This window comes from Apus apus, chromosome 11 (genome assembly GCF_020740795.1).
Source record: "Apus apus isolate bApuApu2 chromosome 11, bApuApu2.pri.cur, whole genome shotgun sequence".
Lineage (NCBI taxonomy): Eukaryota > Metazoa > Chordata > Aves > Apodiformes > Apodidae > Apus > Apus apus.
In genome coordinates this window covers 4972253-5115210 of record NC_067292.1, presented here as the reverse complement: position 1 = coordinate 5115210, position 142958 = coordinate 4972253, and the positions used below count along the sequence as shown (strand labels likewise).

At 40.2% G+C, this 142958-nt stretch overlaps 7 protein-coding genes across 10 annotated transcripts; 4 read left to right on the top strand and 3 right to left on the bottom strand.

Moving 5' to 3' along the window:
* Positions 1-10548: 10548 nt before the first annotated feature.
* CMC2 (C-X9-C motif containing 2) lies at positions 10549-22350 on the bottom strand. Its single transcript, XM_051629626.1, has 4 exons — positions 22229-22350; positions 16669-16805; positions 13114-13185; positions 10549-12096 (listed from the first exon to the last, which is right to left on the bottom strand). Exons 2-4 carry the CDS (start codon positions 16747-16749, stop codon positions 12022-12024), a joined length of 228 nt encoding a protein of 75 aa, XP_051485586.1. The 5' UTR covers positions 16750-16805; positions 22229-22350; the 3' UTR covers positions 10549-12021.
* A 225-nt stretch (positions 22351-22575) lies between these two features.
* On the top strand, positions 22576-30731 carry CENPN (centromere protein N). Its single transcript, XM_051629318.1, has 11 exons — positions 22576-22650; positions 22874-23055; positions 24182-24227; positions 24994-25050; positions 25417-25493; positions 27013-27189; positions 27913-28014; positions 28579-28636; positions 29070-29179; positions 29775-29898; positions 30185-30731. The coding sequence occupies exons 2-11, from the start codon at positions 22885-22887 to the stop codon at positions 30298-30300; spliced, it is 1038 nt and encodes a 345-aa protein (XP_051485278.1). The 5' UTR covers positions 22576-22650; positions 22874-22884; the 3' UTR covers positions 30301-30731.
* Positions 30732-32498: 1767 nt separating this feature from the next.
* ATMIN (ATM interactor) lies at positions 32499-45753 on the top strand. Of its 4 annotated transcripts, XM_051629314.1 has the most exons (5): positions 33344-33379; positions 34525-34644; positions 36073-36198; positions 37150-37349; positions 38354-45753. In XM_051629314.1, the coding sequence occupies exons 2-5, from the start codon at positions 34552-34554 to the stop codon at positions 40182-40184; spliced, it is 2250 nt and encodes a 749-aa protein (XP_051485274.1). In that variant the 5' UTR covers positions 33344-33379; positions 34525-34551; the 3' UTR covers positions 40185-45753. The 4 variants fall into 4 exon arrangements, with proteins under 4 accessions (XP_051485273.1, XP_051485274.1, XP_051485276.1 ...); XM_051629313.1 differs by lacking the exons at positions 33344-33379; positions 34525-34644 and adding an exon at positions 32499-32735; XM_051629316.1 differs by lacking the exon at positions 34525-34644 and having other exon boundaries at positions 33344-33837.
* Positions 45754-54697: 8944 nt separating this feature from the next.
* Positions 54698-56424, top strand: LOC127389306 (protein phosphatase 1 regulatory subunit 3E-like). The gene has a single exon (XM_051629675.1). It carries the CDS (start codon positions 55081-55083, stop codon positions 56014-56016), a length of 936 nt encoding a protein of 311 aa, XP_051485635.1. The 5' UTR covers positions 54698-55080; the 3' UTR covers positions 56017-56424.
* An 11857-nt stretch (positions 56425-68281) lies between these two features.
* Positions 68282-75747, bottom strand: GCSH (glycine cleavage system protein H). The gene is made up of 5 exons (XM_051629125.1): positions 75557-75747; positions 72394-72473; positions 71127-71190; positions 69407-69538; positions 68282-68834 (listed from the first exon to the last, which is right to left on the bottom strand). Exons 1-5 carry the CDS (start codon positions 75672-75674, stop codon positions 68737-68739), a joined length of 492 nt encoding a protein of 163 aa, XP_051485085.1. The 5' UTR covers positions 75675-75747; the 3' UTR covers positions 68282-68736.
* Positions 75748-76247: 500 nt separating this feature from the next.
* On the bottom strand, positions 76248-115006 carry PKD1L2 (polycystin 1 like 2). The gene is made up of 43 exons (XM_051629781.1): positions 114610-115006; positions 113896-114060; positions 110206-110391; positions 109294-109404; positions 108706-108853; positions 107433-107653; positions 106371-106775; positions 105267-105365; positions 104512-104561; positions 103264-103381; positions 102433-102640; positions 101597-101717; positions 101193-101334; positions 100493-100693; positions 100141-100286; positions 99484-99678; positions 98508-98633; positions 96929-97111; positions 95757-95881; positions 94832-94907; positions 94058-94192; positions 93167-93392; positions 92585-92778; positions 91936-92166; positions 91609-91710; positions 91215-91393; positions 90723-90869; positions 90007-90206; positions 89638-89864; positions 88891-89107; positions 87679-87907; positions 86696-86927; positions 86340-86436; positions 84778-84918; positions 83862-84047; positions 82753-83080; positions 82210-82343; positions 81183-81310; positions 80686-80846; positions 79645-79855; positions 78350-78451; positions 77068-77199; positions 76248-76358 (listed from the first exon to the last, which is right to left on the bottom strand). Exons 1-43 carry the CDS (start codon positions 115004-115006, stop codon positions 76248-76250), a joined length of 7473 nt encoding a protein of 2490 aa, XP_051485741.1.
* BCO1 (beta-carotene oxygenase 1) lies at positions 77144-139119 on the top strand. The gene is made up of 12 exons (XM_051629124.1): positions 77144-77215; positions 123624-123777; positions 126693-126821; positions 128175-128304; positions 129657-129804; positions 130681-130828; positions 131566-131786; positions 132659-132916; positions 134084-134186; positions 135006-135100; positions 136594-136705; positions 137340-139119. The coding sequence occupies exons 2-12, from the start codon at positions 123714-123716 to the stop codon at positions 137510-137512; spliced, it is 1581 nt and encodes a 526-aa protein (XP_051485084.1). The 5' UTR covers positions 77144-77215; positions 123624-123713; the 3' UTR covers positions 137513-139119.
* The last annotated feature ends 3839 nt before the right edge of the window (positions 139120-142958 follow it).

Sequence of the window (142958 nt, the reverse complement as noted above, 5' to 3'; positions counted from 1 at the left end):
AATCAGGACAGCAACTTCTAGATTAGTGGCTCAGTTCTCATTTCAAACCAAAAGAGCATGACAAACAGAAATTTATATATAAGCCTGATTTTTGTACAAAATTTTACCATGCAAAACATGCACAGAACACTTCTTGATGAGCCACGGGAATCTGTGCCACAGGTGTCAAGAATAAAACCCCAAAATATGCTAACTAGCAACTAAAACCGTAACAGCCAACAAACTCCAATCCCTGATAGGTACTGAAAACATACATTTCAGAAATACATCTACTTAAAGCTGATTTTCTATACTGCCATGAACATTACCAGCAGAAAAACAGTATCTACTCGCCTGTCCTTTAACAATGAGGAAGATGACTAGAAGGAAAATAAACATGATAATTTCTTGCCCAAAGCTGTCACTCAGATTGATGAGACAAGTGGCTTTTTCCACAGCTGAATTAAAGGAGAAACGTAACTGTTAATTTTATCGCTTTTCTCTGTTTATCCAACCTTTAGAGCCTGGGACATCCAACATCAGAACAGACAAGTGCTATTTATGCACATACAAAGTAATGAATTAGGGGGGGAAGAGTCTGCAGACAGAGCAGATTCAGAACTACTCTTGAGGGAAAAATCCAACTTAACCAACTGGAAGTTTTTCTGGAGCAGTGGCTTTTCAATCTTTACATCCAGGCTTCAATCACTTAAGAAATATTATTGCCTCACAATATTACAAAATTTTAACATATAAAATTTTCTAAGGCTGTTGCATTTTAATGATGAAGCATTTGGGACAAGAGGAACAAGTAAGTCTTTGCCTCCTTCTTGTTCAAGCTTATTCCCTTAGAGCCACAAGCTCCAGGATGCAAAATTTCCATGCAGAAGCAGAAACCCACAATATGAATCAGATATATTTTTTTCCTGCCCAAAAGGGTCTAAAGATAGGGAAAAGGGTGAGGGAATGCCGTGCAGATTACAAAAGTTCCTGGACAGCAGAGCATTCAAGGATCCCAGACCAGTCTTCAGCTCTCCCACGCCCCATTTCAGCTGAAAGGGCAAGAATGTGCCAGCAAACAACTTGGTTTAGAACATCACACACAGATTTTGGGGTCTACCTTTTGCAAGAGGTAGTTCCAAAACAGTACTCAAAACCAAAGCTTTTGTGGCATTCTACAGACCTTGGGATCCCCAGTCCTTTGAAGAAAACTAGGTTCTCTGTATGAAATCAGAGGTTCATGCATCTCTTTATGTAGTGCTCATGTTTTATTTTTATACAGATACCATTATATTCTGTAGTGGAAAGAAAGCTTTTCTGAAATGTAAATTCATACCTAGTTCTGTCTTCCACAAAATTATTTTTTACCACCTAGTTTGCAAAATGTGATTACACAATTGCTCTTCCAAATTAGAGTAATCATTCAGATTTCCAGAACACAAATCTATTCAGAAATACTAGATTTAGAATTGAAAACCTGGAGGGCACACAGTAAAATAGTACTTTAAATTGTAAACATAATTGGTAGCAAACCATACAATTCTAGCAATATTTTTCATAATTTATTCTCAGCATGTAGCAAAGACAAAGGACAACTCGTATTTAATCATAAAGGCCTCAGTACTTATTCCTTATTCCCCACTAAATTCAGTTATGTTGCTGTCACTGCCAGTAAGTGATTCTCTGGTATATATCCATTCAGTTAGCCACATTGTGTTTCAGCAGAGCAAGGATTTTGGGACTGCATTATCTACCAAGTGAATCTGTGAATTTAGTGTGTTCTGGGATCATCTCACAGTTGGCTACTAAGGAGATTATTAATATACTCTTGAAATTATTGGAACAATAGTAATCTACCATACACATAATACTGCCAAGTTACCTAGTTTCCAGATAAGCTTATGCTTCTTGACCTATTAGTTTAATTGAGTTAAAGTAAGGCATTTTCTGGCTAGGATGGGAAATAATTTTTGAGATTCCTCATTTTAAGACAAAATATGAAGAACAGTTTTCTCTGTGATTAACTTAGAATACAAAGTTTTACAAACCATTAAAGAAAGAGGAAGTATCTTGAAGGCTCTCAGTATCCAAGACACAGAATGAACAGCCTCTGGATTCTGAAGCCACAGTTAGTATCTCAAGCTCAATTCTACTTCATGTCAGCTTCATTATCTCCATCTCAGTGGAAAACAGCCACATACTGTTTTCTGTGTTATTACTGGTTCCAGTAGCATTGTATTTCTATTTATTATTAACAAAGTATTCTCTTACCACACATTCTTTTCTAGCTGCTTCAATGCTGCTGACTTTCTAAAATATATTCTTTGAACTGTGTTCCAAATTTCCTGTGAATAAGATTCCCTCTTATTTGCAGCTGGCTCCAGAGATAGTCTTCTCTTTCTCATATATATTCAAATAACAAATGGAATTTGTATTTCTGCTGTGTCTTATTAATGTTTTGGGTCCTCATAAAAAAAACCCTCAAGATCTTTAATGAAAAAAGTGAAGCAGTGTTACAGTCATATTCCTCAAATACACCAGAAACAGTGGATCAGCTGCCTTCCTGCTGGAATTTCACCCAGAGTTCAATTTGATAAGGCTGGTTAATATGACCCAATAGATGGGCACTGGCCACTTTTCATGAGGAACAAAACTGATACATTCTGTTAGTGTCCAAGAAACAGACAAGCTGGAACAGTTGTATCACCAGAAGAAATTGTTCATTGTCTGTGTTTGTAAATATTCCCTCTGTTTATGGACAAACATTCTCAGACCCCATCACTGCACCAGCTACCTCAATTAATCAAAGATACAGGGATGCAAACTGTTTTCACACACATTTTTCATTAATGTTCATGGCCTTTCATCCACAGCAGGCAGAATGCACATGTCCAAAAGCAAGCAGTGTATTCCCATTTTATTGGCACATTGTATGCTCTAGAGCAATAGTAGTTTTTCATTTAATTCAAAGAAAATATTTGAAGCCATCACTGTCTCCATGAACTGTTCTTCTCTAACATAAACAAAGGGAATTCTCATGCTGTCTTTGAATTCCATGTCAGTATTACTTTTCTCCTGTCTTAAACCAGTCTCCGACTGAAGATGTTTAATTGCAAATGCAGATGTAGCAAGTAAAGCTCCAGGTTTGAAAACTTCACCAGCTTGGAACTGCTTCTAAAGTTTATGAAAAGCAGGCCAAAATTATATACCAAAATTAAATACAAAGAAATAATTGAAATGCTATACTAAATATAGAAACCATGTACCACAAAGCCAAGGAGACAGCATCAAATGGTACTGTATTAAACAAAGGGGGAAAAAAACCCAGAAAACAAACCTTCAGGAAAAACAAAAGAACAATGGCATAATGTAACCTATTTGTACTTGGGGCAGGTCCAGCTGATCACCTTGGAAAGGATTCTGCTCAAAGTGAAAGGTGAATGGAGGAAGAGAGATCAGGAAGGATGTGGGTGTTTGTCATAAAAAAAAATAATCTGCGAGTAGGCATTGAGTAGTGAATGTATTATGTTGCATTAAACACTCCAAATACTCAAAAAATACTACAGCAGTATTTTCGGTCCCTTGATCGTTGTTAAGTAAAAGGTAAACAAATGTTTCTTTGCAGAAATAGGGTTTGGAACTCTGCCAGGAGTGGTTACATCTAACACACAGTATTTATGACTGTATAAAGTGCAAGAACGTTAGTCATTTAATTAATAGCTGGAGGATGTCTGTTACAAGGCATGAAATGATCATAATCTGTTAAAGAGGAAGCTATTGCAAGTGCAGAGTGGTCTCCACCTCAGGTCTACAGAAATGCATTTTCAAGCTTCTGCTAAAAAAGCCATCTCAGGCAACACTGATGGCCTTTTTAAACTCAAGACCTAATATGGTTTTCTCCTTACTCATCTCTTACAAACCCCCATCGATACCTCTGACATCACAAATTACGCATCTCTCACTAAAACTTCTGTTTGGTACACAGCTGTCTACCCAGGGGGCTTCCTCCCTGCCCTTCTCAGCTCCATTCAGTAATCTCCTTTTCCTCCTCCTCCGTTCATGCAATGTGGACACTTTCCAAGGGGTTCTTGTCACCCTACCACTTTTTCACATTTTCTATTTTTACCCTTCTGTTGACCTCATTCACTCATGTGGTCTCTCCTGCAGCAAGGACTGACAATCTTCAGATACTCCTCTTTTGCAGATCTCTACCCTGCCACCTTTCTCTCCTCTCACAGATACTGAGATATAACAATCCTAAATATAACAATAGAATTAGACACTTATCCCACCTAACCTCATTCCGAACATTGCCCTTCTCTCCAAAAGGAATCTTTTACCCAACCGCAGATTAACTTTATTCATACCTCACTTATTTTTCCTTTTTATCATTGTTTCTAATATTTTAAAATGCATATTAAAGAAAGAAAGAAAAAAAGGACCTTTCTGAGAAGGAGAAATTATCTTTGGATCTGTATTAAAATAAGGAGATTTAACAGAAAACAAAGAAACACCATTTCTGTTGTTCAGAAGATACCTTAAATTTCATTAAATACAGAGCTATTTATACATGGAATCCAATCACATAAAGTGATCTGTACAGCCAGCACTGACTTTGGTGAAGCATCATAGTTTACATGGTTTGTTGCTTGTTTGTTTTTAAATTGTAATATTGCATTACTTTTTCCTCTTCTAAAGCAGCTCCCCATTTTCCTACAGAACAGCTGTTTCCAGCCCTTGGACTTTGCTGCCTCTGCTATAGCAAACCAGCCATGCCTGCCTAACTACTTGCTCAATCTGTTTATTCAGTTTCCAATGAATGCAGCACAGCCCAGCATAGTATTATCTGGCATTAAGTATCATACATATCATGCAAAAATTTCTCTCAAGCATAGTCATGGCTCTTAAAACTCAAACTTTGCCACACAATGACAAGGTCCCCACATTACCAGAATTACATTCCCTCCTCCTCCACCCCCATCCAACTTCTCATCAGCCTCTAGCATGACTCAACCCAGTTCAAAGGCAGCAGGTTTACAAGTAATTTCATTTCTTTCAAGTGAGATACAACATATGGAGGAAATAAATAAAATGTTTTAGAAAAGTTATTCTCAATTCCTGGCCCCTGGTGGATAATAGGGTCTATTTGGTTTCATAACCTTCTTCTGACTGGGAATTTTTCCACATTAGTTTTGGCTTAACCAGAGGGATATAACCATTTTGCAGCCCACTCTACAATGGTGGCAGAACCATGCCCAGTAGCATGTCAAGATTCCTTCTAACTGTTTACGCTGACAAATGTATTTTGGAACTATTCCTGTTGTTCCAATTACTGCCTTATCTCCAAGACTGTGGGCAGGGTAACAACTGCCTTTGCACAAACCCATTTTTCATAATGTCCTGTGCTGAGGGCCATCTTTTACTTGCCAAAACCTCAGACTTCAGTTAGATTCTGAGCTTTTCAACACATTTTTAACAATTTCAATTCCAAACAGAAGGCAGCTTACTGGCTAGCCATGAGATCTTAACGCATGTGCTCCTCTTTGTCTCCCTCTCACTGGTGTATTGTTAGTGTGGTGAGCAGTGTTAAAATTTATACAAAACAAAAGGGGAAAATATTATTGTCATGTATAATCCAGAGGGAAATGAAATTGCTTATTTTCAGTAGTCATGAGGGATTGAAACCTGAAGCAAACATTTAACTGGACGTTGCCAAAACTGATACATCATTATAATTGCAGCAGCTTTTTTTTTTTTTTTCCCCCCAGAGTTCCACAGTGTTAAAATTCTGAGAATGAATTATGCCAGGTTTTGAGTATCCCCTGCTAGCTGCTACTTGCCCTTACTTCTAGTCAAATTACTTGAATTGATAGCTGTCAACTCTGCACAGAATTAAGAGCCCTCTTGGAAAAGCATCCCCAAACCTTTAAAAATAACTGCCAAAAGAATCAAACAGGGCAGGTGTGAAAAAAGAGCCATGAGGGCTAACAGAGGAGAGATGGTTCATTGAACTGCAAGGAGCCAGGTAGTAGCTGAAATTTCAGTATTATAAATAGGACATTATGTAGCTGAACTAAAAATAGGAGTTTTATTTTTACTTGATGTTCCTCACTGTTGGCTGCTGACCTAGAGAAAGAGGACTCAGAAATGAGAATTAAACAATTCCCCACAGCCATGCAAAACACAACGACTAGCCTGGCTCCAGTGTCTTTTTGTAAACTAAGTTGAATACAATTTTTTAAACCAATTTCAAAAGATGCCTAATTGAAAGAACTCCCTAATGTTACTCTGAAAAGAATGTAATAGAATACAATAACCTCTGCAGAAAACCAACTGCAATTACAAATTCGCTGTCTACATACTTACTTGTAGCAGAAAATCTGCTCTGATTCCTTCACACACTTTATGTGTATGCAACTGTTGTCCCATGCTATAAGTAGTCTCTGCTCAACAGTAAGAGTAGATTATCATTCCAATACTTGGTTTCAAGTCAAGATTAAGAAGCCCAGCATAGGTCTGGAGGAAAATGCTATCTCAACCTGCCACCTGCCAATGGTCTCAAGGCAGCATCTTGTGTTCTTCCCTTTCCTAAGGACCAATTTTACACTTATGCTGAGAATCCTAGTTTAGCTGTGGTAAAATTGCAGGTTATACATTATGGTGGCATTCATACCTTTTTTCATTAAAAAAAATAAAAATAAAAAATTAAACTAGCATAAGCCTAAACCACCAAATTTGGATTTAGCTTCAAGCCCACATATCTAATCCTTGGGACAAAAGAGACTTGAAACCATGGTTTTGGTTCTGCTACAAAGATAAGAGGAAGCTGTAAAATAAAAACATCTCAATCAGAATTTAAGTTCACAGATGTTTAAGTCCATGGCTTTTTTTTGGGCCCATCAATACCGAAAATGTAAGTGTCTTTATAAGACTTGAGGTTTCCCCAGGCTATTTTTCAGTGTATCTGCTAAATACTGGATCTTTGTGATGTACCACAGACCCCAAGGGGCTATGTTGAAGCATTTATTCATCACCACTGTTGCAGGAAGCTGAAATTAAGATTATAATATAGTGATTTAATTTTAGAGAGTAAGCCATAGTTTATAGCAACAATAAAAATAACTTGCATTACTTATCATTGCTAGTTAAATTGAAATAAAATTATTTATTGTAAGAAATTTTTATATTTAAGGAAAAATGCATAGCTTGTGTGTAGTCTGTATCTAAATCTGCTACCCAGTCATGCTTTCTCTTGGGCTGAAAAATGTCAAATTCCTTATCACGATAATTGTATCCCTTTTGCTCCCTTTATTAGTATCAGCAATCTGATTTGCTTGGGAATGGCAAGACTCAGACATAATTCTTCACTTAAATAATTCTAAAATGCAGGTTAGCACAGCAGCAAATGATAATTCAAAACTTCCTGCTAAGCTATTTTAGCATCTCACACTGTCAAAGCCAAGTCAAACATGCCTAAATTAAAATGCCTATTTGCAGTGTCTCAACAGACAATAGAAAAATTAATGTATTTTGTTTTCTCTCTTGATTTTAGGTAATAGTTTCACTTTTCATATGCTGAATCAAAACCCCAAAATAAAAGTCAATGCCATCACTAAGGCTGCTCTGTTGGCTAGGGCTAGGGTTTCAGGTTTCCATACAGCAGGCAGCTTCAGTAGGAAACAAGAACTGTACATCTTCTGTATTTGAAATGTTGCCTACATTTGCCACTTCCTTTCTTTCCCTCTTGTACAAGTTTTTATACATTATGCATACACATATATACACGCACACACAACACCACTACAAATGTAGCTTTGGACGCTACTAATAATTTCAACAAACCTACATTGCTCTCTTTACTTTTTTCTCATCCCCTTCCCTAATAACTCACTCATGTAAGACCAACAAGAATTGCTGTGCTACATCTGGAACCCTCTTTGCTGCAAATGGAAGACAGCACATCAACTAAGGAAAGGACACACCAGCAACCAAGGTTCATGTGACCTGCACTTGCCAGGCATGACCTACATTTAAGTGCCATTTGAGGTGTAACATGAAGAAACTTCAATTTAACAGCACCACAGTACAGCAAAACTGGCCTGTTGATCTATAACCAAAAACAATGGAAGCCCCATCAAGCCACAGATAAAAGTCCTGATCAATAATGTCCCAAGTTCTTCCCCAGACATTCAACCTATTAAAACAGAGATATTTTCATACGGACAATGTTCCCTGCCTGCCGTTCTGCTCAAAGGGAGAATTCTCACTTCACTTGCAGGTATGGCCTTTCTGCTTCCCCAGTGTAACACAGAGTACACAAGTTCTGCATGCAGTATCTTCTAACACCTGGGAAGACCTAGCAAACAATTAGAGGTAACATCACATCATCTCCAGTGAGTACTGGGCACTGGAATTGGTTTCCACTTGGTGCACCATTCCCTGCAATAATACACAATTTCCTAAATGGGAGATTTAGTTCAACTACGTCATTTTCCCCCTCACCCTAACACAGCCCCCAGACATAGAAACAGAAGCCCTTGAACACAAGCCCAGCACAGAAAAATTTAAGGGAGAATGTTTTGCTCTTGTTATAACTAGAAGATGATTTAAGAGTTTCCATTTGGAATACCAATAAGCTCCAGAGGAAAGTTTCAGGTTTCCTCATTACTACCCCTCTTCAGCCCTCATGCCATCTATTCTTGGCCACCCTGCAAAACAGAACCAACAGCAGCACAGCTGCATCACAGTACGGGCAAACCGGCTTTCTGAAGATCTTTTCCTCACACCAAATACAGTAACTCAAACCAGCCTCTTTTATTTTCCTAGTTAAACAAACTCTCTTATCACAAGAAAGTATCTCAAAACCCACCCTCTGTGGTTGCCATCTGCTAGGGGTATGACAGTGAGCAGTGACCAGGTTTTGGACTGTTTGCTGTTGTATATCCACATAAATGAAGTCACTGTGGGCCAATTATGAATGAACTGTTAGTCCATTTGAAATTGCTCATTTGGGGATTTGATTTTTTGTTTTCCTCTGAGGTTTTCTGGAAGCACCACTGGGATGAAGTTTGAATTAAATTGGGACCATCAGCATCCCAAAGACAGCTATTCAGCAGCACACATTTCATATTGATTTAATATGATTATGTGGGCCGCTTGTAACCACTGCGGTTTAATACCACTTATACACCCAGTAATGTTAGAACACGCAGCAAACCAAAATACAACCAAATAATTCACAGAAATGTTTAGTTCTGAAAGCAACAAAAAAGTGTAAGAATTCAAAGTTGGAATTTTCAGCTCACAAAGACAGCTCAGCTCGATTCTTTCCTGATACGCACACAAAATCTAAGGTGCCACTGGATAAATAATTACAATATTATAGAATATACAAAGCAGCTGACTAACCAACTTGCATGATCTCATGCAAGGCCCTGTGCTCGGACCCTGCTGAGAGTTGAGCACAACAAAGAGAACCGAGTTTGCTTATTTCAACAGCGCTGTTCAGAGCACAACATGGACTTCAATAAATAACTAGAGTGGGTGATAAATAAAGTCGGCCTGTGCACGAGAATTTGGCATCAACAAGCGATCGATAGGACCTACAGAGCCCTTCAGGGCACGGGGATGGTCTGGGACAACTTTTGTCCCGAAGGACCCTCTGAGGGAAGGGTCCAGGTGCCGCTTTACCTGAGGCAGAGACCACGGCCGGCCCGCCCAGCCTGCAGGGGCGACAGCAGCCACGGCAGCACCCAGCCCTTCTGCGGGCTGAGGCCGTTCCTCGGCACAGCCCCCAAGCCGGGCTCAGCCCCCAAGCCGGGCACAGCCCCCAGACGGGCTCAGCCGCGGCGGCCACAGGCCAGGCCGGGCGGGAAGAGGCCGCTTCCCACCCAGCGCCCCTCCAAGATGGCGGCCCTGCAGACGCAGCCCCCGCGCGCGGGGCAGGCGGGCCGGGCAGGCGGGCCGGGCAGGCGGGCCGGGCCGGCGCTGCGGGGTGCGGGGCGCGGGGCGCCGGGCGGGCGGCGGGGCGAGGGGCCCGGGGCGGGCCCGGGGCCGGTCGGGGCGGCGCGGGGAGCCAGCAGCGCCCAGCACCGGCGGCCCGCCCTGCAGCAGCCCCGGCGGAGGCCGGGGCCGGCCGGCGATCCCGCCGCTGGGAGACACGTCCGGGGGTTGCGGTGACAGCGAGCAGCTCTGCGGGGGCTCGGGGAAAACACCTCAAACGTTCCCCGTGTTCTTCCTTGCAGGCCGTGAAGGAAGGGTTTCCAGTGGCGTGGAAACAGCGCTTTGGAGACAGAGAGAGGACAGGGGTGCGGGCTGAAGAAAGAAGCAGCTTCAGTGCTTCTGCTCCTGTATACACCAGCTTCTTAACCTAATCTCCAGGACAATTCTCTATTTATTTAATTCAAAATTCTAAGCATCACCAACTAGTATTTAAGAGCTTGCCTGCCACAGATTTTGTCATCACAAATAGAAGAAGGATCAGGGATGCAGAGTTCACGTTGAGGGAGCTTCTCTATGAAGTACTCTTCAGGAGTCTGCTGAAGAGTACCAATAAAAAGACTGCACCACTTGCAACCACTCAAGTATTTAATTGAAAGGACACATCATTTACTTGTTGCAAGAAAGCAGACAGTGTGTCAAATGATGCAGAAACAATTGCTTCCGTTTTTCTTCGAATTCCACCAAAACCATTTGCGGTTACGTTTTACCAGTTTAACTGGGTCTAGCCAGGTATTAAAAAATAAGTAAAACTATTCTAATTAATCTTTCAAAACAGATCACAAAAAGCAGCCTTTTTTGAAAAAACAGGTGCATGTACTCAAGTGTCCAGCAATGGGTCAAGCAACAAACTATAGAAGTCACTGTAGATAGGCACCCTTTTTTGAAAATGTTAAAGACAATTAGTATATTTGGCTCAAGGATATTTTAATAGTCTTTTGTTGCTAAGTAGAACAGAAAAGTAATTTTAAAATAAGGTGAATCCAGTATACACTCAGGAGAAGTAGCTCCATCCCTGCACAAACCAACATATGTTTTAGTATCAAATCTGAATTCAGAGACTTGAGAACCTTCTGCAGTTTCACAGCAAATAAACTGCTCTTGTACGCCAACAAGGCAACCTGGTTAACACAATACTAGTTGCCTTGCCTAACTGAAAGGCCAGTCACACTTACTTTCACTGCAACATGAATTCTCCTTCAGCAGCAATAGTCATAACTTCATCTTTTTACCAGAGTGTGTGGAAGAACTATTTAGCTTTTATTTTTGGCAGCACTCCTCTTCAAAAAATCACTCAGCACACATTGATTGTACTCAACAAAAATCAAAGCAAAGCTTTGTAAATCCCTGGAAATGTTCCATTCTGAATTTCTAAAGCAGCTTGCTTTGGGTATGATGAACAAATTGTCTTACAACAGTGTACACTGTACATACATTTGGCAAGAAGGATTCTCAGTCTTCTCAGTGAAAGATGGTAGTTTCATCATTTCAGCTCCAATAAAAATACTAGAACTCCAATTATTACTTGATTGGCAATTTCCAATTTCAAGCCACATCTGTTTAAAATTTCTTGCTGCTAATTCATTTAAGCAGTGTTACCACAACACCACAAAGACTGATGGAAAAAGTAATGCAGTCTTTTGGAAAGAAAAAAACAAACCAAAACAGAAAACAAGATATGAAAGTGGAACTGGTAAACACAAAGAAATAAATGCAATTCAACAGAAGGTAGGGAATACAGCAGCCTCTACTACGGAATATTGCGCACACACCAGTTCCTCATTACTTAACAATCATGACAAAACTATGCCAAAACAGAGACTTGTTTCTCTTAGATGTCAAAAAATAAGTTGTGAGTGTTCATTTATTATATTTATTTTTTTCCATGTTGTCTGCCTTGCTCAGAATGAGTATGTATTAGGTTCACTTATTTTTTTATCCTTTCACAAACCACAGGCTGAGCATTGATGATGGAAATAAGTATTCTGTCCACCTTCAACTGAGTGTCCCCACGGAGATGCAGCTGTCCAAGCACAGCTCAGCTCACTTCTCTGAGTTTTTGTGAGCATTAATTACCCTCCGTCGCACCTCCTGGTTCCTGGCTCTGTTTTCTTCATACTGTAAGACAGATGAGGAAATTAATAGATCAGCTGTTATCATTAAGCAAGTCAGTCAAATTTAAAAGCGTAGAGAGTGTTCATTATAGAGGAACAGAAACACTAAGTTTGACTGATGCATTAGAAATGCAGTTCTTGTTAATACATATATTGGTTCATTTTCACTTGGAAAATAACATTTATTTGTTTAAAACACTCTTCTAAGTTTGAGGACACTAAGCTCAAGAGTATTAAAACATTCTAATAAAGAAGATTCAGTTAATCTCATGGAGGAATTTATACAGCCATCTTAGATACAACAGCTATACTTCATACATGAACTAGGAAAAAAGCTGCACTTGTGCTATTCTAGAGCACAGGTCAGGTTCTTTTCCTTTTAAATGATACTGATTAATCTAAGTGTGTCTGCCTTCTGCAGACATGAATTTGTCATCACAGGCTGGGTCTATTTTTGATCATGGTAATTAATTATATGCACAGTTAAAGTAGTATACAAGATGAAAGGAACAAAGGCAAATTTGGATTGAATGAGGGTAAGGCGTTTGGGGGCTTTTTAAGGTTTAAAAAAGAAACACAACAGAGAGGGGACTCCAGTTGATAACTGAGAAAGCCCTCACAGTTTAGATACATGCATAAGACAGCCATGCCCCTGCACTAGCAAAATCCTGAAGGCTGAAAAGCCTGACCTTCCTTCATTGCAAACAGAAAGGAAAACTTTTCATGGGTAAAAGAAATGAAAAATTAAGAATGAATGCATGATCTGATACATATTTAATGAGAAGCAAAACAACCTTGGCCTTACATTAAAGCATGCCATTTGTTAAAGCCAGATTTTACCTGACAAACTTACCAAAAAAAAGTTTACATTTGGTCTCAACTGCCCACTCCAGAACGTACCTGCATTTCAAGGCCTATTTATTGATTTGTACTACTTAGTAAAAGCAACTCTATTTCTATCCCATGGACTTTTTTTTTTTTTTTAATCTAGAATTTAACTTGTAGTAAGTTTGTTCCTTACCTCTTTCCTTAGGCATTTCCGCATCTCCCGGTCAATATCATTGCAATGGCCAAAAAATTTCAAAATGTTGTGCTGATCAGTTAGGGAGAGAAAATAAAATTAAAATTCAAAGGTTTCTTCCTCTGAAGCTCTAAATTTCTTACAAGTCACTTGCATTTTGCAGCATAGCCTGGTCTTCTTTTCCTTTTCTCCTTTTCTGAAAAATGATACTTTATAACTTCTTCTTGAGTAGCTTAAAGTCAGAACTCTTCCTGAACCTCATTTGAACACCCTCCCCATTGCTGAAGGTTGAAGGGCCTCACCATGTTGTACACCTCAACTAAAATAGGATTCCTAAGCTGCTGCAGCTATGAATTCTAAATGTAGAACATGCATTTTATTGATCTAGGAATCAGTCTTATTACTTTCACTCACACTAGGTTGAATAACACACAAAAGATAAATATTCTGAACTCCAGTTTGTGATTAGAAAGATGTAGGGAGATCTACAGGCAACCTGGAGGCAACATCCTCTGTGCTTTAGTTTTCCTTATTTCTTCGTGACCTAGAGAGGCAAAGGACTTGATGCCCCCAATCACATGAAAAATGTGTGCCAGGAGATGGAGGCACTAGAGCTAAAAGACTAAAATGTTGGAAACAGTATAAAAAAAAATGGAGGGATTAAGTTTCTCCAAATCTTAAGGTCGATAAATAAGATTTACCATCTTTATGACATAGCTCAACTGTGGAACTTATGCATACTTAAGTGATACTTAATTGTTGAAAAACTGCAGGCATTGTCCTCAGGAAGGCACTTCCCAGCTAACCTGATGATATTCACCACAACACTCTTTCCTCTCACTCAGAATTTCCTGAAGAAATTTCATATTATCAGCCATCAAATCACTCTCAGAACACATCCTGCTAGAAGGACTACTTTTTCAGTGATGCTTGCTAGCATGCCACAGAATCTGCTAGCAGAACCTGGCAGAAGAGCATCCACACAGTTCAGAAGACCTGAAGGAGTGGAGGTTGTAGTAGATATTTACAGCTATACAATCAATAGAGACAAACTGATCAATCTTTTATCAACCTCTAATGAATTAAAATAAAAACAAATAAAACCATGAAGAACAAAACAGGTGAGAATGAAGTCACTTATATGTATTTCAGAGGGAAATCTATGCACATTTCTATAGCTGATGAGCTATCAATTCACACAATACAGGAACACTATTAAGAATTCAAACAGTGGACAAGATTTCAGCCAATAGAACACGACTGAAAGTAGGAGTAGGTTAATAAAGATTATGCCAAACACTTCTTCACTATAGCAGTGCTATAATTAGCTTGTTTATACCTCTCTGCTTTATAAAGCGCACCAGATGACAGTCTGAAGCAGTTGTATGGGATAAACAGGCACGTTACTGCAAACTGATCTTTCTTTTATAACATGTAATTTTAGATAATACAGATTTAATTTTGTATAGTATTCCCATACCTTCATGTTCAATTTCAAGGTGAGCACTAACATTTCAAGCTACGTCCACTCTTACTAGTGCATACAGTGATTTGAATCTATGTTTATTTAGCCAGATTCCTAAGATTACAACTTTTTGACTCAGATTATGAGGAAAAAAGAATCAGTTTCTCAAAAATAGATATTATGCCTGTTTTGCAAGACACCATGCATTTTCTTTCAGCTGCCATGTATAAAAGTAAGTGTCTCTTATGCACACACTTGGCAACAGAATGGAGTTGTTAAAAAAAAAAGAAAGACATTAAATAGGAATGCCATTAACCTCCACACTAGATGCAAAACTTGATAAAATGGGCAGGTTCTAGATTAGGAATAAAATAAATCAAACTGACTTTTGTGACAATGAACACACAGGACACACAATTACAAAAATAATGCTTTTCACCTCAGAGGAATATTGATTTAAATTGTAGGTGAAGGTTCGTAGGACATTTTGGCATTTTAACAAACCAGCAGGTAGTCACTGATAACTGATTGAGATCATTGACTTTTCAGATTTCAGTGGCTTCAATTTTAAAAGAATATTTCATTACAGCCCTCTTGCCTTTTAAGCAAAAATGTACTGCTTTCTTTTAACTGAGTGAAAAAGCAGCCATCTTCACCCTTTCTGTTGTGAGACTGCCAGCACTAATACCCTCTCATAGCTGAGCACAAGACTGACAGCAGTAATTCCTCTTTGTGTAAAGATCAGCTTCAAACAAAACCAGGAGAATATAATCCTGTGCATGACTGTATGATTGCTGTGTCTAGTCCCTTCAGGAGTTGAACTGGCAACAGATTCCTTTGAATCACTTACTGCCAAGGAATTCAAGTACACCTTTAAGTTCCACTTCCCTCTTCAACTCAAGGCAGTCTTATAAGCTGCATTATACAAAAAGCCTCTGATGCTTGCATATTAACATTTTTTCTTTTAAAACAAACAAACAAAACCAGTCAACCTTTACTTTGAAGTAGTAAATTAGTTTTTCTGGATTCTCTGGTCTAAGCACAGAAAGCCCACCTAGGTATGTATCAAAGACCAGGACAAATCTGAGTGTATTTTCTTTCCTGATTGGATTTGTTTTCACAATTATGAAAAAATAACATTTTATACTGCCTATAGAAGTTTTATTCTCCTCTTAACTGGCAGTAATTTTATTTAGCAATCTTTTTTATAACATAGTAGTTAATGTACAAGAGTCTGCTTGCTTAATTCTAGCTACTGAACACTTGTAGCAACATTACAACATAAAAGTTGTTTCAAAAAAAACCCAAAAATCAATTAGAAAAAAAAAAAAAAAAGAAAAAAAGAAAGTCTCTACAATCTCTCAAATTACCTAGAGCATTTTTAGGCAAATTAAAATTTTAGAACTCAGAAGCATAACTCTTATACCTAATACAACTTTGTAGTTTTATCTTAGCTTTCACTGCGGGGCTGACTCTAGAGTTTACTACAGAGCTTTTAAACAAGGGAGATGAAGATTCTATCTTCTTTAAGCGGTGAAGAGCCCAGGAAGCCTGAAGACAATCCCACATTTTATATCCTTGGGGGGGGTGCCTTTTAAGAAGATGGGAGTCAAACAGTAATTGACATTTAGCTCTCCAAGCACTGAGTACAAGGCATGCTGTGTGTCTGGATCTCCATCAGCACATCTGCTTGTGAACAGCCTGAAGCCTCCACCCAGTGAACAGCTGGAATATGGAAATGCTGTGAGCACACAGAAGAGACCACGTGAAGTCGCTTTCATTATGTTTTTTTGAGGGCACATGGTACTAAAAGGTGCAGAAATTATTTCCATTCTTAAAACAGGGCCATACTTGTCAAGCTGTAGCACAGGAAATTTTAAGGCATGTTTTCTTTCCCAATGAGATCACTGGCAAAATTTTACACACAGTTGTCAGCTACCTCTTCAGTGAAAAACGTACTCGCTACATTTCATGGCTGCTCTGCCTAGAGGAGGTTTTTTTCTCCCTATGATCACATAATATTCTCACTAATTTATCCAACACTCATTTCACCAGTCCTCCCACTCTCTTCTCTGCTCAGAACTCCTTACCTCCTTGTGACACTTCTTGAGCAGACTGATAACTAGGTTACATTCTTCAGTGTGCAGATGAGGAGACAGGTCTGGATGCATCTTCAGTTAGGGATAATTTTAGTAGCACCAGCACATGTATCTGAGAAAACTTCCACCTGCCAACATTAAAATACAAAGGTATAACTAAAAGGCTTGAGTTAACCATTTAATATAGTATTACACAGTACTATTTTAACAAAAATATTTTAGATCAAAATGCAGCTTAACATGTACAGCTTATATTACACAATTAAAGCCAGCACATCTGTTCTTCTATGCAGCCTGAATGTTAAAAGTTAACTAGAAGTTTATATTCTTTGCTATCAAGGACATAAGCATACATTTGGGATTTTAATTTTCAGGGACTCCCAAGTAGCATTAATCTATCTTGAACTGCAGATTATCTTTTCACTTTCCTACTTCACTTTTCTTCTTTCTAGCTTTAAAAAAAGCTATGTATATGTAATATTCTTTCTACCTTACACAAAGATGGATTGGAACAGGAAGCACAATTGGTATTTTATTATAGCATTCTGAGAACTGGCATCTTTTTTAGTTATCTACATGCTTTTTAAAAAAAATCACGACCCAAGTCATTGATGATGCTTTAAAACCCAGAATATTTCAGATGTGGCCTCAATACTGCAAAGAAGAATGGAATAATAACAACTTTCCTTGACCTGCTGGCTATGCAGCCCAGTGTGCTGTTTTAACCCCTGTTGCTACAAGGATGCACTGCTAAATTATGTCTTAACTGCATGTCAACCAGGACCTCCAGGTCCTTTTCTGGGGTGCTCTGTGGAGCAAGAGCAAGCTTAATTCTAGAAATAAATGTTATATTCTTTCCCATTTAACAAATAATAATATTCCTAGAAGTAATTTCCAAGATCTTTTGTTGAAAGGGATAGAAGTGTCATTTGATAATGGCTGAAGTAAGATGACATCTTTGTTGTGGAAGATCACTGGGGAGGGAAAAAAAACCCAGTTCACACCAGGCCAAATGGGCTCACCTTGACACAATTCTACTTGTCTGATCCATACTGCCATGGAATTGAAGAGATGCCTTTTTTTGATTGCTGACTTAGTATTTCGTCATTCCCCCTCCTCCCAAAGAGATCACCTGCCTAGCTGCAATACACCAGGCAAATACCACCACAACTTGTATTAAGTAGCCATTTCTGTTTTAACACCCCAGCTAAACAGATCAGCTAAGTCAGCAGCCAAATCCTGCAAGTGTAAAATCCCAATATTCAGTTGCATTTCTGGCAGCTATAACCTACACTGCTATTCCTAGAATACTCCACTAATATATCCTGCTTGAAAAGGTGTGTGCACTAACTTAGTATTTCCCATCATGTGTTCAGCTTGACAAGACTTACATTCCCACAACCAAACAAAATTTTTAAAATCCAAACAGATTTTAAAGCCTCTTGAGACCCATAAGAATATGTTCCACATAGGATTGCAAACACACGTAATAATTTCTTTCAAAAACCTCCTCCATGCTATCTGGAAGTCTGGTATGACACTACATATGCTCTTAGCACAGAATTTGGAAACCATCCAAGTTGCTTAAGCATTCTATTCAACAAATTAACAAATGAACCTTTAGAAATATGACAGCAGGAGCATGACTGTAACAGCAAAGTGATTAAGAACCCTGCTGTGTTATTGCCACCAGCTTTTGATTGCATGCCACACAAAGTCAATATGTTTTAAATTCATCAGTAGATTCTGTTGCTAGCACTAGAGTTAGCATTCCCTGGAGAGGGTGACCTGCTCAATGACTGCACCTTACTTTAACATGTGTGAACCCAACTGAGTATTAAATCTTTTCATCATTCAGCCCCCTACTGCTCCTCCTAAAACTGTCAACTGAGCTGGCTGTCTCAGAGGAGAAAGCAAGACTAATGCTCTAGGGATGCACATCAGCACAGGCCAGAAAGGCATGGGGAGCATCTCAGGGAAAGATTCATTCTTCCTAAACGAAGATTAGTAATCATTGCCATTGTTTACAAAATTATTCTCAAATAAAGTGGATAAAAGATATCAATGCCACAAATAGATAGATATCAGTGTACTTCATCAATTCATAGCCTTCAAACAACTCAAATGACTTTTCCAATGGCATCTCTTGCAGGATTGAGGCTACAAATCAGAGGCTGTCACTGTCATACCAGTTTACAGAGTGGTGCTGCTGAAATTAATTTTCAAGTAACATTTAATATTAAAATTGTTCAAGTTCAATTACAAGACATGGTACTCAGTTCATGTAAGTTATGACAGATTAAAGTAACAAAACGTCCTAGAGTGGTCATGGAAGGCTTACCTGGAGCCTTTCAGTACTTTTGAATTTGATCACTGAACAGTGTTTTCAAAGCTCAATATTATGTTTAGGAGTGTCAGGTTAGACAGTGATCTGTAAATGATCTGAGAAAGCTAAAGTATTTTTTGCTGAAGGGGAATGACTGACAGACAGAAGAGTTTCAAGAGTACCAAAAACATTAAAAAAGGACAGGAACGAGCTATTGTTTTCCATCTTACCAGAATTTAAGTGCACATGGACAGAATTTTATCTAAGTAAGAAAAAATACGAGGGGGGGAGGATCACATAAAAAGATTAGGAACAAGCAATACAAATTGCTCTGAGAAAACTGCTAACAGAAATGCTAGATCAAGAATGTCAAAGTAAACAAGCAATTTTGGTAGAAGTAAAGTAGAAGAACAATCTTAAGAAAATACAGGAACTGCTTTAGGAGGAAAATGGACTGCAAAATGCTAAGCAAACATTAATATCTGAAGTGACTATTTGGAGAGAAGTATTTAGGTGAACATGTAACAAGGCACTGACATATTTCATTGGCTTGCACAAAAATGGTCTGCCCTTTGTGTTTTATGAGAGATTTGAATTCTGCACAGTTTTTCCTTCCTTGTTAAAAATTACACTGCATACATATCTAAATGGCTGGGCTGAAATACCCTAACAACTAAATGCAAATTTCTATAAATGATTAACCTTGAAGGTAGGGGACATGGATAGAGTTGATGGATCTTTCAGCTTCCTTAACCACTTTCTAAATCCATGCTCTCCTTCAGGAAAAAAATAATAATAATACAAGAAATTGTCTGGTTCCAGTACCATGTTCAGTGTAGTTTATCTTTATCGGGGAAACTGAGTGATGTTCTAGCTTTATTCTTTCAAACATAAACCAAATTTATTTCTTTTTAAATCAAAGCCTAAAATTAAAAAATTTCTGCCAATGATACTGAATTTCCAATGCTTCTATTTTTGTTCAGAAAAATAACACCTATGGGATCATGCCTTACATAATCAATCCTAGACACTAAGCATTTCAAATTGCTGGATTTCATAACAGGAACCAACATGTAAGTGATCAAGAAGTGAGATTCATCCCTAATCTACAAGTCTATCTATACAGATGTTTGATGCATCAAATATTTAATATTAATAAGCAAAAGGATTCAACATGTATTATAGAATACACAATAGAAGTGCAGATACCTAGCAAGTACACAGAAACCAAAAAGCTGATCTGAAAGAGCAGGCAAGAACACTGTCCTCATTTCATTCACACTTTTTGGACACCAAAATCCAGGGTGCCCATTTCTCCTCCTCATGTGAAAGAGCAGGAAAGCAACTGAGCCACGTTTTTCCCAAATGAAGCCTAAGATCAGCATGTCAGAAATCCAGGGAAGTTCCTTTCTTCTTTACTCAGAATCTCCCGTAAATATGAACTAATCAGTTCCCAGACACAGAAGGAAAACTAAATTAGGTTGTTTGAGTCTTGCTGATTAACTCAGTGCTTAACATTTCCATGTTTGGGGAACAACAATGAAAGAAAGGTTCAAATTGAGATGATGGGTTTTCCTAAGATGCTTGCTCCGTATTTCATTAAAACATGTTAGAAGACTATTTCACACAGAATCACAGAAACTTAAGGGTTGGAAGGGACCTCGAAAGATCATCTAGTCCAACTCCCCCTGCTAATTTTTCCTTTTAAAAAGTTGCACACAAAAGTAATTTGATTTGTTCAAGTTTCTAAATTTAATAGCAAAAAACCCCAACAAACAAACCACAAAACAGGAATTCACATATTGATCAGAAAAAATGAATTACATCTTAAAGCAACGTGCAAAATCTTGTGTGCCAACCCTGAAGATGAAAAATTGCATCTGAGCATCTATACTGCTAATCATTCAGCTCCTCATCCAGAAACCCGGAGCTTCCCACAGCGCTGAACGTTCCCTGCAAACCCTCACACACCCACGGAGCGGCAGCACCACCACGAAGAAGGGAACACGTCCCCGCACAGGATCCGCAAATTCCTGTGGAGCCACCGCGCGCAACACTTACTTGTGCAGCCCTTTTCACTGCCTCACTTCAGTAAGACCAGGCATTTTGCTTTTAAGTTCTCAGTTACAGAGTATTGCTCTGTTTGGCTTTGGAGAAAAATACTCACAAACCGACCAGTTCTTTGCTTACTCCAATCATTGGGTGTTTTTCTGTAAGACTCGATGAAGTTTTAGCATAGAAGTGGATCCAGATCCACACCTAACTAGCTGGTCTTACCTCTCACTTCAGCAGAACTTCTGCATTCCTAGAATTACCTTTCTTACACAATTTAGAAATATTTTTTATAATAGTTTGGAATACTCCGAAGAGGGAAACAAGAAACCACAATCTAGCACTGTACCACAGGATTACTGAAGCAATCTCTTTCTATCCCTGCCACAACAGGACTACACAGTCAAGAATGACAAGCCCCGGTCAGTTCAAAAGGACAGCACACTGAACATGAGGTGCTGTGGCCAAATTCCTGTTTTGCAAACTGCTCTTGTACTTCAGCTGCATCAACCAGACCAGGCTTCACTTCGTTCCCGTTTCATTTTTCTCCTGATCTAGCAAATAAGAACACTAAAAATTTAGTAACCCTAGCAGCACTTCCTTGCTTACTGTAGAATTAGTTTTCCCCTTCTGAGGGAAAGGGGATCAAGAGGATCACACTCCCCTGATGGAAAAGACAGGACCCCCATCCCTTGAGCAGCAAGATCTGGAGGAAGACAGAGCACTTGGCAGAAAGTAAATACCATTAACCTGAGACAGGGTAAAAGGGGCTGCCCACTGTTACCAACACCTCGGGCAGGAGAGGAGGCCCTCTGAGCTAACCCATGCTGGCTTTGGTCGGTAGTTTCTCAGTTTCTCCCAGAACTCCTTACAAGAGCGAAGGGAAGCACGCAGCCCCAGGGCAAAGCCAGCCCACGGCAGCCGCCAGGGAGAGTCCCCCTCAGAGCAGCTTTAGGAGAGCCCTCCTCGAGCCCGGCAGGAGGAGACGAAGTGAGCAGAGGGTCCCACAAGCCGGCCCCAGCTCAGGCGGGACAAGACGCGGCTGCGCCCAGGCCAGGGAGGCCGCCGGGAGAGGCAGGCCTCCCGCCTGCCCCGCTCTGGGGCTAGAAAGGAACAACGCCGCCCGCCGGGGTCTGGCCAGGGCCCCCCCTTCTCAGCCATCGTCGCACTTACTGCAGTCCCCAGAGGACGAGCCAGGCAAGGCCGGCCCCGCAACCGGCCCCGCAACCGGCCCCGCCCGCCGGAGGAGGCTCCAGCGACCCGGGCAGGCCCGGCCGGAAGCGGCACCGGCAGCTCGCGGCGGGGCGGGGGGCGGGTCTTCGGGCGGAGCGTCTTGTGATTGGGCGGCTCAGAACGGCGCGGGCGCTGATTGGCCGCTTCGAAAGGCGGGCTCTGGTTGGCGCGACGCGCGGCGGCGCCTGAGGCGGCTGCTCCGCTTCCCGCCCCGCTTCCCGCCCCGCGGGTCTCTTCGTGCCCGCGGGTCTCTTCACGTCCGTGCCCGCCGTCTGAGCCCCGCCATCCCATCGGGCAGGCAATACAAGCCCCGGGTGAGGGCCAGCGCACCATCCCTCCTCTGAAGCTCCCGCCAGGCCTCGGTCAGTGAGGGGAAACTGCTGAGGGCTTGGGGGGAAATGGTTGTAGAAAGCGTTTTCACTGGCTGTTGTTGCTGTCCGCGGAAAGCTGCGGTACTGCTGTGCTCAGGACTGAGGCCAGCGTTCTGCTGGTCGTGCCTGGGCGCAGCCTTGTGCACCTGGCAAAGGGAGCCGGTCTCCTGAGCCCGCCTGTGCCTTCGTCTCCTTTAGCATTTCAACTTTTCAGGTGTCTTCGTCATGGATGAAACTGTTGCTGAGTATATCCGAAGAACTGTTCTAAAAATCCCGCGGGATGAAATCAAGACGATGCTACAGAAGTGGGGCTTTCTCTCTGAGGCGCAGCTGCAAGCCATCAACTTTCACCAGATAAAGGAGAGCATTTCTCAAGAAGTTGTTCGGCTTTCTGAGGTAATCCTTTCCTTCGGGAGCTGCCTGGCAGTAACACACAGGATGCACGTTGAAGCACCATTAAAAAAAGAGCTTATGAAGAAATGAATTTTCTTTGTCCGTAACCCAGCATCAAATGGCAGTTTGTAGTCTGGAAAAGCTGAGCTGGTAATACCATCGGTTTTATCTGATAGGATTGTAGGATTCACCCTTACTAAGTATGAAAGTACATGTTTTCAGCTCCAAGTTGCACAGGGTGGATAAAAACTTCAGTGTGTTAAACCTTTAAGAAATGGGTGTATTTCTAAATTGCAAAATAAAGACTTTGAGATGTCTACTCATTACATAGTGCTAGTTTAAAACTATTTAGTTTGGGGAATGATAGCAGTAGTTTATATCTTTTGGACTTTTCAGATTTTTTGGTAACTTTTCCTTGGGCAGAACTGCTTCCATTCTGCACACTGCAAGCAAAAAAAAAGTTTTCTGATCTCCTTACATACTCTGATTTTGGTCTTTATATATAAAGACTTTATATATCTATATACCATAACCCAGGTAGATGCAGTTATTACTGATATCTCTGAAGTTCTATAACTTTTTTATCATTCCCTTTGAATTTCATACTCAGAGATGAATTACATGCAGTGTAGGTCAAACTGCAGGCAAGAAACTGTTCAGTTATTCTTGTAAGAGAGCAAATGTCATGTTTTAAAATAGCATTTGTTTCTGAAACATTCTTATCTGTAACCAGTAGTGTTCTAAAATTTTCTTTGAATTTTTTTTATAATAATAATGAGGAACCAAGCATGTTAGGGTTCCTGATGGTGAAAGACTAGTCACTTTTGCATAATGTCATTAATACCCATTAATTTTACTTTCTAATTGCTTGTACATCATGCAATATTGAAACTTTGCTGCCTCTGCAGAATCACTTAAACCTTGCTGACGTAGCTATTACTATTGTCTTCTCAAAACTGTATTGTGAGCCCATGGGGAACAGGTGTGGTGTCTTTGAGGAGAATGTGTGTGCTGTGGCTCTCAGGACAATGATATTGAATCTGTAAATACTGGGATTTTCACTTGTTAAACAGTGTGGTAGAGCATTCTGGGCCAGCAGTTCACCACACACTGTTATTCCTCTTTCCAGGAAAATTGTGCAGACATCAAGCAAGCAGCTGTCCTAGACATAATCTGTGAGTAAGAAATTAATACAAATAACATCTTTGTATTTTTTCCAAGTGACTTGATTAACACCCTTAACTACACAGCAGTTGCCCTAGTGAGTTTCAGGTGCATTTGTTGTAAACAAGTTGCATTTCAGATGATTAATCTTATTGGATCTGACCCTTCCTGAAAAAAAAAAATAAAATCAATAGCTCAGAGTCAACAAAAGAAAGTTTGCTTCTTCTGAGGTCTAAATAGATGTGGACTGTGGTACGACACATCCAGCACACAGTTCTAACAGCTTTAAGTGTAGAGAGATGTTTGTCTCCATGATGAACCAAACCCTAAAATCAGTAATATTGTGCTCCAACAGGGAGTGACACAGGCAAAACTATCAGCAAATACTCCAAGTAGAACTGGAGTTAATTAATTCATAACTTGATCACGTAATAGTTTAAGTCTTAAGGTTTCTTTTAACAGTCTGCACTTCTTAGTTTGATTTTGGACTGAGTTTCAGTCACTTTAGGTAAAATCCTTTAAACACTGAATCTCAGAGATACCCTTTATCAGTCACTTAACTGAATTATTAAAACAGATGGGAAGATCTTTTTTTAAAACTATTTTTCTTTGAAGTTTACTATGAGTGGTAGCTTAAGAATGTTGAATAAATTATACTGCATTATCAGCAGTCATCTTTTTAAAATAACCTAGTCATAAAAGTATTGCAAAAATCATTTGTCCCTTTAATTCTTCTCTGATGATACACTGTTATTGAGTAATTCCTATTTTTCTTAGACAGCCACATCCACCAAAACAAAAAAGTGTGGACTGTTTACCAGATGACCAAAACAGGTAAGATGCCTTTTTTCCTTGCTGTCATCTCTTAGTCCTCAGCAACTTACTGCAGTGCTGCCTCCTAGCATACATTTTAAACACAAAAATAGTCTAGTGTGGATTTTTCAATTAAGATTCCCTTAATGTTTTTAGATTATTTTCAATCAGTTTCTCCAGCAATTATTAGAAATTAATAACTACTAATTAAATATTAACCTTTTGTCTATATAACAATAATTAAGCTCAAACTTAATATACAGCTTTTTGTATAAGGCTATGCAGCTTCACCTTTTAGCCTTAATTTTGTTTCAGCAAAACTAAAATATCTCTAAACTAGTTCTTGTAAACATAAGAATTGCTTTTTTGTTTTTTTTTGTGTAACAGGTGAAGAAATGGAATTTTTTGACTTAACAGATTTCAAAAAAAAGTTTAAAAGACACCTTCGGTCTGCCTTGAAAAATGTAAGAATAAATCTTTTCTCAATTTGTTACCCATGTTTGGTGTCAATAGATTGTTTTCATAACCTTAGTGTGGTAATTTTTTTCTTACAGTCTGCATTAAGAAAATTATATGGAATTGTTCATTTGGGAATGGTATGAACTGCATGTGAAATAGGGAAGATATATTGCACATCTGCTCTATCAACTTGACACTTATGCTGGAGTGAAATAAAATGAGTTTGCCTTGAAATCTGACAGTCTTCAAGAAAGGCAATATCTTTGTTTTCTATCAAACTTTTGCCCTACTTGAGTGTACATGTTGCTTAGGTAATTTGGTATTGGTTTGTCCTCTTACCCAATAACAATACACAAACAACAAAAATTGGATCAAAAAGGGGATAGAGAAGATCTGAAGCAGCCAGTAAGCAAGACAAGGAAGTTCAGTTGTTTTGACTTAGATTAGTAGCAAAATTGTATCAGTTTTGCTTTAGTTCTGGTTTTGAAATGGTATTTTGTGATGGCTGTGAGAACTTGGCCCTGGTGTTTTATTGTATTATAATAACTGAGAAATCACTGTCAACAACAAGAAGCAGTTTCTAAACTACAGAAATTATACTGGTAAGGAAAAAAGGGAAAGGAGGTACTATCATCTCACTTTTCCTAAGCAATATGCCTTTAGCTCAGCAGCTTCATCTTAGCAAGGTAACAAAATGCTTCTGGGTAGTTAGCTGTGGCACTTCTTGAAGCACAAAGGATTCACACTGACAACAGCAGAGGCAATAAATACAAATCAAACAAACGGATAATCAGCTGCAGTTCATGTAACTATTATAACAAAATTTTTGCAATATTTTCATTTTTAAAAGAATCCACAAAAACTTTGAGAAGTGGTGTTGGTCCAACATTTTAAACAGTTTGTGGACTAAAAGTTTGACTGTCTTTGTGTCAGTCAAAGGGAGGTGGTCTTTTTTTATAGGAAGTTTTCCCACTCTAAATTCACCCAGATTGAGTCAAGGTAAAAAGAAGTAACTGAGGAGCAAATCTACAAAGACGGGAAAGGGAATATTCTTCACATCTGACTTATCATTGAGCAATGATAAATCTTATATTCAGGTCTAAAATCACAAGCTGATCACAAGCTTAGTCTCTCAAAAATGTGACATATTGGAAATATTGTCTCTAGCCCTGGATCTAAATAGACCCTTTTTTGTTGTGTTGTTATTTTCCCAAAAGAGAGAATCAAGGCTTTTGTAATAAGCTCTTTTTATTTTCCCTCTTCAGGAGAAAATGTACATCACAAGAAAAAATAGTCATTTAGATTCCAAAAGGTGATTCTTGGTATTGTTTGTAAGGTGATTTTTTTTTTCCTGTGGAAATCGATTTAAATACAATCCTGACCACACTTAGTGGGATTTGTTTCTTATTTGAGCAGTGCTGTACTAAATTATGTTTGGGTCTTGCAAACACAGGGTTAAGAGATGATAAAATCTTTCTGCACACATGAATGCTGGCAAATCAAAGCTTTTCTTTTTCTGTTTAGGTCACCATCAACTTTAGGGAATACGAGGATAATGCAATCTGGATTAGAATTGCCTGGGGAACACCATATACAAAGCCCAACCAGTACAAACCCTGCTATGCTGTGTACCATTCACAGACTCCCTATGTCTTCATTTCTACCTCAACATTAAAGAGTAATTTGCCTCTGCTATGCCAGGTACAGACTAAAACTCTGTAGACCCTGACTTCACCGCAGTCATGTAGACCTAGAATTTTGTTAGCTTTTAAGAGGATGGGTAAAGATTTGACACTTAATGTAATCTACTAATTTACATAGCCTTTTTTTTTTCACTTACCTCCTGATAAAATGGGGAGAAAAACAATCTTTGTGACCTTTGGAATGGTGCATTGTGAATAAATTCAAGTTATTGGGATTTTTGCTGACCTTGAATTGTTCTAATTGTTCTAATTTCTTAACCAGGGGTTAGGCAGTGTTCAGTTACATTGTCTCACTGAAGTTGAAGAATATTACATCAGCACAGTTAACTCAATGTATGAGCTCATCAGGGAATGCTATTAATTAGTTTTAAAATATATTTTCTGTCAACTTGTGATTAGTGTTGGTAGTCTTTAATTTTTTATCTATTTAGCAGATTTCCACACCTAGTATTTTAACTAATTAATGTTTGTTTTTTTTTTTAATTACTTCAGCTGATAAGGCTATAGGGTTTTTCTAGTTAATCCTGTGAATGCTTTTAAATATTGACCTAAGCTTAATAACAATCTGTTCAACATTTTTTTCAGATGTGAGAATCCTGCCAGTTAAAGGGCAGTTGCTTACCTGAAACAAAAACACATCTAGAAATACTATAGTTTTTCCAAATTATAGATATAGTGATGATTACACTGATGTTAAACCAACTTCCATTTCTATTTGAAGGCCCTGGTTGTTGCTTCCAGTTACCGTGACATCCGTAAAATGGAGCTTCGAGGTCATTCTTTAAAATCCCTTAAAGATATTGTGTTCAAGAGACATAGCCAGGTGAGCCACTTCACAAGTACATCCTAAGATAAGTCTTGCTCTTTGTTTCAGGCCTAGTTCTCACCCCCTAGCAGGGGGGAAAATTCACCTCTCCCAAGAGACCATCAGTTTAAAGTAACATTGTACTATTGGGGTGGAGGGACTTTTGTTAAGGTAACTTTACAATGGGGATGTAATTACTTTGTATCCCACTTAATCTGTATTATTGCTATTCCTGATGGTTTAACTCAGTCAAAAACTTGCATGAACAATTCAGTCCTAGGATTTTTTAGCATCATTTCACTAGCCTTCCTAGAGTAGTGAGCTGAAGGCTATTAGAACTTACTCTGCTTGTCCATGTCAAATTTGTGAATAGGGGGATGTTCACAAATATCACAGGATGGACATTCTTTTCTCAAAATAAAGCTGGGCTTTTCTGACTTACTAGTAGTTGTCAAAAACTGGAAGAACACTGACTTTCAGAATGAGAAGTAAAAAGAAATCTGGAAATTTTGTTTGACCTACAGCCTCTAAAAGTGGAAGTGGACTAAAATATTTCTCCTTTTTTTCCCCCTCCTCCTGAAGAACTTCCAAACTTATTGTCCGAGGCCCCTACAAGAAAGGAATGTAGCACCAGAAGGTGGTATGTATATTTTAAATAAAAAGGCAGTTTGCATGTCATTGCAGCTGCCTTCTAAAATGAGATTTTTAATAGGAAATGTAATTGTTGCATTAACACTATATTATCCATCCCTGGTGGGGTGCTGTGATACTGGCTGTCACTAGAAGAGAGAAATATTTCCCCATGACTGTCAGTGGAAACAGTTATGAAACTAAACCAGTGCCCAGTATCTCATATTAGCTTTTTTTTTTTCTCTCTTGGTAAGAATGGATTATATAAACGATGGATACAAATGTCCTTAGAAAAAAAAATATAATTATTAATTCTTTAAAATTATTATTTCCAGATTTTCACTGCAGTCATCACCTGATCAGAAAAACTGCTGTATCAGCTGACAAAGTTGTTGTTCTGTTTTTCCTTCTCTTCCTTTCCCTACTCTTTTTCCCTGTGGCAGATGCAAGGATAATTCGAGAAGACAGAAGTGAGAAAGAAAGAATAGAGAGAGTGAATTGGGAAATTTTTGGTGATGGTCCCCAACCAAAACTGGAATTTGCACAATATAAGGTAGTAAAAGCAACAGATTTCCTTTTTAAAATAATTTAAATATGATGAAAAAGCTAGTATTTCTTCAAGCTTTTGGGAGAACATATTTTAAAATAAATTAGTTAAATTTGTCTTTGAGAAATAGATTTGCATTGAGATTTGGCCAGACTACTAGATCATGTTTTGGTTTTTCAGCCTGGTGAGCTAATAAGCATTTTAACTTGTTCTTGGTATAAGGGTAGACTTAGACCAGCAGTGGGGGGAAGCATGAGAAAGAGTTATTTGAAGTAGATACAAAGCTTGTGCTACATATAACACCATAATATAACTTGGATGATGCACAGATTTTTATCTGATGAACAAATATATTGGAAATTCTGAGAGATACTTTGTTTTACGTTGTTACTGAACAAGCTGCTTCTTTCAGCAGAAAAATGTTTACCACATGGTGGCACCCTCTGATTTTATTCAAGTATTCCTCCAGGTGGAATCATATTAATATCTGAAATAACAGACAAGATACAGTCTTGCTACATTTTTAATGTAATGTTTACATAGTAACATAAGTAAAACAGAGTAATTGCTTCTACTCCATGCTTGTATCTTGTGTTAACAGCTTGAGACGATGTTCAGAAGTGATCCTAAACTGGATGTTTTGGATAAAAAAGAACCATTCCGATGTCTGGTCAAATTTTCTAGTCCAGATCTTTTAGAATCACTGAAATCCTTAGCACCAGCAGGTAAGTGTTTCAACTCTATAAAATGGAGGAAGAATCCACAGTTAAATATTGTCATCTTATATATCCTGCTTATATTTTGCATAAGGGAGAACATTCACAGTTTGTTTAGAAACACATGGAAACTTAGTAGAATAAAAATATTACCACTACAAAAACTTATGTCTAAATACATAGCAGTTTGCTCTTAAATAGATACTCCAGCTGTGGTTTTAGTTTTAGAACAGCTTTGAAAGGTAAATATGGGTTGAGTTAAGCTACAATTATCTCTCTCTCTCTCTCTCTCTAGGTATGGCTGATGCACCACTTTCACCACTACTTACATGTATACCACACAAAGCCAGGAATTATTTCAAAATTAGAGAGAAAAAAGAATTATTTCCAGAAGGCTTTGTAAGCCCTTAATTTGAAACAGATTCATAGAGAAGTATCAAATATTTTATAGCTGGTATTAATATAAACCATAATAGCTTCAAAAAAAAACCTCTTAAAATGTAATTTATTCTTCAATAATCCCAGAAAGGTTTTTTCCAAGTGGTGCCTTCTTTAAATTATTTTTTCCGCATTTGTCTTCAACAGAAGTTAGCCCTTCTCATAAATTATTATTGCATTATTTGCAAAGATTAAATGGAGATCACAGTTTTAAATTTAAAATATAAAATCTGCCCTTGACTGTATTTTCAGTAGTATCTGTGACATTCAAGCTTAATAAAGCTACATTAATACAGCTGTAGCTATTCAGTTTGCTGTCATAACTGTAGATGGTGAAGATATTCTAGACGGCCTTCTGATTTTGGCTCCAGTTCAGCAGTGAAACAAGATATGTGCCCATTCTGAATGTATGAATAGTCCCATTCTACTAACAGGAGTTACCTGTCTGCAGGTCAGGCATGTTTTTGTCTTAGACTATTGCATGCCATGGGGAAGAAGGGACTCGTGGGATATATGTGTCAGAGGTTTCCATCCAGCTTTAGTGGGTTTTAATTTAGATAAGAGTTTTTGCTGAAAAATGTTTATTTCCTAAAGTCTTAGGAAATTTAATCTTAGAGGAATAAAATGAAACAGGCAATGATTTTCTTCTGAGGAAGCCCATGTTTTAGAATATGTCATTCAGGATTTGATCCTTCTACAATCATTACGTGTTACCACTTTTTTGTACCTGAGGACTCTTGTGCAGAATCAAGATGGAAGCATTTACTAGTACAAACCACAGCTTTGCACTGGAGTTCTTTAGAGCTGGTAAATTGTAACTATATAAATATTTTTATGTAACTTCCTGCTTAATTTTTTTTATTTGAGATGGATTTGATCTGAAGATTCACTTACAGTGTACAAGTGTTTCTTTTTTTAATTGTTACCTGGAAACTTTATGTATTTGTGTACATGGCATTTCTGATTCACTTGAGATGTCAATGTGCAGAGAGTCTTCATAACTTCATGGCATAATGTAAATATTTTGTGAAGTTGTACGGGAATGTTTCTCTTTTCAAACTTTTAAGTAAATGTGTAAATTAAGTCTTCTCATAGAAGTTTGTTTCACCTGACTTAGACATAGCATATACCGATTTTTGGTTTGTTTTGTTTTCAGCATCTCAGTGTAACTCGCACAGAAGAAGTTAGTTTAGGATTATCTGCTAGTGATAGATTTTTAGGACTTCTGCCTGCATTATTTAAATACTAGTTTGCTTAAATATTCAACATCGTGTTAGGAGTCTGAAACAATTCCAGGTTTTTAGTGATAGACAAACTGTATGATAGACATTAAGAGTTGGCTCTAACGCCTCTCCCTCAAACCCTGACAGACCCTTCCAGAAATCAGACCCATTATCCATTTCACTCTGTGCAACATTTTCTTCCTAATGCTCTCTCCCAAATAACTTAAATGCCTGAGATTATGATGATTTACCAGAAGGGTAACGTTTCAAAATACTCTAAAACACTGAGTACCTGGCCTACTGCCTGTTTCTGCCTCTTGCTTCTGGGAAAGGCAGTCTCCATTCCCTTTTTAACTATGGAAAAGTTGGTCTCTCTGATGGTCAGATACGTGTTTCATCTCTAACTTCCAGTAACCGAGGCTATTACAGGAACTACGCAGCAGTTCTGGGCCAGCAGGCAGGTATTTCTTGCTCACAAGCAGCAGAATGTGTGCAGGTGAGGAGAGGGGCTGTGTGATCAACACCAGGCCCTGGCACACCTGGGAGCTACACCTGGCACCCAACTCTTCCCCACTTCAGGGAGGGCTCAGATGGCTAACGCACATTTTTTCCTCTAAGTGGCCAAGCAACAGTGGGAAAACTCCTGTGTCTTTTAATTGTTCTTTAAAGGGTGAGTCAACAGCAGTAAGTAAATGCAAAATATCCCATTGGCGACAGCGCGGGCCCGTCCACCCCGAGGACGGTAAGGGGGCGACCGCCGGCCCAAGCCCCTTCTTGCGCGCTTGTACAGCTCCCTGTCCTCGAGCGTTTACACCGCTGTTCTGCTTTCTTGCCCTAAGAGCCCGCAGCAGCTCCTCGCTGGTAGCCAAGGCAGCGGAGGGGCGGGCCCGGCGTCCCCGGCCCGCCCAGCGCAGGACGCGCCGCCTCCCGCTCGGGCCATCGGCGGCCGGGCGGGCCGGGCCGCAGGACCGCGCCATGGCGGCGGCCGGGCGGCGTGGCGGGGGGCTGGGGCGGCCCCCGGCGCCGCTGCGGGCCCTGCCGCCCCCCGGCGAGCTGGTGCGGCCCTCCGTGACGGAGCTGTCCCAAGTCAGGACCAACATCCTGTGCACCGTGCCCGGCTGCGGGAAGGTCCTGCCCAACAGCCCGGCCCTCAACATGCACCTGAGCAAGGCCCACCCGCTCCAGGTACCGCTGCCGCCCCGACTCGGTGGGGCCGGCCCGGCCCGCCCGGGCGTTTCCCTCCTGCTCGGCAGCTCCGGGCGGGGGGTGCGCGATCACCGGAGCTCTGGAATGGCGCAGCTCCCGCTGCCGGGCCGCGCCGGGGCCCCCGCAGCTCCCGGGGCCCCCGCAGCTCCCGGGGCCCCCGCAGCTCCCGGGGCCTGGCGCCGGGGCCTGGCCCTCCCAGCCCCCCCAGCCCCGAGCGCCGGGGGGTCCCGCGGGGCTGTTCTCCGGGGGCTGCGGCGGGACGGGATGCGGGCGTTATTCCAAATGGGAGCAACGCTGCGTTTCTCCTTGCCTCTCGTTCAAGCCTGCTCCGCGTGAGAAGCGTTTCCACTGACACAGCTCGTAGGAAGCCGGGGTTGGTGCCGGCGCTGGTTGTGCCCCGCGCTGGGGGCTTGTCCTGCCGGGGCGGGACGTTCCCGCTTCTCGGAGCTGCGCAAACACCCTGCCCCGGGCAGCTGCCAGCCCAGCGCCGTCCGGACGCGGAGTTGCGGTTGTGCTGTGCCTTTTGTTTGTGTTTTAGAAACGTCCCTGAGCCAAAACCGCCCTCGCTGGGTGCCATGTTGGAAGTGAGGCCTGGTTAGCACAGCGCTCCGGAGCGGCAGCAGGTGCTGGGAGGGAGGAGAGGCGGTTCCGCAGGCCTGGGTTCCGGTGCGGGCCTTTCGGAGAGATCTCCTCGCTTTTCTCAGAGCGACAAGGCCAAGCGTGTGGGCACAAACCCTACTGATGGAAAGCTTCAAGGGTAGCGTTCCCAGCTGCGTGCTGAGAGCGGCAGCCGCGGGGGCAGGCAGGAAACACGGGCTTTGTGAGGTGGCTCATTGCGGATCCCAGCCTGGCTTACAGACGGTCCTTTGTGATGAACAAAAGGAAGTAACTCTCGGGCATACTTGCCGTCTCCTGACTCTGGCTGTTTAATTTCATCTCCTAATATGGGCCAATGACTTCTGCGTTTGTTGTGTCTCACATGTGCGTGTGAGTGGAGGTGCAGCAGTGAAGGGTGGTCACACGGGTGGGAGCCCCTGCTCGATGGCAGCAGGTCCTGTCGCTCGTGTTTGGAGCGTGATGGGTGAGGAAATGCTGCTTTCTCACCCGTTGCCTAGAGAGCTGTTGACTGCTGGTGCCTTGCAGAATTATAATGTATTTCATACACCTAATTACTAAATCTGGTGGTAGCTTTGATAAATACTGAAACGTGAATGGATGCAGTTGACTTATTCCAAGGGCATTGTAACTGAGAGGAAAATGTGATTGAGTCTTAAAATTTTTCTTTATTATGTCTCAGATAAAATAGCTTCTGTGAATTGTTAGCTTAGTACTTAAGTAGTTTTAAATAACCCGACTGTGGTTTACCTATTAAGTGCCTGAACATATTTCCCATATTGTCCTGTCAGTTTGTTGGGTTGTGAAGTTAAATAGAACACGCTTTCAAAAATTTCTTACATAGGAACATGTAGTTTTGACTTAAAGGCAAATGTTTTTTTCTCTGAAGACTCTGAGACTGGCACCTGGTCAGTGTTTCTGGGTAAGCCCAGGCTTAAAAGGTGTACCTGGGGATAGTGGGGCCAAAGAAACTAGATTTCTTTGAGTCATGTCCCTGTTTGGGGCAGTGGCTCTTGAAGGTACAAAGATGATTGCAGCAATTATTCAGCAGAGGTAGAACAGGCCTGTTTGTGAGCAGCTTGTCTGTGGGGAAAGCTGCTGTGTGTAAACATGCTTAGAAGGTTAAGACATTACATGAAAACTCTTTTTTTAGAGAATTATTCCAGGTTTTCTTGGTGAAATGGCAGCTGATAATTTTGGTCAAGAGGCTCTAAACTTTGATTCTTTGTCATCAGCAAAACTGAACATGTGGAGATGTCAGCAAGTAGCTGTGGTGAGTGGGTGGAAATGTAACTGAAATACTGCTTGAGGGGATTACATTTTACACAGAATAGCTTAGATTGAGAGGTGATTTGAGGAACAGCAAAATCATTGAAGTGCCCCACTCTTCCAAAATCAAGGTATGAGTAGCTCAGAGGGTGGAGCTGCTGGGTTGTAACTACCTGTAGCCAGGTAAAAGTGAGGCTGGGAGCAGTCAACCCCTTTGTGTTCCAGCAGCTGTAGTACATATCTTCTGTTTGCTTCATGTGGGACAACTATTGCACTTTGTGGATTCTTTGTGTTTGGTCTGACATGTGTAAACATGAAGCAGCTGGAGATCTGCCCAAGAAGATAGTTAGGGAGTGACTGGTGTAAAATCAACATTCCACCACTTACTGTCACTGTCCTTATGCTGAGGAAAATCAGGTGCAGAGGCCAAATAGGGTGTGCTCTGGTAATTCTTTCCTGAGTAATCATCATGTGTATGCTGTCATGGCTACTGTCTCTGGGGACTTGGTTGGCCTCCTACTCAGTCCCAGGATTTAAGGAGACTCACAGCTACTCTGAGCATCAGATTTTTATTAGTTCACTTTTAATTTTTTGCTTAGACACAGTTGCCTGATGTTTCCACTGAGACTCTTTGAAATAGGATGTGTCTAGAGGGATATGTCTTGTCTGGTTTCCACGACTTTGTCCTCAATAGGTTTTATATAGTTGAACAATCTCCACAATTCCACTACTGTGTCCTTTTCATGTGTATTTTTGAGGTCCTTTTTGAACAAATTATGTTTCTGTTTTCTGCTGGGTACATGTGATGGTCAGTGAGGCAGATGGAAAGCACAGGTGTATCAGTCACTTCATGTTTGGAGGTTCAGAACTAGCATAGTAGTTGCTAGCGTCATAGACTGGAGTGAGATTTGGTTTATGATTCATTAACTGGCAGAGTGGACTTGGCATTTTTCATTTTATTAGAAGTAAACTAAATTGTACCAACAGAATTCCAGTGTCAGGGAAGTGTTGTGTTACAGTGTGTGACTGATTGTAATGGAGCTTCAGGTAGACTATGCTGCTAACAAGGAAAACCACACTGAGTTGGTAATGTAGTGTAGGTGTATGTAGGGAAAGATTTTTGGCTCAAATAACACAAAAGGTGATTATAATTTGCTTGGGGCAGGGAGTGTCTTGGTGAAAATAAACAGTGCAATACCACTGCTCTGTAGAGCTCAGTGCAGTTTCATGTGGTAATTTTGATGGTGTCTTTGCAAAGTAGCATCCACATAGGGGGAAAAACTCTATTGGAACTTTCCAATCACTTAAGAAACTGTCTTCAATTCACTTGAGATTTGAGAGCTCAGTGAGCTAAATTTGATGTATGTTCTGAATTTTGTCTTTAATACACAAACCTTTAGAACTGTCAACTTCTGAATTGGTTCTTTTTCAGGATGGAAAACTTAATGCACCAATAAGGAAGAGTTTGAAAACTTCACAGAAATTCTACTGCTGTCCTATTGAAGGCTGCCCTAGGGGACCAAACAGACCATTTTCCCAGTTTTCTCTTGTAAAACAGGTATTCCTGTTTGCTAAAGTATTCTTTTCATACTGATTTAGTCCTGCCTGTCTCTACTCCAGGGTGTTTGCTTTTGTGTTCAGATATGAGCAAACCATATATCTAGAATTTGGAGAATTGTATGCAGAAACTCCATCTGGGCATATGGTTGATGAATTTGCTTATTTGCATGTTGATATGAGAGGACTGGAACTTTTTGACCAGGCAGGTACCAGGACTTGCTGCTAAACGAGGACAGCCCCACTCCACAAACTGAAAAGATGGAGAAGGATCAGAAAGGAGGGGAAAAAAATCACAGTAGCAATCAGTAAAGGTTTAAAATGTGGCTGATGCTTTTAAACTGCTTTTTCAAGTGGTCAAGAATTAAGTTTTTCTCTGCTTTAGTAACAAAATGCATTTGTTTAGTAGTTACCTGCTTAAGAAAACATGCAAGACTAGTTTCTGCATGAGTGAGTAAATAAAGCACTCTTCTGCTGCTGGTTACCTGTGTTAAGCTGGGGAGACCATAGGAGCTGAGTGGCCAGCACGTAGTGCTGTAAAGGAAAAGGAAAAATTCTGGTGTTTGCTCTGAAGTTGACCTTTTTGGTTTGAGACTGTTTGCTCAGTTGCAGTGTTGTAACATAGACTTACTATTCATGCTCTTTGGCAAGATTCATCTATAGATTGATTCATGTCCATAGGATCTTCCAATAGTATCAGGACACATAAATGTGTGCCTGAGATTTAAAATGCACCTAGCACAAACAGATTTGCAGACTTTAATTTCTTTCTGCTGATTTTTTTAAGCTTGTAACTTATTCCTAGTCAGACTTTAAAAAAAAAATTAATTCTGCTTTTCAAGGCTATTTCACAACTAAAAAAATGCAAGTATCACTGTCCCCCCTAAACATAATTTTCTTCTTGTTAAACCTTAGCTGAAGGCTAATGTTGACTTCTCGTTGTGTATTCTAGCACTTTATGAAAATGCATGCTGAAAAGAAGCACAAATGTGATAAATGTAGTAACTCCTATGGTACAGAATGGTATTTGAAGCGACATATAGAGGTCTGTGGCAAGACTTTCCAGTGTACTTGTGGATGCCCTTACGCCAGCAGAACAGCATTGCTGTCTCATATTTACAGAACTGGCCATGAAATTCCTGCAGAACACAGGTAAAAGTGAAACAATTAAGTAATAATACCTTCATCCCAAAGTCCTCTGTCTCCTGTATACTGGCTTTTTGTCTTCTTTCTGTTGATGAAATGGAGAAAAGGCTCACATTGCTTCAGCTGTAGGGCAGTTTGCAGTTTCTTTGTTCTGTTTGCTTTTAGTGCTTTCTGTTTTGTTGAAGGCAATGATGATCATCTCCTCAATAAAATCAGGTTTCCCCACATACAAACCAAAAGTACTGTCAGTGTGATAGTCACTGGTGGGATTGCACTGCGTGGTATAAACATTGGTGGTTCTTGATGCATTTGCTTTTACACTTCTGTGAGTGCAGAGCTTATCTGGTAACGTTTACAGCTGGTAACTGTGACATGGAATGCAGTCCAGTTTGTTTTCTTTTATAGTCTAGCCATCTTTGCAACTATTAGGAGTTTCCTTTTTTCTTTAATGACTATATATGCATGTTCAGGTTTATAGTTGTCTCAATGTGTACATATATTTCATAAAGGGTAATCTGGTTCCTGAGGCCTAGCCTGGCTGCCTTGGGGGTTCAACTGCTGCAAAATTTTGCATGTTCTGTTTTCTGTGAAGGAGGGCTAATTATATCTTCAGTTTCCATGAGAGACCTTTACCTGTACAGTAATTTTAAGAGCACTGTCCCTGCAATGCTCAGTCTGAGTTAGCATCAGAGTAACAGGTTAAATGTGTCTTCAAATCAAGGTGCTTAATGTACAAAGGAGAAGAAACCAATTTAAACTTCCACCTTCATTTAGAAATAGGTCTCCATAAAAGAAGTAGCCTTTTTTTCTTTTTTAAATGGGAGAGAAGAATGAAATTTTACAGTGAAGTTCATGGTAGTCTTTTTATGTTTTAATCAGGATTAGTTGTCTTCTCATATCCAACGTCATCTGTGCCTTCAGTTTATATTTTCAATGCAATGACTGAAAAGAATGGAAGGCAGATGTTTTGTGCTTGAAAGGAGTATAAATTATTTATCTCGTGTTTACAGGGATCCTCCTAGTAAGAAAAGGAAAATGGAAAGCTCTGCACACAATCAGCAGTTGGCAGAGAAAGCAAATGAAGCATTCATCAATACACACAATAGTAATCCTGGCACTCAGGAATTGGAGTCCTCTGAAGTGAAACTAGTGGCCTCTCTCAAAGGCTCCTGCAATCCTAACTTCACAAACCAAATGCAGCCAAAGTGTATGCCCAAGATGCTTTTGCCAAAGCCCAGAGTGGCTTTGGTTAAACTTCCAGTGATGCAGCTGGCTCACTTGCCTATATATGTATCTGCAACAGACTCTTCTGTCAAACCTGCTGTTGTGGCTGTTGATAATCAAGGTTCAGTTGTAAGTACTGTTCATTTACTGCCTCAATCGATAGGAATTCTGATTCCAGCACTGGAGGCAGAAACACTTGTATTTAAAGACAGTATGCCTGTTTCAAAAGTGACAAATTCTGGTCATAACGAACCAATCAGTACTGGTGTACAAGTTGAGTTGGATAAGATTACAACGAGTAACACAGGGCAAGAGCTGGGGAACGTTTGTCAGAAGAATAAAATTTCCTCGATAAATATACAGACTGACTTATCTTACATTTCTCAGACCTTGCTACCAGCTGCAGCCTGGACTCCCAGTTCGTCTGTATCCTCTTGCTCTCAGACAGATCTGTCGTTCAGCTCACAGATTTCATTACCCATCAGTGTGCAAACACAGACACTGCTGCCTGCTTCCAAACTGACTTCATCCATAGCTGCTCAGACTGATGCTTTTAGTCAGGCTTGTTTTCCAACGTGTGGCATCTCTAGGGAGACTCAAACCAGTAGTACACAGGACTCAATTGATGGGAGAGTACAAATGGACCAGGCTGTAAGGTGCAGTGACATCTTTGACAATGTTGATTCGTCATACAATGTTTCTACTCACATTGAACTTCCAGAGAACAATTTAATGTCTGCAAATATAGATCAAACCTTGCTGCAAAGGAGTAATTGCAAGAGCCTGAATCAAGACACAGTCAAGTCTGAATCCCTGATCAGCTTCAATACGCAGACTAATATACTTCCACCTCAAAATACGATGGATAATCAAACCCAGACAATGGACCTACTAAACGATCTGGAAAACATCTTTTCAGGAAACATGTCTGGCCAGACACTGGATAATCGTGGCCTTTTGTCTGAGACAAGTTCCAGTGCTGACACACATCTGCCCTCTGGTCCATCACAGGGCACAGGAATAGACTTTGACATTGAAGAGTTCTTTTCAGCATCCAATATCCAAACTCAAACTGAGGAGAGTGAGTTCGGTACCCTGAACTCTGAGCCAGTTTTGGAGTCGCTGGACATTGAAACTCAGACTGATTTCTTATTTTCAGATAGTGCCACTCAGTCATACAGCTGCCGAGGAAATTCTAACTTCTTAGGGTTGGAAATGTTTGATACACAGACACAGACAGACCTGAATTTCTTTTTGGACAGTAATACCCATCTGCCTTTAGGAAGTATTCTGAAGCAGTCTAGTTTCTCCATGAGTACCGACTCATCTGATACAGAAACCCAAACAGAAGTGTATCCAGCTACTAAAAACCTACCTACTCAGAGTATTGAAAGCAAAGTCCAGCTCAGTAGTGCTGAAACACAGACTATGGATAGCTGCTTTGAAAATCTGGGGAGTTTATTTCTTACCAGCAATGAGACACAGACAGCAATGGATGACTTTCTTCTGGCTGACTTAGCCTGGAATACAATGGAGTCCCAGTTCAGTTCAGTAGAAACACAAACCTGTGAAGAGCTGTGCTCCTTGTTTCAGAGCTCTGACAAGCCCAGCCATTGAGTGCTGCGTGATATAACTGTTTCCTGTGGTTTGACTTTAAATTATTGGGGTGGGAGGGATGGCTTGACCAAGGTATCCACTTTGCATTATTGAATGTAGTTATTGTAAGCAGTTGGCCTAAGAGACTTCTCATGCTGAAGGTACTCTGTTGAATCTGTAACTTTACATAAGCTGTGTGTGTATAAATGGGGGGAAGGAGGGGCTGTAACATGATAATGTATATTTCGACCTTAAAAAACAAAGTACGTGGTGCCTATGTTTTTTCCTCAGACTTCTTTACAAAGCTGATACTGCTTTAATTTCAGTGGAAGAGCTTTTGAAGTTGTTATATATATATATATGTATCTCTGTCTATTCCTGGCTTACGTATAGGGTTACAATGTGCTGGACCAAAACCCCAACCTGTCCAATTCAGATGCTTCCCTGAATTTACTGGGAAGGATTCTACTAGTGTAAGCTACTTCTGTTTACTCTGTTTAGTAGCTTATATTTCAAATCCAGCATGAACAAAATAAGCCATGTTGTCTTCTTTTACTTTATGCCTTCGCATCTTTTTCTCCTGCATAAGTTGATATTTTCCAAATACCTGTCCAACACACTAGACATACAAAGGCTCTGGAATTGTTCAATATGTTTATTACTAAAAGTATGTAGAAAGCAGTACTTTTATAATTTTTTTTCCTGAGTAGCACTGATGCCCTTAGAAGCATAGGAAAAGGACTTGGAATGCATAATTATAGGGAAAATTAGTATGTTGTTCTTCATGCTAGTGTAATAAATGGGACTAATATTTGTAGAGTCTGCAGGAGGCATTAAATTATTTCTTTCTTTAAGATGCAAATGATACAATGTGAGTGTCCCAAAGACTGGAATAATTTGTTTGTGCTGAAATTAAGCTTTATTAAGATACAAGTTGAGAAATGTTAGTGGTTTATACCTCTGTTACCTTTACAGAAGTCTTTACAAATGGGAAGTGACATTCTCTAAAATACTCACCTTGGGTCCTGCTTCCAAAAACAGTTGGAACCTGTACAGCAGAGCTGAGAGATGAGCTCACAGAAGCCCTTTCAGAACAGCTTTATCTTGTTTTTGCACATTGATTTGCAGCCCTCAGTTCCTTCAGCATTCAGAGTTTTTCTAAGTATGTTCAAGTTCAAACAAACTGAGTTTTCAGAGAAGAAACGTGTGACCTCTTGGAATTTTTTTTAATGTTCATCTTTCCCCTCTTGTGATTGTTTGCAGTATTTATCATTTGCATGGGGGGGGGGGGAAAGCCAGTTGTGAATGTATTTTAGAATTTGGCCTTAACTGATTTTTATCATATATGATAATACCTGCAAAATGCAGGCCTCTGGTTTTGTCCTGGAATGGTTTTAGTTTCTGTTACCTTAAATGAGAAGAGAAACCTCCTCTTGTCAGGGTCCTGGGCCTGTAGCAGACTATACTCCTCCATTGTGAGAGGAGAGGTATTGGCTGCATATTTATTAGGCAGCTCATCAGTGATGTATGTCCAAGCCTTAGTTCCTGGAGACTTGCTGTGCTTTGTGCTTCATATCTTCAACTCAAGGAGGTGGGAGTTAAGTTACTCATCCATTTTATTTGTTTTTGTCTTCTGCTATCACTCTTTAAACTGCCATAGTGAATATAATTAGTTAACACACTAATCTGGTAAACATCTCTACTTCTACTGGAAATAATGTCTTTAGACTAACCCTGAAACTCTTCCTCCTGAAAAAAAACCTGAAACCACAACTGTGTTGCCTGATGTAATTTTTTAGCATTTCTAGCTGCAAGTTCAGAAAGTTCCAGTCTTTGAGTGAAGAAACTGAATAAAAGAATCTTGTAGTTTCCCCCAGGAGAACAGTGACTCTGCTTTGGGGAAGTCCCCTCAGTTTTCACAATGCTTAGAGTTCTGATCCTAAAGGTAGGTTATATTAGAAAAAGGAAGACAATTTATATTTCTGTTTCTTTTGAAGATACAACTGATTGAAATTTACCTGCCTACTTTGAAAATTGGGAAATAAGATCGATTACAACATTAGGTTGATTTTTTTTTTTTCTGTTGCAGTATTTTTCTAGTAATGTTGCATCGTCAGGTTTTAAGGTGTTTTTCTTTCTCCTTTCTTCCCCCTTGCTGGAATACCAGAGAACATTTCTTCATACATAAGCTTCTGTGATTCCCATGTGCAAGTTGTCTGTACTGATGCCTGAAAGAAGCAGTTACTATAAATCTGGTTGGGGAAAAGTGCATTTTTCCACATCTGGAGAAGGGAGAAATGAAGAACTGTTCATTACCTCTGAATTTAGAAAGTCTTTTTTTCTGCAAGAGCAGGAGGAACCTTGGGTGATGAGGAGCAGAATTACAGAAGGCTTTGAATTGTGAGAGACCAGCTAGAATTTCAAGAACTTTGAAGGTAATTTACAGATCAGAATGAGAATTGCCATGTTCTTGTGGTTTAAGCCAAAGCTCTTAACCATGGACTATCAGAAAAAAAAACCAACCTTGAGGTTTGTGTGGACACAATCTTGCTGTGTAATTGTTAGTCATTTATTGTACTTTGTAATTAAAAGTATTTATGAGCTTTGTGTGTTTTATTAGAACATGCAAATACCATTCTCTTCCTTCATCCTGCAGGTTTCAAATAGTTAGAACTTCAGTTAGGTGAACACGGTACTACAGCATGAAATTAGCTATTGAAAATGCAGCATTAAGACATTATTAAATATGTTTGCATTGTCTTTGGGAATTGGCTCATTCTGACCAAAATTAACTTATTTCCTCATAAATGTATTTCTTCGTAAATTTGGTTCTCCATAAATTACCCATAAAGTCAAAAAGGTTTGCTGGCATATGTAATTCAGTTTGGATTTATTATTTTCATTAAAATGTGATGACTGCAAACAGACTTCATAGTTTGCTGAATCCCACAGTAAACCTTATGAAACCTACTCTGAAATACTGTTGCTGAATATTACAAATCCTTAGGATTTGAACAAGTTCTTTAAAATGGCTAATTTTCTATTTTGGCCATTGTTTTAAACTTAAGTCAGAACTATTTCTTGGTAGCACTAAAATGATAACTTGTCACCCTTTTTCTGCAGTTTGTTTCTGATTTGATTTTCCAGGCACTGTCTCCATTGTAAGTATTGGTCAGCAGGGACATTATCCTCTTTTGTGTCCTCTGCTGCCATTTGGACTGCTGTACAAAATTAATATCAGATTCTCTGTTGCCTCTTAGCACAAAAGTTTTGTCTGGAAGCAATACTAATGTTGTTTGTGCTTTTTTATTTCCTGCTGAATTCTGTTATGCTGGGATTGCTGGATCTTGATCTGATTGCCTGTGTAATGCTACTCTAAAATCGAATTGGCTGTTCTGTACATTCACTTGAACTTTTCTTTAGTACATAAAAAATCACACAAGTGAAACATAGCAAGTTTGGGACATGCATTCTATGAGAACATAGGGACAGAACAGCTGAAAAATGTGGACTTGTCTCATTGCCTTCCATGTTTCTTTGGAACAATGCCACGTGTTTGTATAACAGTAGGTGAATGTTTCTTCTAACTTTGGCTTTATTTTCATCTATTTCCACTAATACACTTGTAAATACTTCTTTTTGCTTTGGGCAGGGGGGGAATCTTTCCTTAACTCTTCATGTCAGCCTAGCGAAACTGGTAGTTCAGAGTTTACTGACACTGTGTATTCTTGTTCTATGCAAAGCTGCTTGTGTCTAGAAAATTTTCACTTCCAAAGGATATGAAATCTTAAAAAAAAAAAAAAAAAAAAAGAGAGAGAGAGACATATACTTGCAGCTATAAATTAAACAGCTGTAAAGCAAGCCTTGTGGGACCTCATCTAGTTTTTAACAATCAGTGTCTGTAACTTAATGTATGTAACTAACACTCCTTACACGTTTTGATTCCAAGCAGCACAGAGTCTTTCTTTCTGTTGAAAACAAAGAGCTGAATTTCCCTGTTAGTCATATGTACCTGCATTGCTTTAGAGGCAACAGAACAAAGAAAGATGACTGCCTTCCACTCTTTTATCCTGCTCATGTGATCTGAACTGATACTTTGTGAGGGTGGGTAGAGATTTAAGTGTTGGCAGGACTGGGATCTTAGCATGTTAGAGGGTTTTTTTAATAGTCTTTCAAATATAGGTTAAGTCAATAGGACTAATAGATACTGACTCGACCTAGGGTGCTCAACTGGCAAAAGGGTATGTTACTGAAATGACAACTCAGAGGTGAACCAAATGTACTTGCCTTTATCATTAAGGTTGTACAGCTTTCTTTGCTTTAATGTATTTCTGATGTGTTGTTTTTTTAAACATGATCTTCATGTACAATTTACTGTTCCAAATACATTCACACCAAAATGATGCTAGCATTCTGGGCCTTGCAAGCTTTTTCATTCATGTGTGGTTTAAGGTGCTGCTCTGCTTGTGTTCCTAATAGAATAGGCCTACTGTAAACAGACTCCCATTAATAACTGTGGTTGAACACTCTGACGGTTGTTTAATGGTAGTAACACTTCAATGCATGGTGCAAACATGCATCCTCTGTTTCTTCGGTTGTTGTTTTGTAACAGTTGTGATTTTAAATGCGTGCTAGAAGGATTTGCTGCTTAGAGCATGACTGAACTTTCTATGCAGTGAGCAGCACCAAGGAACTCCCCTGTTCAGCTCTGCATTCCCTTGCAGTCGGGTTGGAGTGTGTTTGTGTCGGCGCGCCTGACTCTTCCACTCCACTGAAAATGTCACCAGACAGCCTGAAACAGGGAAACTCCTGAAGGAACTGCTGAGTTAAATAGCATAAGTCCTTCTGATTCTTTTTCATATACTGGCTTTACAGCAGTTTCTTCAACGTAACCAGCAATGGAACATAATGGATGACTTGTGGTGTGAACTGCACATTTCACAACAGATGCTTTCCATGCTTCAAGCAGTTGCATGCAGAGCTAGACTGACAGTGCTCCTGTCTACAGACTCTTGCTAGTGCATCTGTAAGAAAGCTTGATCTGAAAGACAGCCATATTTTTCTCAGCTTACAGAATTCAGCACCTGATTATGATCTAATTTAAACTTCTTGTTTGGAATGGATGAGTAATAAATTTCATGGGTGAGTCTTTCCAAAAGCATGGGTGAGTTACTCTCAAAAGACTGAGAAATGTCCTTAAATATTTTTTCTTCTCATCACTGGTGGGATTTTCGTCAAGTAGACAAATTTAGTTTTCAAAGGACATCCATGTTTAATTCTTGCTATTTAAGCCAGTAAACTTGCAGTGAGTTTCAAAAGCAAGCATTCATTTCTTAGGCCTACTTTACAAGTGACAATCCCAAAGAAGGAATATTGTCCTAGTAATTGTGAAACTTTTACATATATTAATGCATGCAGAGAAAACCTTGTGCCAAAATACTGTTTCTTATTTCCCTCTTTTGGAAACTGAAGCGTTACATGAAGCTACTAGTAAATTATTCACAAGTGTTGAAATGTTTTGTTCACAAATGAAGCACTTACTTAGTCCTGTAAATTATACATATTTTGGAATAAAGTTAACTTAAATCCATTTTTTGCCTTCTCTTGTAATACGTGTGATTTCCTCCCTACAGAGGCGTGGGTGGGGTAGTCAGTGCCTATTGGCAGTTCCCACCCATTGCTCCTTAACCATCTTACCTTTGAAAGCCAGCTGTCTTTTGAATTGGTAGAGATTTTGTAAATTAAAACTGTCTTACAATGTCAGTCCTTGATCTCCGGAGGCAGCAAAAGATTTCCTATGTAGTCCTGCTTTCCAGCGAGTCCTACGAAGTTTCAACTCACAACATAATCAGAATGTCAAGGTGCTACATTTCATAAATCTGAAACAAATCCTTTGGAGAGGTTCTCTGTATGTTGATTTCATGCAGGATCTGATGCACACAGGCAGGGCTGGCTTCTGCCCAGCAGCATCCAGGCTGGCTGCACTAGTGGTGCTTCTCAAACCTTTCAGCAGGGCATGCAAAATTCAATCTTTCGTTGCCTTATATGCACAATGGAATGCTGCTCACACTTTGAGCTCACTGAGAGATGCCTTTTTTCTACAACAGGAGCCAGCCTACCTTAAAAGCTCTTGCTTAAATCCCCTTCTCTGTCATCTGACTTGCTTTCTCATCTGCCACGTATTGCAGCTCCCCTGCATGTCCAATAAGGGGATTATTTCATAGGCTTAAATCTCAGTACAGAGAAAATCAGAACCATCAAGGAAAAATATGTAAGTCCTATTGAGATGGGTGAGTTGGAGTTAAGTCCATGTATTCATAACAAGATTGTTCTCTGCAATTCCTGTAAAAGTGTACTGTCCTCACAAGAGAAGACCTCACCAGGGTGGAAAAATGCTGGGGAAAATGCCATGAAGTTCTCCTGGGGCAGGTGGCCATCCTGGTGAGCAGCTGTGTAGGCAGTACCCACACGTTGTAGGCATGAGGTTGCTCTCAGGGCAGGAGGGTCACTTAGTATTCTTTACCTTACCATCCCTCCTGTAACTTTAAGATCTCAAGAGTCATAAGTAACACCAAGTCAAAATTCCACTGCATTATGATGACCAGTTTTCAAAGTATCCTACTAGAAAATCACTGTTCTGTCTAACCACTTATATATTATTTTGCAATGTGTTGTATTTTATATAACTGAGAAAACAATCTTTGTTACTATGAATATTTAAAAAGAAAAAGCTAGAGTAGGTTGATACAGAGTATGGATCGTACATTGTCCCTTTTCTTCCTGTACAGTTCTCACCATTTTCTGTTAGTTGGAAGATATAAAATGCTGGTTTGTACTGTTACCTATATGACTTACATATAACACAGAGTAGATGAAAGAGTAGATGCTCCTTAACTGAAAGTTCACCTGTACTTCTTCCCAGAGCAGGCTGCCTTTTTCAGTTCCATCATATTCTGAGGTCAGTATTTGCACAAGGCAGCGTTCAGCCCCAGTCGTAGCAAAATATGGGAGATATTTCCAGAGGGGAGTATGTCATCAATATCTAGAAACTACATTCCTGTTCAGAGCATCTAAAATTATGACTGAGTTAAATGTATAAGATGTTAACTATCCTTCTAGGAATGATAGCATGGTTCCTAATTGTAGGGATGATTCTGCTTAGTTTAGGCTGTTATTTCAGGTTTTTCATTTTTCAGAACAGATGTGGCCGGTGGACAGAAGTCAGATACTTTGACAGTCTGGTCCTCATGAAATTTGCACAAATGGTAGGCAGTCTAAAAGGAAGGACAAACTGTAACTGTTGATTGAGGACAGATTGAGAAGATACTGGTTTTTTAGAGATCAGGGAAACGTATTTTTTAACTACTTTCTTGTTTGCTGTTGCTGAAAATTCACTTCTGCTGGCAGTGAAAGAATCCCTGACTGGTTTGTGTTTAGTTCCTGAATTTCCTCCACTTAAAGGAATTGCATGTTGGCAAGCTGATTGTTTTCTGTCAAAACAATGGAATTAAGAGGTAGATTTTCTTTCTGGCTCCAGGATTTGACAGCAAGTACTCTAATCAGTCCTTTGGAAGTTTGGACCTAAAACAAAAGGGGAGAAAAATGTTGATTTGACTTTCAGGTGTTCTATCATTGTCTTTTTACATTGTTATCAACTGTTCCCTTTTTGCTTGTCTTGTTTTGGCATCTTAAATACAGGAAACACTTCTAGCTGGTCTAGCCTTTAAGTTTGTTTCCTTTCCTTGAACGGGAATGGCTTCATTCCTGAGAGAATTTGCACGTAAACAAGAAGCTTTTGTTTCCTGTGCTAGAACCCAGTATATTCAAGGACACTTAACTTCATTAAGCTCGCCATGGCTTAAGTGTTGTGTTTTCATTTATGTTCTTTAGTTAGCAGCTTTTGTGGCCTTCTGCTATAGGTCTTGTAGCAGTAAGCTGGAAGTGTCGTTCTTAGAAATGTTGTGTTGTATCAAGTTGCAGTAAAACCTCTATTTAATCTGTCTGATGTGACTTTCAGAAGCCTCAGCAAAAATCTCATCTGGCATGAAACACTGGAAAATGTGGAAATTAAGTTTATAGTTTTCTCTGCAACTTCAGGCTTTTTTTTTTTTTTTTTTTTTTTTTTTTAGTCCTAAAGAATTTACTACCTGTCTGCAATGGCTCCAACTTATAATTGCTATAATGAAAGTGTTCTTGGCTTTACTTGCTGTTAATTACTAATGCAGTTCAGTGTTCTTACTGAAGCAGCAGTATTTTCAGATGTCTGAAGGGATCTTCTCTCCTTCTAGACTACGAGATACATGTTTGAATTTTCTACTTAGTGAAAAAAGGTACTGAAGCAAGTATATATGGATTTATTTATCTTGGGGCTATTTGTGAGGGATGCTTCTTTTGTAGAGCTTGCATTTTATATTGAAATATGACAAACAGGTTTAGAAAATAAATCACCATAGGAGGAGGGGTACCAAGAAGGGAAGAAAATGCTATGTTAGAGGGTGTCTCTGTTCTGTTAGAATGATGCTGCACTTGTGTAACCGCAGCACCATCACTTAATACTAGTTAGGACAAGTTACTACAACAACAAAAAGGTGTTTCCTGGAAATTAACCAGCAAAGTAGAGCATCTTGGAATGTTAGAACAGTGTAACTTGTTATCTATTTCCATTTTAATGCCATATGTTGTAGGACAACAGACTTAACTAGAATGGGTTGAAATCTCTTCTGAAGCTGTATCGTGTCTGGCATCTCCTCTTAACTTGCCTTCTGATTTTGACTGGTCTCTTTTGGTCTTGGCTTCTTGATCTGCTGTTGTCAATAGATTGCGACATGTCTAGGCAAAACTGGCAATTGCACCTGGTAGTAAGGGACACGTGAAATCTAAGACAAGCCACTGCACTGTAAAAAGAAAAACGTAGAAGAAATGGTCTTTGCTGATGTGACTGAACACTCCAGCTATTCCCGTTTTCTTTGAGTATGAAATAACAGCTGTAATTTCTCCCTGGTCCTACCTAGTTGGTAATGTTGCCTACTGAGAGACCTGCTGAGCTGACGTGAGGAACCGAAGGCTCTCCCGGCCCTCCGCTGGGGTTTGCGGTTTTACCCCAAGAGCACACAGGTTAATTAACCTCTGACGCAGTCGTTCGTGACAGGAGAACACTGCTCCTTCCTCCAGCGTCTCAGGGGACACTTTTCTTCACGTATCATCTTCACTATGGGTGTAAAAGTGATTACAGAAAAAAAAAAAAATTAAAAATCCCCAAATCTCTATAAAAACAATTTTGAAGCAGTCAGACGAGAGGCATTTAACCTTCGCTGCCTCCAAAGCAGCCGCCGGCGCGGGGTGAGAGAGAGAGAAAAATGGGGGTGAAACGACCAAATAAGAAGAGAAGGAAAGAACTGTGACAAAAGTGAAGAGAAAAGGAAACAAACAAACAAAACAAACCAAAACAAACAAACAAAAAGAGGAGACAAATCAATCTTACAATGTAAGACATCTAAATAATCTCTTACTATGAATCACTGCCTGACCCATTAATCTTGAAGTATGAGAAAATACAAAAATTAAAACCAGGCATACAATGAGCATGTTTCTGTGCCTAAAATCACTAGCTAACACTACTGAGATCATCTGCAGTTGCTAGAAAGTCCTGTGGTTATTTTATTACATGGATGGCATGAAGACCAAGTCACAAACACTTTTACCAGAATATGCGATTTGGGGATATCCTGAAGTGGATTTAGTCAGATACCTGCATGAAACTCCGTGTTAAAAGTTGTAGGACTGAAAGAGTCCTAGTCCTGCTAGCTGTTACTTAATCTTTGTAAGAAACATTCAGTCCGTTTAAAAACAGCAGAACTATTTATACAAGAAAAATACTTGAAATGCCCTTTATCATATTCTCCACAAAATGAGATACATCTGTTGTCTGTGGTTTGGTTTTTTTTCTTTCCCATTGTTGTCCTAATTGGGGCTTTTTTTAGCTTACTCTCTTGTCTTAAGCCAATCACTTAAGGGTCAACAGAGGTGGTTCATGCTTAACTAATAAAATTGTATGAGAGCTTCATAATGGAGTAAGACAGATTCACAAGGTCATGAACTGAGGTTAACTCTTGCAATTCTACTTTCTTGCTGATATGGTATTTTCATTTCATCCAGATTTTTTTTAATTATTTTTTTTTTAAAAGCAGCAAACAAAACCAAAAACCCACCAACCAAGAAGCAGTGTTTCCAAATGTCACATCTCTGTTTAGCAGAATATGCAGCCCCTTGGAAATTATTCACTGGTCTTTCTTTGACATCAAATGTCCTTGATAAAACTGTGAATTACACAACTTGCATCTTAATTGGTAAGACTGTATATCCTGGTTAAGTGAAGATAATACTTGGCACAGAAGGCAGATACGGTTACTCTTTAAGAGAAGACATATATTGCCTTATTCTGGTCTGGTACTTCCCTGAGATGTAACTAAGATATTTTTCGGGGGAAATTAAGTCTGAGTTAACCATTAACGTGAAATGATGTGGCAAGGTATTTTTAAAGTATATACATGCAGAACAAATGTATCATGCAAGGCTTACAAACTGTCAGTGTAAATACCATTATCAGATTCATGTAGTCATATATGATTATTAAACTCTCGGGTGATATTCTAATGTAACACCTCCATCAGCTTGAGAAAAGCTGCACAGATAGAAATGAGAGTAGGAGCTGACCTTTCCAATTCACAGCCTCAGTCACAACTTCATCTCAAAAGCTGATGTAATCATAATGCACTTTGCCTTTACATCCATTTTATCTTCCGACAATTCTCATTACTAAAAATAAACCTGTTCTGGAAAGTTAAAGTGGACATGTGACAGTGGCCACTTTGGATAAGCCCCAGTGAGCAGACACTCCTCCCTGTTAATGGTTCCATCAGAGTTCTGCCTGATGCTCCCCAGTGCTGGCATCTGCTTTCTCCTGGATTACCTGGAGTCAAGGCAATTAATAGAAGCAGCAACAGAAAGCTTCATTGACTGCATTGGTTTTACCTTTTTCTTTGCAAATGGTTTAAATCTTAAAAAAAGAGGGGACCAAACGTCTGAGTTTGGTTAGCTGGAAATTCTCAGTCATCAGGAGGGTTTTAAATGCAGTTTGGCATGGCAGAAGTGTCAGGGTCACCCTGTGCTGCATCAGGAAAACAAGAGGCTGGCCGTAAAATTTTTTGTCAGCTGGAAGACGAAGAGGCAAGTCGGCAAAAAGTTAGTAGAACAATGTTATCAGGACAAACTTTTATCCTGTGAGCTTGCTATTTCAATCTGAAAAGGGAGAGGAATCTGTAGGAATGAAAACAATGCCTAAGTGCCAGTTCCTAAGTCTGTCAACACTAATTGTAATGTAAGACCTTCTGCATTTCTTACCCTATAACAGAGCAACACTGTATGGCTCTAGAATTTACATTATGACTGCTCTATTCCTGCTGACACCTTCAAAATTATCTTGTCATATAAATACTATTTTCCTACTTAGCCAGGTCAGTACTAATTTTTTTTCCCAGCTTTGTTATTGACAGTATTATTTAGAAAAGAGCCTTGGATAATGTCCTTAGTATAGCACTATAAATAGAAGATGAGACTTCTAAGCTTACATGTTCAAAATTGTGTGAACTAAATTAAGATGGAGAGGGGGTGGTGTGTGGATGTGTACCACTGCAAACATTAAGCCATAGCTTCTGTGAGTTTGGTAGTGCTTGCTCACTTATAAGGATTTAAGCTTTTCTTGTGTACAGTTATTTACAGTGGGCAAAACCAGAATAACTTCCTTGTACAAACGGTGCCTGGTGCTTCCCATTTTGAACTCGTACCACAGTTTCCACATCACAGGAGGATGCAAGAGGCTTCAGGCTATTTGAGGAAATGTCTGTATGTATGTTTGTTACATTTCAGCGCTCGGCACTTTTGTTTACTTAAATTCACCAGATGAGGAAGGCCAGCCTAGTAATAAGGACACCCTTGGAAGGGAAAGGTGTGGATAAGAGTTCCCACACCTGCACCCTTGGCAAGCAAGCAGTGGGGTAAAAAAGCAGTAGAAGGCTCCCTGTGGTAGATTCAGAGAGACATGTTGGGAACGTTCAGATCAAGAGGAAAAAAAAAAGTGATAAATACCTTTGTTGTGGATCCTGATGGAATTTACACAGTGACAGGGGTCAGCACAGACAAGGCTGAGTGCCTCCACGTGTGCCAGAGTGTGAAGTCTCTGGGGGAAACTGCAGGTGAGAACGTGAGCACCTTCAGGATTACCTGGTGAGCTGAGGTTTTGATGATCTTCTGATCTTTTAAAAGCCTGTACACAGCTCTCTTCAAATCTATTCCACAAGGATCATCTGTGAAATTATTTACAGTGGCCATGCATTTGTATCTAGTCTACACTTTTCTGCAGTACCCGCATGCCCATACATTATTTTCTTTTCTTGCAAGGCTAAAGAACCACCAGGTTTTACCTGATGATGACAACAGCTGAACTCAACTGAAATTTCTCAACTGTGTTCTCATCATGTCAATCAGTTTATATGAGAGTCCCTCTGCCTTGACCTGGCTAGTCTAAAGCTTACCATGTTGGGATATTTTCCTTTCTTATCACAGGATTTTCTCTTTCTTGTGCCAGTCTTTGGATTACTGACTTTGGGGAATCTGTGTTTTCAACTCAGTTACACAAACTACATTGCCTACAACCACCAGTGAAGAAAGGAGTGGGTTTGTTGTTTGTTTTGGGTTTTTTTGTTGTTTGTTTTGTTTTTCTGTGAAATACTATTACCAAGGTTGGGGAGAAAAGAGGCCTGAAGAAGCAAAAGAGCAAGAGTATTACACAAGTTCATTTTAAGAGGTAGTTAGGCAACTAAAATTACCAGAAGAAGGGAAGTTAAACTCTACTAAGGCACCCCTATTGTGTAAAGTACAGCAAAGCTAAATTACTCCAAAGAATCATGTTCCCCATGGATACCACAAAGACATATAAAAAATTGACTGTGTAATCAGGTTTAAAACAATTTAGTTCATTAGTTCTGATAGTTTCACAATAGTTTAAAAATAGAAAAACTTGTCCTATTGTTGTTAAAAAAAAAAAAATATTCTTACTGTTCACTGGTTTTAACATCAGCAAAACCAAGTGTTACATTATCAGAAAATGTTTGTTATGACAGACAAAATACTAAGAAATAGTTCAAAAGAATGTAGCCTTAAAACCAGTTTGAACAATTCTGTGGGTATGTTCTTTTTCTGCCCCAAATTAGTATGAGTAGATAGAAACCAAACATATTCATGTTATTTTCCTGAAACGCCCAGTTTTGGGAGGAAGGCATGGGAAAGAGGCCTAACATCTTCCCTGTAGTATGTGTTGAAGGGCAAGAGAGACAGTGTTAAGATCCTGGGCTACTGACTTCAGATGTAATCCTGTATGTTATTACTAATTGATTTTTCAAAACCCATGATCATCCTGGGAATGTAAGACAATGACATGACAAATCACTGGGAAGCATAATGATGTAAAATTTAACACTACTGGGCATATTTTTTCACTCTCTCCTTATGAACCATCTGTCATTAAAAAGATTTGGAACCCAGCAGCAATAGCCTAGGAATTATTTTCCTACTTATTACTAGAGGAATTAAAGCTGACAGGTCTATTACGAGACAGTGGGGAGCTTTTCCCCGTGTGCTAGTGGATTTTTTTGGTTAACTTTTGGTCCTTGTTAGGTTGACTTGTCCCATTCTTAATCTCATCAGCCACACTTCCCCTGCCTAGACTTTTAAAGGAACACCAAGTGCTGCAGATAAAATGATGAAGGCGTAAAACCTCCAGCTCAGAAGCTAAATCAGAATCACATGTCAGCACAGTTCAGGCTCAGTCTCGGCAGGATCGTTGTATTTAATGCAATTTACTAATTAAAAATGAGGTCCAGATTACAGAAAGTGTGGAATGAAGCAGCTTGCTAAAATAGCTTTTTAGCTCCTTGAACTGGCTGCACCAGAGATTAGTTTTAATTAAACTAAAATTCATTTGAATATTGCTTGGCAATTATTAAATACTCTTCTGAAAAGAACAAACAGGGTTTGCGTTTCCTCATCATCCCTCCGTGTTTTAGTCTCCAGCTGCTTTTACTACAGATGGAAATCTGTAGCAGGGCTCTGGCAGGTGTATTTTGTTCAGCAGATGTACTGTAAACGCATTACAGCAGATTAGCTGGATTTCTTCCTTTAAATGTACACTGCGAGACCCAACTTGCAAGCCAGCTGTTTCTTATCGGCCCGTTTAATCTTCCAGAGCCGGGCTTTGCCTCTTCTTTTAGCAGCTATTTCTGTCGCGGATCGGGCGAGGGAGAGCGCCGCGATGAATTTTAATGCTTCCACCGGGGAATCCCTCCCGCCTCCTCCTTTTGGATGAGATCCTCGAGGAAAGACCCAGAACACTGCGAGGGGGAGGAGAAGGACGGCGCGGCCGCGGTACTGGGGAAAGCGGGAAGGGGGAGCGGGGGGCCGGGGGTGCCGGCAGGGAAGGTGGCGAGGAGGAGGGAAGGCGGGCAGAGGGGCGGGTGGGGAGCGCGGAGCCATGGGGCAGGAAGGATGACTCGGGGCGTATTTCGCTGCCTGAGCGCGGCACGTCAGCAGCGGCCCGAGCGCCGCGGTCCCGCCGCCCGCGGACACATGAACCCGCCGGCATCCCCCGGGGCCGGCCGCGACGGGGACAACGCCGAGGTGATCCCGCTGCCTCTGGGTCCGGGCGAGAGGCACAATCTCCGGACCCAGCGCTAGGTCGCCTCGTCATTCCGGACGCTGCCGCCGAGAGGAGGAACGTCGGCCGGGAGGGAAGGAGGGAGCTGGGCGGCGGGTCCCGCGCTGTGCTCTAGGCACCGGCACAGCCGCCGTTCCCCCCGGGCCCCCCATGGATAAGGCGGGCTCGCTCCACTCCTCGGTGCCCGCGCCGCCGCCCCGGCTCTACCTGCCCCGCAACTTCAGCTGCAGCGCTTGCCTCTATGGCAGCCTGGCCGAGCAGTGCAAGGGGGACTGCAGCCCCGACGGCGACGCCGCTCCCCCGCCCCTGGTGCGGGCGGCGGGCGAGCAGAAGCCGCCGCCCTCCCGCGGGCGGGAGCCCTCGCTGCCCGCCGTGCCGCCCAGCCCCACGCAGCGCCGCCGCGCCAAGTCGCTGCCCACGCCCGGCGACCGCAGCCTGCGCCCGGCCCTGCAGCAGAGCCCGGCCCGCCGCAAGACGGTGCGGTTCGCCGACTCGCTGGGCCTGGAGCTCACCTCCGTGCATCACTTCTGCGAAGCCGACCTGCCGCAGGTGCCGCTGCCCGCCCCGCCGCGCCCCGCCGATCTCTTCAAGACCAGGAAGCCGCCGGCGCTGGGCGACCTGGAGCCGGTCCTGTTCGGGCCGCCGCTGCTGGAGCCGCTCTTCCCGCCGCAGCCCGGCAGCAGCCCCGGCTTCGTGGAGCGGGTGCGGCAGCACAAGGTGAGGCTGGAGTGGGTGCGGGCCGAGCCGGTGGGGCTGCGCGGCGCCGTGCGCGTCCTCAACCTGGCCTACGAGAAGGCCGTCTCGGTGCGCTACACGCTGAACCGCTGGGCCAGCTGCGCGGAGCTGCCCGCTGCCTACCAGCCGCCCGGCCCGAAGGACGGCCTGACCGACCGCTTCTCCTTCTTCCTGCCGCTGGGCACCGCCGAGGCCGCGCTGGAGTTCGCCGTCCGCTACCGCGTCGCCGGCGCCGAGTACTGGGACAACAACGAGGGCGCGAACTACCGGCTGCGGGGCCGGCCGCTCGTCCCGCCCGCCAGCGGCCCCCCGCAGGACCCCGACAGCACCGCCTGGATCCACTTCATCTGAGGCGGGGCCGCCTCCCGAGGGAGCCGCGGGGCGGGCGGGCCGGCCCTGCCCTGCCCGCCGGGGGCTCTGAGGCACCGCGCGGGCCGCGGGTCCCGCCGCTGCTCTGCCGGTCGCCGGAAGAGATTTTCCTGAGTTCTGTTTACAGAGGGATCATTTGTATTTTCTATTTCACTAGCGACGTCGAGGGGAAGCCTTGCAGGCGGTCACAGGGAGGCCGGCAGGAGGTCTCCCCCTCCGTCTGGCTGTGTCTGCCAGCAGAGCAGCCGGGGAGCTGCAGGATTCACCGGCCGGGACCGGGAGCTGCAGGTGCCGCGGGTCAGGATCCTCAGCTGTCGCCTCAGGGTGACGGGGGCAGCGAGCGCGGTGACAGGGCGTCCCTCCAGCCACCCCGTGCGCTTCGTCCTGCCCCGGCCGGGGCTGGGGCTGCGGGGCCGGGGCTGGGGCTGCGGGGCTGGGGCTGCGGGGCCGGGGCTGGGGCTGCGGGGCCACGGCTTTGAGCCCAAACGGACCAGACCGCGGGTGCCCCCCCGGCGTGGCTGCCTTTCATCACGCTGTGAAAATGTTTAGTGGGTTTAAAGCCAAGATGTAGTTATTGATTTATAATTTTGAGCTCTGTTGGACGTGTTTAGCCTACTTAGTAAAGGAGAATAACGTCACAGACTAATTGAAATGCGACCCGCCGAGAGGTTTGATGAAGCGGGTGTTTCGTTTTGAAGTTCACGTGGCACGCTGCTGTGCAGGGGTGTTGAGGGCCTGGTGTTTGTTTCAGCAGTGCTGGTCCCATCGAGCTGCTCGTGTTCAGGCCAGCAGGAAGGTCGTGGACTTGCAGCAGAAGGTCTAGAGATGGCAAAAGCTGAATCCGTAACTTTAGCCTGCATCCCAAGCAACACTTCCAGTTTTATTTCTCTTAACAGTTTCATTGAATTTCCTGTGCTAAGGTTTCAGCGCAGGGGCCTGCTTTCTGAAAAAGCTAAATGCTCCAATTTTTTCATAGCGATTTCAGGAAGTGACAGATTTCACAACGTGGGCTAGATTTAGTCAGACACATTGAAGGAAGTCTTGTTTTGCCATATAGAAATATATCAATAAAAATTAGAACATGCTGACTTTTGCCTTCAAAGGTATGTTTTAAATTAGCAGTAAACATAGTATATTTATTTTTAAACTAGCTTTTCCTGGAGTTTGGCTGAATACAGGTTGTGCTGGTGCCAAATCTGGGTGCTAGTTTTCCAGGATATAGGCATGTATGTGTTTGCAGGGGAGGGACCTCTACAAAAATGACTTCTGAGAGAGGTAAAACTGATGTTGGTGTGACCTGATCGTGAAGGGCTGTAAGATCAGGACTTTCAGGTTGTGGATCTTCTGTAGATTGTCTAGGAATGAAACTTAGACTTCTAAATGCACTTTTGTGTTTCTTGAAAGAGTTAAGTGTCCCAAACAGCTTGAGTAATGTTGAGTTCTCATAAAGCCTTTTGACTTTGGTGGGAAGTAAGAGCACTTTTGTTTCCCAAGGGCCTGTTTCAGACAAATTAATTGGACTTATAAATTCTGGGGACAAAAAAAAAAGTCTGGGAACTTGATGGGAAAAGAGTATTTAATTTATCTAGATGACTGTTTCTGATTTAATACATAAAATAGCAAGAGTAGCCTTTCTGTAGTGTGAGTTTTAATTCTTGTCAGCTTTCTAATCCCTGTGTTTTTAGTAGAAACAGAATATAAAAGAAATGTACTGTCAACATCTACTGAGTGTTTTACATTTTAGAATATTAAGGCCCCAATCTTGTAATAAAGTAATCCTCTATATTGCTAGTACGCATCTCTAGAGCTAGAATTGCACAATTAGTATCTTAAAACATTCATGATTAAAGCTTAGTAAGTGGCGTATTGATAAAGAAAGCCCAAGTGTCTTTTAGTTAAACTTTATTTATTTTTTTATAAGAGCCTTAATACTGGAGAGAAGGAAAAGGACTTGTCTCCATTTGAAAGCACTTTGAAACCTGGTGGAAATATAGCCAAACATCTTGTGTGTGTGATTGCTTTCCAAAACATTTTTTGCTTGGCCTTTTTTACCCAAATAGTGAACCAACAACAGTTGTATAGATGGATTAAAAGATTTGGAGGGAAAAAAAATAGTTTCTATGCATTTTAGGGTAACTGATGCTGCAACTTTGCTTATAAAGGCTAAACAAGATTTTCTGTTCGCTGTTTTAATGGCTTTAGATGGTGCTAAAACCATTTTTAACAGTGAGTAACTAATTTTGGAACCTCAAAATTATTTTCCAGTGAATGGCAGTCTTCATGGTTTGATTTATGTGGTATCTGCAGGTCTCTTAATTGTCTAAAAATCTCCTTATAGCAACTGTGGCTTCGACTCTTTAAATTTGGAATGCCTAAATGGATTTACATGCAACAAGTATGCTAGTGAGTTGCCCTATTACCTTTTCTTTATGTGATTTAGGTGGAATTACTGTTGGTCTTGGTTGAAATTTTGTAGCCAGAAGTGGGCTACTCAGCTACTTTTTAAAGCCTGGAGAGATAAGGTTGCACCCAGTCAGCTTTGATCAGAGTTTGCTGTTGATGTGCATGTAGGATCATAGAATGGTTTGGGTTGGAAGGGACCTTAAAGCTCATCTAGTTCCAACCCCCCTGCATGGGCAGGGACACCTCCCACTAGAACAGGTTGCTCCAAGACCCATCTAACCTGCCCTTGAACACTGCCAGGGATGAGGTATCCACAGCCTCCCTGGGCAGGGCACTGATGATGTCTGTGGAAGAAGGCTGAGGTGTTTTAATAGAAATCTATCAATGTTATATGCCAAAGCTGCACTATGATTGCACGTTTTCACTTCTATCCCACTAATTCATTTTCAAACACTGTTTATTCAGATTTTCAGTTGCATTGGCAGTTTTTTCCACTGGCAGTGTTCATGCACAGTTGACAAGTTTTTTAGATTTCACTCTGATGCTATCTCTGTGTGGCTTGCCAGAAGCACTGTGATACATTGAGTTGAAATAAAAATCTAAATAATGATACAATATTTACACAAATGATGACTTTGAAGAGAAAAACCTGTGTTGAAGAGGGTAATTTTCAAGTTGGCAGGATATCAATCATTTTAATGGGAGAAGGAGCAGAACGACTTTTAAAAATCACATTTCTAAAGAATATAGGTCTACGAAATGAACTTTCACAGGCAAAGTAAAATATTTGAAAAATTTGTAACCTTTTTCTGGAAAAAATGTCAGGTCTTTGTATTTTTATTTACAGGACTAGAGGCCATGCCACCTTCCTTTGCAAGTGATACTGGAGTGGCTTAGGCAGGGCAATAATCCGTAGGTTGTGTGCTTCCCTTTTAAGTGAATTATTCATTGCTTATGTCTCTGCAGATGGAAGAATGTGTCTGTCATTTCTTGTGCAAAGCTGTAGTTTTATGAAGTGTGCCATGTTATTTTATGTGCAATATAATGAGACTGTACACAGCGAAGCAAATTGTACTGTATGTCTGCTATACATTAGTGTTTGCTGCTCCTCACTTAAACTGGTGGGTAGATGTATTTATTTGCATGTGATTCTATGCCTTGCATGGCAATATTTTTGAAATTACCCAAAGTATTAGGAATCCTAGCAGGAATCAGACAATTAAGTGACTATAAGAGGAATTTCAGCTAGCTAAACATATTACTATTCATTAGCATAAAATCAGTAACTGAAAATGTCATACTCGTTTTTAATAAATGTACGTTATTTCAGGTAATATTTTTTTTCTCCTTTTATCCTTTGCAAGTAGCTTTTTGATGTGAATCTGTGTGCCTCAGTATCTCAGTAAACAATAAAATAAGTGCACACTCTTTGTTCTTTCAGCATATGTGAGGGGGAAATGTATCACTTGAGTGAACAAATGTCTCTTTGTGCATAAACATGATCTTTTTACAGATACATGAAATGTTTTTCCGTAGCACCAACATGCAAACATCTGCTAATTCTGATTTTGATGTGAAGTAACCTATAGAAATGTTCACAATCTGCTTTTTAGCATCTTATTAAGTATATATAGATCTTGAAATTTTTATGTGCCTTTCAGCATTTCCTAAAAAGGAATTTAATGTGTTCCTTAGGTCTCTCACCAAAAGCCCAGTAATGGCTTTGTCATTAACATAAAATTTATACTAAAAATATAACAATCAGTTCTAATTCCTGATTGTTATGGAAATGGAAAGATGGTGACATTTTTCAAGATGAAACATGTTCAGGGAAACATAGGTCTTTCAACAGGAAAGTTTTCTCAGGTTCAGCTCATGTTGCCTGACAGTAATGAAGTGGTCCGAGTACTTTATTAAATCAGTGTACAGACTGGAATGTGGGTCTTCTGTGATCCAAGTGAATGCTGAGCTGCAAAACCACTGATTATTGGTTGGACTCTTTCTTTATCCAACTTAAAAATATGACTTTTACTTTACAGAGAGAATTCTTTACTCTGGATTTCCCCCTCTTGTATGGATATCCTCTTCATTCAGCTCTCCTGGGTTTTGTTTTAGATCTCTGTTGTTGAGAAAGGTCTGATTTCATTTTTATGCAACATAGGAAGATTACTTTACATTATATTTTTTGGGGGAAGGCAGAAAAACGGATTTTCTTTCAATTTTAGTTTTATAATATTTAACGATAGCATGCAAAATACAAATGTGCTTGAAATAACATATGCACTAGTGATTCCAAAGAATATAGCTAAGAAAAGTGTCAAATGTGAGATGTTCTTTTTAAAAAATGTATGTGCTTTGATTTAGTAAGGCAGGGAGAAAGTCCCAGTCTCCAGTACAAGTGTATTAATACCAGGGAATTCTTTCTATGCAATATTATGGTGCACCTGGGTTTTCTGAGGAATTAACTTGACTGGGATAGTTGATGCATTGTTGTGCTGTGTATAGAATATAGTGTTAAAAGTGTCATTGAAGAAACCGTGTCCTAAATAGTGTTAGATTTTTAGGCTGGTTTTTGTCCAATCTGACTTCACTAAATCATAATTGTCCTTTTGAATAACAGTAACATTAACAAAGACAATATTTCACAAATCACATAGTGGAGTCTCATGAATTATACTTTACTCTTTATCACCTTCTAGGACAAAAACTTGTGTTACTGTTGTGACTTTTAACTTTTTCAGTATTTCCAGATCTTAAAAGTAATCCAAATTCTACTATACTTTTAAACTCAAAGAGCTAATACGTATGTTTTAAAGCTGACCAGAAGTAATAAAACTAAAATTGGTTGGGATTACTTGTAAGGCCAGTTTCTAAACTGTGGTGTAAGGAATTGTTCTGTACATTCTGTGACAGGCTTAGTGGAGGCGAACTCTGTCAGGAAGTGCGTGAATTTTAAGGTTGATACAAAATGAACTTTACCTGGGTGCAGGACCTGCTTCCATTTGGGGATGAATCCATGTTGTAATGCAGGAAAATTGACTGCTGGGACAGAAAATTACTGGTTTTGGAATGGTTTAAACCTCACTCCTCCCTTAGAGTGTTACACAAATTATTTCTCTCTGTAATGGACACGCTGTCTGTTGGAAACAGTGTTCTTTAACATGGAAGCTTTTATTACTGTTTCTTTGAGTTACCTTGACTTTTTATTTTTTAAAAAAGCTGTTTCTTAACTATATACTTAACTAGTAATTACTTTTGGTTGTAGTTTCTTCTGCAATGTTTATATTTCACCAAGTAATGTTTGTTTCTAATGTTTGTAAAAGTAATGTAATATCACAGAAAGTTCAAAATCAATGTTTTCTAATAATGCCTTGTGATTCACCCAGCCTTACAGTGTTTCAGACAACTTTCCACCAAAACAGCATCTAATCACTGGTTGTCACAATTATGAAAAATATATATTTATAAACCTGTAACTTCTAGTTGTCATTAAAGATGAATGATACAAATAATGAGCATGTGGTAAATGTAAGTATCTGGTTTTTTTAGCTGACAAAGCACAAGTTTTTTTTTATTGAGGATTTGAAACAATGATGTTCCAATTCCTTCATAGTGCATGTGTGAAGGCACGTTGTGATATACCTGTACATCTGAAGACAAATATCTAATATTTGAGCCAGATTTTCCAGCAGAATTGAGGCAGCCTAGGTATTAGATAAAATAATCATAAGGACTCTTTCAAATATTCTCTTGGTTAATCACTGAGTTCAAAATACTCGTTTCTTTGTTTGCTACAAGGTGCTAGTTTTCAGTCTTTCACTGCAGACAACATCTTACCTTACAATGCCAGGAACAGTTCTCAGCTTTTCTTTAACCAACACTTTTTAAGCCTTCTTTATCATACAGATAAAAGCCATGTATCCATAAGGAAATAAAATGTTACATTTGTTCTTATATAATTAGTACACTTTATTTTTCTATACTCTTTCAGAAATATCTGCTTTGTTGTTTCATTATTAATAATAGTAATTTTAAGTGTTTGTCTGGAAGGGTAAAGTAACTAAAATGTACCCCTAGATTGCATGGTTTTATTCCAGAGGGAATCTTTTCTGATTTTTAATGTCTATTTTTTTTCATGTAAAAATTAACTCTTTGCTTACATAAATTACAGAATCCAAAACTGTTTTCTTAAAGTATTATTATATAACTGCTAGTCTGTAATAATTAGAATAAGAAAGTGTGATTTTCCTTTTTTTTTTTTTTTTTTTTTTTTTTTTGTAAGGCATATGCTTTAAATTTAAAACTGCTGTTATGTTTGAACGATCCTGAAGTAATGAGCTTTCTGGGTGAAGATTATGATGAAGTCATGGTTCTCTAAAATGGGGGGGGAAGAAAATAATTTTTTTTCCCCACTCTTTACATGAAACAGTGTAGCTACTGTAATTCATCTATTAATCAGAATTATGTACAGCAGATAGTCTTATTAATAGCAAGTATAAAATGTAGGAAGTATTAATATAGTAGTGCTGCTAATGATGATGATAATCCATATTTCTGAATGTTCCTCTCTGGTTGCTTCTTGGAATGTCCCAACAAGTTTTGGTCTGGCAGGGGGGATGTCCTGAATGCCATGCCTGTCTCAGAGGGGAGCATCTCTAAGAGACAGACGTGAGAGGGAGTAGGATCAGTGGCAGAGAGAATCAGGAAGCCAAAGAGAAGGGAGAGTGAGCAAGAGCCTGGTCTTTCAGCAGTGGAGTGCTTTGGGATCAGCTCAGGTTCTCATGCAACTTCATCCCAAGAGCTTATGGTATTGTGATGATCTAGAGCCATGGTTTCCAACCTTGTTTTGACCCCAGGAGGATTGCCTCTTCATTCCAACTCTGCATGTGTACCAGGGAAGGTAGAAAGGAGACACAAGGGTTGTCTGTGATACCTCTAAAGAGTGGTGCTTTGCGAGATTATGTTCGATCCCTTATTAGACACATTACTTTAGATCACATGAAAGCAGGGGCATTCACTGGAGGATCATGTTTTCCTTCAGTTACTCCTTAAACCCATCTGGAAGGTACAGGAAGTAGACAAAAAAAATTCATATCAAGGTTTTGAACAGCTGAATTTTCTTCTTTGTTGTCTAACACATCTACCAGGCCACCCTGATGTAAAAAATGCTCCTCAGCCGAATCGAAAGCTGCAAAAATGTTTCAGCTGTAGATGAGGATGATACATTGCAGAAAAAGAAGTGCGGTGGGGACATGACACCAGTTGTACCCCTGGCTTTGCCTTACAACTTGTGGCACAAGTGAGGGGCTGTTGGAATAGACTGAAACTACCAAGAATATTTGTTTTCTGTCACTTTCTCTTGATCCAGACCTGTGCAGTGAAGAAGGGAGAGGGGTGATGGCTGAAAAACAGAAGTACTCTTGAGTCCTATGAAGTGCAGACTCATCCTTGTGTCTTGTGGGTTTATTTTCATGGTTAGAGAAAGGTACAAGTGCTGTGCTTCCATTAAAATGCACCTCTAAGCAAAATACATTCAATAGCATAAATAATGAAACACTATAAACAACTAACAAATAAAACAGCCTAATAGCAGAGGATGTAGGACCCTTGTACTGCATTAAAATAGATCAGGTCGGAAGTGACTGAATTATGCTTTGTCAGGAAGAGGGATATCAATATTGTGAGGCAAGCTGTAGCAATTCAAGATACCACAGACTAACTTCTGCCAAGGCCTGTTCCTCTAAGACTGTGTTTTAAGTGGTGTGGGGAAAGTTATATTGAGGACACTCCTAAGCTGCTCTCAAAATGTGCCTGTGCCACCTGCAGCGTATCTTGCTGGTTATTTTCATTGATGGACACTGCTGAAGAGTTTCTTTTTTAGTATTGTCTTGCATCCATTAAGTGATGTTCCCTGGGAATGACCTGCCAAAGGATGTTCAATTTTGCATCAGTCCAGCCACCTTTCACCACATTCAAATACTTTTGTCTGTAGGGATGGCACAGTGCTGTGTAGGTGACCTCTTCAGCCTCTCTTGGATGGCTGCAGCTTCATTAATATGAAAGCAGTTCCACCTCTGACTCTGGTGGGAAAACATTTTCCTGGAAGCTCCAGGCCAAACTGCTATTATTGAAAGGCTCCTGTTGACACAATGACTGGCATCATGTTTGGGAATTCATATAACTTTTGAGTGTCCCTGCACAGCCCTACTCTAGCAGGCCAAATTTTAGGAGTTATGTGAGAAGGGCAAGTGACTGGGGGAGAAGATAACAAGACAGGTTCAATAAAATTAAATCTAAGTTAATTCCTTTGTACATACAGTGCTGTGAGGAGCATTTTCTTAACTATTTTCAATGAGGTAAGGTGTGATCAATATTTTTTTCTGATCTTGAAGTTGACCTAGGAAGTTAAATTCCAGAAGCAGGAATGTCACCGTGGTACCTTTTAGCACCCGAACCAGAAAACCAGGCAGCCCACCCGGCCTGGCAGTGCCCGGGTCACCATCTTTAACGTTTTGAGAGCCACCGTGTGGTGAAATTCTGCAATCATTTCTTTTCTAACTTGGAATTAATTAATCAGCACATGTCACCATTTGACAGCCTGGAGCATTCCACCCAGTGGTGAGCTCGTGTTATTAATTAACTAAGCACTATTCTTAGGTTTTCTCTCTCTTCCCCAAAATAGGCAGTGCAAGTGGTGCAGTTTCACTTGCCTCTTGCTGTGTGATGTCTTCCAACATCATGACAGAAAGACCCCACATACTCAGTTGAGGAGCTGAGCATCATTCTTGGTTGATTTCTTGGTGCAGTTCTGCTCACTCACAAGTGGATTGATGTGAAGATAGATGTCTTTTGTGTGTCAGTCTGGAGTATTAAAACTCTTGTGACAGGAGCCATCACTACGGGAGGGCTGTAAATTCCCCATCAGTATGAAGAAAAAGGAAAGAGAATCCTTATCCACAGGACATCCACTGTCTGGAGACACCAGTTAAAGGGAGCATTAGAAAATGAGCTCTGCTGCACTTTTAACCTCATTATCAGAGCTGCTTAGGTAACTGTCTTTAATGACTGTGAAATCGACATGGCCCTTGTTTTATGCTCATCAAAACACCACCAAATGATGTTATTTAGGTGTTTTTGTTAGTTCTATATCATTGATATTTTTCCCTGGGTAAGAAGTAACAATCACATGATTTGTATCTATATACATGGTGGGTCAAGAATCACAGGGAGAAGCAGCACTTCATTAATTTAAAAACAGACAAAATGTTAGGTATGCATTCTTCTCAGGAATGATGTTGATAAAAATCTTAGAAAACTAAATCTGGATTGAAAAATTAGTTCCAAGTTTAGCTTATAATATTCAGTTAGATAATTTGAGAAATAAAGGGGTTCTTACTTGTGGAAAAAAAGTGTTGGCAAAGAAAGGTTATGATATAATTAACCCCTAGGAGATACATAATTATTGGTTGTGGGAAAACTATGGAAATCATCATTTGCCATAAACCAATCTGAGTTTATAATGTTTTGTATCCAGTAACCATGAGTGTTAAGCTCAGGATCAAGACTTAAGAGGTCACAGGTAAAGTGATTATTTTGTAAAAAATAATCTCCTTTATTAATTTTCTGTAAGAGCACACACTGGTGAACAAGTTTCATGTTTTCCCCTATGATTTATACAAAAGCATTCAAAATTGTGTCATAGACCAGAGCTAATACACACTCACTCCATCTTTTCACTTTGCTGAAAGGCATTTGTTTCGGATTCACGTTGGCAAGTTTTGTATTCCTGCTGTTGCAGAGTCTGGCTCCAACCTGTGCATGGTGGTCTGCCTGAGGCTTCTGCTGCTGCTCAATGGAGTGAAGTTATGGGATTATTTGAAAGCCAGGAGCTCTGCTTGAGTAGCATATATCAAACAAGGAAGAATACATTCTTTTGACAGCATAATTCAGGCAGTTGTGTGGCCTGTAGAAAGACAGAAAAATATTTGCTCCAATAGACAACCTTTGGCCTGAATAACTGCAGAGCACCGGAGCTCTCAGCATAAACCAAACACAAAAAGCACCTAAGTATTATTGTTCCCATTTCAAGAGGAGCTGGGATATCTAATACATCACTTTGGGGTTATATAAAACTCTAAAAGAACTAGGCATAGAGAGGTTCTTGGTCCTCCCCTTTAAGAACATCCTTTCTCTAGCTGTACACCATAAAAAAGAGGCTGAATTGTTTCAGATGGTTTCTCCAGAAACTTGTAATTTATCCACATTCACGTGTCACCTTATAAACGCTGTTAATACACAGGTTAGGGCAAAGCTTGAGGGAGAGATCAGATTTGGCAGTTTTTACTATTCCCCAGGTTCTTCTAGGATTACAAAAATTACAGTTTCATATTTCACTGATCAAAAGGAAAGAATACAAACATCTTCAGGGTAAAATTTTATAAAAAGGTATTACAGTGCTCTGGACTAACCTTTAAAGGGAGATCCACAAGGGCCATGTATTACATGGCTATGAATGAAGGGCCTGTTACACTCCAGTGAAGTTGGAAAAAATAGGGTGGAAGAAGTAGTATGAAATGGAAGCATTTTTCATGCCTTCCTGTCTCCATTTGCCTGTAATCATTCTGCTTTGAAACAAACTTTCTCTTTTCTTTTGGAAAGTGCACAGGGTGGTCGAAGATCCAAACTGACACTGGGAGTCTGTAAGAGGCCAGGATCAAGCTCCCAGCTCTCTGGGCCCTGAATGTTGCCACAATAAATACTGCATGATACTGTGAATAATGGATAAGTCCTGACAGGTTTGAAAGCATTTACACTAGGTTTACTTAAGCTTTTTGTTTATCAGCCTCTGTCAAGTTAGGACTCCTGTGGAACAAACTCACTCCTTCCTCTTAGTGACTTTGCAGTTTAACTCCAGTGGAGAAGATAGCTTTATCTTAAATACATAGTGGAGTCTCTCTTGGCAGGGCTTTTATCTGTGACTCGTGTAGGAAAATTAGCTCCTGGGATTTAACAAACCCACCAATTACTTTGACATCCCTTCAGATCATAAAAGAAAGCCCTACGTTTTTATACAATAGAAAGGTTTCTGTATAACCTGCAGTGCATTTCTACCCTTTAGAAGGGCTGTGCTTTTGAAAGGAACTTCCAAAGGAAAATGAATCTTGCCTTGCTTACTTTATATGGATTAAACATTCTTCTGCTGCTGATGTCAACTTGTAGGTACTTGGTTTTCATTCCTGTTTTGTGCTTAAGCTTCTAATCACTATTTTTAAATAGTGGGGAAGAGTTTTAGGCCAACACTTGGCTGTACTATTATGTTTTCCTGAAGTGTAGGGTTGTACAACTCAACCCTTACACATCACATCAACTTTGAGTGCACATCTGAGTATTCATTAAATATTGAGTCTAATGGATTCCGCTGCTTTAGTTCCCTGGTTGGCACAGTGAAAGTTTTTGTTTCATTCCTGGGGTGTCACTACATCAGTGTGCCTACTTGATCTTCAAGACAGACACATAGGGATACATTATACCTCAAACTATTAGGGATCACACTTCCACTCCTCCTCACCACAGCTGCTACGCACGAGATGTAGAATCCCTTAATTCCTTCTGACGTTGGTAGTGTTTACCAGTCAAAAAATACAGCCTCAACAATCCACCCCAGAACCTCAATAAACTATCATTGCATGAGTTTTGCATACTAAGAAAGTATGTACATCAGAAGTCAGGGACCATATCTTCTGCCTCAAAGGCAGAACTGCTGGATTACATATTAAACAAAGAAGGAAAACAAAGGATTAATAAATTCTGTAGAGAAGTAAAAATCATGCAGAGAGGTAGTTGATTCGGTTTCTCACGTTTTTATATAATCTTTGCAACTATAATTAGGAAAAATATTAGGAGGTTAGAGAGACACTTTTTCAATAGAAAAGTATTTCAGGGAAAGCTGTAGTCCAGGTTACAAGAAGAGTCATGTGCCTACTACAGAATTACCATATTAAGGCTGTTATTACTAAATTTGATTGTCAAATGAATCTTGGGAAGTGTATATTTTGGCAAATAGGTTTTGTTTCCCAACATATAGTAACATCTTGAAGCTACATAAATCAGACAACAGCATGAAAGACCCTCACAGGTATGCAGATGTTAAACATCTTTATCACTGCAATTAGTTATGGCCTTTTATGTGTGATCAGAAGTGGTATTTTTCAGGTTGCCAAAACTGGATATTCTGTACTTCACCAACGGAAGACAAACTAAACTGAAATATTTTATACGGATTTATTTCATTATTCCAGCTCAGTCCTCAATGGATTTTATGTATTTCTCATAGGCATCTTCACTCATCAGTTCATCAAGTTCAGCAGGTTTTTCCACAGTCATCTTGATAAGCCAGCCTGTAGTTAAGAAATTAAAAAGATAAAGAGTTGCTAATATCCTACAAGAAAGAATCACTCATGTTGCTACCTGAGAGAAGTACTCCCAGTGGGCACACTGGTAGAACCAACTGGATTTCTTGTGCAGGCAAAACAATGTTTCAGTACTTTAAAAAATGAATAAGCAACCTGTCATAAGAAATGGCCTTTTCAGTCAGCCCAGCTGTCTAATTTAGTACTGTCTCTGACAGTGGCATTAAGGAGACACTGTCTAGAAAGAGTAATAGAGCCTGACCTCTCGGAATCATGAGCTGTTTGAAGACTAAAAAAAGAAAGATAAATGTGATCAAGGGAAATAGATTTTTAACACAGGCAGTCTATGTCTGAAAAGAACACATTGTAAAACAGCTGTCAGCAAAGACAAGACTACAATAATACTTTCATGTTAAATTTTATTGGACTTGAACTATATTCAATATATTCCATTTAAGCCTCCCCACCATTAAACTGGAAGAACTAGGAATTGCATAGCCATTTTTGATAGCAAGAATCCAGGTGGTATTCATTATTGAAAGACAAAAATGACCTCTTACCATCTTGATAACAAGATTTATTGACAAGTCCTGGATTATCTGCAAGTGCAGCATTAATCTCAGTCACTTCTCCTGAGAGAGGCGAGTAGAGTTCACTAGCAGCTTTCACACTCTCCAAAGCTCCAAACTCATCTGAAACAGAGTATGATTTAATGCTTTTAAGAGGAAAATACAAAGCACTTCTGTTTTTTTCAGTTAGACATTCTGGTAGTGACCTAGCCATTGAAGAAATGTTTTGATCTTGAGCAAGGAAAACTGTCAGAGATGTTGAAGTCATCAACTCTGTGACAATTCTCAGCAGTATTAACTTTATGTTTACGCTCCTGAATTGTTCTGGGGACTTTGCACAAGCCTAGCTGGTGCTGGGCTACTACAGAAGGAACAGAAATTTCTTACACTTGGCTAATCCTTTGGCTAAAGCCCTATGGCATATAGGAGATGGCATCAGGCTGGAAGAAACCACATACAGCTCTTGCTGCAAGAGAACTAAGTATGTCTTTTATCTACAATTTAAACCTTTTCATATGTCATTAGGTTGCAAAATAGATGCATCCACGATTTCAGGAATCCCAGTTTTTCTTCAGAAACACTATAAAGTGTTACATTTGCACTCACTGGGAAACACACATTAGTATTCAGAAGCACCACCCTGGAATCACCCAGCTGCTCTTCCCTCTTTTCTATTTTGTAGGCAGTTATGGAAATGGTGCCTGGAGCTCTATTAGCCCAGCGCAACTCTGAGCCATAAGCAAACAAGACAGAGGCTGGAGGAACACAGAGCTGTCAGAAGAGTAGATAGGCAGCAGCACAAGGAATCAGAGGACAGCATGTTCTGGGAAAACTTGGAATTAAGACTTAGGCCAGAGTGGGTAGAAAAGAGAAGAACTAAACGGAAATAAAATTCCTTCAGTTAAAACAAAACTAAAAGCTGGTTCATTGAAACCCTAAAGAGAAAGGCTTTCTGTTTAGCATTCACCATTCAATGAAATAGATTTGGCCCAACCAGTTCGATACAGACCAATTCCACAAGAAGGATGGCAAGAAGAAAGGCCTGCTACTTTACCTCAGTGAATCTGAATTCTTTTCCTGTAATGCCTGAAACTAATGACAATCTTTTCTTCATATACTAGAAAGTCAGCTTCCCCTTTAAATACAGGAATAGGCTTTTCCTTTCTACCTGTTAACGCTCGCTCTTCTTTAACATCAAAAGTTACGGAACTGAGTGATTAAGAATGTAACAATCTGTGCATTGCTAATGAGGAAAAATCTGTGATTACAGTTGATAGCTAGACGTTACTGAGTCTGTATATTCATAGAAAAATCAGAGCTTGATATCAATTAGATGTTTCACATCATGCAACTCATGCAACGTGTAACTGCAGAATTACAAATAAGCCAGCCTAAACACTACCAAGGCCAAATCAAAGCCTAAGTATTTTAAAAACAGAGCATAAAGTTATTACAAAAAGTTATTTCAAATATTTTATTTTTAAATAAATGTCTTCACAGTTGAATGTATTTTCTGCTACCATGCATGGTCTGCCAGTGAGAATTTGAAATGAAAGATGTGTCTCAGAAATACCTGCATTTATTTTGCATCTAGAAATTTTATAATGGTATTAATTAACATTAAGGATTACTTCACAAAATTCATCCTTGCAAAAGGAGAGTGGGGTAACTTAGGATAATTGTTTCATTAGAAATTAGAGCTGAAACTTACCATGTTTACTCAATTTTGTCCCGACTTCTGGAAGACTACAGTAAACAACATCTCCTAATGCTTCCTTAAAAGAAAAACAAAAGCATCAAAGCATACATTAAAGGAACTATAGGTAGGAGAGATCTGATACAGTAACTGTAGAATTTGTAGATAAGTAATTCTCTGTCTCTAAATGTAGTTCTCATTCTTTAAGGACTGCATATTTTTATTTCACTTGAAAAAACTGTTTTGTTATCATGCCCCAAATGCCAAATTACTGTTTATCTATTACAGTGTTAATAACCCTCAGGCTGAGTTACAAGGTTCCTTCAGGCAGAATAAGAAATAATATCTGTTGATCTTCTTAGTATCAACTAGAGTAACAACTTTTTTAAGAGACAGTTTCCGGTGACTGGAGGGAATTCTCTTTCTGTTACAAAGCACAGAGGATTTACTTCCAGTGCAATGGGAAAGCAAACACAATGATTTCTCCCCAGAGACACGGCCAACTGGAGAGCTCCTAGCATCCAGTTTGCTCTTGCTGATTAATGAGCCTTATCACCATAAGAATCGGCTCAACCAGAACAGGCTTCTGCCTCCTCACTGACATATGTGCCCTATCTCACAAAAGACCAGAGGTCTTACAGAGCATTACTGCTGTTTACAGAACACTGAGATTACAGAAAACCTGTCCTAAAAAACATTAATTCCACTTCACTGATAGCTTCTCACATTAGATTTTCTTAGGTTTCACACACAAAGAGCAAATCTCTATCCTGAATTTGCCTGTGACTATTCCAAATCAAGTACTTGCATGGGAACAAAACAAAACAAAACACCCAAAAGAATTCCTATCCTAGAGTAAGAAATATATGCCATGCTGTACTTGTATTCACAATCGGTCTTTAGCCAGAGGGACTGCACCGAGTTCATGTGCAGGGAAACCTGGCCTGAAAAGTGCATGATACCCTCCTCATACAGCCACAAAATCCTCACGCCTGTAAGAACTGAAGTAATAAAGGAGGTTTTATATTCTGCTGAACCATTGGGTTTCTCATCCAGTTCAGCTCTCCATAGGCCCAGTCTGAAGTGATTAAGAATTTCTCAGACTGCTGAAGCAGCATTCGCTTCACAAATAATTTGATTGATCCATGTCCAAGAATCACGCTCAGTGGACAGCAGATGCAGTTAGAACAATAAAACCCAGTAACTGTCCAAAGAGCAAGGACAAGAGCAGATGTGCATAAATAAATATTGCAGGCTTGGGTAAGGGGGGAGGGATCAATACCTGTGCAAAATTGCTGATTCCTACTGTTCCAATGCCCTTCTCAACAGATACCCATTCATGCTTGTCTGTGAATTTGCGGGCTAAAATGAAAAAAAATAAATTGCTATTTCAGAAATAAGGGACATGTTGCTCACTTAAATACAATTATACATTTGCAGGCTTGAACAGTGGGGTGTTTTTTATATAGTCCTAGGGAGAAAGTTCAGAATTAAAACAGGCAACATATTTCTTGCTAACATTTTAAAATATGCTGTTTAACATCTTTGTTGGTGACAAGGACAGTGGGATTGAATGCACCCTTATCTGACCTTCTTTGAACTTCTTTGCCCTTATTCAACCTTCTTCGACCTCTCTTGCCCCTCCTTCCTTCTCAATTTCTTCTCCCTTCCTTTCCCTTAGACATTAGGAGGGAATTCTTCACTATGAGGGTGGTGAGACACTGGAACAGGTTGCCCAGAGAAGCTGAGGAGGCCCCATCCCTGGAAGTGTTCAAGGGCAGGCTGGATGAGGCCCTGAGCAACCTGGTCTAGTGGGAGGTGTCCCTGCCCATGCAGGGAGGTTGGAACTAGATGGTCTTTAAGGTCCCCTCCAACTCAAATGATCCTATGACTCTGTGAACATTTTCCTGAAACTTTTCTTACACTCAGCATTTTCAGCCTGCTTTGATGTTTTTTCCCCACTTTCATATTTTGCCCATAAATACTGTCTCCCCCAAAAACTTTGTTTGGTTGGCTTTAACTTATTTTTAATTTGCACTTGTAGCACCTATCCCTCCCAGGCAAGGGATGTTCCAGAAGCTGGAGAAGATAACTTCTTCAGCAGAGCTCCCTGTATGCTTAGTGCCAGAGCAGTACAGCTGGACCTTCCCTTTGTGTTGAGAATTCTCCTCCAGGCTGAATTCCTTATGCCAGCTAGAGAAACTACACTTCTGTAAATTCTTGTGTCTTTTCTAAACTTGCACATGAAGGAAACCAGAAGTTCTCACTGTAGACCGACTAAAATCTTTCCACTGTAAGTCAGTCATATATAAACCTGTTTCAACTGCAGTGATGCTCTTGTTTATGGATGAAAACGTGTGAGAGAAGCAAGTCTCAGATAAAGTGGTTTATCTTTGAAGATGAGTTTTATAGATCTTGGCAGAACAACACATGTTTTGTAAGTACAGGACATGAAAAACTGAGTACTTTTCATGAAGTATTTTTCCATGAATTATCACTCAGAACCACAGAGAATTTCAGCTGGCATTATTTACACCTACATAAATGTTTCAGGAGATGTTCTAGTGAATGGAATAAATCAAATGCCTGAAATAATTTTAGGTCAAGGCATTAGACCCACAGGAATTTCATTGAAAATGGGTAATGAACCATAAAAATTGAGAATGACACAGAATCTCAAACCCAAGCTGAATATTTATGATATGTGTGATGTCACAAAGAAGCCAAACAATAGCTTTTTATTTAGGATAATAATATTGAGTAAGATTTGTTTAGAAAACAAGGTTAAAAACACAGATTACTTTCATGATGAGTTTGGAACACAGCAGTAAAATGTTCCCAAAAGTTAGAAGAGCACATAAGCTTCTTGTAGGACAAAAAAAATAAAGGCAAGTGAAAAATGAAAAATTCTAACGATGTAACAAAAACCACTGCAAATAAAGTAAAGGTCAAATTAAAAAAGAGTTAATAAGTAATCTCAAAATTTGAACTTTGAGCTTATGTGATCAGCTCATTAAATAAATCAAATTACACAAATACAAAATGTCAAGGCAGAATGCTCACAGAAGAGATTTGGTATTTTTCAGAAAAGCAGCTAAATTTACTCTAGCTTCATTCATTTCAGTGTGACTTTGATTTCAGCTTAACGACCACGTTCTGAATTCAGACTTCCACTTGCTTCAGCCTGCCTCTATCACATATTTCATAAATATATACCTGAAGAGTGAAGGAAAACTCACACCTCCACAAAGAGGCATACAAAATCTTTCCTCTCTGCCTAAAACAAAAGCATAATTTATGTTACTCCTTTAAGATATACCTATAGAAAAACAAGGGGGACATTAAACGATAGGGAAAAAAGCTTAGATCTTGCCTCACTTCATTTGCAAATAAAGACTAAGAAATGTCATTTCTTTCACTTGCAGCAGAAGGCAGCCAAAAAGATAGATTAAAAGGCTAGCTGGAAGGAATTTTATCACCTCTTCTTAGCAGCAGTCATTACTTTTATGGCATGTTCTTCTCCTCTCCTACCTGTTCCACATTCCTGTTTGCTAGAGTACCGCAGATGCTGCTTCTCAGACTTCAGTGACTTTCATTCAAAGAGAGCTTCCACAGCAGCAAATGCTTTCAGAATTAACCGCTTTGAATGCAAAAACCACACCAGGCACTGATGTGCGAGCCCATCTCCCGCCTTCCCCCCTTCCGCGGTACCGCACGGGACCTGCTGAGACCGACCCCAACCTCTTTATCTGCCACAGGCCCAAGGCCCTGAAAACGTGTCCCGGGCTCCCCGGCAGCCCAGGCCGAGCTCAGCGCTGGGGCTGCTGCAGGCCCGGCTCCCCCAGCCTCCCGGCTCTGCCCCTTCCAGCAGCCACCAACAAGCTGGTCCAGCACGACGAGGCCAGGGAGAGTTTTCTGCTCCTTCTTATCGTGCTCTCCACACCTGGCGCGCTCGGGAGGGCCCGCAGCTGGAGCCAGAAGGGGCTCAGTTCAGGGCCACTTTGCTAAAAAGCTGCAGCACGGAGAGGAGGTTTAAAGCTCTCTGCTAGCGAGGGGAGAGGAACCGCGTCCTGCCGGGAGGAGGCACTGGCAGAGCGGCAGCCCGGGATGCGGGGCAGGGGAAAGCCGCGGTGCCACGGGCAGGGAGGCACCCCCAGCCCCCGGGAAGGGCCTCAGCCGTCCGGCGAGGCTCTGCCCCGCTCCCCGCCCCGGAGCCCGCGGGCGGGAACGACCCGCCGGGGCCCCGCGCAGCATCCCGGGCCCCCCGCGCAGCATCCCGGGCCCCAGCGCAACATCCCGCACCCGGGCCGCGCCGCTCCGAGCCCCGCGGCAGCGCCAGCGCCTGACGCGCCTCACACAAGCTGCCCGGAGAGACGGAGCCACGGCTCCTCGCAGCACCGGGCCGCCCTCCCGCTGGCCCGCCTGCCCCCGGTGGCGTCACTCACCGGACAGCACCAGCGAGCTGGTGCCCAACCTCCGGGCCGCGGGCACCCGCGGCGGCGAAAGGCGCGGGCAGCGCGGCCCCAGCACCGGCCCGACCCGCCGCAGCGCCCGCCACGCCATCTTGGCTGCGGGGGCGGCGCCGCGCTCCCGCCTGCGGGCGGCCCGAGGGGCGGGCTGGGCGGGGAGGCGGCCGTGTGAGAGCGGGGCCGGCCGTGTGAGAGCGAGACCATCGGTGTGAGAGCGGGGCCGGCGTGTGAGAGAGCGGGGCCGGCGGTGTCTGAGCGGGGCCGGCCGTGTGAGAGCGGGGAGCCCAGCAGGGCCGAGAGCAGGGCCGGGCCGCGCGGCGGGCCCGGGGGAGGCGCCATCTTCCCGCAGGGCGCGCTTGGCGAAAAGCGAGGAGGGGTTTGAGGCAAACGCTGCAGCCACGCTCAGTGTTTATTACATGCAGCTGCTAAGCCTGCAGGAGGTACACGCGAGACACCGTACCGCGGGTTTAGCGTTATTTATTTATTTATATTTTGGCAGATACTCTATAACGCCATCGGGCAGCGCCAGGTGCGGGCGGAACGCGGCAGCATTTCGGTCAGAAGCCGCGATAACCTCAGCCTAGCCGCTGCAGCAGGTCGTTAACAAGCAAAGCTTTCACCCACAAAGCGGTTCCTCGTTGTGGTTATAATGCAGTTCTTCACAACGTTATCCCAGCTGATCGTTACTGACTGGCTTCTCTTCCTTCTTGCATTTAATCCCCAAGAAACTGAAAAGTTTCATTAGCATTAGATCAACAATCTCTTCTTCTTCTGAAGTCTGAAATAACAAGGAACAAGTTATGCAGATGCACAGAGCAGAAACGGATACAATCTCTGCTGAAGCCAGAAAAAAAAAGTCTGGAAATCTCCACTTGAGGTCAGGAAGAGCTCTGGCTCTGTCAAAGCCCGTGGAAATCTTGCTACAGGCACTGGAAGTTCACTTGCCAGCCATACAGCTAGGGGCATACACCCCCCACACGTCTAGATGGAGTAACCGAGAAAAACTAAATATATCTTGGTACTTATTGACCATGTCCTTTGTTCTCATCTCCCTTGACTTTATTTAAAACACAGAGGAATTTTGGACGTTACTGGAGTACTAAACTGGATGTCACACTATACTATCAGTAGCTTGAATGAGTCAGACACTCAGTAAGGTGTTTAGAAGGAGCTGTAAAGTCCTCGTGCACTTCAGTAGCAGTTTTGGCAGTGATTTCAGTAAGAGCTGGGCTCAAGTCTAAAACTTCTGCTGGATTTAGTATGTAAACAGAAGGCTAAAAATCAGATCTTGTACTAAATCCAGACAGGAACTCATCTGAACTGGAATAGACAGCGTAAATCTGGAAAATCTGAAGTGTGTTTTATGAGCAAATGTTGACTTCTAAGAGTTGGACTGAGTTTTTCATCTGGGGGTAGAATACTTAAGTAATGAGTAAGCACTTTCACAATAAATGTTAAAAACATCAGGAGAGCTTAAATGAACACACCTGGTAGTGCTTCTGCTCCTCGCTAAAGGCAACCAGAATCACAGAAATGAAGAGATTCAGTACCACAAATGTCATGAAAATTATGCAGGATCCAATTAAGAAGGAGCCTAAAATTGGATTGTAGTCTAAGACCTGTAATATTCACAAGGTAAGACATCATGTTTTGATTGCAAAAAAATCCAAACAATAAATGCATACATACAAGCAGTTAAAACACAATAAGTAGTTTTTCTCTTTGAAAACCCTTGTGGCTAATAAATTATGCTATATTTATTATACATATATGTATAAATTTTCTCTTTTAGTCACTTTCCTATGTTGATATGATATAGTATAAAGATTATAGACTTTTTAATATATGTGCTGTATGAATTTGGGCAATCTTTGGGGTTTTTTAAGTGTTTGCATTTGATTGTAAGGGCATGAAAGTTTCACAAGAAAGTTGGCAAGCCTGGAGATCTGTTTATCCACAGGATGGCTGAAGCTCCATCTTGCCTCAGCTTTCCAAGTACAGATGAAGTCTATGTGTGCTTTCATTTTACTTTATTGTATGCTTTACAGAGAAGCCTGGTCACACTGTCATGGACACACATAAACTAAGGGTTTATGGTAAAAATCCGAACCCCTAATTTTTATGTAAGCTATAAAGCAGGAACATGAGTGGGATGTAGATGTGAAAAAAATTGTGCTCAATTACTGATCTTCAAAGCTACCCATACCCTGTTGGTTCCATGGTCTAAAAACATCTACCAAGGAGGACTTCCCAGTCAGAGGTGTTAGAGAGCTAGCTTAATCCACAGAAAGCTGTCCAAAGGATATTATAATATTGGAACTTAATGAAGAAGTCAAGAATAATAAAACCAAATATAATGTAAAGTCCTCTTGTGGGAGGCCTTGCCTTTCTTGGGAAGCTGATTAGGGGCTGTTCAGAACAAATGCAGGGCATCACTCACATTTCTTTCTGTACTTTTCTAAGGACATGGCTCAAATTTTCTGTAATCAATAAATAATATATCTAGTTAAAATGTGAGCTCCTTTCTCAATGAAAGGTTCATTAGAGTCTACTGATGGTCAAAATGGAATGTGAACTATATTTCTCTTGCTGTCTTTTTCTTGAGGAAAAAAGACATCTATCTGCTTTAGGAAGCTGTGGAGCTTGCCAAATTAGATTAACGTCTCACACTAATTGAAAGTCTTCCTATTTGCTGGGTCAAAGTGTATTTGATAACTGAGATGCTAATTATATAGTGATAAACTTCTCAAAATCAGACAGAGGTGGTACCTCCTCATAGTTGAAGATTCCCAGCTGAAGGCTGACCATGGTCTCTGCTGAATCAGAGAGAGTTTTGTAAGAGTAGAGCTTCCAGCCAAAGATTAGGTTTGTCTGCAGAGGAGAAAAAGCATATTTTGTGACATGATCAGGGGCCTTTTTTGAGAAACAGGGTTTTTTGTTTACAAACAGGGAAAACACCAGACAAGGTCACAGAATAAGGTTAACCTGGAGCTATGAATGGGATTCATACTTTCTGAATTTGGTTAACTGTAGGAGCTTTTTTCATGGGTATGAGAAGGTCTTAGATCTGCTGAGCTTGCCACTAGATATGTAAAAAACTGGCAAATACATCACAAAATCATAAAAGTAGTTAAGCTCATCTCCAAGGAACAGATTTATCCATGCATAGTTGCCCGTATTAATCATAGTCACAAACACTTGGCTTTCAATGCACAGATCCTTCCAAATAGGCAACCTCCTTGTTTGTCCTCAGTAACCAGTGTGTTCTTTTCTTCATTTATATCTTGTGGCCCTACTGTGTCTGCTTTAAATGGGGGCTGCTGCAGCCTCACCTTTTTCTTCATCCCTCTGCCTCTTTCTTTCACAGCATGATGTCTGAACAGGCTGGGTCATGGGACTTACTTAATCACTAATTTTAACTGCTACATTTGTAGCCACACTGGTGCCTAAGGCTACTCAGTTGGTAGAGTGCCAGGAATGTCTGGTTTTGGCTCAGGTGGTTTTCTCTTTTTCAGTGACTTTGCAGTTGACATGTGCTGAATTTACCACATTACTCTGCCAGAAGATTTTTGCAAAACACTTCAGTAAAACAGTAAATATACATAAATAGTTGCAGTCCAATAGTTATTTAATCTTACTAGAATGAAGATACAATTGTATTTGCATAAGTATTCCTAGAATAGGCAGAAAAATAATAAATTCCCACTTTAAGACTAGCCAAACAAAACTGCACTTGCTACACTCTCCCCAGTTTAAACTTATCCAGAAAATTATTTTGGTTTTTGTCACACCTGTTACACACAGATAACCATTTTATTTTGTATGAGTCTTTGATTTTTGTACTAAATTGCAGTTTGCAACAAACAGGCAAGTGGATATTTTAACTTTTCTTTCACTTACCCTGAAGAATTGGACTACAAACGGCCAACCTAAGATTCAGATAGGCAGCTTTATTCAGTCTTACATTTCAAAGCTTTGTTGCTTTCAGCATTTGGAAATAATTCATCTAACCTGACAGTACCTGGGTGCAGACTGCAGACAACAGAAACCAGAGTGGTACTCACAGCAATGGAATAGGCCAGGAACATGATTGTAATAACAGTGATGAATCCAGAGATATCACCCCACGCTCTCCTCAGAGTTGAAGTGATCATGTTTAGTTTAGGGTTGAGCCTCAGGAGGTGCCACAGTTTGACCGTGGAGAGAAGCACTAGGAATGCAATCAGGTACCCAAGAACTGCATCAGCTCTTGCTGTTTCATTAAAGCTTACACAGCTGTTAGGGGAAATAAATAAATAAATAATGCATATATATATATATATATATATGTATATAAAAGTAATAGACTGTGCGCACAGAAGCTTTTGAAGTGCATAAAATGAGTGTGCTGGAAAAGCCAGTCACTCTGTCCTTGTTTTCAGTGCACAGCTAGCTTGAGTTCTTGCTTGAGTGTTCCCATCTGTACTTCCTGCTGTGTGCACACAAAAAGCTCAGTCGTACATGGCGGAGTGTTTTTAGCAGCATTAGCTAGAGCTGAGAGAGGGTCTAGGCTGTAGCCCAAAAGCTGCTCATTTTTAGCAAGGCACAGTTTACAGGCAGCTAATGCAAACTTTTTGTCACATTCTGACCCTTAGAAAGGGTCAGAAAGGAAGCTGGAAAAGGAAAGGAAGTTGTTTTTTTCTCTGCACGTGTAAATAACTGAAGGGGACTGGGGTTACTGGTGCTGTGCAGGATTAACTCATTTCCAGCAAGATGTGTGAGAAGGTACTGTAAAGAATGAAGGAAAAGACTGGAGATCACAACCATGGTCTGTGACTGAGGTGAGTCCAGTCTTAAGGTCAGCTGAAAAAAACACTTGTTAATACATTATCTAGCTCAGCTGGGGATCTTGGTGCTCGACTGCTGGACTTTAGAGAGCGATATCAGAGGAAAACCCCATTGCTGACACACAGTAAGCCCTGAAGTACTTACATGCTTCATGAATATAGCCATATAGAGTAGTGTTAGCTAGCAGAGAAAAGCTGCTGTCTGGGAAGAGGAAAAACAGATTTATTTCTGCATAAGTAGCACCAACAAAGGATGTACTAACTAGCATTAGTACTTACTCCTCTTTGTGTTCCTGGTAGTAGCTGATGTCTCGTGTCCCAAGGATTGTCCGCTTCACAAACACTGAGAGGGCACTCCAGCTAATCAATATAATGGCTATCTCCAGGAGATTCCACTTGCTGTGGAAGTATCTCCATCTCAGAGTCTTCATCAGTTTTCCCTGGGGAAACAGAAGTTTTACTGTTTCAGTCTCTTGACTCCCTATCATACAATACACCTCTAAAGATTAGGTCTGTCCCCTCCACAATAAAGCAGACTACTGCACATTGATAAAACTGCATCTTGCACAAATTTCTTATGGTATTTCTCAAAAGAAGCATTCCAGCCAAATAAATACAGAGATGGCCACTTAATACAAGTACAATATCTGACTCCATCTTCCATTGGTGCAGCACTACTGAAGTCAAGTGCAGTCCTAATATTTTTTTTTTTTTTAAGTGAAATCAGAACCAGACACAAGATGATGCTGTCAGATTAGCTTTCCATTGGGCCTCACCTGTACTATCATGTAGTACACAATAAAAAGGAAGTAAATTATTTCTGCTGCAACCACAAAGATGTGGAGACTGTCGGTGTACGGGTAAAGCCGGACACTTTGCAGCTCTGCGCTTGTGAAGAAGGCCCCTAAAAAAGGAACAATATTCACCTCAGTGCTCTATTAATGATATCTTTCTGTTTTCATTCAAGCACCTCATTAACGAGTAAGATTTTCATACCCACGTTCACATCAATGTGAGAATGAATCCAACTACCAAACTGAGATTTAGACTTGATTATGTGAATAGCTTTGTAAGTGTTCTTTGAAATTTTCCTGAAATAGGAATTTCAGGCAGTCAGTGGCTTTTAGAGGGCTAGTGCTCTGTTGTATGAGAATACAATACTAATCCCAGTGGGTGGGGCTTGGATTGGACTATAAATGCAGAAATGTCACAGAAGGACCTGGAGATGCAAGTCTGAATCTCATTCTAAAAAGAAAATGAGCTCAGCTTTGTGGTGTAGTTTGGGCATTTTCCAGTTCTGGGACAGACCTGAGGGAGGCGATTGCTCAGATTAAATGTTTTTCTATGGCCTTCAATCCAGAATCTAGTTTCACAATTTTCTTTGCTGTATCCAGATTATCTACTCTATTATTACAGAGCTATCTAGATTAGAAGTCTTCAGTAACAAAACAAAACCAAAAAACCAGACTTTGTTATTTGTACAAATATTATATTGATTAGCTGTAACTATTAGGAAACATCATTTTTCTTGTTCCTGTTGTGTGAATTCTGGAGATTAAGTTTCAGTACCATGTTTCCTTCATCAGCAGATGATTACAGCATAAGCAAACATAAGATATTCCACTGTGGTCTGTATTACTGTGATGATACATTTTTCCTAAGTGATTTCTAAATTGATTAGATTTATTAAAACACTTCTGTTTACTGAATCAGGAGCTAGGTAACCACTGACAGCATGTAAATCTGCACTCTGCAGGAGCATTGCTTGCTGTCTTCTGAAATGTGTGACTTAAAAGTTCTCACCTAAAGCATTGGTTTCAAACATCAGGCTTATGATGCAGAACAGGTTCACATTGGCATTGTAGACTGTAAATTCAACAAACACTGCTCTTGTGAAGGTGTCTAGCCAGACGTTGTTGAAAAGGTACTGGAGAATTCTGCCAAAAAAAATGTACAGCCAGTGATCTAACTCATATGGGAGATAGATAGTATTACCTGGAGAACAGGAGGCCAGGCTAGATCCAATCTGTATTAATACATTGGTAGGACAGTTTTACTAGTTTTTCAGCATTATGTATTTCTGCAGCTAGGTAAATCTGGAATCCATGAATGTAAGTTAGGTAAAAAGGTTCTAACTTGGGATCCTGGTTGTTACCTAGCATGGAGCAAGATGATAGGAACATAACTATAATGATGGCATAGCAGTAATATCTGCAATATTCCAGCATGATGCACAACAGGAAAACTCAGTGTGCAATCTGAAATTAATCTTTAATAAGGTAGAAGAAAAACCATCATGGACACTACAGCAGATGCACTAATGATTTACAAGGATACAAATGGTACCTGGAGGCATTCTTAGGATCAGTCCCCAGGTGAATCACGTATCCCCCTCCCCTGTAGGTGGCAAGTTTGCCCCAGCTGGGCTGTCCTCTCAGTTTGAACTGACTCTGATACTGCCATGCTGAGCTCAGGTCAGAGGAGTTATTGAAGACTGAAGTATTCCAGTGTTCCCCATAATCTGATGTATCTTCTGTGTGTAGGGAATATGGAGCATGGCATTCCTGAATCACATGCTGGAGTTCGGGAGGAATAGGGCAGGTGTCTCCTTTCACTCTTACCTGGCGAATTCGAGCACTACCCACCAGCTTGGAGTTGCCATCTGTAATGAATCCTAAATGGGATATGGAGAAGAGCAGCACTGGCAATGACAGAACTACTAATTGTATTTCTTAATCTCATTTATGATTGACTGATGCGTTAATATTTTGTTATAGGTTTTTTCTAAACAAAACTGTAAGCAAAACAGTAACGAAAATCAGTGTTTCTTGTTGATCTGAACTGAGTTCTTAGCTAACATCCATCCATAACTTTCTTCAAGTCACACAGCAGATTAGCTGTATGCAGTGTTCACTTGGCCACAGTTGGGCAGTGCCCATCATGTCCAATGAACAACTCTGCTAATGGATTTTCATATTTACTCTGAAATGTGAGATGGAAAAGGGGTCATATTTACTACTGGGTATTGCTAGATAGAAACATGGTGATATTGCATAATTACCCTTCACATTGACCTAAGTCATGATGCAAATAGAGCTCTCCTGAAGAAAAGCTTTATAGTGCCACCTATGTGCCATTCTTTTTTTTGAATTATGGAAAGAAACTGGAATAAAATTGAGGGATGTATCTGGAATAAGTAATGTAAAATGTGAAAAATGTAAAATTATAGTGCAGAACTTTCAGTTTATATTAAGGATAAGGAAGATATCAGGGCACATTAAACCTGGTGTCAGGCTGTGGGGATTTTTATCCACTAGTATCCATATTATAAGAATCCACACCAGTTTTATGCACTCTCAGTCTCCAGTCAAATCTGCTTGTGCAAGTTAAGAGAGATGTATAAAAGACAGGTTTCAGAATCTGGCAAGCTGAAGTGAAACAATGTGACTCTGTACCTTTATATGATCCATACAGATTTTTGACTAACGTGGTGTTTGCCCATGTGAAAAAATCCTGGTAACTGTAGATATCATGGAATCCATCTGTAAAGCTGCTCTCAATGTGTTTATTTAAGTAGTAGGAGTTGGGATCTCTCTGCCCATAGGCAACCAGTAACAGCATCCATAAAAACCCCAGATAGGCTGGAAAAAACAAGAAGAGACAGCCCTTGTGAGCTCAGAATTAACACTGCTGTTAAAAATAGATTTCATGAATGATTACTCCTGTCATCACCTATTAGATTAAGGAGATGTTGTCCTAGACCCTGAGTGACCAGTGCTCATGAATTCACTTACACAGGCCTCTGCCATGTGCTGCAGTGGGAGTGTATCATGTTTGGAATACAAGAAGTGGTCGAGAAAGTAAGGGGGAAGGCTGGCTGAACATCAATAGCAACAACTACTCTAAACAAAATGAGTAGTCTAACTTCATTCCAAGTGAAGTTGAGGTGATTTTTTCCATTATTTTTGGAGAACATAAACCCAAAGTATTACTCATTATCTATAGATACTATCTGCTTTTAGAAAGATGGCCTCCAAAAATGGCCTCCATCTGCTCTTTTGATTTCAACTTAATTTAATTGTTGACACCCTCCTTTTACCCTTTCTAACTTTTCTTTCCCCTCTCATGTGTCTCTAATGTGTTTCTTTACCATAAAATCAAGCCTCTAGCCACACTCTTATCTCCAGTAACATTCCCTCCTCTTGTCAGCTCCAACTGCCCCTGAACAGCCTGTCTCTACACTCTTAATGGCTGGCAGACAGCTAAAGATATACCAAAACTTTTTCACTGAAGAGAACAATAGCTTCAGTGATGTAAAAATACTGAAGAATACTACTGAATAAAACAAGATGATCTACATATGGACAATACCCAGGATTTCTCTGATGAGGGCGAATGCTTTCTGCTCCTTCATGCAGCTGATTTTCATTTTCTCCACATCAGCTGCAGGAGGTGGCTGGTAAATATTGCTTCTACTGTCCCTTCGGGCTCCAAAGAAAGGATTTGTATCACCTGTGGGTGAGAGCAGTAAATCCTGGAATTAGCCAACAGATCATCTATGTCCTGCTTTTCGTTTCTTTGGGCACAATAATGAAACATTTCTATTTAATGCTTTCCCTTAGGAAGACAGGGGTTGTGATATCAGCAATCAGTATGGTAAGGCAACACTGGGGAGGAAAGGAGCTCACAAACACAGTGTGTTAGATTTAGGCCCAGGTGTAGTCCAGGTGTCTCTCTCTAGGCTGAGCATCTCAGAAGATGGTGCATTCAGAGCCCAAGACTGATCAGGGAGGAAGCTGTTGACCAGGATTCTTTGCCATGCCCGAGGTCTCCTGTCTGGTGCAGTCAGGTTTTTTTAGGCATGATTGTGATTGCAGAAGCCACTGTTTGGTTTATGGGAGTAACACAGATAATTGTGGTTGTGGAAAACTGTGTATACTGAGGACTTTCATATCAAAAGACTTTAAGGAGGTGAGAAATTTCTTTGAGACAAAACTTGACTTTTTAAAATGCTTGTCACATGAAGATCTTTCAATCTAGATGAGAAGTACATTTTGAACTGGGTCACATGTTTATTTTCATCAGGTTGTGGAGTAGTTGCAGGTTTTGTTTGCAAGCCGTTCCAGGAATTCTAAGATGTCTGCACAGAGCTAAAACAAGCCTCTTTGTATATCTGATTATTTTAAGGTCTGATGTGAGAGCTAAAATATTTAAGCATGCTTACTGCATACTAATGAATTTTTATTGTAATGGCTTCAGTCAGTTTCCCACATTTTATTATTCTCAGATGTTTCTTGAATGTTGATTAACTGAAGAATGATCAGCTATCCATCTGTACAATTCTTGATCTAGTATGACTCAGTATAGGAGGATACTTTTTCCTGTCATAGGCAAGCCAAAGCAGGAGGGAAGGAAGGGCTCAAATATCAGTATTCTGGTAGCAGGTAGATTCTCCAGTAACAGGGGCAAGGGGGGAGACATGCATTGAATATCTGTAAGGGAGACCCCCTTACAATAGGGCTAGGGGAGATTGTGCATGTCTATATTTTTGCAGAAGTAAAAACATATAGAAAAAGATAAAGAAGTATTATTCTTTTGATCCAGAACTACTGTTTTATCTTTTTTTGTTTGTGCGGGCTCTTTCATTAAGTGATTTACAAGATTTATCCAACTTAAACATACACTGGTCCTTATATTTCTCCAAAATCATTTATTTATGTTTGTTTCACTTTGATCTTGGGAATGCTAATGGGCACATAGTCACAGCACCAGTGGATTTAATGATTCCTGATAACCCTGTAAGATAAGGTTCAGGTATATGAAGATAACTGGTGAAATTCCCAGTCATACAGAGTCACGCATTTATATATGAAGCACTGCAAAACCTTGGAGAACACTTAACTTTCTTTAGTAATTTCTCACTTTACAGTTACCTGGTGCACATAAAGGCCCATCAATAGCTGTGTTTTCTTCATCCTCATGTTCCACCTTCTTCAGAACCAGAGCAAAAAAAGCAGCAAATCCCAGCACCTAGGAAGAGTTAGCTGTAAACTCACCATATACACATTTCATATAAAGAAGCTCAGGCTTTGACTTGGATCCCTTTGGATCCAGGCACTGATGTCAACAGGAATCTGTAAACCACCTGCTACTTCCTGTTTTAAGGACAAAGATTTCTCATTTTACATGTTAAATCTTGTCGTTGTTTAGAACACATTACACTGGAGTGACAGAAGAATGAGTTCATATTGGCTCAAACCAGGATTAGGTGTATTTCTGAGTATCTCACCTTTAAGGGTTGTGTGATGAAAATACTTTCCAAGAAGGAGATGGCCATGGAGATCAACCACTTGATGGAGTTCTCCTGGCCATAATGCAGCCCATAGAGCATGGTAAAGAACCCAGATACAGCACTGGTGGCTGCAACAAGTAACCAAGCAATGAACACAAACCACCAGGGCAGCCCCTTGGAAGACGAACTTTTCTTGCCATCACCGGAGAAGCTCGGGGTAAGGGACCACCTTGAGAGTAAACCAAAAGAGAAAAACAGTCAGTCCAGAATGGAAGAGAATTCAGAATCACAGTCATTGGTTTCAGCAGGGCTAGGCAACTTCTTATGATTGAAATTCTCAGTCAAAACATTGTAAGTTATTTTAACTAATACAGTTATATAGGATATATGGATAGCAAAAATCTGAGGAAGTATGAAGAGATCAGCTAAAATCAAAACAAATGTGATGGACTTACTTACTCCTCAGTTCGTGCATAACTGAACCTCCAATAGAATTACTGACATATAAAACTATGGGTGCATTTAATTGCTTTATCCCGCTGTTATCTATCTCCAGAGATGCCAGAGAGATAATTGGTGGTGTCATTTTCAATACTTCCAGCTTAATTATTGTATTTCACGGAAATATTTTTGTCTGCTTAACAATTTTTCTTTATCAATACATTGTAAGAGACATCTGAGACTTTGGAGCTCAGTGATTATCTCAGCCTGTTATTATCCTGTGGCATTGAATTGTAACATTCAGCTTTGGAGGCAAAAATGACAGAGTGATTTGTCAATATTGCTTTTGTGTGCAGTTTGCATGCATTGACATTTCTTTGTTGCTTCTACAATAGGATAATAGTAAGACATGTTTCTACAGCTATAAAAATAATCTAGCACATATTAAGCAGTAATTATTTGGGCTCCATCATCCCAAACCGTTTTCAATTCATGACCTGAATTTACTTCTACTGAGGATGAGATGAGGAATAGATTACCTCTCACTGATGGATGCTGATGAGCAGGTCTGGTTCTCCAGGAGGTTCTTCATGTGCTGAACCTGGCGAATGGCTTGTGTGTAACTCTGAGGCATCTGAAATTTATGGGGCCCCAGTAATTCCAGCTCCACCTCAATGTGCTGGAGTTGCATGTACAGGCAGCGGTTGTAATCACTGTATTTCAGTCGCTCACACGTTACCTTATCTGGAGCTGGGCTTCTTGTTTTTTCTGTAGGTAAAGAATAATTTCAATTTTTACAAAGAAAATTAGCATAGCTATCCATAGGTTAAAATACTGTTTAGTACAATGGTGAGCAGAACTGGAGCTCAAACTTATGAATGTGTCAAATTGAAGAGTAACATTGGAAGGGATGTGTAAAAGCAGCTTTAGTACTAGAGCTTTAGTGCTTTTCTACTGGAATGGGCTGGAATTGTTGCCAGAAGGCAACTTAATACATCAGAGGTCCTAAAACCTTAATAGACATTTCAGATAAGATCACGTGCTAATGTGTTCATAGTTTACTTGTGCAGTTAGTAGCTTGGTACACTCCTTGGAAAAGCCAAATGTAAGTCATAATGAAATCAATAGGATTGTTTACTCATATGTTATTGTTTAACTGCAAATAAATGAATGCCTAATTAGGAGTCAGACTGAAAGGAACAATAGCACAAGGCCAAGAAGAAAAAAATGGGGCAAAAAGACTGTGGAACAACTGATATTTGTGAGTCTTTATGCTATTAGATACTGATCTTGCTCTCAAGCCAAGCTGATAGCTAACATTTAGTTCTACAGCATAAGAAATAGAAATTTTGCAGTGTTTATTCAGTTGGGTGCTCAGTAGTGCACAGTGAAAGGACAAGAGACAACATGTACAAATTAAAATATGAGAAGTTCTGTCTGAACATAAGTAAAAACTTGTGTATTGTGAGGGCAGTTGGACACTGGAACAGGTTGCTCTGAGAATTTGTGGAGTCTCCATCCTTGGAGATATTCAACATCTGACTGGATGTGATCCTGGGCAAGCTTCTCCAGCTGACCCTGCTCTGAGCAGGGTGATGGACTAGACAATCTCCAGAGATCCCTTCCAACCTCAACTATTCTGTGATTCTGTAATTGCCTTTGAATCAGCGTGCAAGAAGAGTTTGGGTTATCACATCCAGCATTACTATAATTTTGACTACAAAGGCTTCAGTAGGCATAGTGGTGTTTACCTTTTATGTCCATAGCACCTAATGTGACAATTATAGGGTCATCCTTCTTCTTGCTCTCATCGTAAAACTCTTGCCCAGCTCTGTTCTGCTGGCAGATGATGTCCTCAACCAGTGCCAAAAGTGTGTTGATGTTAGTTGATTTTCCAAGATCTGATACTGAAATGAGAGATGGAGTCTTCAGGGCCTTAAAGAGTGAGCTGGCAACTTTTCTGATGTCCTAGAAAACACAACAGCAACATAGCAGTGATTCTGGTTGCAGTGACTTAAGCTGATGTGATCTGAAGGCACCACTAGCTGGAAGCGTCACCAATTGCTAAAATCTCCAGAATGGATGAGGCTAGCACACCCTACAGTGCTGGATGTGACAGGCAGATCTCAGTGAGTTCAGCAAAACAGCTCTCTGGATTCAAAAACACAGCTTATCTGCTGGAGGACCTAAGCTGAGAAAGACAGGGTCCATGATACCTTTTATCTTCACTGTCTTGCTTTATGTTTGCTTTTCACCCCTGAACACAGTCATTTTGGTCACACATAATAATTGTGCTAGGGCTGGGATGTACGTAGGCAGATCTTGGTGAAGTCGGGGGTAAGCGAGCGCTTTGCACCAGTGTGTCATTGGCTTTTTGCTTCGGGGGAGCTGAAGGGCATCTGGGAGGGAAAATTTCTGCTGTTAAACTGGGGGTGTCGGGCAGTGTGTGCAGCAGAGGGCAGTGCAGGGCTCCCTGGGGAGCAGCCACAGGGACTTGCCTTTGTCACAGCCTCTGGAGTTAGTGAGACAGCCTGGGTGACCTGTGGGGTGGAAAGGAGGCTCGGGGACACTTGACCATTCTTTCCCGGCTTCTTCTCCCCTCCCTGCTTGGCTGGGCGGGGTCGTATGTTCCTGAAGATCTGCACAATGAGCAGGTTGATGGGGAACATGAGGAGAGAGCTCTCAAAGCCAATCATCACTTCCTGCCATGTGAACTCAATCTTACCTGTGAAGATCAAACAGAGGGGAGGAGATTAAATAACCCCAGGAACCAACAGATCTCTCTCTTGTGAAAAAGCCCACTTGTGCAACTGTCCTGCTTCTAGATTATGCTATTTCCCTACTCAAGCAATGGTGAGGATTGTTACCCAAATCCATTTTCTGCTCAGCTGGATCCTTTGGCACTCCCCAGAACATGATGCTGGTCAGCATGGTGCAGAGAAGCAGTGAGAAGCAACATGACACACGCTGGGCTCGTGTGAAGGAGCTTCGTGGAGAGCGGCTGAAAACTGAGTACCAGATGTGCCCGTCCTGGAAACCCTTGGAGGTCTTCATGAAAAACAGATTGCTGGGAAGGAGGAGAGGGAAATCACGTGGACACTTAGAACAGAGAGGGGAACAATAAAGCTGCAGTTCAGGGTTCTGACCTGTTCATGCTTCTAGTTTACTGTCAGAAGAAATAAGGGCTATGAGAGATTACCAAATGTCAGGGCTTGGGTTGCATGGGATGGTCATAGCTACTTATGTCCTTTCCTCCTGGCCACGCCGTGGAGGGAGAGCTAATCATGAGCATTTTCTATATAAATTGTTTGGGAAATTATACATAAAAGAAGGTAAGATGCTTGGGTTTCTGTAGATCTTGTCAGTCTATCCTGTAACACCAATATTTCCAGTGTATTACTGTTAGGGTAGTGATGAAACGTACACAACCATGGTCCCTCTTTTTCTTGTTCAGAGCCTTTTGAGGGCTATGGAAAGATCTCCCTTGTTTTCATTTTTGTCTATAGGTTTGATCTTTTTTTGCACTCTTGCTTTTATAGATTAATTACTACCAAGACTAAAAAGTCCATAAAACAGAAGGTACCTGAACTGCTTCATGTCCTGTTCTGTAGCTACTGGAAACACTTTATCTAGGACACATTCTCCAATATCAACAGCTAGCCAAGAGTTACAGAGGAAGTACCATTTCTGGTCCCAAGCCAGATCATGGACCACTACTCGATTCACATACCTGTAGGAAAAACATACAGAGCACATTCACATATAACTGAGTGGTATGAAATTCAGGACTCAACAAGACTATGGAGGACAAACTCTAGCATTCAGCTTCTTAGGTTGAGTTAAACTATAAGTCACAGAACACATCCCATCCTGTACTGGACACAGGATATGGGAAGAGCTCCTGGTCCTGCAGTTTAGAATGTGGTTTGATCTATTCATCTGCAAAAAGGAGAAATTAGCACTTCCTTCCTTTTTAGAACCGTAGAAAGGATAATTTTCGAGTGCTAGAAAAGGAAAACTCCTAATGATAAAAAGTGTTTGCAGACTTTCCCAGGATCTTCAGATCTCCACTTACCAGGATGGGCTGTCCCCTGAGTTGTCATGCCACAATCTAATACTCTGCAGTTCTCCAAGAGGGAAGAAGGTGCAGAGGAGGAAAACATCCACTCCTCCACGCTCGAAGACTGGTGTATCAGGATCAATTAGATGGTGTGGCTCACTCTCTCCTTCCACCCCATAGAGCGTGAGAGTCACCTGAAGAATAAGATGGCAAAATGAAGACTTGCACATCTCGATCCTATGCATGATTATTCCTCTGGCATAACTCTTCCTGCTTTCACCAATTCTAAGGACTTTCTGGTTTAGAGGTTGCATTTGAGCCGTCCTGCTTAATAGCCTGAGATGCTTCGTTATTCATCCAGTTCTCAAACGAGTGCATGAGCTGTCTTACCACACGGCGCCGGTGATACCTGGGAGGTTGTGGCTGCCCCGCGGCGGTGGCCTGTGAAAACTGTCACAAGATAACGATACTGAGCAAAGGGGTCATTGTCTTCCAGCACGGTGATTTTCACCTGCAGAGTGACACAATACAAGCGGTGTGTTAGCTGTTCTGTAAGCATGAATTCCTTAAAGCCGTGAATAGGAGTTTGTTGTCTTGTGAACAATGCTTATGCTTATCAGTAAACAGAGAGTAACAGGGAATGGAGTAGGACTGGTTGAAAACTTCCTATTCAAACACGATAGGCAAAGCTGGAATAGGCTTAAACACATTCCATTTTTGTTGCCTAAAGACTTACTTTAGCATCATCCTGGATGTCTTTCCTTCGAGCCCATATGACTACAAGCACATATATCAGAAAGATACATCCTACAGTTGTCACCACCACAGGGTTGTCCACAAATGTTCCGAATAGCTGTGCAGTTTTGCTAACATCTATGGCATTGGGTATGACAAAGAAGGAGCTCCCAAAGAAGGTCAGATGGTTACAGAGGCACTGGGTGCTTCCAGGATTTGTTTTTGGTCCTACCTGAAAACCCAAAAAAATGCCTAATAAAATATTTGGCTTAAAAATATTGGATCACTTACCAAGCGAATGAAAAGACAGTGCTGAGATTGGCGAGTGTGGAGAGCTGCTATACAGAAAATAACTGTTCAAGTTCCAATAAGGAATATTCATTCTAATTTCTAGCTTGAGATAGGCATCTTAATAGAATTTGGTCTTGTCAGAATGCTTCCATTTCTTCTTATATAGAAACTCATCCCAAGAAATTGAAATGTTATTCAAAGCTTAGTCCAGTATGACTAACCTTGCGTTTATTAAAACATCTCTGAATGATCTGGTTTTATGGTGTGAGTTCAGTGCTATCATTTTAATACTGGATGGTGGCTATAGGGGCTGGCTTTAAAGTAATAATATAAACATTGTTTTGTTTCTCTGTACTTACATGACATCCATGGCTGTTCCACTTCCCCTGGTGCTCATCCCAAAACACACAGCGAGATGCAAAGCAAGTGACAGCTATGGTTAGCCCATCATAGACCGTGGAATCCATTCCCATATCTTGTAAAACCATGAAATAGTAGGTTCCCTCTCCAAAAATGAGTTCTTCTGGGCTAAGAACCCAGGCATTTGTCTCACCTTAAACATAAATAGTTTTGTTTCAATGTATGAAATGCTGATTCAGAAGTATGCAGCTGTATTGCATATAAACAAATAAACAAACTGAAAAAACACATATGAAATGATTACTAGCAACTAATTGTTCAAAGCATGCCACTCTTCGCTCCTGTTAGTGAACACTGGAGACTGGAACTCTGAAGCATGCCAACTTCCTTTGAGAGGTTTCTTTCTAGTTAGATATCTGAACTCATGCTCAAGGCTTGTTCTGCAAATATGCATGTGATGTGAAGTTGTGGATGAGCACTCCCTGTACTGGGTGCCCTTAACTTGTTAGGGGTGGGGAAAGGCTTTTGGTTACAGAAACGCAGAATGCACAAGTTTGTGGTTCACTAACAAGTTGTCTTACCTCCGGTAGTTTTCTTGCAGAACAGATGATTTTTCATACCATAGTTAGTTTCATTTGGATGATAACCAAACCCTAGGTACAGTATTAGTGGAATGTCATGTTCACATTCCAGGTGGATCACTATAGATGTGTTTTCTGAGGTGACATTGACTTGGAAAATGCTAACATTGCCCAGATTCAACAGAGTCTTAACTTCCTGAGGTGCTGAAAGCCTTGGTAACATTATCTGTTTTTAAACAGAAAGACATAATTTTGAATACAGTGCAGCATCTTCTATTATCTATAAGCACAATATAGCCACGTGCTTGGTAATATTTTTCGTAACATAAGAAAAACATGGGCAGCAAAAATATTGTCTTCAAGCAATTTTCTTGATACTGTTAGCTACTGCCTGAAAAGTTCATTTGAAACCTGTGTAAACTCATCACAATGTCTGTGATCCTTGATGCATTTGTGATGAAAGAGCTGAAATGAGAACTGAAACACTGGCTACACGAAGTGCAAGTATGAATGATTTAGATGTCAGCTTATACAAGGGCTAGGAGGCCCAAACAGTAGTAATATAATCATACAGTTGTTGGATGATGAAATCAGATGTTTGGGATTACTATTATCTGGAATATTTTTCCACAACCATTAACATTCTCACGTTCATTTAAATGAAGAATAAGACACCTCTTTTTTAAGAAAAGGCAGAATATTTGTTATTTCATTCCTCACATAACACAAACCCCTCCCTCACAAAAGCAGACACCACAATCCCATGATAAATGTGATGAACACCACCATCATTTGCAGTCACCTGAGAAGATGATAACCCAAGTGACAGCTCATTAACAGAGAAATAAAAAATGGAAACAGAGGGAGAAGGATAGAAGATAGTGGGTTTACCTCAATGTTTTCTTTGAGATCACTGACTGGTATGATTAAGCCATCCAGACCAGTAAGACTTAGACCTCCCACTGTTCCCCTGATGTCAAAACTGGTGTCACTGGAGAAGAAGGGATTCACGGCAAAGCTCACCATCTATTAGCAAGACATTATCAATCAGTTTGGAGCTATTTCCTGGGAGTACCAGATCAACAAGAGAAGGGTTTATAAAAATTATTATAAAACTATGACAATAATACGCAAACTATTGTTCTGAGGGAAAAACCCACATCCTAATTCAGATGAGGGATGTGTTATCATCGGACATTTGCAGGTCTTTTGTGTCCAGCAGGATCTGGGTGAATCAAACTCACCTGTTTCTAGCTGGGATGAAACAGAACTGGTGCAAGTTAGTTTAAATGTTGATATGAACTCTGAGATGTTGTACCCTCCTCAGACCATTAGATGTAAAAAAACTCCAAATACATTTATAGGTTACTTCATTCCACTGCCTTCTTTAGCCTATCAAGTATGAATCAGGAGTGTATGTGAGGGGCTGGTGAGATGGGGAATTGAAGCTTTCAGTCCTCCTTAGCTTGCTGAACCAACCTCATGTAATTCAGATAAGCAAAGGCTTCTTTGACCAAAGTTCTTTCAAATTATTTTCATGGCATGACAGGAGAGATGACTTGTGTGCTTGTGTGTTTGTTGTAAAAAGAGAAAGTATTCTAAAACCACTAGAGCAAGAATATAAGTTGTCTATCGGATTGAGTCAGATAAAAGCTGTTTACTTGCCCTTATATCCACTGTTTCCTCATGAACTCCTGAAACATTGAGAGAAGAAGCAGGTGGGAGGGTAAAGCTGGCAGAGCTGGAATTGGAAATATTAATGGATGTACCATCCATGTTTTCTGTTTGTAATCTGTCCAGTTAGTGTTGGATACAAGCAAAACAGAATAAAAGAGAAGGGAAAAAAAGAGGAAAACAACATCAATAACATGAACTATCTAAAGAAAAAAACTTCCTCACTTCAGGAATATAACTTAGCTGGAAAACTATTTCTAACTCTGACAGTAAATAGTTTGTACATTAACCTGTCCCTGATGTAATACTCCACATAACACTACCATGGAATAGTCAAAAAAGGGGTGGAATTGGTGTGTCTGGATAGGAGGTTGTGCCAAACTAGGTGTACTCATGTGGAAGACGTACCTGGTTTCTGTGAGAATGTGCTCTTGATTTGAATGCACAGTTTAATGTGAATGAAAGCCAGGCTCTTGGGGAACAATCAGGGATGATTATAGGGAATGGAGAATGCTTGTCAGGCTCCTTGTGATTATATTTGCTTCTGCCAAGGTGGTTACAATTCTATATAACGTGCCATTTTTGGCAACTTGGAAAAAAGACCCTTAACTGGCATGACATGAATTTGCCACGTAATTTCAAAGGTGTCTCCTGCCTCATCCAGGAAATTGTAGTAAATTTTCTGTTGGTCAAAGAAGACACAGCATGAGAATTTCTAAGGTAGCTCTATTGAAGCTAATTGGAGTCCAAGCTGCTCTTACTATCAGTTACTGATGAGAGCCTCATTGCACTGTTGAAGCTGTCATTATGCTACAATATTTAATTGCATGTTTCCACTTAACAACAAGGTAATGATTATTTGGGGCACAGTAGATGTACTGTCAGGAGCTTTGGTGGGTCACATTGTTACTGTTACCTGTGTGTATACATTGTGGCAGTAGGAGTTGCGAGGACTGTTGGTTCATCATCTGGTTGTTTCCCGAACAGAAGGGCACTCTGTAGATTTTCAACTGTATTCAGGAGCAGGTATGACACTGAACTCTGGAAAAGGATTAGAGGAGGAAACTTGTGACAAAGCTTCTTGTAATCATCAAGATGATTATTTGCCTTTAATTCCTTTTAGGAACAATGCTAATTTTCAGTGTCTTATAAAGGTGGCAAACTTGGTGATGTGCTGCTTAACCTCAGAGAGTTATTCTCATTAACAATTCATTTTCTGTAGTTCTCATTAAAGCATTGCATACAGCAAATAAATATATCTTACAGCTTTTACATTGGTATTCTATTATTTATAATTTCTACACATTGGAATTTGAAGAAATAAAAACCTGACATCAGTTTAATGCAATATATTAATGCGCTTCTGCACATTAATGCTCTTTAGCTTCACAATTTAGTCTTTAGCTACTTGCAAAAGCAAGACCTAACTGCATATTAATTGTGTGCTATTACTGTGTTACCCTGGGAGAGTTCAAACTGCTCATAACCTTTTCTCTCAGGTTGGATTTATTTCATGCCCTATTCCCTTGCAATAGTGAGAGTTAAAGTATGTTCAGCCCAAGAAGCACACAAAGTTAAGTGTGACAATTCACACAGGAAGGGATAGAACGAAATAAACACATTACATAATTCTGGATAGAAAATCAGATTGGGCTTTTTGAAAAAGTGTAAGAAGCAACTAAAGCTGATTCCAGCCTTGAATTATCATGGATAGTGAACACCTGTGGCTTCCTTGAATTATTGGGCAAGATGAGGGGATAGAGTCAAAACTGAAAAAACCCCTCTGTGCCCTCATCATCCATTAGAGGCTGCAGAGTGATGGTGTGTTCTCCAGTGCTCAGTCCTGTTCAGCTTTAAATGTAATCAATCTTAAGAGGCTTCTATCATGTTGATTAGCAGACCATTCAGTCTAACAGCTCTAAGTGGGGAGAAGTTTCCTTTGATATTAAAATCCATCATAATGTCATCATGAAGATGCTCTCCAACACCAGTGTAAAAATATGAGAGGCAGCAGAACTCTTAAAAACCTTCCAAAGTAAGCAGATGTTCATACACAGTCCACTACTAGCTGGACCAAACCAAAATTACCTGTTCAGCCTCTGGTACTGAAGTGTTTGTAGCTCTGATTTCTGCAGAAGCTTTAAGGACATTGCTCACTGCATTAAATAGATATCTGGCTGCATCTTTTAGCTTCTGATCATCTCTGCTGTCCTCTGTGTTTACAGTGAGCAAGGAAGCACTGACATCTTTTAGAGTGTTGCTAGCTTTCACCTGCATGGGAAATAAAGGGAAGAGTTTCTATGTGTTGGTACTACAAATGACAGAAATGACACTTGTCACTGACTATTTACTGACTATTGCAACATGAGAAATTTCATTGGTTTCTTTGTGGTTAATGCTTTTTTTACTCTAATTTATTGTGCTGGAGTAATACTTCAGATGCCAATAAAGATAATATACTAGGTGATATACAAACATGTAATAGAGACCTGAAAAATGCAGCCTGCTTCTACAGAATTAATCCATAAAAAAGATTAATACTGCCTGAAGGCAGCTTGTCTGTCAACCAGTGGGCAAGGATACAGCTTAGCTGTACAGTATTGTAGTAAGTTAGGTTATACTTCTGGGTGATGTGTCTAAAAAATATCATCGTGTTTCAAGTGCATGTGCTTTTCAGTCTTAGTTTCCACAAATCCTATTGTGTTACTAGCAAGTAGCAGCTTTGGTCTTGTGCTGTGCTGAGTGCCAAAGGAGCATGAGTTTTACAATATTCCTTTTGTGCCTGAATGCAGCCAGTGATGGCTTTGTGGCTGTGAAAGCCCCACGCTGCTTTTAGCCCAGCCTGGTGAGGGAGCCAAGCAAATTCGAGGCAAGCTTGGACATATCCCTTCCCACAGTCTGCAAACGTTTAGCAGCCTTGCTGGAGGGTGAGTGCTGGATCTGAGCTATGCTCCTGGCTTGCCAAAGTTAACCACAGACTGCTGAAAGGCTCCCAAGCCATTGTCTGGCTGCAGCTGTATAATACATCAGAAACCAGGACAGCTCTTTTTATTGCCAGCATATTTGGGAAACGTCCCCAGTGACAGTTTGTTCTGTCCTTCCATGTGCTCACTCCTTATGCATAAATAGCATCATCTACTAATAATGCCCTTAATCTTAATAATAAAATTAAAGAAATACTTTTGGAGGCCAGTCTGAACATTTCTGCCCACTTCCTCTGGGTGCTGTTATGTCCCTGCCTCACTGACAGCTTCCGCACCATTTGGTGACAGTGCATGGATCATGGACCGATGGATTTGGACTATCCTAGAGAAACTTCCTATGCAGTTTTTCTTCAGGATTCTAAGAATGTTTTAAAAGATAAAATATACATCCTAACATGCTTCTGCCTTAAAAGTTAAGATTTCTGTCTTAAAGATGTATTATAAAATGTGATTGGACGGATGGTCATGGCCTGGATTGGAGTGGTTGCTGAGACAGTATCTGTGAGTCCCAATTTGCTTTCTCTGAACAGCAAAATTTATTCCCTTCTGGTCAAAATACACATGCTGGTACAGTTGAAAGAGTGGGTAAGAAAACTGCTAGGCACTGGAACTCTTCCAAGGTCAGTGGGGTGCAACTGTCTGTGCTGTTGGTGTGGGGAGATAGAAGATGAATTGCTGCTTACCTGTGCTGAGACAGACAGCTCTTCACTCCTGTAAGTGATTTCTTTCAATACTTCTGACATCTTAACAGCAGTCTGCACGGATGTTACATTAACAGCAGAGAGAGTTGCCAGCATCAGCCCTCGAAGCTTGGGATACAAAGGGATAGTTAGGTGAAGGAATAAGATGCTAATGAGGACTGTGCAAGTAGTAGTGTATATTGACAGGCAGGCTTGCTGTAAATTATGTGGTAGAGTAAGACTCCATAACAAGGATAATTTGAACTGATAGTAGGTGTACTGACAAGGTGCCACTTTCCTTAGTGGCAGACTTGTGTAGACTCATGAGTTTTATTTTGCCTCCCAACACAGAGAATTTATACACTTAACATCCCTTAATAGCAAGGAGAGTTACTTGTGAGGATTTGTACTAATGTGAATTACTGTGTAAATGCCACTTCCAGAGAAAGAAAAGCCATGTCTGATTGATGTTACTCAAATAATGAATCATAATTGCAGGATACATTGCATTTCTCTAGATCTTTTAGTCTGAGGCACTCAAAGCACTGTACAAATGTAAGCTTATAACTTGAAACATAAACGCATTGGTGAAAAGAACAGATTACCTGCCATCTAGTAATTTTTTGAAAAATTAGATAGGATATTTCTCCTGTAGGAGAGGCCATTTTGTTAATACTTAAATTGTTTGTGGAAAATCAGGTTAATTTTGAGCTTTAAAAGTCCATTGAAACCAGTTTAGGTTAATGCCATAACAATTGAAAGATAATTATTTTACTGATGAATGATGAAACAGATTATTTATGTGGGAAAATAGTAAAAATAGCTGAAACCTGTGCTAAACTCTGAGACAGATATTGGAAACCTGAAACCTCCATTAATTTCAGGTGTTGACATATAAGCTTTTTATTTCTTAAGAGCTGTCAAAGAACATGAAGAGTCCCTTATATTGCATTGTCCTGCAAACAAGTGTCTGGCTGACCTCTTTTCGCAGGCCTGTCTGTAAAGAAATGTTAAAGTTTTCCTCTTGGGTCTCCTGATTAAGAACTGATGTCACTGATTTATACAACTGGAAAAGACTCATGCTGCTGTTCCCGTTGTTGAGGATGGTGTTTGCCTTCTCAGATACAATAGCCCGCAGGGTCACGTTCCCATCGGTCATATCTGCATGTCCAACCTGATGAAGAAATCAGATATGCTCTTAATGTTGCCCACACTGTCATAATTATCTTTGAACAGCTTCCATTATCATCTTATTGACAGCCTAGCTAGAGTGGAACAGAAAATTTTGTGTTCCCGGTTTTTAGTGTTTTCTTTTTAGTGGCCTGATAAGGATCTCCTTAGTGGGAGAGAAGCAGGCGTTTTCTGGAGCCTACACAAAGTAACTCCAGACTCACTAAATACAGCTTTTGCTGCCCACTTTCCTAATAGATCATCTTCTAAACTTCTATCCTAGAAAAAGGATAGTGGAAGATTAATTTTTTTAGTAGCTTGAGTCCAGAGAATTAGATAGGAAAATGGTGACTATGGCATATTCAGAAGCAAATAATAAGTATAAAATGGGAAGAAGCTCCAAGAGTGAATTGCAGGTTACGTACCAACTTGAGATGTCTTGAAAAAAAGTAATTGTACTATGTACCTTTACTGAAGCATAAGTTTGAACTGTATCACCGTATTTGTTGCTAACAGTAATTGTCAGATTTAAAATGAAATTATTTTCCTCTTCTCCAAGTGGAAGATAAACTGGGAAGAGTTCAGGATCCGGGCCACAGTGCAGGAGAGAATCTGAAACAGGAAAGAAGGAGGTTACCTCCCAGACACCACACAGATACCTCCTGTTCTCTAAGAACAGGGGACTCTGGGCTTGCTCTGTGCAGGTCCAACTGACTCCTTACTAGCCTCTTGTGGGAGCAGAAGCAGATCATGCCTTTGCTCTTGTTAGCAACAGGAACAGAGAAGCAGATAGCCAAACAGTTCACCTCAGGACTTACTTGATTTCAGATAGAAGCAGTATGTGAGCTGCCTGTTAGGACTGGGTTGGCATGAATCCGCCAAGCAGGGAGTGCTGCAGGAGACTGTGAAAGTGGTGAGCACTGATCCCTGCTTGGGAGACACGGCACAGCTGGGGACATCGGGCGGAGGCAGGGAGCTGACAAGGTATGTTTCCTCCCCGTAGCCACGTGGAGTCATTGCTGGGAGTGAAGGGAGCAGAATGTCAGCCATGATCATGCCCCAGTAGCACTGATCTTTAGACATTAATATTGCCTGCTTAGCAATGATGCTCTTTGTTCGGGTACTAGGAACATCAGGGCAGGCCTAATCAGAAATGAAATCCCACTCCTGAATAAGCCATAGAGGAAAAGAACTGTTAAAACATGTTAGCATTTGCATAATAAAGCAAAGCTGCATTATTTGATCAAGCATTTAGCCTAAATTCATTTCCAGATGAGCCTTAACAAAGTTCTTCACTGCTCAAAGTAAGTTAACTGAGTTTGTCCTGCTGTGCAGCAGCCCAGAACAAACTTAGCCTTAAATTATTTTAAAGAATCCTCATATAAAGTAACAGCTCTCAACTTGTGGACTAATTTAACTTCATATTTGTCAGTGAGGCTATGTGTGTGTAATGTCAGTGTGATGTCACGATGGCACAGCCTATCTCAAAGGAGTCTGGAAAACCCTGCTTGCCCCTACCTGTTACTTTAATCTGAAAAGCTTCTCCCTGTGTCTGCAAGAAGGAGCTGTTCATTTTCAATAGGGATGTGTTGCTTTGAAGCAGATTCAAAGAGTTCTGCCAGAAACCAGTCAGGCCACAGGCTAGAGGGAGGGTTGTAGACTGGAAAATGAGACAGAAAAGAAAACATTACAGTAGAGGCTCTTTGCTGTGATTTCTGTTGTGATTTATCAGGAGCAGGATGGCAGTTGGGTGCCCTTAATTTACAACCCCTCCCAAACCAGTCACCCCCTTATCTCAGGCTTCACTATTCTTTCCAAAGCATCCATTTGACAAAGTATCACTCTGAGGCCATGTGGCTTTCCCTCAGGATAGAAGTTTGGTTTTGTGTGTGCAGTATTTCTGATGAATCTTATGCTCTCACCTTGGTTTGGAATGTGTTATCTAAGTACCAGTTATAATATATGTCCTGGTAATCCTTCTGTCCAGAGACACTCAGAACAACTTCATCACTAGTGTTCACTGGCTTGCAGTTTGACTCACACCTGTAAGGAAGTAAGATGGTGGTTTCAGGTAAAACTGTATGAGAAGTCATAGTCCTTCATGTTGATTGTTTTTATTTGAGGAAAATCTGAAAAAGCCCTGCAACATGAGACAGGTGACACACCACTCACAAAGAGCAAAATGCTTAATTTTAAAGCAAGGATTTAGGAACCTTAATCTCCATTTTCAATATGACTGAAGCCCAGAACCCACAAACTATTTATGTTGCAAAACTGATTCAGGCTCTCAAATGAAGGCAGTCTCTATTTAAACTCCTGAAATTACGATCATAATAGGTCATTGAAATGCCACTGCTCTTTTATAAGGCACTAGACTCTTGAACAGATTTTTTAAGTCAGTAATGTGTATCTGGATGTCTAGGACAAATTTCAGACATATGGCATGTATTGCTATTGTTTCAGTGAGCTTTGTGGGTGGAAATCTCCCATGTTGAAAGGATGTAGTGGGGTCAAAAACCCTAAATGGTTTTGGGAAGAATATTTTTCAGTTCATAAAAGGATTATTTTCAGAAATGTGGACTGGAAAATGCAGCAAGACCCATTTTTGTCTCTGGTTCCTGTAATGGCAAGGTATAAGTTGATTTACAACAATAAGTATGTTATCACTTTATTATCATTATTATTCATAACTGTGGCCTTGCACTATGTTTGTACAGTTATAATATTAACCAGTGAATATTAACATTTAAAAACAGACCTGATTTCCAGTTGCAGTTCTTGTTTTGCAGTCACATAGAGACACTGCTCGTCCTGCCTTTCTTCACTGACGTGGTTTCGGACTGTAACCCTGACTGTTACTGCAGACTTTGGAGGAGGAAGGCAGGAAGGTGGGATTTGCACCTCAGTTTGGTTGGTTAGGATTATCTGTTGCTGCACACATTCATTCCACTCAGGCCAGCAAGCTCCTGCACAAACATTTCCATTATAATTAGAATAGTAATAACATTCCATGTCTCTTATAAAGGACTTAGGTTTCAAAGAGCTTTATAGAGCAAACAAGTTTCCTGAACCCCATATAGAGAGTGGGTGATCAGAGTTCAGAGTACAGACTGACTTTTTCAAAGTAATGTATGAGGTCAGGGATAAACATGGGGACAGAACACAGATGTGCTGAATGTTAATCCCTTTTGTAGCCATGAAAGTTTTTGCACCATGTTTGATGTTAATTATTGCTGATTTATTGAGACACATGTACCTTTCAAATGCCTAACAATGTAGGTCACTTGGGGTTAGTTCTTGGCAACGAGCGTGAGGCCTTAGGAGAGGCAGATCTTGAAAAACTGAAACTTAGGAGTTTTTTTCTCTTTGGGAAAAGGCAAAAGTGAGTACTCTGCCATGTTATATACCATAATTAGTTCAGTGTTGAAGCTAGGGTAAGGTAGGAGGACATTCTTCATAAACAGTGACAAACTTTAAAGCCAGAGAGTAAAACGTTCTATAGTCAGGTTTTCACCACTTGATCTGACATGCCAGTGAGTTTGTCAATCACCGAATAAAGTTGGTGGAAAAGTTCAGGAAATGCACTTACCACAGGACCAGAGGAAACTGGAATTATTGTTGTTGTCTGGCCAGCCAAGAAGAACAGTTGTGAAGGGATCCACGTGACGACTCGGTTTAATATTTATTTTGTGTTTTCTTTTGTGATCCTAAACAATAAGTAAATGTATCAGTTAGGACAGGAACATGTATAAACATATACATATCTTGCTTCTTTATAAGAAGGAAAAAGTCTGAAAGTTTAGACCCCAAATCACTGAAGACAGATCTGTAGTCTGTAGTTTAAATGAGCTTTCCCTGATGGGTGGTAGGATGGAAGTGGAAGCTATGGGAATAGAAGCAGATGACACAGAGAAATTGTGTGGCAAAATACTCCCAAACTCTAAAGTGGCTTAGGACCCCAGCTGCCATTTTCAAAATGAATGCAGGTACTTCAGAAGCTAATTCCCATTAATTTTCCACTTCTGAACCAAGACTTTTAACCCTTGGACAATAATTTCTCTTCTAGTACACTCCTTTTTTTATCTGAATTGAAAACATTACAGCTATAGATAAAGAGAATAAGGAGGTAGCTGAATTTATCTTCCTGTGCAATAAACTGTGATAAACTTAGTTTTGAATTAGATTTATGTTCCTCTGGTGTAATATATCTTTACAGGCAATTTATAAAGCATGATGCCTTCTTGTGAAGCAGCACGTCTCCTGTAGCAGACATCTAACACTGTCTGCTAGTGTTATAGTTAAAAAGTAGACCTTTCAGATGGATAACAAAATATTATGTCTGGCAATTTCATTATTTAAATTTGTGCAGCTGGTAGCAATGGGTATATAATTAGTTTCTCAGTTTGCTATAAACTGGAAATTTCTTCTTTCAAATATCCCAACAGAGAAGCAGGAAGCACTTAGAAACAATATAAAAATATATTAAAGTCTGCTTGAAGTGTAGCCTTTCAAAGAGATATTTCTGTTAGTCAAGTAGATAAATTCAAAATTAATCTAAGATTATTTCAACTTCCAAAACTGAGTAATTGTGAAAAGTTAATTTTCTCTGATCTTGTAATTTTTTGTTACTTGCAGGCTTTTACAAATCACAGACTGAATGCCTCTAAGCACATTTATCTCAGAGATTCTTTTAATGTAGATTTTACGTTAGACCATATGGAGCGCAGAAAATCTAGTCTATAGTATACTCTTTTCAATATCTTATGCAGCATTCCTACTGGTGAGGAAAATTTCTAAGCACTTCAATTTTAAAGAAAGATCCTTAGATAATACTTACATTTGTTTTTTGGATATTTGTTTGGGAGCTGTCTCCTTCCTTAGAAGAATCTGTTTAATATAAAAAAGGCAGAATATTTTAGTGCCACCTGTAAAGCTTTCAGACATCCTCAGTGGATATGACCTGAATACACAGGATTTGTCTTCCAACGGTTTGAAAGACAGGGCTGTAAGAATCAGACTCCAGAACTGGGGTAAACAAGTCTAGTTACAATAGTTAAAACTGTAAAAACAAGCTAGTCACGTACTATAAAGGTGATTATGATTCTTCAAACTTCAATTATAAAAATAATTTCACAGAAGGCAATGGAGTTTCATCAATGTACAAACAAAAACTGAGGGAAAACACTGAAAAAGTCTCAATAAGATTAGCAGTAAAGTCACTTTATAATCTGCTTTTGTAAATATAGGGGTGAATCATTTAGAACCATTTACTGACAGCAACTCATGAGGCTGCTGTGATGCAAGTATTTCCTGATTTCAGAGCTACGTTCTGAGCCATAAACTTCACTAATTATTTCTAGGACAAATAGCAAATGTGCAATATGTAACATATACAGAGTGATGCTAATTTATGAGTACTTCAAAGCTAGGGAATCCGCCTACGTCAGGAAGAAGCCTCCCCAAAAGTTTTCAGCACTGTTGCAGAAAGGAAAGCAATTCCGAGTTGCAAATCATAAACACTCTATGGAATGTTCTGATTGCAAAAATACACTTACAAAGTCAAAACCAGCACTGTCAGACTATTACAGTTACCTTCTTTATGAGAACTGTTTGCCAACACAGTGATGAAACCAAGGTCCAGACTCATGTTTGAGAAAGCATTCATGGCCACCACTTTCACTAGGAAAGTACCTAGAAAAGACAAATGGCCAGTTGAGAATAGCACTGGGAGCAGTCCAGCATGTCTGGGATACGAAATCAAATTCTTACTGAAAATCCTGTTCTTTCCTGATAAGAGCTTTGTCTTTTTCCTGATGAGTTCCCACTGCTGAAAGGCTTTGCAAGGAATGTTCTTCCCCTTTATTTCAGCATTTTAATAGCTCAGCTGCCTTTGTCCTAGCACTTGCAATACTATTGTCAACTGGCTATGATATCACCACACAGGAAGCTAGAGGTGTGAAAATACTTGAGTCCAAATGAGTCTAGGCCTCTTGAGAGAGCAGCTGTCTTGTTTGAAAATTTCTGCCTGAAGGGAAAGAGTGTTCAAATAGGTATAGGGAGACCAAATAAAACTTTTAATATTGAATAATTTTAAAACATAAAATGAAATCATAATTAGCGTTTAGTGTTCCAGCTTTGGCATGGGATTTCAATAGTTCATCAGAGGAGGAAACTTTTTTGTCTTCTTCACTGAATTAACTCTTAAGGACAATCTTCCTAATGCCACATTTCAAACACTTTGATGTCTGAATAATGGAAAGAAAAAGTTACTTAAAAGCTTATTCATAAGTAATTCCAACAAAAACGATGTGTTGGAAACTGACACACAGAAAAGCTTCCCTTTTCTTTGTCATCTCTGCTGAGAACTCCTTAGATTATTAATTACTGCAGTGTAAGATTTAGAGGAGGATAAACTTGAAAAGTTATACATATGAACAAGCAGGAGGAAAACAGTTTTTGATTCAGGAAAATGTAATAATTTGTACTTTAATCATATAATGTCATGGAAAAGTAAACTGGTTCGCTATGCCTTTTTTATTGCAAAAATCAGTCTCCACATGGAGACCTATTTGCCAGTTCATTTTTTTTAGCTCACTTACAAGTGAACTGTGCTGTTCAGTGTTCTGCAGACCACGTTTGAGTGGCCTACTCAGCTGTGGGTGTCTTGGAAACACAGGGGGTGTTATCAGGCTGTACCTGCAGAGTGCACAGGGATGGTGTACGTCCGAGGTTCCCCAGCGGGGCCCTCTTCTTTGTGAGAGTGAGTTTCATTAGATCCAGTCACCTCAAGCTTCAGCTTATCGGGGGCGCCGTGAGACACAGAGACATTTATCTCCAGAATTTCCCCCAGCTGCAGAGTGTGAGAAGCTAATGCAGCCTGAAGACCAGACACTGGCTCGACTAGGTGGACAGCAATGCTCTCAGAGATCTCCGAGGTGGTTGTGTTGCTGGATGCTCGGATTTCCAGTTGATGTATCCCTGGGCCCAGCAGCTCTTGAGAGGCACTGTCAAGTGTCAGATTGTGAGGGACAATTCCTTTCTTTGCACTGGATTCAGTGAGTGTCATGTTACCCACTCTTATAATGTAGGTCACTCCATTGCCTGCAAAAAGACAGTTCAAAATTTCTTACAGCTTGCATCATAGACCATCCAATTCTAGCTGCTATGTGCAGCTTTCAGGTGTTTATGAAGGAGTCACAGAATACTGCAGCATTAATAAAGTCACTTCAGGGCGGCTTCTTTGCCTCCTCTAGGCTACCTGTGGAATCCTGTCATGTGTTTTCTGCTGGGAGCATTAGGGCTGTCAAGAGAATTAAAACATGCAGTACTTGATTTTATTTTTTAAGCATAGATGTGGATTCCAGGAACTTGAAGTGAGAGCAAAATATACAACAGCATATGTGACCAGCTCAGCATGGAATCTACTTATCTCAAATCAAAGAAGCATTTCTGTGGATTCTCAGCTTCAAATATTGAAATATTCCTACTGGCTTCATGTGGATTCATGTGACTAAAGTTGTGCATACATTGTCAACTTTGTGTAGAAGGGGGAAAGAGTTTATACTTATCTCTGAGGTGGTGTAAATAGCTCCGAGAAAGAACCCCTCCAAAGCAGCTGAGAGCATTCAGTTGCAGGAATGCAACCATTAAAAGGAAGCATTCACTAAAAAATATTATTTTACATAATGGAAATCCTGCTTCTATCCCATGGGTAACAATATTTAGCCTGTTTAAATCATGCAGTGTAGTTGCCCTCACCTCCATTGAGTTCAACTTGAATCCACAACAACTCCCGGTACAGCGTTCGGCAGTGAGAGCGGTTCCCAGACTCATACTGGCTGTAGCACCCAGTAATGCTCAGCTGATCCATCTTATCTTGAACAGTCACCCGCCTCTGAGCTGTCACGTGCCACTCGCTGGTGGTGCACTCCACAAAAACTGTGAACTCTCCAGGAGTTGAGTATCTATATGTGATGTTGCTGACCAGTCTAGAAGAGAAAGAGAGGAGCTGCTTGTTGTGGAAAACTGATTCCTGATTTACTTTCTCTTAGATAGATTAATGGAAAAAAATAAGTAATATTCCTGACACTCTTTTCTCTCAACTATTTGTATTCTTATCACAGTACCCCAGCAAAAGCAAAGATCAGAACATATCATCCTTGGTAATGCATATTTATCATTAGCTCTTTAAACAAAGAAAAAGGTTTCGTTCTAACTGGACTTCAAGAATATTCCAATGGCAAGAATCAAAGCAGAAAGACAATCCCTGTGAGTGGATGCAGAAAACAGATGAGCATGACTAGGAGCTATTTACTAGGTGAAGTTAAAGGGCTTTCCAGAAAAATAGCAAGCCTCTGCTTACAGCTAGCAAGCCTATTTTAGTTAAAATTTCACCATCAGAGATTTTTTTCAGGTCCCTTACAGCTACAGGCCTGTGTCTGTACCTCTGAAAGAATGTTTACTGTTTCTAGTATGGTACTACTTTTTGGTTTTCATACGTCCACCTTTATTTTTCTACTTGACTTAAATAGTATTCTATTAGTAGACATACAGGCTTTAGAGCAGTTCTCTGTAATTCCTAGCACTACAACAAAATCTGTTTTTTTAATCCAGCATAAAAATGTTTGCTCTTTTAAAGGCACACTTTTTATGCAATTAAAACAAAAGAAAAACTCCTTAGTGCCATTGTATTACTTTAAATGTTACTAAAAATGCACAATGCTTGATTGTTTCTTTGGAAATTTCTGACATTTTTAAAGTGATTTTGTGTGTTAGGATCTGGAATAATTTCTTTAAGAATCAGGAATCGCTTGTTCTAATAAGCAGAAGAAAGATTGTGGTTGGCAGCTTGACATAAAATGTTGTATTAATTTCAAAACAAGTTTCTGCAAAATCCAAGTGTCTTGTATGTATGGTCTATTATTCATGTACTTAATTTGTAATATCTCATGTAAGGAACTTGGAGCATTCAATAAAACGCAAGCAGTGAAATATACTGGTTGTCTGATGATACATGAAGGATGTGTCTTACGTTAGAGGGTAGTAAGGATCAATAGTGTGGCCATCTCCAGTGCTAATGACACAGGAAAGGTTGCCAGAGTATGGAGAGAGCAGCCAGTTCAAACTGACCGCGATATTTTCAAAGACAAAGGATGCATCTGTTACAACCAGCTGCAGACCTGTAAAAACATAATGACAGAATTCAATGCCATTGTTTGTCTACATCTCTTCCAAAATTCAGTTAATTTCCATGTATCGAGGGCAGGCCATCTCCAAAACAGATTTGATACAATTGCTAACTGGAGTGCATTGGTTGCATGACAGGGAGCTGATTCTTCTGCATACCTACTGCTCAAGATTCTTGTTGGAACATAATTTCATTCAAGTGTATTTTATGTCTCTGAATTTCCTGGCTTTGTATCCTATTAATAACCCTCTGGAGCCATCAGTTAGGACAGAGAACCTACACTTTTGCACCTTCAATATTTTTAGTGATCACTGCTCTTCCAGGTCCTTCCCTGGGGACACAGCAGTGACTTTTAAGATGCATATCAATGATCACAGAGTTAGAGCAAAGAGCAGAACAGGCTTTCAGTGTTGACAGCCTGCTCCCACTTACCTTCTTTGCAGTGGTACTGAATAGACAAATAACTTCCTGAAGCTGGACAAGGATCTCCAAAGAAAGTGCCGTCTGCTGCCACCTGGCAGGCCTGAAGACCATGACACTGGCCTGGAAAGAAGGATCACTTTATATGAACTTCATACGTGTTTTGTCTTTGGCAGTTGTAACAACTCAGATGAGAGATGTTTACAGAAATAAGGGGAGGGAGAACAATTTCACGGCACCGATTTCTAAACTCCTAATCACTTTGAATTTAGTGTGTTGCTTATTGCCTGGTGTTTCTTAGCACTGTTCCACTGCTTTAGAATAAATCTGAATTAGAGGGGGTAAAAAGAAAGAAATTAGGAGTTGTGTTTAATTTTGGCTGGTAGCCCAAAGAGTCATCACAGAGACAGGCCAGAGTCACTGTTTTGTGTGGCAAGCCACGGAGCCCCGTAGCTCCAGCGAGCTGTGGACCTCACACACAGCAGGCAGCAGCAGATCCCTCCTGCCCTCCTTTTGGAGATGGGCGCCAGCCGTTTCACACCTCCTGGTTTGGAGTTAGGTTTGCATGGGTGTGTTCTCTTCCATCTCTGTCAAACCTAGGGTCTCCCATCGAGTTCACCAGAGGATCTGTGCACCCACAAATTTTAGTCTCACAGTAAGAGAAATCAGGTACACCCTTGTTCTCCATTTGCCCCTGTCCCCCCATCCTTCTCTGAATCTTTGCTCCTTACTAAGTCCTTCCTTTCCATCCAGCCTCCTGTGGAAGCTGCCTCATGTCAGAAGTTCTCTGTGATTCTCTTAATTTTGGGAATTACCCACTTTCCTATTCACTAACTCTATGGAAATTTAAGAGAAAGTATTTTAGGGACAAGGAACTTTGGCGTGTACTCAATGCTTCTGACAAGCAATGCCGTAAGATACTACCTGCTACTTCATCTTTGACACTGATCCAGCTACAGTCTCCATCTATATCATGTTGGAGAGGAGTCTCCAGTACACAGTAGTGAGGGGTCTTCCGTCCATAGAAGCTCTCTCCAATTTGAATAACTTCTCCTGATCCACACTGTACAGTGGCATTGTAATGATCACAAGCAACGCTCTGGCCAGATTCTAATAGAAGAAAAAAAAAGAATCAACTTCTTGAATTGCTGAAAAATGCTGCTACAATTCTCTTGCATATCCGTTATTTTTACTTCTCTTTCTTCCCTTTTCTCCCTTTTAAGCTAAACAATTAAGAAAATGACCCAAAAAATCACAAAAAAACCCAGATAAATTGTTTTTCTTTTTTAAAATCCAGAAGAACAGATTTATGTTTTTTACTGCCTTAAACACTAATTTGAGAACATTTTTACTAAACAAAAATATTTTAATTAAAAAAATAAACACAGTTTTATGGAAAACACTTTGCATTTGTTTGACCTGCTGTATTGGAAGGTTTAAAGTTACTCCTTATATCCAAAAGACCCTTGTGGCATGTGTGATTTGCATGATATTCAGGTAATTGCTCTGAAGAGTAGTTTACATAATAAGTATGGGACCTGATCCCATTTCTGCTGCAGAGACACCTTTGTTGCTGTGTGATATTTGGCTGACTTCATTCAGCAGGACTGCTGAACTGAGTAAGGTCATATCTCTAAATGTGTACACCTCATTCTTTGATTAATCTGGGACAGTTAATTATCTCTCAGAATTCTTACTATCCTGTAGTAATCAGGATACTTAATACCCTGAAGAGGAGAATGCGAAAGACTGTTCTCATATGGGAGTGTTGCAAAAGAATGTTTTTGTTTCATTTGTCTCAGGTTTAAATACATTGTCCTCCAGTTGCTGTGAGGATCATTCCCTTTAAGTACCTTGGTTAGCAGTGCCAATGTGTGCACACTGCAGTAATTGTGTGCCACTGTTATTTTAAAGGCTAAATCTAAGCCTGGCTGTAACTATAGCAACATGATCAGTTTACAGAGCAGAGCTTTCTAAATAAGCTTGAAAAATAATTTGCTGTTAAATTCTAATACAGACCATCATCTCCTGCCTTTGTTTGTTCTTTACTTTGTACAGGGATTTCACATAGTATTTGCTGTCTCAGCAACTTCTGCATGGAAAAATGTACAGAAACTGATTTGTGTTCCTGTGTACAAAACCTGGTTCAACACATTTTTACTACAATGAATCACTAACCTGCAGAGCAACAAATGGTAGAAATAATAATAAAGAAAGTTTCAATTTGCATTGATAGGTGGCCAAGGAAAGGATGAAGGCAGAACAGTCTGGTTAGTTTTTTGTACACTTATACCTAGCTAAGATGATCAAGTAGGCAAGTTATCAATTTCATTTTAAGTTTCAATCACAGTGTGAACCAAGCCTCAGGTAAGCTGTGTGAGAAGGTGTTAGGTATCACTATGCCCGTTTTACAGAGAAACAAACTTAGGCACTGTCAGGTGGAGGAGATGTCCAAACATTCAGTACCCAAGGTAACTAATGAAAATATTTCCCGTTTCTTTGAGATATTAGATCTATGTCCTTGCATGCAAAGCTGGTAAAAGAGGAGTCTACTGTGTTATTAAAGCATGTATGTGTATTAATGTACATGGGCTGTAGATACTGAAAACAAGACTATAATTGCCTCAGTCTGTTCTTGGTTTCCTGGGTAATGAAGTGATTGATGTAGTGTGGGACACGGTTGCTCAATAATGCAAACACTCTTTGAATTTAATGGGCTTTGAGGCAGATCCTATGGTAACAGATGATAGTTTCCTTACAAACAGACAGTTGTCTACCATGGTTGTAATGGAAAAACAATTTTAGTCTCTTTTTACAAGGAAAATTAGCTTGAAAGATTGTGCTGCCTGTAAATTATCATAGAATCATAGAATCATAGAATCCTAGGGGTTGGAAGGGATCTCGAAAGATCATCTAGTCCAACCCCCCGCCAGAGCAGGATCACCCAGAGCACATCACACAGGAACGCATCCAGGCGGGTCTTGAATGTCTCCAGTGAAGAAGACTCCACAACCTGTCTGGGCAGCCTGTCCCAGGGCTCTGTCACTCTCACAGTAAAAAAATTTTTTCTGATATTCACCTTAAACCTCCTATGCTCCAATTTGTATCCATTACTCCTTGTCCTATCACTGGTCATCACTGAAAAAAGCTTAACTCCATCTTCTTGACACTCACCCTTTACGTATTTGTAAACATTGATGAGGTCACCCCTCAGTCTCCTTTTCTCCAAATTCCTTTCCCCCAATCATTTTTAACATTGAGTTATCTTCAGCCAAATTTGATGTATAGATATAAACCTCAAAACGCCCTAAAATGTCATGAAAATGAATAGCTAGGTAGAGGAGAAAGGGCTACATCAGTGCCTTTATTAGGAGTAGGGATTATAACCCAATGTTTTTCACAATGTGGGATTCAGATGACCAGCACATCCAGCTGGAGCTCTGAGGTAGCTGCAGAACTGCAGGGGAGGGAGCTGAGGGAGGGAAAAATATTTCCAGAGGTGGGACATCCTGGGGATATGGGAGTGAACTGGGAATGCTGAGAAGGAGGGTAGGGAAGGGATGTGGAACAGAAAACCAGGACAGGAAACAAATCTTTATTAATTTTGCTGATTGTGGAATGACTTGTTGCTTATGTCAGAAGTAGTACAGTAGTGGACCAGGGCAGTAGCACTGCTAGGGCTTGTGGTAACCTGTACTTGCATAATGGATTCAATGACTTCTTCGTATATTAGCGAGCCTACAGCCAGAATGTCCTTCCAGTGCTTGTGACCTTAATTCTAGCTACAGTTTAAAATGCTTGCCCTATGTGCAAAGTGTGACAGAAATAAAGTGCGCACAAGTTCCCCTCACATCTGCATGTTGAATGGGACAATATTGCTGGCATTCCTTTCCAGGATTTTTTGTTCCAAGTCAGAATTTAAGAGACACTATGTCTGTAGATTTTCTTTCTGAGTACTAAAATACCACCAGGAAGTACAGGTTCCTGTCTGCTTCCTGATCCTGGGGAAGCTCTTTTACTTCACTTTATGGAAGGGTCTGAGAAGAAACAAGAAAAACTTGCTCTCACTTTTGCTTACTCTAGGCTGCTAGGAGTTGTGTTTCTGGAAGCCTGACTGTATTTTTTCTTCAGTTACAAATGGAATTTTTTTGGCACATATTTAAGATTAAGAGTATGTTTAGAGGGCAGTCATACAGGTCCCATCTAGCTCAGGTACTGTAGTATGGTGAGGATTGATTCTCACAGCCATGTTATTATGCACTGCTGAAATTGGCTTTAAACTGGCTGGCTTACCCCCACTGCAAAGATGGGCTGCTACACATTTAGATTCACTCCCAGATCCATTTCTATTTTACAAGCCCTCTGTTGGAAATCTGGTCCTTAATGACTAGTTGTTGAGCACCTACATCTCCTGGTGATTTCAGGGTTCTTTCTTTCTTTGAGTCAGATCTTAGAACAGCACACTGGAAAAAGAACACCCGCTGGGGTTATATAGCTTTTTGCTTGTTCACTTTTAATAAGCTTTAGTAAGTTATTGCACAGCCACTTTGAAAGCAATAAGGCAATTTATGCCAGGTTATGAATGCTCACAGTTCCAGCTGTTGTGTGTCTTACCAAACTCGCAGATGAAGTCAAATTCCTGGCTGCAATTTTCAGTCACACCCCACTGATACTTGGCATTCTTCAGGATATACCCACATGAGGACGAGAAGGGAGATGGCTGATCCTTGTACCAGTTACTGTAGCTTATATTTGAAGTGTCCAGCCAAATCGTTGCCCCTGTGAACACAATAATCATGTCCTGAATGTTTATTTTCCACAGTAACACAATTACAGAGTCAGAGCCTGCAGAGCAGGAAAGTAGCCATCCTCTTACTGAAGCTGAAGTGGTTTAGCCTGCACAGGGATCTTCAATTACATTGTATATTTAATTTCATATAATCACTAAAAAAGAGAAATCACCACTTCCCTCTGTGCTCCCAGCCTCAAATTCCACCATTTCCCTTGCATCAGATCTTGCAGCACTTCCTCGTGTGATGAATTGGCTCAGCTTGCTCTTCCACTGGAGATCTAACCCAGCACATTTTTTTCACTGGGTCAGCAAGCTGATCTAATTCATCACCACAAGATCTGATGGAAAGGGTAACCAATGCAGCTGGGAAGTGAAGCAGGCAGTTAAAACATCTTAATATGAATCTGAAGTTACAGCAGCAAAAGACAGTGACTTTTCAGCCGATGTCTACAGAGGGACTGATTGCATTTGTCATGGTAAGTAAGCATCATGGGATGATACAGTTTTAAAGAAGACATGATGTCAAAAACACCTACCGTCAGTAGTTTCATTCAGCAAGGAGTTTGAGATCAGTCCTATCCACCATTCCTGATCCTCCGCAATATGTTTTTGCAAGAACTCTTGAGTTTCCTCGTTTTCAATAAAGACCAGGTGCCCCCCTCCTCTCTCACACCAGCTCTGGGCACCTGTGAAGGTACGCTGGAGTCTAACAAACTCATAGCATGAACGGTTGAAAGCCAGCTGGTACTTTGAGCAAGGGATTCCTTCATCAGTGGATGCCTCCTCCACAGCCCAGCGTACAGCAAGAGAGATGAGAACTGCAATCCCAAGCCACATTGTCAGCTCAGTGCCCTGCGTGGTTCTGGTCTTGCTTATCACAGCACCACTCTTTTTACTGCCTTCTTCAAAAGGTTGAGATGTCACCCCTGTCATGTCATCAGCGTTTCTCCTTCCTTTTTGCTGCTTACAACAATAGCATCAATAGAACATGGAACAGATTGCTTCCAATATTTAATGGTAATTGCTTCTGAGGATACACACAACAGGTGTTGATGCTAAGTCACTGCAATGGCCATTGTGAGGCCTATTGTATAAATGTCCCATTCCATGTGAAGTCAGTTTGAAGAGAAGACATCACAGCATTGCTTTCCTCATGTGCAGAAGAGATAAAGTTGATAGATGCAACACATGGAAAGTGAGATAAAGCTCCTACATCAAGGGCATCATTGTGTGAGAAGGTTGTTACAACAACAGAGATACAATAGTATGACTGAGAGGAGCATGAGGAAAATGAGAACACAAGGAGTTATGAGATGGGAAAACACATAGTGCTCCTCTAGATACATTTAATTGGGTTTGATTGCTTTATTTTAAAAATAATTTAAATATTTTTATTTTGAATGCTAATGTGATGTCTGCAATTTTTATATCAAATTCATCCTGACCACCTGTTTACACATACACGGATGCATCTCAGCTGTCACAAGTAAGCTTCATTTTCAAGCACTGTGTCTGGTTAGAATCCCAGCTTCCAAGCAAAATGGTGCCATCATCCCATAAAGGCTAAGCTGCTTAAATACATAGAACTACAGTATTCATACCTGATCTGAGGTAGCAGGGAAGGCCAGAGGTTAAAACAGTGATTTAGAAAAGATGAAAATATTGCCTTAATCGTCAGTGCTACTTGGCAGTGCTATGTGCAACATTCCAAAGGCTGCTCATGGACTTCGGGAAGCCAGTCTAGCAACATATAGGAACTGAAATCCATAAGTTCTTCTAAACTTCCGTACAAAAGGTATCCATCAGGTGTACAAGGCCACTGGATTATCAGAAATACAGTACAAATATGGAACTTTAGCTATTGCAGTCCTCCTGCCCTTGGTATTGACTCCATTGAATTTGATGCAGTTATAATTAATTTATAACACCATAACTTGACATTGAAAGAACATGCACTTATATTTAGACACGGATCAGTGAGCCAGCAACTGCATCACAGAGATGCAGGAAGCAGTGATATTTGGCTGGATTCCTGCACTGCAGAAATGCCACCTGCATTGCACTGTTGAGCTGAAGGTGATGCACATGGCACTCAGAATGCTAGTCCAGCTCCAACTCTAAAGCTTTGTTGTAAGATACAGTATGTGTACTGCATCCAGTAAGGATTTAAGAGTGATCTTCCATTTCAAGACCTTTCTGGACATCCAGTTCATAGTCACCTTGCTCAGCTGGAGGGCTGTGATCAGGGTTTTCAAATTAAAGATCATGGTGAAGAGTTCAATGGATAGGACATTGTGGGGAAGGAAAGGGGAAGAGAATGCACTGAGATGGAGGGACAGGGTGTCTCCCACCACACTTGAAAATCACTGAATCATAGAATGGTTGGGTTGGAAGGGACCCTAAAAAAGAACAAATAATGTTTGGAAATGTCTACAGATAAAGGCAAGCTCTCCAAGTGCATCTACTTCTGGCAGTTTCCACAGCAGGGTGATTTTTTTTTTCCTAATCCACGGTTGCTGTAAGTAACTCTTCAGCTGCCTGCAGCAGATGGGGAATGGAAGAAAGACCACTTCCCTCTTTTGCAGTTTGTTGATTTCATCTATTTTAGTGCCAGCACAGCAGTCTGTCAGTTTATTCTGCTTGCCACAAGGAGGAGAAGAGCATTTTACATGCTTTAAAAGCATCAAAATTAGCAACTAGTGTCTTGAAGAAGAGACAAAATTCTCAAAAGCCCTTTTCACTCAGAAATGAAAAATGGCTTGATTTCAAATAAACTGTGCTTCTTGAATGTACCATTTTGTAGGAAACATGCCCTTCGTATTCTTCCTTAACAGAAAGACATTTTTTAAAAATAGTCTTCTTGTGTCAGAAATCTACATGGAGGCTTCACAGCATAATGGTTTATGGTTTGGGGCTTTGTTTTGGTTTGCTATTTGCTTGCTGAACTTAAATAATTTAAATAGTTTGAGAAGTTACTGAAATAGTCACATATGTTAGTGTGCAAGAGACAAAACTGTGCACCTTGCTGTTTAGTCTCATGTTGCCTGTTTCAAAAGGCACTCATGGAAGTGCTTAATTAAAGCTGCCTCTGTCTCAAGGGTTGGCTGGCAATTACTGTAAGTTCTCCTCTCTGGCTGCCTATGGGAGCATAACTGACCCCAAACAGGTATTATAAAGCAACTCCAGTAACTTCAGGGAAGTGTCATGCATAATGTCAGCTATACAGATTTTGGATACACCAAAACCCTTCACTTGCTGGATTTTGTTTGCCTGTTGCCTAGTTCTGAAGAACTGGGGCCGACTTGCAAAAGAAAGTCTGTAGAGAAGGATTGTTTTTAAGGAACTAGGAGCCCTTTGTATATAGCAAAGACTTGTTAATCCTTGTTCAGTTATCGCTGCCTGAAAGTCTAGTGTAGCAGCCACCCTCACAGCATGTGTTATGTTGCCGGTGACTTAAACTGAAACATACTCCCCAGCTAAAATAAGGCTTACAAAGCAATCGTGTTTTGCAAGCTTTGGCTAGAAATTAGTGACAAAGCTTTCTCAATATTTTCACACCCTCAATCCAGGCTGCGATAAAGCTGTGAACACCTCCTTTGTTTGTGAACTCTCTCGTGTCATTGGGAATAAGTCTTTCATTTTCCTCAGATATGTTTTAGGGGGCTCTGCAGAACTCTGTAAGTGTCCTAACTTGCCCTTATGAGCTACACCAGATGGCAGCCATCAAGACAAAGTGTCTTCAGAAAAGTATTGTGCTATATAAAAAGTCACAAAATACAATAAGGAAGGATTTATTCCTGGTTTTCAAATGCATCCTTGAAGGTTTGTTAGTTTTTGTTGTTGTTGGAAGTAGAAGCTGTTGAAGCTTCAGAAAACTGAAGCAAATTTTGGTTTTGCTTACAATGCTGAAAAAGTTAATAGGTGTCAAAAAAATAATGTTGGCCTACACTGAGAAGGGAACCTTCTAGGTGGTGTTCACCACTCCTAAAAGTTGAACCCTTTAAAAGCAGCTCTGTTTTGGTAGCCAAATCTCAAAAGTACTCATAAGCACCATTTATTATTTTTTTTTCATTTAATCTAAGCTTATATCTGTAAATTAGGACATTTGGAAAGTTTAGCTTTATATGGCAAAATTCTTACAGAACAGGAGATGAGCACAGACAAAGCTTATCTACCATATGCAGGTGCAGTAGGCTTACTTTGACACCTTTGCAAACCAGCCTTTCATGCCCTAAATTAGGCACCAGGCACTGGATTGCAATTTTTGAAAAAATACAAGCCTGAATTCTTGTTCAATGTAATCCATAGCTCTATAGTTCAGGACACCCTGAATCCAACTGCAAATTTCCCCAGCTGCTATTAGGACAACACAGCTAATTTCTAAGACTTTTCTATTTCTGAACTTTGTTGTCCCAGACCTGAGAAAAATCAGTTGCAGAGTTTCACTGGGCTTTTGGAGAGCTGGGTGCACAGACAAGGAGGACAGGTATGGTGCTGCCGCTGACTTGAGGATGTTTGTGGTTTGCACCCTAGTGCGGATTACAGCTGCATCATGATGGCCTAAGAACATCTTGTGATTCAAAAGGGCATTGCAGTACAGCAGAACAGCTTGACAATTGCTAATAGAGGCCAGAAAGTACTAGATTTGAAGAGTTAAGGAAGTGAAGAGGTGCCAAGGGGAAGGAATAAATCAACCCCCACCACCACCCCGTTCATTTTGGCTGTGGTTCATTTGCCTTGAGGAAGAGCAAGAAAATTTACTCTCTATAGCAGGACATTACCATCTTCACATTCCTGAATATTACTGAATTAAATGTATAGATTTTATCAGGAATAGAAATACATCTCTGTTCTATGAATTGAATATTCATATACATGTAAAATTGATTTATATTACTTTGAGGTAGAAAAGAGATTACTTGTAGGTATTATTACTTTGAGACAGGATCATGTGCAGTGCATTTTAGTACATCCCATACATCTCTGCAGTGCACAGAACAGCCTCCTGAAAAATCTGTTTCATTATTACCTAAAGAGGTAGGAAGAACTGAATACTGAGCAGATTGTCTGGAAGTGGATGGAGAAAAGCCCACAGGTACACCTACATCTTCCATCTCTCCAGCTGGCTTTAAAAAAGCCCATCTGCTAATTAGTTTAAGAAGGTGGGTCACAATCAGTCTTCCTTCCTTGCTACTCTCCTGGGCTACTTGTCCTGATAGTGAGACCCAGTTATTTGCTGACTGAAAAGGGTTTGGTTTTGTTATTGCTCTACTGTTTAATTTTCCATGTGGCAACACAGTGAACTTACCAGTGAGCCCTGCCAAGGTGCAATTTTGATGTTATCTTGTTTAGAAAAACAGGGAAAACAATTCTTATCTTTACAGGGTGCAGTAATTAAATTAGACGTTTGTGCCTGGTATAATGGGGTCAAGATAAAGATAAGGAAGACTACATTCAGGAGTTGCTGGGTTGAATATAATTCCTGTTTATAGAATGTATATGGTTACCTTCTGGCACAACTGGTACCTGGATATGTCCCTGAAGATCTTCTCCTAGGAACTGTCCCTTCAGAATCATCTACTATTGCCTTTGCGCTTGTAGCTTGACTTTCCTCACCTCCCACGCAGCTGATGCCTCAGTACCTCCTTCTTTCCCAGCTAGTTCCTGTGTTTTATTGCCTTCCACAGCAGGAATTCTACTCTAGTTAGGAAGAAGAAGATGACTGTGCACTATAAGAACATTAATCAAGCTTGGTTACTGATGGCTGAAGGTAGCCTTGAATTCACATAGAAAACAGCAGAGCTATCTGAAGCATCTGCTGACACCTCATGTGTTCTTGTCATCATGACTGACTACGTGGCACAATTTAGATGTGCCATTACCTTAATATCTTAATAAGAGAACTGTTCTAAGGATTAAAGGTGTCCTCTATGAGTAAAACATTAACTGGTAGATACAAATGAACTGAACTTTTCCTGGCACACACAAAAAGGCAAAAAGCCCCATTTGCTTGGATCTGAATCTACAGCCATCACAACTCCACTGGTGCCTTTGCAGTCACTCCAAATTTCCCTAAGTGTAAGACTGGTCAGACTTCCAAGGCAGTCCAGCTTCCTCTTGTTGTTTTATTTAATTTTGGTTTGCATTTTTCTTCTCCTTGTTATGAGCTATTTCTGACCTTACAAGACATGGAATCAGAAAGAAAAAAGCTGTGCTAAATTTGTTTAAATTAGTAATGTCTCTCATCAACAGATATCCAACATCTTACAAAAGAGACCAGCTTCACTATCCCTATAATGAGGGGACTGGAAGTCCAGCAGTCCCTCAGTTCAGGAGCACTGCTTTTGTGTTATCACTCTGCACTCAGATGTTGTCTGAACAGTTCTTTTTAGTTTTTGTGTACTTCCAAAAACGTACAGTAGGCTAAAAGGTAGGACAATATGTAGCAGCATTAACTTCTGGGACTGTAAATGTCTGCAACACCATTTCTACACCTTCAGTCACGGAAGTTAATGCCAGCATTCATATTGTTCTGCCCACTTGAAAACACATCACTGAACTGCATAACATATTGAATATTAAAACATGTAAATAGTCTTGGGATGTTGAAAGGTGCAGATAAGGTTATAAAAGTCTTACAGTGATTAAGTTTATGTGGATACTCTGGCTGTTTACTTGTTTGAATGTCTAGTGTTTAAATGTGTGGGCACTTAAATGCTTGGGCATTATGATGACTGAGCAGGCTCAGTCAGGTTGGATATTAGTATGGGTGGGCCAGCACTTCTATGCCTCAGCACTTGGAGACTTTTAATACTAAGTTATATAATATTTTTATTTAAATGATCAGATCAGTACTTCTGGTGATATTTATTTAAAAACATGGCTGTAGTAAAAGAAAACTATTTTTTTAAATCACAACAAATAGTTAAATCTCACCAAAATGTCACAAAAAATTAAAACCTCATTAAAAAAAAAAATCACAAAAATAATTATTTTGATCCAAACAAGACTGATCAAACCAGTATCAAAACTGTTTTCAATGAGACAAAAATTGGTCAGAATAATAGATTTAAATTTGAACAAACCAGATTAGTAGTTTGTGCTTGCAATTGTACTTGGACAGTTCAAGAGAAGTATTTCTAGATAGTCTGGTGGCATTTCTCTTGAAATGAGATCATGTCAATATAACAGTACTTAACAAAGATTAGAACTTGTATCTCTGGTGCAGTGAGATAGCAACTGGTGGGATTTCAGCAAGAACTCTTTAAGTTTATATCTGTTTGACTATTGGAGTCTTTGGTAATAATAGCCAACAGTTGATAGTTGAAAGTTCTTAGAAGAGTTTAAAGCCATATTCAGGTGATCTGACCTTTGTTAATGGGCTTTAATTAGAACTCTAATTTTATAAGAGAAAGTTTGAGATTAAAGTAGATTAAATATATTGAGTATATCTCAATATAGAGATAAGAAGAATACTATTGCTATCTGTGATTTGGAAGGCAATTATTTGCTTCTTGTGTAAGTGAACCAAGAGTACAAAGGTAGACATGTGGAAATTACATTACTGTTCTACTAGAAATTTAGTTACCCAGCTCCCCTGCCTTGGGAAATCATAGAATCACAATGAAAACAAAACAAAACAAAACACAAACAAACAAACAGCCAACAAAAAAAGGTGTTTTAAAGGAAAAGGAAGTTATAAGGGAAAATAAACTTTGCAAGACCTCCTTATTTAAGTTGTACAAAATATGAGACAAGACTTTCAGGCACAAGCACCTGAAATTAGCTACCAAAATACACCCAGTTTTATTTCAAAAGCTGTTGAATATCTGCAGCTCCTTGTTCTTCCATTCAAAGAGCTTTTAACAAGGCTTCCAATTATCTCATCTTGGCTGAACCTTAAACTATATGAACGCCCATGGTGGAGAAGGGCAAAAGTGGCTTGAATTAATCTTTTTTATTGCTTGTTTTCTCTATGGAAATCTTATTAGTACTGTTACAGATTAGACCACTCACAGGGCAGATAATTAAAACGGTAGCATTAAGAGCTGTGGCCACGTAAATGGATGCAGCTATGCTGAACAGAACATATTAAAACAAAGCAGAACGTTATGGACAGAGAAAATGGCCCTGTGGCTTAGTGGAAGTGGAGTTAGACAGCTTTGGTTTTTTGCCAGATCCTTTTCAGTCTCTCACATTGCTGAAAAATCCCTCACTTGGCTTTGTTTATACAAGTAAGTCAACTTCTCAATGCACACACACTCCCACATATACGCATGTATATGTATGCACACATATAATCTGTATGCCTGTATGTTTATGTATATACATCTGCAGATGTGTATTTTGATACCCTTCCTCTCCCACAGTTTTCTGGTTCAATCCTGCTGTTTCTTTATTAATACTACTGACTCCAACAAACCCCACATATTTTCTTTTTTAATCTTTTTTTTTTTTTTAATTTTGTTATCACCTGCTTCTGTCAGTGCTTTCCAGGGCATGGTGTCTTGGTGAGCTCCCCATGTGAAGACAGGCCATCAGACAGACAACAGGTTAGGAAGAGAGGAGCAATGTATGCGTATAACAGGTGTGTCAGAGCTGTCAAGTGCAGCACAAATAGTTTTTCAAATAAAATAAATACATATTTTTTAAAATCAGTCAGCCTTAAGAGCTGTTGTTAAAACATTCTGGGGACAATGGGCATTTAGCTGAAAAAATTGGAATGTAAGGTAGCCTTCTCTGAAATTGTAAAATATATAATTGTGCAAAGAATCTTTTCATCCTTCATGTTCAATGGAGCCTATGATTTGCTCTGCAATCACATGCTTTATATTGAAATAATTCTTCTCCTAGAGGATTTTAAAATCAATAACATTGAACTCAGCTAAGTACCTTATCGAGGAACAAAACCAAAAAAATCCCCCTTATTTGTAATGATTTCTGCCACACTTTTATGGAATGGATACAGGTCACATACGGGAGAATATGTTATAGTGATTATTTGTGAAAAGACATATAATTCAAAGATATGCCACTCACTTCACTCTGGAACAGCTTGTATATAAAGAAATACAGCACATGACTATTCAGTGATGATATTTGGCTAATTAATTGAATGGTCCAGGTTATATTTCCCAGAATGGAAAGAAAAGGATGACACCCTGCTCTAAAATGTTTGCCTCTTCCAAAGAGCCAAATTCAGAACAGTGAGTAGAGAATTTATTTTCCCTCTCCCTTCCTGCCAAACAGGACAAGCACCCTTGTGTCTAAAATTTTATCTGAAATGCTGAAGGTGATGTTACAATTTCATTCTACATGCCTCCTGAGTGTGCCTGGCTGCTTCACACAGGTTCACAAGGAGCAAAAAAAAGCGAGTCGCATTTTTCTTACTTCTCCTTTGAACCAGTGAAAGAGTTAATTTTAATGAGAATGTGCAAGAACTGTAGTTTATGTGCTGGGGATTAACAACCAGCTATTACAAAATTGTCAATCTATAAACCACCAGCCAGTAGCTCCCATTGCACTTTGACCTTACTTTTGTATGTAACAGCAAAGGGCTGTTCTGAGCCCAGAGAAGAGGGAACCACTACGGCAGCAGGAGCCTGGGGAGAGGACACAGAAGCTGTTTATTATCAGGGACATGGATACAATATTCGGTAGAAATAAAGAAGAACATCCAGAGCCCATAAAAGCTGAGGTGCAAGGTAAGCCAAAGAAAATGTTCTAATACGTGCAGCTGCTTTGCATTTTTCAAATACGTAGCACTGAAACACTTGTTCACCCAAGACAGCACCGGAAAGGGCAACGGAGAGAGTGAAAAACGTTAGTGTGTTTTGTTGAAAGGACTGACCTCCGATAACGTTTGTGCCCTGACTGTGGGATTTTCCTCACTTCATGGACATTTCTGTGTACTTTTCAAAAGAGTCTGTTTGAACAGGATTCACTGAAGTTGGTGGTGAGGGACAAAGTGGGATTTAATCTGCTGACCCCCCCCCCCCTCCCTCCAATGGCTCTGCTCAGGCTTTCGGTTTCTCTTCTCTGTAACCGTTCCCTACCCTCCCGCAGTCTGCTCGCGCTTTTCCTTGCCTCCTGGAGTCACTCGAGGTGAGGGTCTTCAGCAGCCCTATTTCTGAGCAGAAAAGCAGCAGTAATGGATGCTACTGTGTGCCTTTAAAAAGAGGGTTCAGAATTTAATCCAGCTAAACAAGCGGAGTATCCTTCAGCAAGACAGTTTAAAGTGGCTCTCGAGGGATGAATGCTTGATCAATCTGTTGTCTTTACTGCTTTGTTTACTTTATAGAAGATTTTTTTTTTTTGCCACAGCTATAGAAAAGGTTTGTTGCAGTTGTAAATCCATGCTGTCTTTCTAATTAGGTAGTCCAAGAAATGGTAGGCATCCAATACCAATTTTAAAGTCACCTCCCAAGTATGACAGTTAAAAAGATGACAATTAAAACTTGCATGATTTTGTTGTTAAGTTTGATGGCTGAATTGGAAAAGATTTTGTTTGAAGACAAATGAAGTGTTTTGTTATAATTTGTGGTGGGTTTATGTGCTGAAACATTTGAAGTTGTCTGCAAACAACCCATTTATCACACCTGAACTGTGTTACAGAATGGTTTAGTTGAACAAAGACTGTGCATCTTAGTAAACAAATTTATGTACACAAAATATTCCTTCATTGGGAATGATGATTCATTATTTACCAGTTATGAAGGCTAAAGAGAACCTTGGCCTCTTTAAATATTTTGCCATCTCTGAGCTCTGCTACTATTTTGGCTCCTTGTTCTGCAACATGTACATCATATACACGACCCCATATTTCTAACATCAGCAGTGATTTAACCCATGCTTTTCTAAACACTGCACAGCCATGTGATTGCATGAGTCTCTGTTGCTATAAGAGTTTATAAACTTCCAAATATTTGATCCTTTACTGTGTCACTTTTGTCCTCATGTGGTACAGAAAAGTATCATTATTTCCACTTCAGATAAAAGTATGAAGAAAAAAGATACAAGGTCCAGATTTTTCAAGCTCTTTGAGCACTTTAGGTTGCTGATTGGTACCCAGTGTGATTTACAGAAATGTTTAATTCCCACTAAGAAGAACTTTAATCCAAGAATCTCACAAGATGACCATTTGCTCCATGCTTTTCATGCTAGAATTACGCCAGAAATGACACTGGATTATTCCTCACTGTCTTCTCACTAACTATTTTTAATTGCTCAAGTTTTGTGTGATTACCTGTATTAAAGTACAAAAAAGTGCTATAATTATTGCTTTGGAACTTCTTGTATTAGAAAGGCAAGTAAGGTTTGGTTTTCAAGGCTTTTTCAGAATGTAGTAATATTAATAATGATGATTATGATGAAAGTTCATGCATTGTGTCAACATTTTTTTAACTTCCTCGTGGATCCCAGAAGAAGGACCCTAATGGAGCTGTGTGAGTTTTGTGGTACTAGTTGATTAGCCTGACTGGGGATATATTTTAGGTATAAATGACATTTAATCCCTATCCTTCCTTTGCTTTTGTATGTTTTTTCCTGATGTCCTTGATTTAATTTGTTTGAAGAAATAGCAATTGTCCTTGTCATCCTTACCTAAAAAGCTCCAACTTCAGCGAATATTCTCTTAGAAAGTGGCCAAAGTCCCTCTAGGGTTTCAGGGAGTCTTTCAGCAAAACAATTGTTACCTCTCTGCAATTGCATCAGCTTTGACAAAATGGAGTATTCCCATAGGAGAACATTTCTATCTGTTGTAAAGGGAGAAAGTGTGTGTCAACATATTCACAAACTAAACGATAAGGAGAATTAAAATTTCTGAAAAGCTTTTTATGGAGAGACAATGTTCAGTGCAGGAGCTGTGTGGAAAAGTAGTCTGGAATCTTAAATGTTCTCACAGGAGGCATACACACAAAAAAGCATGTGAAGTTTTTAGTTTAATATCTGATATACTTTTCTACAACTTCTTAACCCTAATGACATTCTTTAATTGTTACTCTGTGTGTCAAATGGTAGGTAATGCATTTCTTGCAGGGATTTGATGAGGAATATTTCTTATTCAAACCTCAACAGGACTTATTTCTACCCTTTATTTGTGTTCAAAACAGCAATATGCTGACTGGTGTCACAAAAGCACTCCCAGAATGACACTACATTATGCTGTGTAATTTAATTAATGAAGTTTTTACTGGAATTTATTTAGCCCAAAATTTAAATGGATGTATTGGAGACCAATGTGCGTCATATAACCTATAAAATATGTTTGTTTCTGATAAGCTCTAGCTTTTCCTGGCATGAGTAAAAGTGTTTAAAGTTATCACTTTAAAATCTGAGTGCAAGAAAGGTCCAACTTAAATTGCTTCCTGATATTTAGAAAATTACATTCCAGCAATCTCATCTTCTTATAGTAATCTCATGCAGAATATTAGTAGGACCACATTTTCAAGCAGATCATATTTTAGTTAACATACTCCAACATAATTATATGCTATTACAAAGCTTGACTTACACCCATAACCTGTCTGCCTATACAAAGCCTATGCCCTTAGGAAAATTGTCATGTAACTTGCCCCTCAGCTACCTGAATGGATTCTGGTATCTCCTTTTTTGTTTATAGGCCACTTGCCCCCTTGGTTGCAAGGGACACTGCTCCGAAATGGCCCAGGGATGCACACCATAGGGGACATGAAGTACAACCACTGGTTTGATGGCTTGGCTCTGCTGCACAGTTTCACATTCAAAAATGGTAAGTTGTTGCACATCAGATGAGGAAAAGCTGAGCAACCCAGATGTCAGTGCCTTACATTGCTAATTCTGTTCTGAGTTTGGGCAGTGTTAGAATGCTGCAGGTTTAATCTGCAGAGTGGCATGTGTGGGGAGGTGGTAACTGCTTTGGGGAAGGTCTTTCCAGACACACTCACACCTCCCTCTCTGCAACAGCAGCAGTACTACCTCTGCAGAGCCCTTATCACAGACAGATTGTGTTGTCCTTGTTTCCAGAGTGTCCAAGTTCAATATTGTCTGCACTGCAGGACAGCCTGCATCCAGCCCTGAGCAGGTCACTGCAGGGCAGCCTTTGCTATCCACCCAGAGGAAGAAAAACCTCTATTGTTTCAAATTGGATCAACCAAAAGTACTGTAATATCCAGAGGTTTTTCTGTTGTGGATGAACAACCTAGTTTCAGGAAGACTAAATTCCCCCTTGAAGATTTGCTTGCAGCTAAAAGATCTGCCAGGAGAGGAACTGGGCCAGTGTGTCACTTCACATACCAAACCTCACTTCTGTACACTTGACACCCCTACAAGCAGTCCTCCTACTTGTCATTCTTATGGAGGGAAGACAGGCAGCTCCTCTATCCAAAACAGCTTCATTTTTTGTTTTCAGTTCAAGCATTTTCTATCAATTCAGCTGTTTTACAGTGTGAAGCAGGATGTTTTACACCTAGATTCTTGCTGAAAAAAGTACATATCTGTAAAATAACTGGGTTTTACTCTTATCATCCTCCATGCCTAGTGTTTATTTTTCAGTCTCCATTCCTGTAATTGGAGATGTTTAATGCAACTGCATAATCTCCTTGCCTGTCCAGGTCTACATCCTTGACAAAATAGCCTATAAATGACCAGCGTTTTTTTTAATTACCAGTATATTTTACTTACCTAAACCAAACAGAGCTCAGTTAGTTCAAGCACAGTGATCCATTAAATTGTTTAGGATAGACATGGGTTCCTTCCAGCAATTTGTTACTCTCTCATAACGAAATTTTTCCTGCAATAATTTTGACACAGATTGTTTTGGTTTACTGGAAGAGTTTATTCAAACCCCTTCTTTCCCCTCCCAAGTCCCCAAGTATTGTCTTAAGTGTGTTGGGAATCAAGGAAGACAAATCTTTACCAACCTCAGCAGCCAGAGGAGCAGCCTTGGGCTCCTTAGACAGCTGAAGAAGCCTTCCAGAAAAAGCATTTGTGGCATTGTCTGTTTCATTGCAAACTTTCTTAGCTGAGGGACATCTGCTTGAGGAACTTTCTCTGACTTTACCTGTGCTACTTTTCTAAAGAACTCAGGATCAAACGTTATTGAAACTTGTTTGGCTTTTGTCAGGTGAAGTTTACTACAGAAGTAAGTATCTCCGAAGTGACACGTACAACTGCAATATAGAAGCAAACCGAATTGTGGTGTCTGAGTTTGGGACTATGGCTTATCCAGATCCATGCAAAAACATATTTGCCAAGTAAGCAATGCTTTTCCCAAAAGATTCTTCTGTCTGCTTCTCCCTGCAACACAGTTGTCTTTCTGTTTACCCTTGACACATATTTACAAATACAGAATTTTTTTGTAAATTTGTAATTGCTAAATAATGAAAATGCAAAGGGATATGCCCAGAGATATACTCTCTATGGGTTATTCTAAGGCAAATATTTTAAATTCACTTTATCAGCACTGCTGGCTGTTTTATTCACTATTGCAAGTAGATTCTGTTGTAATTTTGAAAATCCAAATACTTTCTTTTTCAAGTGTTTCGAAGCCAGAAAGGAAAATATTAAGAGTTGGGAAGAAATTCATGAAAAGTTTATTGAACAAAAAGAAGGAAAGCATCAATAACTTTAAAAGCAAAACAACCAGAAAAACTTCTGAATTAAAGACCACTTCTACAATAAAATAATAATAATAATAATAATAATAATAATAATAATAATAATAATAATAATAATAATAATAATAATAATAAATTGAATAGTTTCTTGATTCAAATGCAGTACTTTGAAGGACTGCACCCATGGGCCTGAGCTAACCTTCTGTTCAAATCAGAACCCCTTGGGATCACTGCAGGAGCTGCTCTCATACTGTTAAGTAAGGATGATGGGCTGTATGTGAATCATCCTCCTGTTATCATCTGTCATGTAAAACTGGCTGTCCCTGTTCCCTGACAAATGCAAGTAGCTCACCCAGCTCTTCCCAGCTGAACTATCTCTAATGACCTTGATTTGATACCTAGTAAGAGCATATGCATGGATAATGAATACAAAAGTTGATATGTTGTCAGTTGTTACCCTGAGATAAGATGTTTCCTTCCCTTTTCCAGCAGTTACAGGGTAACACTGGCATTTTAAAGTTGAAAGGGATATAAGCAACTTTGTCTTGGCTTCATATGAATATGATAAAATCCGCACTAATAAGGAAAACTGCCAAGCACATATGTGATGTTGGATCCCCTTTGAAATCATATTTGTGGTATGGAAAACACCAGGAACAAAAATATTCCATCAGGGAGTATATGAATCCATCTATTCTAGGAAGGGATACACTGAGAAACCTACCAGCTTTTAGGTAGAAACTGTTAGGCCAGTTTCTCACAAGTTGCACACAGGAGAGTGTGTATTTGGCCCATCCTGATAAACCAGTGGGTATGTTGCAGCTGACAGCAGGACTGGGTCTGGGTGCCCATTTTGGTATGGAAAAACAGTTGTATGCATGTCCAGGCCAAGGGCATTGAAGTAGTCCCTGTCCTTTTCCACCAGGGGTTAAAAGGCAGTAGAGCTTCTGCTGCTCTAATGAACCCATATGAAATTTCCCTCTGTACAGGGCATTCTCCTATTTGTCTCACACCATTCCTGAGTTCACGGACAACTGCCTGATCAACATTATGAAAAATGGGGATGATTTTTATGCTACCAGTGAGACCAACTTCATCAGGAAAATTAATCCGCAGACTCTGGAGACACTAGAAAAGGTATAAATGACTGCCTGTCATCCTGATTCCTTATCTGCTCATGAATACAGGTTCAGGCTGACTCATAAGGATCCTTTAACACATGCAGGACACAAAACTGTGAAGACACTTTTCTTCTTCTACTTTTCCATACTTTTGAAATCATGGTAAAGTGGAACAGTGAAGACACCACATCTTTTTAGAACTCATGAGTTCAAAATTAAATCCCAAGTAGTCTGGGAAAAGCTGAGCTTTGGGCAATTTTTTGTGTACATATTCTAGCAAGGCTGCAGGAATAATATCACATATCACGATCATAACATGATTATTTTTTATTATTTCCATGATTATGTATCTGTAGTTATTAATTGATTTATATAATTAACAATTCAGCAAGTCAGTTATATGACTACTTTTCAAGAACCTTATGCAAGATATTACTTAATTATTAAAATGAAATCTTGACATTGAACTATGCAGAGTTTTTTCTAGCAAGCAGGACAGCTTGAATACAATTTCCAAGCTTTACATCAAATAGGAATCTTTTTGCTCTAGAAGATTGCTAGACTCATAGCCCTGTTAAATAAACTGCTTTCAGAGTGAAATGGGCATTTGCAGGGCCACTTCTTCAGGTAATTCTCCTGTTATGTTATGTGACTGCAAGGGAGAGGTCAATGTAATTCAGATTCTGTAACTTGTTTAAACCTTGAATTAAGAAATCATCTCAGTACCCACGTAACTCCCTTGGAAGAACTGTTTACGTTTCAAGGCCTTTTGAAAATAGGGTGCCAATAAAAGGCTGCCAGTGCTAAAAAGCTGATGGTTTTGTGGTGTTCGCTGAGCTAAATTTTAATTCTTTTACACATCTCTAAAATCTCCTATTGTATCATTTTCCAGGTTGACTACAGCAAATATGTAGCTGTAAATGTGGCAACTTCTCACCCACACTATGACAGCACTGGAAATATTCTCAACATGGGCACTTCAATAGTTGATAAAGGGAAAACAAAATACATTCTATTTAAGATTCCTCCCTCTGTGCCAGGTAAGACAAATATCAGGATTTTCTAGAAACTTGTTAGCAATTTTTCTTCTGAGGCTAAGGAGTGGTAATACAGCTCTTCTAGAAACTGATGGCATTTGTTATTTAATTTTAATTAAGTGTGAATTTAATGTTACCTGCTTAGCCTGTCTGGGTATGTTGGAACCTGTTATAAAGATTTCCTTTCAATACTGTGTAAACAGGGCATTTCAGTATGAATAACATTGCTTTCAGAAGAATTTGCTGTAGAAGAATTCTACTTAGCATAGGACTAGAATGAACTATTTTAGAAGAATTTCCATTCCCTGTATTATGATGTACAGGAGGATGAACTGGAACTATTTTATTTAAAAGACAGTATGTATAACTTGAAGTAGTAACAATTAATTTTCTTCATAAATGAAAATGCTTTTAAAATGCTGATACTGTGATTATAGGGAAGCATAATACCAATACCTAATACACTGAAGACAGTAACCACTGGAATCAAATACTAAGGTGAGGCATCTCTGCTTAAAAGAATCTGACATTATGATAATTACTGTGTTGTTTCAGTCACATGCAAACATCTGTGTTAATTCTGCAGGAGGAAACAAGCCACTTTCTTAACAGAATAATACAAATAAAACTGAGAGGAACCTGTTCTTTCCTACTTGATACATGGGAGAAAACCAAGCAGAAGATTGGTTTGGAAGTTATTATAAATCTGATTTTTATTTTTTTTTATCATTTATGTTCAGAAAAAGAAAAGAAGAAATCTTGTTTTAACCACCTGGAAGTAGTTTGCTCTATCCCTTCTCGCTCCCTGCTCCACCCAAGCTACTACCATAGCTTTGGGATCACAGAAAATTACATTGTCTTCGTCGAGCAGCCATTCAAACTGGATATTGTCAAAATGGCAACTGCTTACATCCGAGGTGTGAACTGGGCTTCCTGCCTTTCCTTTCATAAGGAAGATAAGGTATTTTTCCTAATGCTGGGTAATGGGGTCAGCCAGGCCTGTAACCTCTTCCACACTGTTCTGTTTTTCATCTGGTTCCTTAATTTCAGCAATCCCTCATTTTTCTTCCACCCTTAGCTTTCCTGCTGCACAATTATTAATTTTTTTAGAAGTTGTATTTCTTTAATACTATCTCCCATCTCCAGAAATTTCACAATTAAGTATCTGATGCTGAAGTGCTTGGGAAAGAGGAGATTTTGGCATTGTTAGAAATATTGTGTGCCAGCAGAGAAATTCAAAACCACACTAGCATCCCAGACACACACAGTTGCTCCTGGCCCAAACAAAAAACTTACTGTATCTTGTGAATGAGACCTGCTCTGGATCCATTGCACCAGAAAGGAGAGCCAGACTGGTGGAAAAGCCTGCATCCAGTAAAAGGAGAGTCTTTCACAGTGGCAACTGAGGAAAAAACCTGTTTTCTGAGGACTTTATTTCCATGTGCTCTGGCTATCAATTAGTGGGGCATGCTGGGGTAGAGGACACCAGAACAGAGTGCTGCAGAGACTCTGGACTAAGGCAGATTTATTTAGCTTAAAAATAGAACAGAGGATTTTTCCAGGTTTTACCAAAGTACTTCCATCCTCAGCCTAGCCCAAACAGTAACTTGCAACAGTAAAATGAGTTCAAAGCACTTCCACATTGATTATACTCCTGCATTTTTTGGTATTCAGGTAACCTCTTGTCTCCTAGCAGCAAATCCTGAATTCTTAATAAGCTTTAGTAGAAACACACAATACATTAGAATGTTGATGGCTACCATTAGAAAAAAGTTTCCTCAATATCTATTTGCTGATCATTAATGTTTATAAATAATGTTTCTTATCTTTCAGACTTGGTTTCACTTTGTAGACAGGAAGACTAAAAAAGAAGTATCCACCAAGTTTTATACTGATGCCATGGTGCTTTTTCACCACATAAATGCTTATGAAGAGGATGGCCACATTATTTTTGATGTTATTGCCTATACAGACAATAGCTTATATGATATGTTCTATTTAAAAAACCTGAGTAAAGACTTTGAAAAGAACAGCAAGCTGACCTCCATACCAACCTGCAAACGATTTGTTGTTCCTCTGCAGCATGATAAGGTAGAGAGAAAATGGCTTTGTATTCTGTTGTTTGATCAGTAATTTTAAAAACACCCTTGTGAATAATGGGTGATTTATTAGTTGTCAGCCCTTACATGCAAATTTCTGATTCTTTAACATATTCACAAAGTGGGCAGGAGTTTTGTTGTGTGTATGAATTATAACAGAAGGCAATGAACAGCTGGACATACAGTTACATGGGTCTAGGTTCTGATACCATCCTTTATGGAGAACAGGAAATGCTGTTGAGCATTTGCCGTTTCCTTACCAGTTAGATTATTTGGAAGATGCTATCAAATATGAGCAGATAGCTTGACGACTTGATTGTTGACTGGAAGGGCATGCATGAGGTTTTGCACAATCCGTTTCTTACACTTTACTGGAAGCCTACATAGAATATGTGCATGTTCCCAACTGTTGCAATACTTCTATTAAAATTAGAAGATATCATTAAAGTGTGAGACTTACCAGGAATAGGAAAGATTTTTATCTTTCAGTTTAATTTAAAGCATCATTTTACATTGTTGTTTGCAGGGAAGATTTTATACAGCAACTTGGGCAAGTTTCTGCCTGATGGATTTGGAATGGATAATGTTTTTTTCTTTCTGCATCATAGAACTTTGTTGCTTTGTTCATGTCTCAAAAACAGTTCTGCAGCAATATCAAAGATGTGTTGGATCACAACAGCTACCCAAAGTACCCTGCAATCTTAAGAATTCAGCAATAGTGCATTTAAAACAGAGTGCGTTACACCTATTTTTGCACTTGACTTATAGCAGGTGCACAAAAACTAACCTTGGTGAATTTTAGTGGGAATTTGATACCTAATTCCTTGAAACCCATCTTCATTAATTAAATTCACGGGCTATGTAATCCATTTATTGCACTTTTGGAACATAGCCATGTCTATCTAAACCTTTCTAAAGGCTCAGTGTGATTCAGAATGATTACACTATGATATATTAAAATCCTCTGAGTATAACAAGATTTCTAATGAAATGTCAGAATCTAATGTTACAAGATAAATACCCTAAGACTGAACTTCTTGAGGGTGGATTATTTGTTTCATCCCAGATTTGTCTATGTTAATATCAAACCTGATGAAAGATCTAAATCAGAAGCACACTCCTAGAGACACATTCCATTTTCAGCATATGTCTTTTTCAGGATGCAGAAGTAGGTTCTAATTTAGTCACCATTCCATCTACTGCAACTGCTGTAAAAGAGAGAGATGGCAGCATCTATTGCCAACCTGAAATACTATGTCAAGGTAAGACATACGTGTTGTAATCCCAAATATGTTCTTAGGCACACACAGGTACATTGTAATAATGCTTAATAGCTGGTCATATATGTAAGATCTTTAAAAAGCTAAGAGAAATGACATTTTTAATTAATATGTTTAGTGTAGATATTGACAGCATCTTTCTCTTGTTTACTTATCTCCTCTGGATCTCTCCAGTAATATATGGACCCTGAACCTCACAGATATATATTTATCAAGAGTGAAATTCTTGAAATGTCTGAAGTTACATGAGTTTTATATGAACATAGGAACCCAAGTCTGATCTTGCAGCTATTAATATGGCTTGCAAATCTACCTGTTACAAGAGTACTTTTAATTAAATCGGTTTGTTATAAAAAGTAACTTCATTATTGTTGTATTTTATAAAGATTGTCCTTGGAAGTGGATTTTTAAACTTTTTTTCAGGGGATAATAACAGGCATATGTAAAGAATATATATTTACCTAAAGCAGAAGTAATATATTAGAATGGTAACCTCCAGTGGTATCTCAGATGTTCACATCTCATGTCTTTATGAAGAAAGAAAAAAAACAGACAACTGAAAAAAACCCAAACCTCATAAGTTCTAGAATAATGAATCCTTAAGAATGAAAAACTGTCATTTTTGAACTAACAAACTGGCTTAAGTATGTTCTGTTAATATCCATCTTCAGCTTTTCAGAAATTTAGACACACAAAATCCATGCAACACATGCAAAACTCCCTGAGGACTGACACATATAAAAGTAGATTTGAGTTATTTTTCTTCTCTTGTTCCTAAGTCTTGAGCTTTCTTTTGCCCAGGGATAGAACTGCCTCGCATCAACTACGACTATAATGGCAAAAAATACAAGTATGTTTATGCAACAGAAGTCCAGTGGAGTCCAGTTCCTACAAAGGTATAATTACCATTTACAAAGTAAAGAATTGTATTTATAGAAAACAAATCAAATTTAAGCAGCTATAAGCAGACCACACTTTAGTCGTTTGGCCCATAATATAGCCTGACCTGCATTCAGATGTGCAAATTCAGTGTGGTTCTGAGGCCAGAAACTAAACTTGTTTTTTTCAACATCAAGTTAAAGCTTCAGTTTTTCAGAAACCTTTATATTTTGCTAGCTAGTTGTGTATTAGAGGACAGCAAATGCTTTATGGTGCCAGCTTCCCTGGAAACAGCCTAGAGTACAAACAGATTAAGAAGAAAAGTATAAATAGTTAAAAGTAAGTGTATTGTACAGACAAACTCATTCTTTATCATTCTTGTTCTCTGACTATAAGGCAGCACAAATTGTATTCACTGTAGGTTCTGGTATATAATTACCACAACTAATTACAAAATTAAGCTGGATTTCTGCATGATGCAAGAAAATTCAGTGCAGAACACCTGACAGTACCTCAAACAAATCTGCAAGTTTGTGATTTGCAGTGTAGATAATCCTGCTTGACTTAAATATAATAAAAAATGCTGTCAGAAATTTTTTACTTCACATCAGTTGCTCTTTAACATATGCAGGCACAACAACCACCATGTATAAGCCTTAGGTCAAGTTTGCCAGCAAAACTGCTGTCATCTTGGTTAGAAGGGAGAATTCTTCCTAATTCTTCCTCCAGTAATTCAAACAGTTTGATTTCTGTGGAAACATGTCTTGTTTTTTTTTTTAATTTAGTCAAAAAAGGGAAAAGACTAAAACTGCATCTGTATGGGTAGAGAAAAAGCCTTAACAGAACTGAACTGAAAATGCCATCCCCACTGGTGGTTGGTTTGCCCAGGCACTTGGCCCATTAGAGATGGGAAAATCTCTACTCTCTTCAGTAAATACCACTATCTGTATGGAATTCTTGCCCCATTGGTTTCATCTTTACATACAACTATTAATAGCCTTTGCTCTGGCATATATATCCTACTTAACAAAAGAAGGCCTTGAGAAATATTGAGGTCACAGTAAAAGGAAGATAATTCACAGGATAAGAAAGCAGGAGGTTGAAATCCTGTTTCCTGTTTTCAGGAATCACTGCAGTGATTTGGCGCAAGCGACATAAATGTTCTGGGCCTTGGACCCTCCCTCTGTGTAGTGAGGGCAGCTTCTGTAGTGAAGGTTCTTTCATGATCTTTTAGTATTTGTGAAATGCTTACAGCCCATAATTGAAAGGTGCAATTGTAATCTAATGAAATTAAATGAAATTAAAAGGATTTTGTGTGATTATGCAGCCACTACATATGACTCTGAAGTTCAACATTTTCCAGGTGTGTTTTTCTTGTGATGACACATGCCCTGTTGCTTCTTAATTCATAGCTTTGGCCCCCCTGCCAGCAGCCTGCTCATGTTGTGTGTTTGGAACAAACCACTGTCTGGGTCACTGACATTTTTCTTTTCTGGTCACAACAATTTAGATTGCAAAGTTTAATACCCACACGAAGGAAATGCTCCACTGGGGAGAGGACCACTGCTGGCCATCTGAGCCCATTTTCGTTCCCAGCCCTGATGCAAGAGAAGAGGATGATGGTAAAATGATGACAACATTCTGAAAGCTGGGATTGCATGAGTTTTGCATTAAGTCTTGCAAGTTTCCTTGTTCTTAGTCATAACAAGAAAGTTGGGTTGATGCTGCCACTTGAGATTAAAATTAGACATTTTACTCCTGCAGACAAAAAACAGAGCAACAATAGACCAAAATCAGCTTGTGTAATGTGCTAAGGTAGCCATAGACAATAAAAGCAATGCTTAGGACTTTCCAGAGAGTGACTTGAAGCTGAGTTTATCAATAGTTTGGAGCAGCTGAAGGTGTAGGAAGTCAGTGTTGTTACAGAAGACAACATGAAGTGGCACTGCATGTTTTCCATTGGGTTCTCTTCTCAGGTGCCTGCTTGCAAAGACCAATGACAAATAGCTGAAATGATGAGTCCCAAAGCTGCCAGACACACATGTCAGTGTTGGTTTGTTTTTTTTCCTTCCCACTGATCTGAAGGCAGACCAGAAAAAAGCAGAGAAGAGAAGCAATCATTAGTTCTTTAGCACCCTCAATAGAGTTCTTGACTGACGGAGCACTTTCAGTTTGTGTCCTAAAATTCTGACAGCATTATTTTTTCTGCTTGGTGTAACTAGTATGTGCTTCTAATTCTCCATTTGTATGTCACAGGCATTGTTCTGACCTGTGTGGTGATGTCAGATCCAAAGAAAGAACCCTTCCTACTTGTCTTGGATGCTAAAACATTCAAAGAATTGGGCCGAGCCACAGTAGATGTAGAATTGCATCTGGACTTGCATGGAATGTTTATACCAGAGAAAAACTTGAAGGCTGAAACTGAATAAAATGCTATTTATCCACTTACACAGACTGAGACAACCTTCAAATGAATGTGGCATGATATAATTCAGGAACAACCTTATCTTATGACAATATATTACTAAATATAATCTCTGCAATCTCTCTATATAATATCTTCTAAGAGATAGCAATAACTTCTGCTACAAATAATTGTACACACAACTTGTCCACACTTGGAAAAGAAGAATTAAGTGCTAAAGGATTAAGTGCTAATTTTGTATACAACTCATGGGGCAGGGAATGGCAGACAAAGGTAACAAGAAATATTTTATATTAATAGAATATAGCTTTCTGAGCAAACGAAGTACTTTATTTATAGGGTGATGCATGGCATGAGTCACGTATGACTGCAGGTCATGTAACTTTGATGGATGGTTTCAAGACTGCAGCTCATGATGAAAGCTGCCTCCTGCCAGAAAACCTCACTATAAACTATCTGCTATGATTCTAATAGTTCATGGCAATGCGTTCTCTTGGTGCTTGATTTCTTGAACTCTTCTTGAACCATAACCAAAGTATTGCATTGAGGTGCTACAGCTTTCCGATTCAGAAACAAAAAAAACACCTGCTTTGCTAATAATTTCATGGTGTGTTTTTTCCCTTTTATGTTGACAAGACTAAGTAACTTGAAGTGGAATCTATGGTTTTATGCAGCATTCAATTGTATTTTAGTGCTATTTAATCTTAAGCACTGTATAGGGTCTGACTGACTTCTGTGAGGAGCTGCTAGAAGCTTCCCCCATGTCCAACAGAGCCAATGCCAGCCAGCTCCAGGACAGACCTGCTGCTGGCCAAGGCCAAGCCAGCTGGCCATGGTGGTAGCATCTCTGTGATAACATATTTAAGAAGGGGAAGAAGTTGCTGCACAACAGTGATTGTAGCCAAAGAGAGGAGTGAGAATATGTGAGAGAAACAGCTCTGCAGACACCAAGGTCAGTGAAGAAGGAGGGGAGGAGGTGCGCAAGGCACTGGAGCAGCAATTGCACTGCAGCCTGTGGTGAAAACCATGGTGGAGCAGATACCCACCAGCACCCCATGGAGCACCCCATGCCTGAAGGAAGCTATGGCCCCATGTGAAGCCGATGCTGGAGCAGGCTTCTGGAACAACCTATAGGCCTGTGGAGGGAGGAGCCCACACTGGAGCAGATTTGCTGGCAGGACTTTTGGCTCCATGGGGGACCCATACGGGAGGAGGCTTCTCCTGAAGGACTGCACCCCGTGGAGAGGATGGAAGGGACCCATGCTGGAGCAGTTCATGAAGAACCGTTCCCCATGGGAAGGACTCACACTGGTGAAGTTCATGGAGGACTATCTCCTGTGGGAGGGACTCCATGCTGGAGCAGGGGAAGAGCATGAGGAGTCCTCCCCCTGAAGAGGAAGGAGCAGCAGATATGACCAGTGACGAACTGACCACACACCCCATCCCTATCCCCCTGCGCTGCTGGTGGGGAGGAGGCAGAGAATCTGGGAGTGAAGTTAAGTCCAAGAAGAAGGCAGGTGTGAGGGGAGGGTGTTCTTAAGACTTTTTTTTCACATTATGCTTCTCTGATTTGGTAATTATTGGTAATAAATTAATTCATTTATTCCCCAAGTCTAGTCTGGTTTGCCCATGAAAACTGGTGAATGATTCCTTCCTGTCCTTAGCTCAACCCATGAGCCTTTCCTAATATTTTTTCTCCCCCATCCAGCTGAGGGTTGGGGGATAGAGCAGCTTTGGTGGGCACCTGGTGTCCAGCCAGGGTCAACCCACCACAAGCACTTTGTGTTTAAATCTTGAGTAGAATCTCTGACATGGCATTTCATGTAATTAGATGATTACACTGTGTAAAGACAAACAGAAATGCAGTATTTATTGATATTGCAAACAGTATCTGTTCATAACAGGACGTATATCAATGAAAGCAGCATATTTCTAACAGAATGCAGATACACACGTGCAACAAACTCTTTAGGTCAAAGAGTGAAAGACCTAATTTAGCTACCCAGTAGCTGAAACAAGAAGCTGTTGTTGCTATAGCTGAGCATTTCCTTCATTGTCTGCTTGGGAGCATCATGTTCTGCCATGGGTTTAGCATTGCCTGTGAGAGAAGCTTCCTAATAAAAGCACACAACTCTCAGTCAGAGTCACAATGAAAAAGCACCTTTCAACATTGAGTTCAAATGCCAAGTATACCCTACCTGTTTTGTTGTTGTGGGAGTGGCATTTCCTAATCCTCCGAGTGTATTTCTGTTTTCTGATTTGGGGCCTTGATTTTTCTTTTAGTGAGAGCTTTTTTTCTTTGAATTGTTTTTTCTTATTGTATATACCTTTGCTGTTGGATGCATCTTTACAGATGGAGAAAACCAGGTGCACATCCATCCAATTTAGTTGTGCATCTGGTCTGTGCATATCACCACAGTACTCAGGTAGCTCTCACTCTTTTATATATGCACTCTCACAGTGTCCCTGCTGCTCACTGTGTTTTACAGGTGGGAAACAGAATGAAATAATTGTCATCTGCTGTCTCCCCATCACATGAGAACCTGGGCTCTGGTGACTTGTCACAATTACATCAAATGTTTACAGCAGAGCAGGAATTGAACCAACATCATCCACTGTTCCTGTTTGCTCTTTAACAACCAGACCTCTCTTTCTCTGCTTAAGTCTTTGCAGTTTGTAAGTATAAAGAATATACAGGCTGATATGTTATTATACAGACTATACAGTAAAAAAAAAAAAAAAAAAAAAAAGTAATTGTGGTTGGATCTAGAGTCAAAATAGGCAGTTTTGGGCATTCAAATGTTTATATATTCTGTAAAATTAAAATAAACACTTCAGTAAGGTAAGTCTGTAGAAATAGGCCTCTTTAGTATTTTCAAAGCATGTTACCACTACTATTTAAAAGAACTTTATCTTCTGAAGAAGAAACAGAGTTCCATTTTAGTAAGTAACATGGAACCAGTACTGGGGTGGAAGACTGACTTCTGATTCTGTTTTCTTTAATCTGAAAATGTTTGGATTTAACAAGTTCCACAGATAATTCTGGAATTATAAGGTGTTAATGAATTGAAAGTCTAACCATTTTATTTTAGATCTCCTACTAAGAGTTCATCTCCAGAAATTCTTGCACAGAACTCGGTGTTGTGGTTTTGGATGATCATGAGTTTGGATAGAGGAGTTACTGACTTTTGAGGAGCTAATTCTTACTGGTAGAGATTACATTACAGGGGAATATTAATCACAAAACCAATCTGCAGTCTAAGAAAGCAAATGTGTTATTTATATTCATGCAGAAATCCTGCAGAAAACAAATTATAAGAACTTTTCTGGGTATGACTTTTCAAACAAAGTGTGCCAAATTCACTTGGTCAGTATTACACAGGATTTGATTAGCATCAAGTTTGTAGTCAACCTGAAAAGATAACCAGAGATATAAGTGTGGATTTGCCAGTCCCAGCAACCTCCTGTGTCAGAGACAATATGGATAAAATCATACTGCCAATCACAAATTTGTTCAAGGATGTTTTTAGCAGTTGCAACAGTAATCTGATAAAACATTTCCTCTGATTGTGGTCATACACTGTATCATTTCTAGGCTGACTATTGCATGGGGGAATGCACAGGTGCTTTGCCAAGTGGCTGCAACGCTTGTGGGTTGTTTTTTTTTTGTTGTGGTAACATGGCACAGGCTGATGAGTCTGTCGTGTGGTTTGCTTCTCTGATATCCTTCACTATGCATGAAATTGTGAAGGACAGAAGGTTTTGATTCTTCTTTTGCACCAATTTAAGTCATAAATTAGTCCAGTAAAACGAATTGGGATATTGGGTTGGCTTAAAAAATAATCTAGGTTCAGTGACTGCAAATAAAAATAGTAAGGATAGACATTCAAGGAAAAAAACATAATTGAGCAAGAGAATCAGGCCATGGGTATGCACACATATAATTACTTCAAAGATGTTACAAATGGCCCTCTGATTGGTCGAGTGGTTTGGTGGTTTGCTGTCTTTTTTTTTTTTTTCTTCTATATCAGCGTGTTTCATTACATGGAACAAATAACAAAGCATAATAATTAATTTGTTCCTTAGAAGTGGGTATCATCTGCTACGCCTTGTCCCATTGCCCCACATAGGCAGCAGGAGGAAGCAGAAACATTGTTTACTAGGAGGAGTTAAAAACCAGAAATACAACCGTGTTTTCCTACATAACAATCTGTGCAGGAGGCACGGAAACAGACCCGTGTTTTTCTTTTTAAATAACCAGGCCACTCAATGACAGCTTTCACAATACTTCAAACCACTGTTTTCTCGGGTAAGCAATTACCAAAGCATTAATAAGGAGCCAAACAGCAGCAGTGCAAGATGCAGGGTGCTCTCTGCTCTCATTACCCTCAAACAGAGCTGGGGATGCATCTTCTGGATCTATTGTGCCCTTCCTCAACCTATACTTGACACCCTGGATAATTATACCCCAGTCGGCAGAAGTGGCCTTCTAATATTTTTTAATGGGTATGGTGTAATAATAAGTGGTTCAAAGTTACTGGTGTTTCATGCAGATTAGTACGTTTTTAGGCCTTCCATCCTACCGGGACGTGAAGAGAGAAGCGTCCTCTGCTTCTGTAACTCCTGCACAACCCACCTTGAGGATGGGCACTTCTCTCTGTGACTCCTCTGCAGTCAGAAAGCACTTGAGCAAGGGCTGAACTTGTAAACAGGGGCTGAAATGGGGCTATTGGCAGCTCACGGGCAGGCAGCTGGTGGGCGTTTTGGCCGCTGGGGTCTGCATCTGCAGATGTCCTGGCTGAAACCCCCTCTGCAGAACAAGCCTGTGCCCGGCAAGGACAGCGCTGCCTTGTCCAGTCGGTCCTTCCTCTTTCCTATGGGGACATTTCCAAATACCTCTATTCTTTTTTTTCCTAGAGCTAAAGATGATTTGGAGACACCATCAAACCGCGTGAGGATGAATGACAGAAGAAAACTAAGTTGTCCACCCATTTTGGACATCGCTGACTGCAGGAAACGCGGAGGGGAAACGTGACCCACCGCAGCACCAGGCCCTGCGGGAAACGCTCCTGCCCCCCTGCTGGGTGTTCCACAGCCCGGGAAACCCCGGCCCGGGAGCCGGGGCTGCGGGGCTGCGGGGTCACTGCGGGGCTGCGGGGTCACTGCGGGGCTGCGGGGTCACTGCGGGGCTGCGGGGTCAGTGCGGGGGGTCAGTGCGGGGCGCCAGCGCTGCCCCGCGCGCAGCGCAGCTCTCCTGGGCCGTGCTGCGCGTTAAACACACCCCCGGAAACCCTGTGAACAGCCCTGAAGACAACATTGCTAATTATCCCCCCCCCGAAAAAAGGCTGATTTCCGCCAGCAGCCTTTCTCGGTTTGTTTCACGCTACAGCTGATCATCTTCACCCCCGGCTCATACGGGGGGGGGGGAGAAACCAACCAACCCACCGAAA

Bases quoted from the DNA above. Each gene is read 5' to 3' on its own strand.
- CMC2 (XM_051629626.1), bottom strand. From the start codon at position 16,749: ATGCATCCAGACCTGTCTCCTCATCTGCACACTGAAGAATGTAACCTA. The intron at 13,186-16,668 runs GTAAGGAGTTCT...CTAACTGATCAG, and splicing joins TCAAGAAGTGTCACAAGGAG to CACAACATTTTGAAATTTTT. The intron at 12,097-13,113 runs GTAAGGAACAAA...TCTGTCTTACAG, and splicing joins GGAAATGCCTAAGGAAAGAG to TATGAAGAAAACAGAGCCAG.
- CENPN (XM_051629318.1), top strand. From the start codon at position 22,885: ATGGATGAAACTGTTGCTGAGTATATCCGAAGAACTGTTCTAAAAATC. The intron at 23,056-24,181 runs GTAATCCTTTCC...TCCTCTTTCCAG, and splicing joins AAGTTGTTCGGCTTTCTGAG to GAAAATTGTGCAGACATCAA. The intron at 29,180-29,774 runs GTAGTAAAAGCA...TTGTGTTAACAG, and splicing joins TGGAATTTGCACAATATAAG to CTTGAGACGATGTTCAGAAG.
- ATMIN (XM_051629313.1), top strand. From the start codon at position 32,526: ATGGCGGCGGCCGGGCGGCGTGGCGGGGGGCTGGGGCGGCCCCCGGCG. The intron at 32,736-36,072 runs GTACCGCTGCCG...GTTCTTTTTCAG, and splicing joins GCAAGGCCCACCCGCTCCAG to GATGGAAAACTTAATGCACC. The intron at 37,350-38,353 runs GTAAAAGTGAAA...TCGTGTTTACAG, and splicing joins GAAATTCCTGCAGAACACAG to GGATCCTCCTAGTAAGAAAA.
- LOC127389306 (XM_051629675.1), top strand. From the start codon at position 55,081: ATGGATAAGGCGGGCTCGCTCCACTCCTCGGTGCCCGCGCCGCCGCCC.
- GCSH (XM_051629125.1), bottom strand. From the start codon at position 75,674: ATGGCGTGGCGGGCGCTGCGGCGGGTCGGGCCGGTGCTGGGGCCGCGC. The intron at 72,474-75,556 runs GTGAGTGACGCC...TTTTCATTTTAG, and splicing joins CAGCTCGCTGGTGCTGTCCG to CCCGCAAATTCACAGACAAG. The intron at 68,835-69,406 runs GTAAGAGGTCAT...TCTTAACTACAG, and splicing joins TAAATCTTGTTATCAAGATG to GCTGGCTTATCAAGATGACT.
- PKD1L2 (XM_051629781.1), bottom strand. From the start codon at position 115,006: ATGACAGGGGTGACATCTCAACCTTTTGAAGAAGGCAGTAAAAAGAGT. The intron at 100,287-100,492 runs GTAAGTCCTGAG...TTCCTGTTTCAG, and splicing joins CTGCTTCTATCTGAAATCAA to ATTCTCTCCTGCACTGTGGC. The intron at 93,393-94,057 runs GTAAACCCACTA...GTTTAAAAACAG, and splicing joins ATCTCAAAGAAAACATTGAG to ATAATGTTACCAAGGCTTTC.
- BCO1 (XM_051629124.1), top strand. From the start codon at position 123,714: ATGGATACAATATTCGGTAGAAATAAAGAAGAACATCCAGAGCCCATA. The intron at 126,822-128,174 runs GTAAGTTGTTGC...GGCTTTTGTCAG, and splicing joins CAGTTTCACATTCAAAAATG to GTGAAGTTTACTACAGAAGT. The intron at 128,305-129,656 runs GTAAGCAATGCT...CCCTCTGTACAG, and splicing joins TGCAAAAACATATTTGCCAA to GGCATTCTCCTATTTGTCTC.